The sequence below is a fragment of the Schistocerca serialis genome, chromosome 6 (genome assembly GCF_023864345.2).
Source record: "Schistocerca serialis cubense isolate TAMUIC-IGC-003099 chromosome 6, iqSchSeri2.2, whole genome shotgun sequence".
In the NCBI taxonomy this organism is placed as follows: domain Eukaryota; kingdom Metazoa; phylum Arthropoda; class Insecta; order Orthoptera; family Acrididae; genus Schistocerca; species Schistocerca serialis.
Window position 1 is genome coordinate 84,498,034 of NC_064643.1, and position 144,179 is coordinate 84,642,212.

Sequence of the window (144,179 nt, forward strand, 5' to 3'; positions counted from 1 at the left end):
CTCAAACAATAAAGTTATTGTAGAGCTGTGAACTCGCTTCAATTATTTGTAATAACCCTGTACAGTAGAGCGTCTATTATCCGAACGTCGGTCAACCGAAAGACCGCTTAACCAGACTGTGTACTCGCTCGCACTTGTTACTCTCCCACCCTACCGTCTATCATCCCCCTCACTCCCAAACCAAGTTTCCCACAGTAGTCGCCGCACTGGGCCACCGCTGGCGGAACATTGCTTCTAATGGGGCCTTCACAAGGCGCTGCTGACAGGCCAAGCCGCCAGTCGCTGGATTCAACAATCAGCACACTTCTGTCGGCTTGGCACTGGCAGTAGAAGTAGCGGCAGTATCAAAGCTGTTCACAGCAACAGCTGCGCCAGCTTAGAGTTGAGGCGTGCCGCTCCGCGCAGTTTGAAGGATTGCGCGCCCCCAAGAAGAGCTTCTCAAGGTGAAAACAGTGATCTTCTGTTCTCTGTTACGACCACTTGTGTGCTGGTGCGTGCAGAAGTGAACTTGACGATACGAAATGGTTCAAATGGCTCTGAGCACTATGGGACTAAACATCTATGGTCATCAGTCCCCTAGAACTTAGAACTACTTAAACCTAACTAACCTAAGGACATCACACAACACGCAGTCATCACGAGGCAGAGAAAATCCCTGACCCCGCCGGGAATCGAACCCGGGAACCCGGGCGTGGGAAGCGAGAGCGCTACCGCATGACCACGAGCTGCGGACCAATACGAAATGCTTAAACGTAAACGTGTTGCTCTTTCTATGAGGGACAAGTACGAGATTATTAAAAGGTCAGAAGAAGGTGAATCTGCAACCATTTTATCCAATGAGTGCAAGGTGGGGAAGTCGACAATTACAGATATAAAAAAACAAAAGACGAGCATAGCAAATTTTATAGCTATGCTTGATTCTACTGATGGATCAACAAGCCTTAAAACTATGAAGCTCGCCACTAACACAGATCCAGATGACGCTGTTTGCAAGTGGTTTACACAAAAGAGATCGGAGGGAGAACCTATCTCAGGTCCCATTCTGTGTGAGAAGGCAATGCAGTTCAACGAAAAACTTGGAGGGCCTTAGAACTTTAAAGTGAGCAGACCAAAATAAAGGATTTTTTAAACGCTAATTTTGTATACTGTGTGTATTGTTCATGCAAAATGCGAATGTAATATGTATACAGGGTGTTACAAAAAGGTTCGGCCAAACTTTCAGGAAATATTCCTCACATACAAATAAAGAAAAGATGTTATGTGAACATGTGTCCGGAAACGCTTAATTTCCATGTTAGAGCTCATTTTAGTTTCGTCAGTATGTACTGTACTTCCTCGATTCACCGCCAGTTGGCCCAATTGAAGGAAGGTAATGTTGACTTCGGTGCTTGTGTTGACATGCGACTCATTGCTCTAGAGTACTAGCATCAAGCATATCAGTACGTAGCATCAACAGATTAGTGTTCATCACGAACGTGGTTTTGCAGTCGGTGCAATCTTTACAAACGCGGAGTTGGCAGATGCCCATTTGATGTATGGATTAGCACGGGGCAATAGCCGTGGCGCGGTACGTTTGTATCGAGACAGATTTCCAGAACGAAGGTGTCCCGACAGGAAGACGTTCGAAGCAATTGATCGGCGTCTTAAGGGAGCACGAAACATTCCAGCCTATGACTCGCGACTGGGGAAGACCTAGAACGACGGGACACCTGCAATGGACGAGGCAATTCTTCGTGCAGTTGACGATAACCCTAATGTCAGCGTCAGAGAAGTTGCTGCTGTACAAGGTAACGTTGACCACGTCACTGTATGGAGAGTGCTACGGGAGAACAAGTTGTTTCCGTACCATGTACAGCGTGTGCAGGAACTATCAGCAGCTGATTGGCCTCCACGGGCACACTTCTGCGAATGGTTCATCCAACAATGTGTCAATCCTCATTTCAGTGCAAATGTTTTCTTTACGGATGAGGCTTCATTCGAACGTGATCAAATTGTAAATTTTCACAATCAACATGTGTGGGCTGACGAGAATCCGCACGCAATTGTGCATTCACGTCATCAACACAGATTTTCTGTGAACGTTTGGGCAGGCATTGTTGGTGATGTCTTCATTGGGCCCCATGTTCTTCCACCTATGCTCAATGGAGCACGTTATCATGATTTCATACGGGATACTCTACCTGTGCTGCTAGAACATGTGCCTTTACAAGTACGACACAACGTGTGATTCATGCACGATGGAGCTCCTGCACATTTCAGTCGAAGTGTTCGTAAACAACAGATTCGGTGACCGATGGACTGGTAGAGGCGGACCAATTCCATGGCGTCCACGCTCTCCCGACCTCAACCCTCTTGACTTTCATTTATGGGGGCATTTGAAAGCTCTTGTCTACGCAACCCCGGTACCAAATGTAGAGACTCTTCGTGCTCGTATTGTGGACGGCTGTGATACAATACGCAATTCTCCAGGGCTGCATCAGCACATCAGGAATTCCGTGCGACGGAGGGTGGATGCATGTATCCTCGCTAACGGAGGACATTTTGAACATTTCCTGTAACAAAGTGTTTGAAGTCACTCTGGTACGTTCTGTTGCTGTGTGTTTCCATTCCATGATTAATGTGATTTGAAGAGAAGTAATAAAATAAGCTCTAACGTGGAAAGTAAGCGTTTCCGGACACATGTCCACATAACATATTTTCTTTCTTTGTGTGTGAGGAATGTTTCCTGAAAGTATGGCCGTACCTTTTTGTAACACCCTGTATCTTCCTACTGAAGTTGCCTTTGTATGTTACTTTGTAATACTAACAGAGATGCCTGTTTTTATGAATAAATTTACTGTACAGTACTCTTTTTTGGCAAATAAACATGTGCAATTCGATTACCCGAACAAACCAGTTTTCCGAACACACATGTCCCCCAATTACTTCGGACAATCGACGCTCTACTGTACGTATTTTCCGGACAAACCTCGTATATCAGGCATTACAAAAACATGAGCAGTGTACTGATTTTCTCTCTTTTGTTGATGTTTTCCTTTGCGAGCAAAGTGCACCACCATCTTCTTTCGTCACGAGCCACCACTGGGGCTAAGTGTGTGGCAGCTGTTATCTGTGGGACGGTTTGCGTGGTACACAGTACGTCGCAGACGTAGTAACGCCTTTGGCCGTGCGGTGCGCATGACGTGCTCTGGCGGGAGGAGGAGGAGGTGGTCTTTGACCCGCGAGGTCCGTGTCAGGGGCGGCGCGGCGGCAGAGCGGCCCGCGGTCAGTGTTGGAGTGGCGATGGAGTGCGGCACAGTGAGTACGTGGTGTCTGGCGGCGCTGCTGCTGCTGCCGCTGCTGCTGGGGGCCCTAGCGGACCGCGGTGAGTGCGGCGCGCTGATGGCCCGCTTCCTGTCCCCCTCCCCTCCCCCTGTCCCTGTCACCGTGCCTGTCTCAGGGCGCCAGTTCCTACAGCGGCACCTGCTGCCCACCTGCTCAAGACTGCTCTGTTCTTTTGGTAAGCGTAGCAGCGTCTCGGTTCTGGGGGTCATTCTTACTTTCTCTCCCTCTCCCCTCTCACCCGAATATAATTTCCACATCTATACCTATACTCCGCGAGGATACTTTGTATGCCATTGTCAGAATCTCTTTTGCCAATTTCAGTTGTCAATTGTTCGCGGGAAGAACAATTGATACCACCATTTTTAAAAGGGTCTCACCCCAAATTTAGGCGAACTAGTACCGGTACGAGATTCTGTGGTAGATTCTTTTATGTGTTTGTCTATTTTTTGTTTGTCTGTTGTCGATGTATTATGCTCGCAGTAAAAGGTCGTAACAACGTGATAAAATTGTCTCAGATAGTGCTGTTAAAAGAATTACTGTTTGTTGCGCGTATGAAGAGTCTTGGGAGAGACGGCTGGATATTTTTAGCAACTATTCATACATTGCGCAGGTCGCACCAGTGTTTAAGAAGGGTAGTAGGAGTAATCCATCGAACTACAGACCTGTATCATTGACGTCGGTTTGCAGTAGGGTTTTGGAGTATATACAGTATTCAAACATTATGAATCACCTCGAAGGGAAAGATCTATTGCTACGCAATCAGCATGGTTTCAGAAAACATCGTGCTTGTGCAACGCAGCTAGCTCTTAATTCGCACGAAGTAATGGCCGCTATCGACAGGGATCTCAGGTTGATTCCGTATTTCTAGATTTCCGGAAAGCTTTTGACACCGTTACTCACAAGCGACTTCTAATCAAGCTGCGGGCCTACGGGGTATCGCCTCAGTTGTGCGACTGGATTCGTGATTTCCTGTCAGGAAGGTTGCAGTTCGTAGTAATAGACGGCAAATCATCGAGTAAAACTGAAGTGATATCGGGTGTTCCCCACGGAAGCGTCCTGGGACCTCTGCTGTTCCTGATCTATATAGATGACCTGGGTGACAATCTGAGCAGTTCTCTTATGGTGTTCGCAGATGATGCTGTAATTTACCGTCTAGTAAGGTCATCCGAAGACCAGTATCAGTTGCAAAGCGATTTAGAAAAGATTGCTGTATGGTGTGGCAGGTGGCAGTTGACGCTAAATAACTAAAAGTGTGAGGTGATCCACATGAGTTCCAAAAGAAATCCGTTGGAATTCGATTACTCGATAAATAGTACAATTGTCAAGGCTGTCACTTCAACCAAGTACCCGGGTGTTAAAATTACGAACAACTTCAGTTGGAAAGACCACATAGATAATATTGTGGGGAAGGCGAGCCAAAGGTTGCGTTTCATTGGCAGGACACTTAGAAGATGCAACAAGTCGACTAAAGAGACAGCTTACACTACACTCATTCGTCCTCTGTTAGAATATTGCTGCGCGGTGTGGGATCCTTACCAGGTGGGATTGACGGAGGACATCGAAGGGTGCAAAAAAGGGCAGCTCGTTTTGTATCATCACGTAACAGGGGAGAGAGTGTGGCAGATTTGATACGCGAGTTGGGATGGAAGTCATTAAAGCAAAGAGGTTTTTCGTCGCGGGCAGATCTATTTACGAAATTTCAGTCACCAACTTTCTCTTCCGAATGCGAAAATATTTTGTTGAGCCCAACCTACATAGGTAGGAATGATCATCAAAATAAAATAAGAGAAATCAGAACTCGAACAGAAAGGTTTAGGTGTTCGTTTTTCCCGCGCGCTGTTCGGGAGTGGAATGGTAGAGACATAGTATGGTTGTGGTTCGATGAACCCTCTGCCAAGCACTTAAATGTGAATTGCAGAGTAATCATGTAGATGTAGATGTAGACATGAGATTGCAGGTTCGAGTGCTGTTGTCCACGTCTCTTCCCGTACACGTCGCATTCAATCTGAAACAATTCTGCTATTTCAATACTTCCAAAAATACTAATAAAGATCGTGACGCTCACCTTTGTTCTCATGAAATAATAACGGTTTATTATGTCTCTTGTACAATTCTCCACATAACATCAAAAGAAGCGAACAGAAAACTCTAGTTACCCTTAGTTACGAGTAAACCACAGAGAGAGTAATATTCCGAGTCAACGATATGATTATCATAGAGTCTCTCAGATAACGTCTGTGCCACTTAGCTTTCTCACAGTCGATTCAGTACATTACATATTTATTACACTACACATGCCGCTCTAGGAGTACATAAGAGTACTGAAGGTCGTTTATGAACTCCTATCCACAGCTGTTCATTATTTAACACACATGTATAATATCAACAAACTGATAACACTTTTTAATATTTGTTTTGTGAATGATGGTATTGTATGGTGTAAGTGAGTGTATGATTGTGTCTCCACTACAGTTCTCAATACTGGAAAACAAAAAGACAATCCTGGATTTATATCTTGTCTCCTCACTCGAGCATGGATAACGGGAAAACCAGGCAAAAAACCGCATTGAGGTCTTCAGTATTGAGAATTGCAGTGGTTTTCTTTAGTAGGTTCCGAGAACTTCTACACAGGCGAGAGAGTTAATCCATCTCGCTTCCAACAAAATGCTGGTGTACATGAACATCGACATACTGACGATTCCCCATATAGGAGTGGCATGCATCATCGTGTATCAGATTATGCAACACTTCATATGGAGGAAAAACTTATTAAATATAGACAATTTCCAACTTTCAATCCAGAAAAGAAAATTATTCATCCCATCGTGTTCATAAAATCGTTTAAAGGAGTTTTACACTGAATTTGGGCAGAAAACTCTAGTTACCCATAGTTACGAGTAAACCACAGAGAGAGTAATATTCCGAGTCAACGATATAATTATCATAGTCTCTCAGATAACGTCTTTGCCACTTAGCTTTCTCACAGTCGATTCAGTACATCACATATTTATTACACTACAATTTTATGTACATAGATGCATCTTTCTATATGAGAGGGGCTTTATTCCACACATTGTTGATGTGTTTTTGCGACTTCGTTACAGTGGAGTCATTTTTGAAAGGGCTTTACTCTCTACAGTAATAATACCAGTCGGATGGGGATCATTTTCGCATGCCATCTACTAAATACCTAATCCACTGTGGGTTACGTTTAGGTTCCGGTAGTTGAACTGTTGATATTTCTGAACATTTTTGTGCGATGTGAAATGGCATCTAGTACTGAGTTTCAACGTAATTCACGTACCAAGAATCTTTTATTTCCGGTAGTGTCTGTTGTTTTTAAAGTTGAAAAGCCTTACGCTGGACCAGTGGCTACAAACACGAGTAAAATATAAGACATACAACGTTTATTTGATTATATATTCGGCACGAACATAGGTTCAAAAATGGCTCTGAGCACTATGGGACTTAACTTCTGAGGTCATCAGTCCCCTAGAACTTAGAACTACTTAAACCTAACTAACCTAAGGACATCACACACATTCATGCCCGAAGCAAGATTCGAACCTGCGACCGTAGCGGTCGCGGGGTTCCAGACTGTAGCGCCTAGAACCGCTCGGCCACCCCGGCCGGCCACGAACATAGGTATTTCGAATAAATGGCCTGTACGTGAGAGTTCTGCTGATGATGATGACCAGTGAAACCATTTTGTATGTACTTTGATTAGAGTTACAATACTATGAAAATGTTTGCGTAAAAAAAGAGAAAGAAAGAACTTAAAACATTACCAGAAATGTAACTTCATCAAGCAAATGAATTACTTCGTCAAGAAAAGGACCATATTCCAAGATTTTAGACTTCCTTTTTTCAAAGAAATTGCAAAACTTAGCAACCGCAGTAAAGGTAAAATATCCATTTTGCTCTGTTCTTTAAACTCTAAAGCCCATCCTGTTACATTCTAATTTCTCACCCGCAGAGTGTTTCAGGTGGTCCCCGAAAACTTAAGTTTTGGTGTAAGGTCCATTCAAAAATGACTGTATCAGTAGGCCTCCGTTTGAGCTCGAATTTCTCTGCCGGCCGGGGTGGCCGAGCGGTTCTAGGCGCTACAGTCTGGAACCGCGCGGCCACTACGGTCGCAGGTTCGAATCCTGCCTCGGGCACGGATGTGTGTGATGTCCTTAGGTTAGTTAGGTTTAAGTAGTTCTAACTTCTATGGGACTGATGACCTTAGAAGTTAAGTCCCATAGTGCTCAGAGCCATTTGAACAATTTTTCGAATTTCTCTACATTTACGTTGGTGGCCTCTCCTCGCAGTATGCGTAGGAGGAAACAGCGTATTGGTTGGCACTTCCAGTTTGAATCGCTCCGTACGGATACTCCGAGAGATTTTATGGATGTGGCGGCTTCCAGCGAGTGTTCTGCTAATCGTGCAGACATATATTTTAGCCTGATTGTGCGCAGTGCGTTCTGTCTGTTTATGTTGAAAGTCAAATACCAAACGTTGCACCAAGCATCGATCCTGCATTCTGCCACGGTTTTCTAGCGTTCAGACTTATTTGTGTACAACGGCAACATTTGCGAAAACCGTAATGGAACTTAACGATTTAACCCACTAACTCGTTTATACGAGGGCGTGCTTAAAAGTAATGCTTCAGAATTTTTTATATGAAAACACTTAAAGTTTTTTGCATAAAACAAACGTTATTAATATGATTCGTCTTTATACTTCACGTCTACATATGAATTTCACAGTGGACTGACACCGGCAACGAACACATTTCTCCCAACACCAGACTCGTTTGTTGATACGTTGCTGTAGCATGTTTGACACTGTTGACGGAGCCACAACCTCACCTGTGCTTACAGCCCTTCATCACTATCTAAGTTTGTACAAATAGCTCTGAGCACTATGGGACTTAACTTCTGAGGTCATCAGTCACCAAGAACTTAGAACTACTTAAACCTAACCAGCCTAAGGACATCACACACATTCATGCCCGAGGCAGGATTCGAACCTGCGACCGTAGCGGTCGCGCGGTTCCAGACTGTAGCGCCTAGAACCGCTCGGCCACCCCGGCCGGCCACCAATAAGTAAAGTCCTCGAAGGTGTACTTTAGGTTTTGGAAACATATCAGAATCGGATGGTGCCAACTCGGGACTCTATGGCTAATCATCGATGATGGAGACCGCAAGGAGTCGGACTGCTACCGATGTCGCAGCGCTCGTGTGTGCTGCGGCATTGCCCTGCCGAAGGAGAAGGTGCCCGATGTGCGGACGAAGTCGAATTCCAAACTCGATTACAGAATCTCGTTTCTAACACACATAGTTACGTCACACACTGCCATGTTACACCCTACAATTCTGACGCTTCTAGCGGCAGGTGGTTACAAATATGTAGATGTGAAGAACAAAGACGCAGAACGTTTGTTTTATTTGGAAATACTTAAGACTTTTCAGATAACAATTCGGAGGCATTACTTTTCAGCACGCCCTTGTACATATTGTGAAAAGTAGCTATTCTATAACAACCCTTTAGCGTACGCCCGAATTTCCTTTTACGTCTGAAGATTTCTCCCAGTTGAGAACTACAAGCTTTGTTCTGTGATTCTTCCATTTCTCCAGGCGTATTTTATGACGAAATAAATCTCGGGTGAACAGCCTGGTATGAATGTGCATAAGAAACCATATTTCGGCAATCGACCACGTTTCCATCATCAGATGTGCTGATGTACTGTACATCAGCGCACGTGATGATGGCAACGTGGTCGATTGCCGAAATATTGTTTCTTATGCACATTCATACCAGGCTGTTCACCCGAGATTTATTTCGTCATAAAATACGCCTGGAGAAATGGAAGAATCACATCACATACCTCTACGGGGAGGAGATGTATCGCAGCATGAAAAGGATCGACAAGCTGCGTCATCGGAGAAGTCGTCTACTGAGTTCTTTTGTTTTTCTTATGAAGTGCCGAGAAGAACGTGTGCTACCGAATTTTGCCAGTACATCAGCGCACCTGCCTGATGGAAACGTGGTCGATTGCCGAAATATTGTGTCCTGTGCACACTCATACCACGCTGTTCACCCGAAATTTATTTCGTCAGCATTGTTCCGGTTTGCTAGAAAGTCTTCAGTCCACTCGTTACACAGCTGGTCTGATATTCCGGTACGCTCGTATTCTGTTCGTTAGGTGACAGTGTGGAACTGTATCGAAGGTCTTTCGCTCTCCTCTGTACCATTGTTGCAGCATAAGTTCGTAGCGTTTTTCTTTTGAATTTTGGTATACCATTTGCTATGGATTTATTTAGCAACTATCATTTTTCATTTATACTTCACTGTTCCTATCTGATTATACATACGGTCATTTTTCGATGTGGAGATAGTGAGTGGAGCTGTGGATGATAGAAAATGGAGTGTCAAGTGGAGAAACTGAAACATTTCCGACATAACCTTCTGTTTGAGATCAGTAGAGGAGTGACAGCAGCGCAGGCAGCCAGAAACATTGACGTCGTGTATGGGGAACATGGCGAGAAAACGTTTCTCTCGTTTTAAGGAGGATCAGTTTGACATTAGTGACTCTTCACATTTGGGAAGATCTTCGGAGCTTGATGAAGATCGTTTAAACGCATTAATCCACAATTATCACCGTCAGTGTACTCGAAAACTGGCAGATGATACGAACTGTGATCGTACCACCGTCGTGCGTCATTCACATGCAGTGGAGAAGGTTCAAAAATCGCGAGTGTGGGTACCACACGCCCTAAGCCAAAATCACAAAAATCAGCGGGCCGCACGCGCATCTCTACTTGCTTCTCATCGACTGCCTCGCAAACAACACCGGCAATTCCTTATCCTGTACCGTTTACTGGTGTCAAGAAATTGTGTCTTTATGCCGGCCGCGGTCGTCTAGCGGTTCTAGGCGCTCAGTCCGGAACCGCGCGACTGCTACGGTCGCAGGTTCGAATCCTGCCTCGGGCATGGATGTGTGTGATGTCCTTAGGTTAGTTAGGTTTAACTAGTTCTAAGTTCTAGGGGACTAATGACATCAGAAGTTGAGTCCCATAGTGCTCAGAGCCATTTGAACCATTTTTTTTTGTGTCTTTATGCTGACAAAGGGGAAGAAAAGGAGTGGCTGAGCCCAAACAAAGCAGCAACTGTCGGTACAAAGACCTGCGGGCATCCACAGAAGATAATGTTATGCATCTCGTGCAACAGCGGCGGTGTGGTGTAGAACGAACTGGTTCCCCGAGATGAAACCACCACTGTTGCCATTTAGTGTCAACAGCTAGACGTCTTGCAGACTCAATCCTAGAACAACGACCAGGAAGACTGCATGAAGTGGTGTTGCTCTTCGATGACGCCCGCACGCTTTGTGGTAGACTGACAAAAACGCTATGCAGTAGATGGGTTGGAAAGTCATTCCGCAGCCGTCAGACTTTCACCATTTCCGCTCTCCGACGAAAAACCTTCAAGGAAATTCCTTTCCTGATGAAAATGCGCTCCGAACATGGCTCGACGAATTCTTCGCCTCAAAACTGCGTATAGTCACCGAATCGAAAAGTAACCCAGCGTTGGCAGACTGCGACAACTTAAAAGCAGCAACCTAATTTTATAATGTAATAGTAACAAACTCGCTTTAGGACAACTTACAGTAATAATAACAACATGATATAAAATCGAATTGTGTGCTCGCCGTTGTTAGCGTACTATTTCATTTCTCACTACGAGTGCGAACGCAGACTACGGCTATACGCCCTCAGCGGACAAGAGGACTGTTGTTTCCCCAGTGGAAGGTCTTTTGCTTCCTCCCTTACTCAGCATTCTGTGGTTGGCCGGTTCTGACTGTGGACTATAGATCTGTGTCGTCTTTGCTGTTGGCAGCAGGTGTGGCCGATCTGTGAGAGTGTGCACCTTCGCCTGGCTGGTACACTCTCTGCTGCTGCCCAGTGCGCAAACCAAGCGAGCAACTGTGCCAAACAGGAATTCCTTGTCACTGTAAACGGTTTTCACGCAACTTTATCTTCCGAAAATTGTCTAAGAAATCCATAAATTGATATTAGCAAAAATATAAACGCTCTTGGCATAAAAATGTTCTTTGGAGGAGAGGGTTGAAGAGGGCGTGGTAGCCCCCCTCCACCCTTCTCCTTGCATCCGCGCCTGAAGCAGCAGCGAGCTACACGCAGCTACAATCGAGTTTTGACTGACTCTAAAAGAACTCTTTAGCTATTGGAACGACGTAAGTGGACCTCATGCACCGACAGATATATTTTACACATTACTGAAATAAATCTGTCGCCACGAACTAGTGTGACTCTGGTATAAGTCGTAATGAAGCAGTGGACGAATTAGGACATGAGAGCATTCTACAAGCTAAAAGGCAGTGCATAGATTTCTCACACACAAAATTCCTGCATGGAGTAAGAAAAGACGTCAACTGTGGGAAGTCTAGACCAGGGGGTTCCCAGACTTTTGTTCACTGTGTACCACTTGACATTTTTATAAATATGAGCGTACCACTATAATTTGTTTACTTTTTAACGAACCCTGTGGTGGAGGATGGGGGGCGGGGAGATGGCTGAGCGACGACTGCCGCATATGAGAGGAACGCTGTGGGGGGAGTAAATTTCGCCATCTTGCGTAGTGTAACGCAACGGCCAACAAAGCGAAAACAAGAGGTAACGGTTCATTGCATAATGTCTGCTGCAGCGCCACACATTGGTACAGCACATTAAGTTGTAGCAGCTGCAGAGCGGCACGAAAGCTTTCGACACAAGACCCGACGAAAATATGTATCGCCAACATCAGAACAAGAAGAATCATTCCCGGCCAATGCAGCGATGACTAATGGAGGGCTCTAGGGGGGCGGGGGCGGGGGGGGGGGGGGTACTGCCTGACCTTCCTGTGTCCTGCGCACAGACTGGATAAAATATTCACCGGTAAATCCAGTCTCTTTACTTTGATCGATCCGTTTTCTTCCTATAAAAATGGTTCAAATGGTTGTGAGCACTATGGGACTTAACATCTGAGGTCATCAGTCACCTAGAACTTAGAACTACTGAAACCTAACTAACCTAAAGACATCACACACATCCATGCCCGAGGCAGGATTCGAACGTGCGACCGTAGCGTACCACCGTCTGGTCTTGAGAGACCCTATTAAATCCATTTCATGAAGATTCACCCCCGACTTTGAGCTCATATTCTGGTCACATGGCATAACAAACATCGGCCTGTTATACCTTGCCGGAATCGTGGAGATGTTTACTTTTACTTGGTGTATGAATATTACATTTTAGTTGGAAAGTGGAGGGGATACACGGTAATATTGAAGAGAAGGCGTGCTTTCTCGACCATTTTTTGGCGAGTGTCAAATTTGAAGAGTCATAGGAGTCAGACCACAATTAGGAGTAAAATTTCTTTTGCACAGTTTGAAGATACAACCATACTCAACTTTCAGACGAATTGTCGTTGTTTTCCAATAGGCGTGTTTTCCTAATAATGATGGGCGTAGATTGCTGCAATTCGGCTAATGGTGCTACATATTAACAAGACGAAAAGTGGAAATACAGGTTCTGTTGTGGCCTTCCACAACTGTTATGCTAAAGCGCTAATATCACATCTGTAACTTATACCACATCTTTAATTTATTTCCTTTTGCGTTTCTATGCGCCGCGTGCTCGCGTGTGCTATGTTGCCGGACCTCTGAACAGTATTTCCACTTCATTGTTTGCTGTTGCAGTGTTTACATCGCGACTTCCCGTCAGACAGGAAACAATCGTGCTCCCATTGGTTGTTGTGTATTCCTGAGACAGTGCTCGTAACATAATTGGTTGCCTTGTACTTGTGTGAAACCATGCATCATTTCCGGAGTTGTGAAAAGTCTATGGTGATCAGCCGCGCTGGCTTACTTTGAGGCCGAAGAAGAACAGCACGCGAGCAGTTCCGTATCACAGTAAGTAAGAAAGAGTTCTGGCAGGTGACAGATGTTTGTATTGGATGAGTTTGCACAAGGAGCCATAATAAGAAAAATCCACGACTTCTGTGTGGAAAAGTTGTTTCCAACAGTGGCGGCCGAGTTATAAAAGTTGAAGAATGAGGTGGAAGATTTTCCTGATATGGGTGAAACTACTCTTTGGCGCGCTATTCGATAATTGGCTTCAGATACACAAAGTTAAAAAAAAAAAAAAAAAAAAGAACCTGTGCTGATGGAAAATAACCAAGCAGTAGGAAAAAGACACGACTTCTTGCGGGAAATAGGACACTTGCGCAACGCTGGATGGACTATTTATTACACTAATTAGAGCTAGTGTGGTGCAAATCGTTCGATAGTTTGGTTAACAGGAACAAAAAATGGCTTATGCATTAGGAAATCTATACGATTATCACAGAGGAAGTGTTCAAGAGTGGAATGACTGGAAACGAGGAATTCAAACACCGTTCGATTCCGGAAAAAGGATTACAAAATGCCGCATTGGAAACGGAGATAGGTTCGTGAAAAATTCTGGTCTATGTTTATTGGGCAAGAAGGAAGTGCAGATTATCATTCTGAAATGAATGCCAAACACTACGAAGAGTGATTTAGGAGTGTTCCCGAAATATTGGCAAACAGATCTGCGATTGTTTTAGATCAGGCTCCATATCACACGACGAAAAATCCAGTATCACGAAATCCGTCTACGAAACGGAGAAAGAATTCTGCTATTGAATGAACGGAAAGCAATAATACACGGCTTCCATCTAATGCCACGTCATATGAGGAATTTAGTTAAGCTGGCCTATTGGGACACTCGCGACTGCTCTTCAGGGCGCAGGAATGCCTTTTGGGAAGTATATTACGATCAGTGGACAAGGAAATTAAACACCTATGATTAGCGTCTTTCGTTTGACATTACAGCCATGAATCAAGTACTGGTAACCAGAAAATACCGAAAATTCGCCTGCGAATAGAATGTAGTTGTATATTTAAATGGTGCAAAGTAAATTTTTCTCCTAATCACAGTCTGATTCTTATGTGTCCTTGAAGTTGACATGGCCGAAAAAAGCTATAAAAAATTCGGTTTCTCTTAAATACTACTGCGCATGTCGCCCCCATTTCAGCTAAGATGTAATATTCATATATTCATAGACTAAATAAAAGTAGACATTTCCACGATTCCGGCAAGGTTTAACATACAGTTGTTCGTAATGCAATGTGATCAGAATTTAAGCTCAGGGTCAGGGGTCAGTCATGAAACAACAGGCGATGGAACGCGTTTCAAAACGAGAGAGCCCCTGCGTACACACTGCACCTTGGTACACTCACAATGATCTTGCTAGAAGACTTTCGGCTGCCATTATTAGAACGCGACTAGGGCACCCAACTGATATAAAGAGAATTCGAGTTGTAGCCTAGTTTAGTTGGTAACATAACTGGGGCAAAGTATCATACCTAAAACACATCATTACGCGATGCTCGGAATTCTCCGCTGAACAACCCAATATACACACATCAAAAAAAGTGTTGCATCACTTCGGTCCCGACTGTTCCGGAACCTGTACAGAAAATTGGATTAGAGATCAACATAAACATAATTTCCGCCCGTTTCATTGCACATGAAAACCACACATTGCATGTTGTACCACCATACAGCTAGACCTTCAGAGGTGGTGGTCCAGACTGCTGTACACACCGGTACCTCTAATATTCAGTAGCACGTCCTCTTGCATTGGTACATGCCTGTATTCGTCTTGGCATACTATCCACAAGTTCATCAAGGCAGTGTTGGCCCAGATTGTCCCACTCCTCAACGGCAATTTAGCGTTGATCCCTCAGAGTGGTTGGTGGGTCACGTCGTCCATAAACAGCCTAGGCATGTTCAATAGGTTTGATGTCTGGAGAACATGCTGGCCACTCTAGTCGGGCGTTGTCGTTATCCTGAAGGAAGTCGTTCACAAAATGTACACGATGGGGATGCGAATTGTCGTCCATGAAGACGAATGCCTCGCCAATATGCTGCCGATATTACTCTAAGCACTACGGGACTTAACATCTGAGGTCATCAGTCCCCTAGACTTAAAACTACTTAAACCTAACTAACCTAAGGACATTACACACATCCATGCCGGAGGCAGGATTCCAACCTGTGACCATAGCAGCAGCGCGGTTCTGGACTGAAGCACCTACAACTGCTCGGCCACAGCGGCCGGCCATATGGTTGCACTATCGGTCGGAAGATGGCATTCACGTATCGTACAGCCGTTACGGCGCCTTCCGTAAGCACCAGCGGCATACTTCGGCCCCCCATAACGACACCCCAAAACAGCAGGGAACCTCCACCATGCTGCACTCGCTGGACAGTGTGTCTAAGGCTTTCAGCCTGACGGAGTTGACTCCAAACACGTCTTCGACGATTGTCTGGTTGAAGGCATAAGCGACACTCATCGGTGAAGAGAACGTGATGCCAATCCTGAGCGGTCCATTTGGGCCCATTTGTACTGCGCCGCATGGTGTCGTTGTTGCAAAGATGGACCTCGTCATGGACGTCGGGAGTGAAGTTGCGCATCATGCAGCCTATTACTCACAGTTTGAGTCGTAACACGACGTCCCGTGGCTGCACGAAAAGCATTAATAAACATGGTAGCATTGCTGTCAGGGATCCTCCGAGCCATAATCAGCAGGTAGTGATCATGCATTGCAGTAGTGGCCCTTGGGCGGCTGAACGAGGCTTGTCATCGACAGTTCCTGTCTCCTGTATCTCATCCATGTCCGAATAACATCGCTTTGGTTCACTCCGAGACGCCTGGGCACTTCCCTTGTTGAGAGACCTTCCTGGCACAAAGTAACAATGCCGACGCGATCGAACCGCGGTATAGACCATCTAGGCATGGTTGAAGTAAAGACGAGGCGTGTACCTTCTTCCTGGTGGAATGACTGGAACTGATTGGCTGTCGGATCCCCTCCGTCTAATAGGAGCTGCTCATGCTTGGTTGTATACGTCTTTGGGCGGGTTTAATGACATCTCTGAACAGTCAAAGGAACTGAGTCTGTGATAAAATATCCACAGCTTAAGATCCTAATACCTCAGAACTATACTATATTAATGTCTAATCGGAATTCCGTTTCTGTGCACGCATGATTCAAAATCTCTACGGTAACATGTTTGCGAATGTGTGCCTTGAAGTCCTATCGGTCTCTACCTTGATTCAGTATACCAAATCCTTTACAAAACTCCACAGCAAGACGTCTAGTGGTATGAAGTCAGGGAATGGTGGGGCCATCGAACAGGATCATCTCGTCCAATCTGCCTATCCGAAAACTTTTCATCTAAAAATTAAAAGACATTTAGGACCAGTGGGGTGGTTCCCTAACCTGCTGGAATATATCATCAGGCTGCTGCTCTTCATGTTGTGGCACAGCGAAGTTGCTAACATGTATAGGTAAACACCACCGATGTAGTCATGTTCTTGTGGTTGTGTTCTTTTAGAAAATGAAAAAGGATAAATTGGAAATCACATATGCAACAAGCAAAGATAATCGTAACAAAATTTAGTTAGTAAAACAATATCGTTGCTCATTTGTATAATCTTTGTAAACATATAATATCGTAAGAGTAGAACTGTCAAACGATAATTAACGTATTGTTTTAAATATATTTACTTCATTTAACATCTAGTCAAAACATTGGGACCTATAAGACAGTTCACTAGCAACGTACTATCGAAGTCACATCATTATACTAGATTAGATGTACTATTCTTTCCAGTTGAACCATAGTGAGGAGTTCCTCCATGATGTAGAACATGTCAAAAGAACAAGAACACACCAAAAATATTTACAAGGGAAAACGAATGTATTAATGTACCTTCCACAGATCCCAAGTGGAATGATCGTCATGGGTCAAAAAATTCTTAAACACCTTTTAATTTACGAGGTAATAAAAACTGAATAGAAGAATCATTTTACAACAGTTATTTTCAATAATCCCAATACATCACTGAATTTTTACGGAAATCAGATTGTACTAATATTCGCATTGTTTTATATTACTACTAAAATACATGAAAACACACACACAGACACACACACACACACACACACACACACACACACACACACACACATACAAACAAATCAGTTTTTTCAGTTGTTTCTACTAAGAAATTCAACAATGGAGAACGAGGAGTGGGCCATTAATAAAACCTTTAGGCTCCCTTTAAACTGAACTTCATTGGTAGTTAAACTTTTTATGGCTGCACGCAATTTATTGAAAATGTGTATCCCTGAAGGACGAACACCTTTCTGAACCAAAGTGAGTGGCTTTAAATCTTTGTGAAGATTATTCTAATTTCTAGTATTGATTTCATTAATTGAGCTGTTGGTTTGAAAAGAGATTTGTTTTTAATGACAAATTTCATTAACGAATAAAAATACTGGGAATCAGTAGTTAATATCCCTAGTTTCCTAAACAAGTCTCTGCCGGATGTTCTTGAGTTCACACCTCAAATAATTCTTACTGCAGGTTTTTACAGCTGGAAAACTTTAGCTTGGCTGATGAGTTACCCCAAAAAATAATCCCATACGAGATTATGGAATGAAAATAAGCATATGCCATCTCCTACATCTGACGACACTCACATTGGAAATACAGATTTATTTACATGCCTCAGCAGTTCTGTGGTGTGCCGTTCACCGTTGAATTTATTCTCAAGCTGTAATCTTAAGAATTTAACATGGCCCACTTCTTCTATATCTCTGTCAACATGTTTTACGCATGTACTAGTGAGAAATTTCTTATAAGTTCTGAAGTGCACCTAGTGTGTTTATTTTGTTAGTTTCAACGTTTATTGTCAAAGAATTGACTAGGAAGGATTTATTGATTCCATGAAGATCTCATTAACCGATCTTACTAAGACTATATTTGATCTGCTATTTACTGCAATGTTTGTGTCATCTGCAAACAAAACAAACTTGGCGTCTAGCAAGTTAGTGGTGTAAGATCAGTGATACACACAAGAAGAAGCATGGGCCCAAAGATGGAATCCTGTGGGACGCCACATGTAACTAGTTTACAGCTGGATGATGCCTGACAGCTTAATTCATGTTTCTTTGCTAGCGATACCTTTAGTTCCTAATTGAACTATTTTACAGTATTTACTGTTACATCATAATATTCTAATTTACTTAAGAGGCTATTGTGATTTATACAGTCAAATGCCTTTTATAGATCACCAGTAGCCTATAATTTATTGTCTAATGAATTAAGAACATTTTCACTGAGTGTGGTATGTGTAGACTCCCACCTCAATATCAGAATCCTTTAGAATTCCGAACCGGGACTCGGATAATACATTATTTGTTATCAGATGGTTAAGAAGCCGACTGTATATTACCTTTTCTGAAATTGAGAATGCTGGCAAAAGTGAAATTGGAAGGAAATTTGACGATATTTCTACGTCTCCTTACTTAAACAAAGGCTTAACTTCAGCATATTTCAACCATTCAAGAAATGTTCCACTTATAAACGACTAGCTAATCTCAGAAGCACACTCTTTAATTAAGTTTGTTGAATTTTACATAACGACTAGAATTTTTTGATTTTAGGGGTTTCATGATGGACATTATTTCAGCTTGGGTAGCGAGGGTCATATTCATATTCGTGACATTATGTGTATTGTCTGGTCTGAGGTATTCCACAGCAGTGTCTACTGAATCTGACAACGCCATCTTTTCAGAAACGGTTTTGAAATGTTTGTTAAAATGTGTTGCAACACTACACATATCTGTTAACAATGTATCATTTAGTGTTAATGCTATTTGTCCTTTTCATGTTTGGTTCTACCAAACTCCTCAAATGTATCTCATCTTGTCCTTATTTTGTTATCTGGTGCGACTATCTTCTTCTAATAATGTATTTCCTTTGATGTCTACATTACTAACTTTAATATTTTGCAGTGTGTCTTGTAATGGACTACAGCATTAACATCAGAGATACAGTTTCCTTTTCGCTTCACACGATAATTTTATTCCATGAGTGATCCATGGTTTCGTTGTAGACTTTGGTCTAATCTGGGTTAGTTTTTGGGAAAAACAATGTTCAAGTAAGACAAGTTCATTATTAATAAAAGTATTGTATTATTCATTCTTGCCGTTAGCGCTGCATGCATCACTCCATGTCTTTGAAGAGTGTCCTAAAATAATCAGTTTTTTGCTTACTGACAAGCATCTCGAATTCAGATTTAACAGATCTTCTATCCTGTTCATTATTAACATTAAACAAGAGGAACTGCTTGTCTCGTTCGGAGACACCATTGACTATTGCCTTTGCACTATAATTTTGTTCATTAGGCCTTTGTATTAAGATAGTATCAATCGCTGTTTGTGAGCTGGGAAGTTTCCAGTAACAATTAAATCGAATTGTAGTGTCACTGACTTGTTACCGACTTTAATAGATTCTTGGTGGGAGAATTTTTAAGAAAATCTACGTTAAAATCAGCAACTATCATTATTTCTTTGTTTTTTGTTGTTAAATAGACTAGTAGAGCATGAGGGTCATTTATAAACAGATTAAAATTACCAGCAGGTGCTCGACATACAATTACCGTTATGAACAATTGATTATGAAATTCTACTTGTGTGGCACATGCTTCCATATGCTGCTCTAGGCAAAATTTATGACTGTTTATGTTCTTAAATTTGTAGCTATTCCTGATGAATACGGCAACCGCTCTTTCTCCATTTCTTACAAAAGGGAGATGCTAACCTAAATGTTGTAACACTTAACACATCTATACCAGTGGTCACATAATATTCAAAGAAGCAGACTATGTCAACTGGGTTTGATGACTAATTCATCAGTGCAGATAATTAGTTCATTTTTTTTCTTTTTAGTCCTCGAATATTTTGATGCAATAAAGATAGCTGACATTGACAACTGAATGAGTTAAAATTACGTGGCAATAGGATTTCTGGTGATTGCTAAGAATTTTTAACGAACAGCTGCATGTGGTGATGCAATATGCTGGAATTATATTGTTTTTTTTCTGAAAAAGGTTTGTTCCAGTGTTAACCTCTCTTAAAACTTGGTTTCGTTCTATCCTCCCTACCCTAAACTAGGTGCTTTCGGTTCTAGGCGCTACAGTCTGGAACCGCGTGACCGCTACGGTCGCAGGTTCGAATCCTGCCTCGGGCATGGATGTGTGTGGTGTCCTTAGGTTAGTTAGGTTTAAGTAGTTCTAAGTTCTAGGGGACTGATGACCTCAGATGTTAAGTCCCATACTGCTCAGAGCCATTTGAACCATTTTTAGGTGCTTTCCTGAACCCACTGGTAATTTATCACTCATGAAAGTACCTTCCCTCCCTTAAATGTTATGCCATTAGCTCACCCAGTTTTCCCTTCCCATTCCCGCTGAGGTGAAGGCCATGCCTAGTATAATCCCACATACTGAGATAATCAACAGGAACCATGCCCGACGTCAGCCATCATTCCAACTCCTAATTAACTCTCCTGACTGAAGAGCTCAAATGAAATCGTTCATGGCGCCTGAGAACAGATACAAACTCAGCACTAGCATGTCTCGATGCTGATGCAATCTTTGCCAGGTCACACTCTGTGCTGTACCCAAGACCTCTGTCTATGCTATTACCTGGCCCACTCGCTATAACCATGTTGTCTTCCTAAATCCTCTGTCACCTGATCCAGACCAGCACTAGGTTTAAGAAACATTTGTGACCAGTTTTTGGGATCCTAGTTCGTTCTGAAAAAGTTGAGCAACACGTCTGGTATGAGAACTAAACTACCTGACAACAAAATTTTCTTTCTCTTTACTAACTTCCCTATATTCTTACTTTTCAATCTACTGTTGAAAGTTTGTTGTTCACTGACTACACCTGCATCTGCTTGAGGCTCTAGAGTTTCTAACTGACGTAACATGTCAAACTTATTTTTCATATTCATTACAAAACTGTAAGGTATAGTTCTAAGCCCGTTCCTTCTGTTGCTGCTTCCCACCTCTCTTTACCCTTCTCCCTCCTTAACCGTTCCTGATATTCCCCAGCCTTGTAAGTGAAGGGTGCTAATTTTCGCCTCCCCTTCCACTATCTTTCTATCTCTAATACATATCCCACAAAACCCCTGAAGAGCTTCATTTATTTTTCCAATTCCCCCACCACAATAGTCAACCATATTGATAAAATTTATTGATAAAATTACGGCATCTATCACATCAAAGCCCAGAGCTAACACTACTACGACAAATGAGTTACTTTTCATTCATGAGTAGTGTAATACTACAGAAAGAATAAGTCAGTTAAATTATCAATAAACAAGAAAACATGTTTACAAAAATTTGGCTTATAAGCAACTGTATGTAATCAAACTACCGGTAGCAGTGCGAAGTTTCTCTACCAGCACATTAAATTTAACTACTTTCCGGAATTGTGAGCTAGAATAATGAAGATGTGCGCTGTAATGAAATTGCTGGAAGGATAAAAGAATTAAACGAGATTCTTTAGGTTTACTGCGTCAGAAACGTAAGCAAAAATACGGCTACAGCTAGACTGCACGATCTTTTTGCAATTTCTGCAATATTACGTAAAGAAAAGTGAAACCCTTACTTTGCGAGAGCACTGATAAACTCAACTGAGCACTACATAGTGTCTTTAATACGAATGACATACACATTTGTACACGGTCTCACCGAAATTATATCCGCGTGTAATTGACAATGACGACAAATGACGAAATAGTGTTTCGTTAGTAAAGATTAATTATTATGTGCAGCTGTTCTGGTGCATCTTTCTAATAGTCATGTGATTATCTGACACATATTACGCTGCTGGCGCTAAAGAAGAAAAACGGTTCACATATCTAACTTGTTGTTTTATTCTGACCAGAATTTCCTTAACTCCCTTTCTTCCTGCTGGACATTGGCTCCAAGTATTTATTAAGTTTACTGCTTAACGGTGCCTTACCTCAGATATATTTATGTTATGACATCCTTTTGCATAGTCATAGGAATACGTATACAGCATACGAGGCATGTTCAGAAAATTAAGTGTACTGTGACCGTAATGGGCTATGGTTTTATGTTTTTCTGAGGGCTGTGTTTTTTTTTCAGTGTTAGCAACAATGAGTGGTAGATGGAGATAACCTGACCAGAGCGAGCACCACAGGAACACGCTAGTACGTAAACTCATGTTGTAATGTCCGGTTGCGTGACAGATGCCGGTAAGAAATCGTGCCAAGTGCTGTGATCCGATTCCTACTCGCGGAACGAATAACACCCTCCGAATTTTTTTCGCTGGACAAAACGGTTTACGGTGAAGGTGTCATGAACAGAACGAGTCTTTTTAAATAGTGTAAGGAGTTTAGTGGAGACAGAACAAATATTCATGATGAACAGAGGAGTGGGAGATCGTAAATTTTGACTGATGAGTTGGTGCAAAGGTCGCAGAAACTGTTCGTGAAGATCACCGATTGTGGGTGGATGAAATTTCTGCGATGTTTCAACAACTCTACATAACTCTCTTATACGAAGCACTCACAGAAACGCTGCGATACCGGAAAACTGTGCGCAAGATGGGTTCCAAAGCAGCTGACAGAGCAGCACGAGAAAAATCGGGGTCAATAGTGCCCGCGAGTTTCTTGAGCGACTTGAGCTGGAATGTGAGGATTTCCAGAGCCCTGTTGTGACTAGAGGTGAAGCGTGAGTGGCTCCTTACATGCCTGAGACAAAAAGACAGTCGCCACAGTGGCGTCACACCATCATGTGCCAAAAAATTCAAACCACGATTTCGGAAAGAAAAGAAACGGTATCTTGGGACCGAAAAGGCATCACTGTGGTCGAATTTCCGCCTCATGGCGGGACCGATCAACGCACAACGATATTGTGAGACCATAAAGAAACTCAGAGGGAGCATTCAAGACAAATGGAGGGGAATGCTTACGAGAGGAGTGTGCTGGCTGTAAGAGAACTCCCGTCTTCACACAAGCCTAGCCAGCAAGGCGCTGTTGGACTCGTTTGGTTGGGTTGTACTGAACCATCCCCCTACTCTCCTGACTTGGCGCCTTCACATTATCATCTTTTCACCTCCGTGAAGGCACGCATGAGTGGAATTAAATTTTCACCCGAAGAGCAGTTGCTTAAAGAGGTTCTGAAGTGAGGGAAGGAACTGGCGCGAGATTTCTTTGAGGAGGGCACAGATAAGCTCGTGCCACGGCTCACCACGTGCGTTGGAAGGGATAGCGATGATGTGGAGAAACAGTCAACAAGTGTATCGACAGTGTGCTGTAATTTTTTTTTTCAAATACCTTTTACCACAAAGATATAAAAATCTGCCGGCTGCAGTGGCCGAACGGTTCTAGACGCTTCAGTCCGGAACCGTGCGACCGCTACGGTCGCAGGTTCGAATCCTGCGTTGGGCATGTATGTGTGTGATGTCCTTAGGTTACTTAGGTTTAAGTAGTTCTAAGTTCTAGGGGACTGATGACCTCAGATGTTAAGTCCCATAGTGCTCAGAACCATTTTTTTTAAATAAAAATCTAGTACACTTACTTTCTGACCATGACCCGTATGTTCACTATTCATTTGAGTAACTACCTTGTTCCCAACTGTATGTCCTTCTGACCAGAAGTTCAATATTGTTTTAATGTTTTCTACCTACGGTGAGATATTTTAAGCTTTTAACAAAAACTCACTGGTTCCCATCACGATTACTTTACGATTTGTGTTTTTAGTAACTGATCGCTCCAGATCGCCTGAGACACAGTGAGAACGTAATTGAAGTTTGTTTCACTTTCTAATTTGATACTGTCTCGTAAGTACGGACAACGATCGTTCGAAACGCCACAGTTGGTGCTAGCAACCTTCAGCAGACCTCGTTTTGCAACGAGCGAAGCTCCCCTTATCTTGTTGTGATGTCCCTGACGCATGGCTGCCAATATCACACTGTTTTACGTGCTTGTTTCTCTAAAAGCTGTACACATCACCCTCTTGCGTCACACGAATTTCAGCAATTAAGAACGGTCAGCCATTATCTTTATAAAGTCTTGTTACTGGGCCGTAATGGTAATGACGTAGGAAGTACTCTGTTGATAATGAATTAGTCACTGGTTTGTCCGTTTCATTCAGTTTCATTGACAAAGGACAGCTTCTGAAGCAGTATCGTCTTGTAAGTATCGTGCTCTAAAGCACGTAGTAAGTACCCGTTGTTCATTTCGCTGCTTGGTACGCCGACGTATGTGCCTTAACGTAGCCCATAGTTCTGGAGCTGGTCTCACTCGTTCTTTACACGTTGTGGTCGAGGAAATCGAGAGCAGAAGAAGCCAAGGTTGTGTTTTAATTCTTGGGTTAAGCGAGACTCTCTGCACTTGAACTAGCACTTCGTTGACTAATTCAGTATAGTTTACATAACGTTCGTTGAAAAAGATAATATAAGGTTCACCGCTCACATTAATCTTTTCTGTTGGAAATCCTTTTGAATGAAATCTCCAGAAAAAGCGTATAACTTTCTATATTGTGATTCAGGAAGTGAAATCTAAGTGAAAATGCCTAATTTTTGTTAGTTTCCCTGCTGTTGCAATCTGTCTTGAATGAGCCCATGTTATTAACTACTGATTCCATTAGAGAGTGCTGTAGTCCCTGGACAAATTTCGCGATCTGCTACCACAAACAGATGCTATAGTACATATATGGGTTGAAAATATTTTTTTACTCCGTAATATGATGCCATGGGGCATTATACACGGTAAGCAAGCAAAGCAAATAAACTTTCACACTTGAGTGCCATTGATAAAGGTTAGTATTTCACTGGCGAAGAAAGCAACATTCAGTACTCATATGAGATCCTGATTCTTTAGCTTTCAAGAAAACCTTCACCATATCACCTCTGAAGAATATAAAATGTTTTATTTCATCCAAAATTTCATTTTGAGGTAGTAAAAACTGTACATGGTACCCGTTTCAGAAATATTTTGTACTGCCGTAGGTTGTAATTACACAACAAACCTTTTTTTGTCAACAGCGTGCTATTGTCATCCTCTACTCTACTTGTGAAAACACTTTACATCTATCAGAAAAACACTTTTGTCGTGTGCAGACATAAATCATCTTACAATTTTAGTGGTATATCGTTAATACACTAGTAGACATATAATAGGACATTGTGGTTCGCCCCTTCTCCATTCTCCTCTTTCCCTCCCCCTCTCCTATCGCACCCGCTTTAGTGCGCCGAAGTCAGATTCAAATATTGTTTCCTACCTAATGACTCCGAAGAAAAACTTTTACATCCTGTTTCAAGAAATGGAAGACGTCGCAGATGAACATTCTTCCTTTTGCATTACATTTCAACACAGACGAGACTACCGAGAGCAACGTATGAAAAGTATTCTGAGTCTATAAGTGAACAACGCTTATAGCTCCTCCAATCACTATATTTTAAGGTTTAAACTTAGTAGCACTTGTATTCCCCAGGATTCAAGTTTACTTATGTAAGCGACACCCGGGGAATCCTTAGCGCACACTACCAAGGGAAATGTTTCTTCAGGGCTGAGATTCAGGGTGGTGTAGTAAAAGGATGAGTTCATCTGCTAAATCTACATCTACATCTCAACCCAGTGCATAGTGGATGGCGGATGGTACTTTGTACTTTTGCTAGTCGTTCCACCTCCTGTACCACTCGAAAATGAAAGAAGCGAAAAGAGATTGCCCTTTTCCGCCAGCACGAGTCCTGTTCTCCCTGTTTGCCCTGAAAGTCTTTTCGCGGGACAAACGCTGGAAGCTGTAGAATTGTTGTGCAGTCTGTCGCTAGTGCTGGATCTCTAAACCTCGTCAGTAGTACCTCGCGAAATGGTCTTCTTCCTGCAACTGTTCTCACCTAGATTCACTGTTATTTCCATAACAGTCTCGCACTGACAGAACCGCCCGGTCGCGAATCCAACTGCGCGACTCTGAACTGCTCCGGCGGATCCCTCGAGTTCCACCTGTCGCCCATCCCCGAGAGGTCACTCTCCGAGAAATGTTTCTGTCGTTCGCCTGGGCATGAGGGAAGGGACTGCGATGGAAGAAGGTCGCTCTGTAGCTGCACTTATAATACTTTTAGCTGCAAAGAAGATCGTAAACGACAGTGTTCGTGTTGTATAAGAGAGCGTACTAGGCGGAGGATAATTTTGGAACACGTAAGGAAGTCATTGTACAGTTTATGATGGAAGAGCCACAACAGTATCAAAATTTGACAAAAATGACAGCGATGGAGATAGAAGAAACACTGTTTGTAATTGGACCTAAAATTGCCAATATATATACCACTCTGTTCAAATCCACTAGGGTTAAAGACACTGCTTGCGACACTAATATTTCTAGCTTCAGCTACGTTTACTGTCTTTAATATTTGGTAAACTAACAATTACCATAACATAACATTACACCAATCTCATCTTGATACCCAAAGACGTTGAAACGCCCAATAGGGCGGATATCTGTTAAGTGAAGCATTTTCGCACATACACTTATTTGAACGTTTTTACTTGTATTTACTTACGGATGCACTAGCAAATTTTTGAAGACCGATTCTTCAACACCCAATGTAATAACATTATCCTTAGATACCACGTCATATAGAATTATAGACACAGCTTTATTATTCGAAGGTAAAAGGAAACTTTCCGAGATCCAAGACGATTACTTGGAAACCATTATTTCACTTGTTTCTCCATGTTAATTAATCTACGTTATGAAACTACATTTTCTCGATTGCTTAAACTGTGGATTTTCTGATAAATTTCTTTTGTGTTAAACATTGTAACCATTTGAGTGTCATATCTTAGTTCCTACAGTCCAGTAACTTGTACATTCGAAAACCCTAGCATTTTCTCATACAAACTAATGAAATGCACAACTTGGTCCAGAGTCCTCTTTGTGGCAGCTTTCTGCATTACTTTTTATGCCGACACATCGCTGAGATGCACTCATAGTGCGTATCCATCGCGAGGGTAGTCTCAACTGTCCCGACAATGCCGGAACACGTTTATAGATCTGCCCAGGGTGTTGCGCACTATCCTTTCATTCACATTTCCGGGCGAATTTCTTCAGTGACAATTTTCTATTTTTGTTTCTTAATTCTCTATAATATATCAATGATGTTTTTATGTGTAATATGCTTTGCAGCACTATTTAAGTCTAGAACTCCCGTAATACAGTGGGCTAACTGCTCGTGATGTTCGTTTAGGAGCTAAAACTTGCGATTTATTCGATAAGAAACATGCCGCGGCCACATGTTATGGCTCAAAACACTCAGTTTCGATGCCACTTTTATTTAATGTGTGAATGAGTATGGCAAAATATATTACCAAGCTGTAGTAGTGTACAACCTGTGAAATCGGCCCAAATCTGGGACGCAATATGGCCGCTCGGAACTGTCCGTATACTCTCAGCTCTGTGAACAATGCCGGTGCAGTTGTTCTAGTCTGAGAGCTACGGCGAGCAGCTCTGGGGAAACGAAGGTTGCCCTCTAGAGTCTAGACGGTAGGTCTAAACTCGCAGAGCGCGATTATGCGAGACTCCGCCCCAGTCGCGGACACTGCCGGCGAGCTGACTCTCGGTGCTGTTTAGACGGCACGTGTTACTCGCAGAAGCTCTCTGAGAGTCAAAAACTCTCGCATGTACTCCCAGCTTAATGATACCGATGTCACAAGGCACAGATTCATCTTCGACGCTGGAAAACTGCGATTTGTCAGACACCAACCGACAGTTTCGTTGCACCAAGTGAGTCGCTTCCGCACGAGGCAGAGCTGGAGCATTAAGAGTCACCTCGATAGCTCAAATTATCGTGTTGATCAATTTTATACTGGACCCCCCCCCCCCCCACCGCTGCTCCAGAGTTTGTGTGTGTTGCCTGATTACTGTGATGATAGTCCTGTTTAGCCATGCGATGTTGAGGTATCTGTTACCGACATTGTGTGAAATCCAGATATTACATAGAATGCCTGGGCAATGTGCAGATGCCTGATGGCTTTAGGCAAAGTACGAACTCTGTTATGAGAATGGTAAATACTTTTCCTAGGCATCCCATGCAACTCCTAGGCATTATACAGAATGACCAGTATCATTTACGCAAAGTATTAAATGGGCAAAAGAAGAAAAGCGTTTATTAATGAATTAATACGCATTTGAAACTGAAAGAACAACACTATGAAATAATGTACACGCTGGTTTCTCTTAAGCTGACCCAACACATACCAGAAAAGGAAGGATTTTCGGTAACCACAGAAATGGACGGCTTTTCGATAACCGTGGCGTCATCAGTGTTTTGGTTTCCTCCATCGTGGATAGCACTCTCATCTATGTCTTCTGCAGGGAGCTGCACCTCTTGCATTGATTCATCTCGTCTTCCTTTCTTCTGTTGTGTTGTTTGTACGCTCTCTATTATTGTTTTCAGCTCTTCCTTTGTCTCCGCGTCTTGTAAAATGTCTTTAGACAGGGACGATAGCGAGGGACCCACTCTAGTTTTGCAGCCGAGCAGAACTTCGTATGGTGATCTATTAATCCCAGAAGGAAAAGCTGTGTTTTTCGTAAGTTGGACAGACCACAGTCCGTCACTCCAGCAGCTAGTTTTTTCATCTTGCAGTCAATCAATGTCCTGCTTTGCTCTTCCGACGCCCCCCCCCCCCCCCGCCCCAATCCCTAGGACTTTATGAGAGGCTCGGCTTACCATGAATGATCTTCAAGGTGGGCCAATACTACTTCAGGCTGCTTACCACATTGTTTACAAATTCCCTGTCCTTATCGGACTGTCGAATCGTTGAAGCACCAAACAACGTAAATACGTCGACGAGATTGTAGGCTAGTTCATCAGTTCTCTTTGACTTCGAAGCCCTGAGAACTACAAACTTAGTGAGATGACGTTGGTAGTCCATTATAAACCTGTACTCTCTACCAGGATGGGACCTTAAGACGTTGGGATCGACATGAAAACGGGAACCGAATTCTGAAAAAACCATTGGTTAATCACAACATCTTATTTAACACCTCTTTGCTTCTCCTGATAAGGCTCACAGAGGTGAATGCACAGCTCAATATCATAAAGGGTAATGGTCTTATACGTAGGTGAAAAAAGTTCTTTCAACATCCTTTCCGCCCTCCATGAGCAATAGCGAAATGGCCCCTACGGAATATGTCAGATAACTCAAGAGTCCGCGACGTAAGAGTGGACTGCACACGTACTTTCTTTAACAGGATAAATCAAAGTCTTATTCTCGACCATCATAATGTCATAATGTTTCAGTAGCCAATAGTCCCGTCGTTCCTTCTTCGTGGCCGTCTTAGCCTTTTTCACACCGTTGACTATCTTCTGGTAAGTGGTCACGGTTAGAAGACACAGCTTTTAGCAGTATTGGCTCTTACTTGAGACAGTTCAATGCAGAACTGGCGTTGCATGTCAGCATGGCGTGATTCCTGCCTTCGCACTGCACTGCCTTCCACCGAGGTGTTACAAAAAGAACGGGAAAGGATGCCGGGAGAGGGTTTGTGGAACTTCAGCCAGATGCTGTACACTGGAGAACTCTTAACGCGATATCCACGGCTTGACAGCTGAACGTCGTACAACGGTACGCTGTCTTCGCAACTATTAGACACAGGTCCAAATGTCGGGATTAGGCGTACTATATACCGGGTGATCAAGAAGTCAGTATAAATTTGAAAACTGAATAAATCACGGGATAATGTAGATAGAGAGGTACAAATTGACACACATGCTTGGAATGACATGGGGTTTTATTAGAACCAAAAACATACAAAAGTTCAAAAAATGTTCGACAGATGGCGCTGCATCTGATCAGAATAGCAATAATTAGCATAACAAAGTAAGACAAAGCAAAGATGATGTTCCTTACAGGAAATGCTCAATATGTCCACCATCATTCCTCAACAATAGCTGTAGTCGAGGAATAATGTTGTGAACAGCACTGTAAAGCATGTCCGGAGTTATGGTGAGGCATTGGCGTCGGATGTTGTCTTTCAGCATCCCTAGAGATGTCGGTCGATCTCGATACACTTGCGACTTCAGGTAATCCCAAAGCCAATAATCGCACGGACTGAGGTCTGGGGACCTGGGAGGCCAAGCATGACGAAAGTGGCGGCTGAGCACACGATCATCACCGAACGACGCCATCTGTCGGACATTTTGTGAACTTCGGTTTTTTTTTTGTTCTAATAAAACCCCATGTCATTCCAAGCATGTGTGTCAATTTTTACCTCTCTATCTACATTATTCCGTGGTTTATTAAGTTTTCAAATTTATACTGACTTTTTGATCACCCGGTACTTGGCAAAGTATACAATGCCTAGGCAACGTATTCTTTGACGTTCTATTTTAGGTATTCTATACAGTACCAACGAATTCTACAGAATGGCGGATTTCACACAATGCCGGTAACATATTTGACAAACATCCTAAACTCATCGTCACACGGGCCATCCCCTGCGTTACAGTATGAAGTGACACTGAGTCCAGAGCATCTATCCTAACCTAACCTAACCCAACCTAACCTGACCTAACCTAACGAGGTAACGCAAGACCGCATGTCACCTATGGGTTCCTTGCCTACCTCCATACAGATGTGGTCCACTGTTGATTTGTCCTTCACGTTCTCAAGATCTCTTACTCACTGAACACGTCTAGTCATGGGCTTCGGAGTCCATTCCGTTTGGCAGGGTGCTACAGTCACCAGTATCGAATGATTTCAGAATAAAAATAGTCTTGGCTGCGAAATTATTTAATGTCAATGATGCGTTTCACCTTTTTGGGGCATCATCAGATTGTCTATAAAAACAAGAAACCAGTCAATGAATAACAAATACAGGAAAATGAATGGTCCTAGCTTGAGCGACTGCGCAGGTAAAATGAACTGTAAGTAAAAGAAACTTACGTAAAAGTAGTTGGATATGAAATAAATCCGTCATATAATCGTAAAATGGATATACTGATCGCAAAAGTAACACAATATGTAATACATTCGTCATAAAAACATAAAAAACGCCTAAAAGAAAAAGAAAAGTCAGTATATCATGAAGAAGGTACTGAAAGTTGGCGGAAAAATTTCACCGACTAAAGCATATTACCTTGAACACACCAGCTGACGCCACCATAGTAGTACAAAATAGGGCCACGCTTAGAAAATAAACGCGGTATGAGCCTCACACAGCACGCAGCACAATGACCTTTCGGTGTGCCCACAAATACTACTGTGGCAGACCAAGATGTAAACACCGTGTTTAGTGTGGTAAGAGGTGGCTAGGTGGTGTCGATGAACGGATTAAGGCACATTTACGACGCATAAAACTGCGTAAACCTAATAAATTAAGATACTTATAAGCGGTGTCAGCTGTTGGGTTCAAGGTAACATGCGATAGTCGGTGAAATATTTCCGCCACCATCCTCCTTGATGATACGCTGGCGGTTTTCTTTCCTTTTAACTAGGTCCACCTTGCTTTTATGTGTTTTTATGACGGATGGATTACATATCCAGTTACTGTTGTGACCAATTTCCACTTTATATGGCTATAGAAATATCCAGCTACTTTGACGTAAGTTTCTGTTACTAACATGTCATTTTACCCTACCATTTTACCCTTTGCTCTATTTTCTAATGGATGATATGTATTCCTCAAATTAGGAAAAGGATTGCAATGGCAAAAGAAGGATTCAAGAGGAAAGAGAAATTAATTTGCGGACCACTAAACAAAGATCTGAGGAAAAGACTTGCCAGATGTTACATCTACATCTACATCCATACTCTGCAAGCCACCTGACGGTGTGTGGCGGAGGGTACCTTGAGTACCTATATCGGTTCTCCCTTCTGTTCGAGTCTTGTATTGTTCGTGGAAAGAAGGATTGTCGGTATGCCTCTGTGTGGGCTCTAATCTCTCTGATTTTATTCTCATGGTCTCTTCGAGAGATATACGTAGGAGGGAGCGATATACTGCTTGACTCCCCGGTGAAGGTATGTTCTCGAAACTTTAACAAAAGCCCATACCGAGCTACTGAGCGTCTCTCCTGCAGAGTCTTCCACTCGAGTTTATCTATCATCTCCGTATCGCTTTCGCGATTACTAAATGATTCTGTAACGAAGCGCGCTGCTCTCCGTTGGCTCTTCTCTATCTCTTCTATCAACCCTATCTGGTACGGATCCCACACTGCTGAGCAGTATTCAAGCAGTGGGCGAACAAGCGTACTGTAACCTGCTTCCTTTGTTTTCGGATTGCATTTCCTTAGGATTCTTCCAATGAATCTCAGTCTGGCATCTGCTTTACCGACGATCAACTTTATATGATCATTCCATTTTAAATCACTCCTAATGCGTACTCCCAGATACTTTATGAAATTTCCTGCTTCCAGTTGCTGGCCTGCCATATTGTAGCTGAATGATAAGGGATCTTTCTTTCTATGTATTCGCAGCACATTACACTTGTCTACATTGAGATTCAATTGCCATTCCCTGCACCATGCGTCAATTCGCTGCAGATCCTCCTGCATTTCAGTACAATTTTCCATTGTTACAACCTCGATATACCACAGCATCATCCGCAAAAAGCCTCAGTGAACTTCCGATGTTATCCACAAGGTCATTTATGTATATTGTGAATAGCAACGGTCCTACGACACTCCCCAGCGGCACACCTGAAATCAGTCTTACTTGAAAAGACTTCTCTCCATTGAGAATGACATGCTGCGTTCTGTTATCTAGGAACTCTTCAATCCAATCACACAATTGGTCTGATAGTCCATATGCTCTTACTTTGTTCATTAAACGATTGTGGAGAACTGTATCGAACGCCTTGCGGAAGTCACAAAACACGGCATCTACCTGGGAACCCGTGTCTGTGGCCCTCTGAGTCTCGTGGACGAATAGCGCGAGCTGTGTTTCACACAATGTCTAAATTAATTGTCACACTGTTATTACCCACACGTATTTGTCATACGGGTTGGCAAATCATTATTGTGAATCATAAGTATACTATTTCCACGCCAAAAATACATGTCGTTTATGAAAAGTAACAGACAGTTCACGTTCTAAGTTAGGCCTACAACATCGAAACTATTCTAACCAAGATAAGTACTATTTGAGTACAAAAAACAAATACGCATTTTTGAATGTATAATTGAGCCAACTCATTGAGGAGTAGCGCCAATTTAGGAAGGGTGAAGATAATAGATCATATTGAAGATTGCGATTATTATAAAAGATTACACCGAGTCGAGGCAATGTCTCAAAGAAACACATTTACAGACAGCATTTCCTCTAATCAACACAAACATGTAATGAAAACACCACACATTCACACAACACACACAAACACTGATGTAAGAAGGAAGGTATAAGGAGCTTTACTGTGATATATTACCTAAAATGGAGAACAACTGCTTTGTTTATGCACACATGTCATAGGTAGGTGACAGAGATGTCAGAAGTACAACTCCAGATCCCTATGACAATTAACTCAAGATGGAATTACATTATTTCTCAAAATATGAAAGATTTCTACACCATACCTCGCAAGCCACCTGACGGTGTGTGGCGGATGGTACCTTGAGTGTCTCTATCTGTTCTCCCTTCTATTCCAGTCTCGTATTTTTCGTGGAAAGAAAGATTGTCGGTATGCCTCTGTGTGGGCTCTAATCTCTCTGATTTTATCCTCATGGTCTCTTCGCGAGATATACGTAGGAGAGAGCAATATACTGCTTGACTCCTCGGTGAAGGTATGTTCTTGAAACTTCAACAAAAGCCCGTACCGAGCTACTGAGCGTCTCTCTTGCAGAGTCTTCCCCTGGAGTTTATCTGTCGTCTCCGTAACGCTTTCGCGATTACTAAATGCATTTCAGATCCTGAAACGAAGCGCGCTGCTCTCCGTTGGATCTTCTCAAACTATTCTATCAACCCTATCTGGTACGGATCCGACACCGGTGAGCAGTATTCAAGTAGTGCACTGTCACCCACTTCCTTTGTTTTCGGACTGCATTTCCTTAGGATCCTTCCAATGAATCTCAGTCTGGCATCTGATTTACCGACGATTAATTTTATATCGTCATTCCATTTTAAATCACTCCTAATGCCTACTCCCAGATACTTTATGGAATTAACTGCTTCCAGTTGCTGACCTGCTATATTGCAGCTAGATTATGAAGATCTTTCTTTCTATGTATTCGCAGCACCTCACACTTGTCTTCATTGAGATTCTATTGCCATTCCCTGCAGCATGCGTCAATTCGTTGCAGAGATTTCTGCATTTCAGTACAATTTTCAATTGTTACAACCTCTCGATATACTACAGCATCATCCGCAGAAAGCCTCAGTGAACTTCCGATGTTTTCCACAGGGTCATTTATTTATATTGTGAATAGCAACGGTCCTACGACACACCACTGCGGCACACCTGAAATCACTCTTACTTCGGAAGACTTCTCTCCATTGAGAATGACTTGCTGCGTTCTGTTATCTAGGAACTCTTCAATCCCATCACACAATTGGCCTGATAATCCATATGCTCTTACTTTGTTCATTAAATGACTGTGGGGAACAGTATCAAACGCCTAGTGGAAGTCAAGAAGCACAGCATCTTCCTGGGAACCCGTGTCTATGGCCCTCTGAGTCTCGTGGACGAATAGCACGAGCTGGGTTTCACACGATCGTCTTTTTCGAAACCGATGCTGATTCCTACAGACTAGATTTCTAGTCTCCAGAGAAGTCATTATACTCGAACATAAGACGTGTTCCAAAATTCTATAACTGATCGATGTTAGAGATATAGGTCTATAGTTCTGCACATCTGTTCGCCGTCCCTTCTTGAAAACGTGGATGACCTGTGCCCTTTTTCAATCGTTTGGAACGTTACGCTCTTCTATAGACCTACAGTACACTGCTGCAAGAAGGGGGGGGGGGGGGGCGGGGGGGGGGGGGGGAGTTCCTTCGCGTACTCTGTGTAAAATCGAACCGTTATCCCATCGGGTCCAGCGGCCTTTCTTCTTTTGAGAGATTTTAATTGTTTTTCTATCCTCTGTCATCTATTTCGATATCTACCATTTTGTCATCTTTGTGACAATCTAGAGATGTATGGTACGGAGATCTGGACATTGGGGAAGGAAGATGAAAAAAGACTGGAGGCACTAGAGATGTGGATATGGAGAAGAATGGAAAAAGTGGCATGGGAAGAGCGAGTAACGGATGAAGAAGTATTAAGAAGAGTTGGAGAAGAAAGAAACATGTTGAAAGTCATCAGAAAGAGAAAACGGAACTGGACATTGTTTGAGGAGGGACTGTTTGTTGAAGGAAGCAATAGAAGGAATAGTGGAGGAAAATAGAGGAAGGGGAAGGGGAAAAAGAAGATATCAAATGTTGGACATTATCAAAGGAGACAAATGTGCCGAAATGAAAAGACTGGCTATGGACGGACAAAAGTGGAAGAGGCTTAACCCATGACAAGACCTGCCGTAAGGCAGAATACCATACTAGTACTACTTGTTACTAATTGATCGGTTTCTTGTTTTTATAGACAATCTGATGATGCTCCACAAGGTGAAACGCGTCTCTGACATTAAATAATTTCGTACCCAAGAGTATTTTTATTCTGAAATTAGTTACGTAATCTTCCTGCTATGCTGTACACACACAATAAGTAAAGCTGCTGTCCTCGTTGCTGTTGCGATTTTTATAGGTGGCCTTAGTCACGAGTCTGGCTGATTAGTTGACTAAAATTCAATGAGGCAGTTACTTTGCAGCAACACACTGAAACGTCCAACCTAACTGTTTAGGCTGGAGCCTGGGGAATTCATAAAATTTAGAAACGTGTACCACATTCGTCTTAGAGAGCAGGTCATCCTATAAATTTACTGTTGCTCTCTCGCCATAATACTAAACACACTAAATTAAAATGTGGTGTACTCAAATGCCTAGTGCTCTAACGACACAAACTGGTGAGTCCTTTCGCCGGAGTAGAAAGCCATGGGTCAGTTGACAATGATCTGACCTCTGCCGCGTATAAGGTAGATATCTAATCACTCGTCAATTTTACTGACCTTCCACTGCCCTCGACAGCGTGCCGTCGTTAGTCTTTTCCTCGTCTTGGCTCACATATCTCGGCACATTTGATCTACAGCACCTCTCGAACAGCGCACGGTATTCCTAATGTCCGCTCCCTGCCATCATTTCTTTATAAACTCGAATCCAGAACAACTGCCTACGTGAGTAATTTAGAAGTAGATAACCTCGGTGTAGTGAAACAGCTTAAAGCACTTCAAGTCTTCCAGTCCAGATATCGTACCAATAAGGTTCCTTTCGGACTATTCTAATACAATAGTCCCATATTTAGCAATCATATACAACTGGTCATTCGATGAAAGATCCGTACCAAAAGACTGGAAAGTTGTGCAAGTCACACCAATATCTAACAAAGTAAATAGGAGTAATCCGCTGACTTAAGATCCATATCACTAACATCGATTTTCAGTAGGATTTTGGAACGTATACTGTGTTCGAACATTATGAATTACGTCGAAGGTAACTATCTATTGACATACAGTCAGCACGAATTCAGAAAATATCCTCAACTAGCTATTTATTCGCACGATGTAATAAATGCTATCGACAGAAGATCTTAAACTGATTCCAAATTTCTAGATTTCCAAAGACTTTTCACGCCGTTCCTCAGAAGAGACTTCTAATCATATTGCGTGTCCATGGAGTATCGCTTCAGTTGTGTGACTGGATCCGTAATTCCCTCTCAGAAAGGTCACCGCACGTAGTGATGGACGGGAAGTCATCGACCAAAACAGAAGTGATATATGGCGCTCCTCAAGCAAGTGTTACAAGTCCTCTCCTGTTCTTAATCTACATAAACGATTTAGGAGATAATCTTAGCAGGCCTCTTAGGTTGTTTGCAGATGATGTTCTCGTTTACCGTCTGGTAAGGTCATCAGAAGATCAAAACCAATTGCAAAAGGCTTAGACACGATGTCTGAATGGTGCGAAAAGTGGTAATTATCTCTCAACGAGGAAAAGTTGAAATCATCTCCATGAGTACAAGAAGAAATCCGTTAAATTTCGATTACATGATAAATCACATAAATTTAAATGCTGTCAATTCTACTAATTATCTAGGAATTAGAGTTATGAAAAACTTGAGTTGCAACGATCACATAGTTAATTTTGGTGGGAAAGGCAAACCAAAGCTTGCGTTCTATTGGTAGAATACTTAGAACAGAGGTGTCCATATTGGAAGAAGTCAAGTATGTTTGGATGACACATAATATTATTGATCAAAAAAGAGAGAGAGAAATGAAGAAAGGGAGGGAGAGAGAGAGAGAGGAACGGTCGTACAGAAAGATTTAAGTGTTCGTTTTTCCCACGCTCTGTTAGGGAGTGGAACGGTACAGAAGTAGTCTGAAGGTGGTTCGAAGATTCCTATGTCAGGCACTTAACTGTGGACTGGAGAGTAATCATGTAGATGTAGATGTAGACGTAGGTAAAACAAAACCGTTTGTTCTGGAACTTCTCCGTCGCTCTGGGGTCTGACTAAAGGACCACACGCCATGCTGTGTGCTGTGGCACTGTTCAAAGATTACCCTACGCTATCACAGTACTGGTCAGCGGCATTCTCGTAATCTGATAATTCCTTTTCATATATTTACTGTTTCGACAGCACACTGTATGTTTTCAAAAGCCCAAATTAGCAGTTAGTTAGCTACCTGTTCTAAAGATCTAATACGCAACAAATGCTATGATGGGGAACGTGTCATCTGAACAAAAATAGAACATATGTTTTTAAAAAATAAGAAATATCTGTATGGCCGCGTGCTGACATTTACAAGTATTTTTCTATATAAATGGCTAACTATTCCTACTCAAGAATTCATTTATGGTACAGGAGACGTTGTTACGGGGAAATGTCATTAATCTACAGTTCAAAATAGATATTTCCGCTGTCTGACATACATTTTATTTCTATGGGTACATTGCCAAAGAATTTTATAGATGCATGTCTTACCACTTTCTCTCTCTAAATTAGATTCATAAACGGATAACACAGTCATCTTTCCTTCTAGTGTTATTCAGAGTTAAAAGTTTGTCCATTTGAGTAAAACCCGTCAGTCACGTTGTGTGTTTACAAAGGGTGACGGTGCATGTGATGTTAATACAACAAAGAAAGGAGTCCGTGACCACCGCAGACAGTGCCAAATGTTATTCGAAAATTGTAAACCAACACGTACATGTCATATTAATCCACACAAATGATGGAGGTTTAAACCTTCTAAACGAATTGTGAAACTAAATAAACAGTGACTGGTAACAGTAAAGTTGTTATTTAACTCGGCATCTTCTAAGAATTTTGCCAATACAACGAAGTCTTTGGCACGTGATGGTTCCAGTTTATGTTGTTTAGTAACTGTAATCCCTAAGTACTAAGCTGAATACTTGAATTTGTGTGATTCATGGTGTAATCGAAATTTAGTTAAGTCTTCCAAATGTAACTAAACTTTTTTAGTATTTATTATTTGGGTCAATAGCCACACATGTCGATACCTTTTCTATATCATTTTGCCAGTACTTATTATCTTAGGCGTTAAAGGGCAGCACCAATCTAAGCGGGCTACTCATATCGTCTCCCAAATGATTTATATAGCATAAGAATAGCAAAGGGCCTGTAACACTTCCTTGGGGAACCATAAGTATCACGTCTGTTTCACTAGATTACAGCTAACTGCGACCATTCTTCTACCACATTCTAGGTATGTTTTAAATTTTTCATTTAAACTTAACCTAGAAATTTAAGTCTCAGTAGCAGATGTCACTTTCCAAAGTAAGTGTCGTATTCAACATTTTCAGGTTCAGAGCCTTACTTACACATCACTGTCTCTTTAAAATATGTGTTGAGAGCAAACTTCGAATAAAAAGAATGAAATTTGCATTTTAAATTTTTTTCGTGGTTGTCATAAAGTTACTGCAAGTACCTTGGTATTTCTAAGGTTGTTTTTTGGAGTGGGTATAAATTACACACACCCTGTGTTGGTAATGCACGTTATGGAAAATGCCTAGCTATTGCTAGAGTTAATAATCACACAATTTAATTAGAATCCACTCGTAACGATGTCAGAGCCCTTAGTTACCATTTTCGATGCTTAGTTTCCATGCTGCATTATTCTCTGAAAATTAGTTGTGCGGTTTGGAAAAAGATAGGCCTATACAAAGTGTGTTCAAAAATTGACGGGAATTTTGAAGTTTCACGCGTTGTATTAGATTTGCACGATTTTTTGGTTGCTGTGTTTATAAAAATCTCGGAGAAGTACAGCGTTAGCCATATCGGAAGTTAACCTGTCGCCAGCTGTCAAAAATGTTATATCTATATTTACATCTATACATACACAGTGAGCCACCGTGCGGTGCGTGGCGGAAGGTGCCCTGCACCACTACTAGCCATTTCCTTTCCTGTTCTCTTGCAAACAGAGCGACGAAAACAAGATTGTCTGTATGCCGCTGCATCTTCTCTTCGTGTTCCTTATGCGAAGTGTATGTTGGCGGCAGTACAATGGTTCTGCAGTCAGCTTCAAATGCTGAAATAGAACGTCGCTTCCACTCCAGGAATTCCCATTTGAGTTCCCGAAGCACCTCCATGATATTTGCGTGTTGATCGAACCTACCGATATCAAATCTACCACCTCGACCCTGAATTGCTTCAGTGTCTTCCCTAAACCTATATGGTGCGGATTCCAAACAGTTCAGCAGCACTTCAGAATACGTAGCACTAGCGTCTCGGCCTCCTTCACAAGTGAACCACATTTTCCTAAAATCCTCCCAATGAACTGAAGTCGACTGATTACTGCGGTGCGGTTCCTCCCGTCCCTTTACAACGAACCTGCACCTACCTGTGAACATTGTCTCAGCATATCATCGGTAGGGACGCCGTGCGAAACCTACTGTACTTCGACGTGAAACAGGCTGCAATTAAAGTCACTAATCTACGTTTCGGGAGAAAGTTATCACTCGAAATGAATGGTTGGAAATTTTGTCCTTAATTAATATATTCTGAAACTTAGGTGAACAAGTATCACTGCCAAGCCCGTGCTAGTCTTAACACTGTCACTCACAATCCCTTTCACTCACGTTAGCAAGTTTATGTGTTGCATATCTCGAAAACGTAATAGCTGCAAAAATACGGATTGTTTTTGATTGAGAACGGTCGCCAAATATTAAGTCTGTCGGTACCTAATGCAGTTACAGTTTTTAGCCACCGACCTGCTCAATATGCCACGCGGAAATTATATCTTTTCTCGTCACAAAATTCACTTAAAAATTCCGAAATTTCTACACACCCATCGGAATATTTATGCCGTCACTTTACAACACTTTTGATGTATGAAACACTGCTAGATCCGGAAACTTATCATTTCCGTCGGAACTACTACTACACACGTTCGAACTGTTTCATGGCTAGGCTCCGACTCCTCTCTAGAAAACTCTAATAAGTCTTCTCCACCAGCAGAGAAATGCCGGTATTACACTATCAAATTTCTTTGTCAAAGATTTGATCAAAGATTTGATCAAATATTCCGTCAAATATATTTGACAAAGATCTTTGACGTAGCGCTAGAAGGGGTATTACACTGTCATCCAATTTTTCGTCAAAGTTCAAGATGGCTGACAACAACAACTTGTCATTAACCGCAGCAGTTGCATGTACCACAGTTGCACTGTGTGCATATGCGGAAGAGAAGCGGCGGATAAAAAAGGAAACAAACCTGGGTAAAGCCGTGGGTTTTACGACGACACGATAAAAGCATTCAGCAAAACTTGTTACGTGAGCTTATAGTGGAGGACGTCAAGTCGTACATCAGTTACTTAAGAATGGATGGGCGTACGTTTCTGTATGTGCTCAATGAAGTGCATCCTCACATCACAAAGCACAATATTCACTTAAGAACTGCTACATCTGCAGAAGACAGGCTCCCTGTAACACTCCCGATTCCTTGCTACAGGAGGGGGTTAGGTTAGGTTAGGTTAGGTTAGGTCAGGTCAGATCAGGTCTCCAACCTTCGTAATCTATTTTTGTATTCAGAGTGCCTCATGTTGTAAAGCGCCTCATCAGCATCATACATCTCAATTAATTTTGCAGTTGTCGGCACACACCAATTGAATTTACCCGCAATGTTTATAAAAACACTACAGATGACAGAATGCAGCGATGCTAGCGCTCCATGTGGTAACATGTCACATTACAGTGAACAGAAGGCAAGCGACTTCTTTGATCAAATCTACAGCGAGGCCCTACATTTGATCAAATATACTGCTTGCTCAATATACAGATTGAATAACATCAGGGATTGGCTACAACCGTGTCTCACTCCCTTCCCAACCAGTGCTTCCCTTTCACGCCCCTCGACTCTTATAACTGCCATCTGGTTTCTGTACAAATTGTAAATAGCCTTTCGCTCCCTGTATTTTACCCCTGCCACCCTCAGAATTTGAAAGAGAGTATTTCAGTCAACATTGTCAGAAGCTTTCTCTAAGTCTACAAATGCTAGAATCATAGGTTTCCTCTCCTTAATCTATTTTCTAAGATAAGTCGTAGGGTCAGTATTGCCTCACGTGTTCCAACATTTCTACGGAATCCAAACTGAGCTTCCCCGAGGTCGGCTTCTAGCAGTTTTTCTATTCGGCTGTAAAGAATTCGTGTTAGTATTTTGCAGCCGTGGCTTATTAAACTGAAAGTTTCGTAATTTTCACATCTGTCAACACCTGCTTTCTTTGGGATTGGAATTATTATATTCTTCTTGAAGTCTGAGGGTATTTCGCCTGTCTCATACATCTTGCTCACCATATGGTAGAGTTTTGTCAGGACTGGCTCTCCCAAGGCTGTCAGTATTTCTAATGGAATGTTGTCTACTCCCGGGGCCTTGTTTCGACTCAGGTCTTTCAGTGCTCTGTCAAACTCTTCACGCAGTATCATATCTCCTATTTCATCTTCATTTACATTGTCTTCCATTTCTGTAATATTGTCCTCAAGAACATCGCCCTTGTATAGACCCTCTATATACTCTTTCCACCTTTCTGCTTGCCCTTCTTTGCTTAGAACTGGGTTTCCATCTGAGCTCTTGATATTCATACAAGTGGCTCTCTTTTCTCCAAAGGTCTCTTTAATTTTCCTGTAGGCAGTATCTATCTTACCCCTAGTGATATGCGTCTCTACATCCTTACATTTGTCCTCTAGCCATCCCTGCTTAGCTATTTTGCACTTCCTGTCGATCTCATTTTTGAGACGTTTGTATTCCTTTTTGCCTGCTTCATTTACTGCATTTTTATATTTTCTCCTTTCATCAATTAAATTCAATATCTCTTCTGTTACCCAAGGATTTCTATTAGCCCTCGTCTTTTTACCTGTATTGTCGGAAAATGTGAAACGCAAAACCAAGCTGTAGGCAGTGTGGCTGCGGTGCCTCTTACGTGCGGCGCGTTGGCAGCTTTCCCGTTTGCCCCTCCTCTGGCTCGGACAGACTTGGGTAGCGGTGGGGGAGATCTAATTTCAGGCGTTCTCAAGGTAGTGTTATAGGCCCTTTGCTGTTCCTTACCTATACAAACCATTTGGAAGACAATCTGAGCAGCCGTCTTCGATTGTTTGCAGTTGACGCTGTCGTTTATAGACTAATAAAGTCACGAGAAGACCAAAACAAACTGCAAAACGATTTAGAAAAGCTATCTGAATGGTGAGAAAAGTGGCAGTTGACCCAAAATAACGAAAAGTCTGGGGTCATCCACATGAGTACTAAAAGGAACTCTTTAAACTTCGGTTACAACATAAATCAGTCTAATCTAAAAACCGTAAATTCAACTAAATACCTAGGTATTACAATTACGAACAACTTAAATTGGAAAGAACAGATAGAAAATGTTGTGGGGAAGACTAACCAAAGGCTGCGTTTTTTTGGCAGGACATAACAGATCTACTAAGGAGGCTGCCTATACAACGCTTGTCCGTCCTCTTTTAGAATACTGCTGCGCTTAGCAGATAGGACTGACGGAGTACATCGAAAAAGTTCAAAGAAAGGCAGCACGTTTTGTATTATCGCGAAATATGGGATGAGTGTCACAGAAATGGCACAGGATTTGGGCTGGAAGTCATTAAAAGAAAGGCGTTTTTTGTTGCGACGGAATCTTCTCACGAAATTCCAGTCACCAACTTTTTCCTCCGAATGCGAAAATATTTTGTTGACACATAGGGAGGAACGATCACCACGATAAAATAAGGGAAATCAGAGCTCGTACGGAAAGATACAGGTGTTCATTCTTTCCGCGCGCTATACGAGATTGGAATAATAGAGAATTGTAAAGGTGGTTCGATGAACCGTCTGCCAGGTACTTAAATGTGATTTGCAGAATATCCATGTAGATGTAGATATAGATGTAGGCGTTTGGTCACCTTTCCTGGGCGCTCCGTGACGTCCCAACTTTACATTACAGGCAATATGGCTGATGCTTTCTGCACTGTCAAGTACTGAATAGTTACTCTTGCATCAGAATTATGCGTCCTTGGTCATCGTTTGTGGTCACCAAACCTCTCTCCCTACGACGCCCTTTAGCTGCATTGGCGCCAAATGGTTTACTGCCCTGGACATGGGCATTATACAGTACTCCTCCATCACCTGGCTTCTTGCGCTACCACTTCAGTCGTCTGAAACAACTGTTAGCGATGTACATAGTCCAGTGGTCGGATCTCGGAATGCTTGTGAAAACAGATGCGTTCTACAGGGCTTTGATTATTTATATTGGAGTTTTGAGAAATGTAACCCTGCTTTGCGGGTCGTAGCGAGATTAGCAACCTGATAGTGTAACAAAAGAAAGTATTAATCCGGGCCAGCCAGTAAATGTTAAAAATTAAATCCGTGGAGCAGTATTTCAAGCAAGTTGCCTTGCGCGCTGCACGTCGCGCAAGGGTGTGTTTAATTCTGGCCATGGCCGTGAATGTGATGTCACGTGACGCCGTGCATCCTAGGACCTGCGACAAAAGGAACGTTTCACAACTACGCTGAAGAATGCGAATTCTTTTTTGTAAAATCCTTCCTTTTTGGTGCCACCTTGCTCTTTCTTCCAGAAGTTAATTTATACATAGTTACCTCCAATAATTTGGGTCTTTGTAAAGACAGTTTCAAAAACTTTTGTTGTTAGGTCCTTTGTTAGTTGATTAGAAATATATTTGGTTTCGAGTATTCAACTTACGTTAGTAATCATTATTCAGTGATCGAATTCCAACAGGTCGGATTTTACTTGCCACTCCAGATTCATATCTGAAGAAGAAACAGAACGGGCCACAGTGGGAACTGTACAGTCGGGTTACTCAGAGAGAGGTGAAAGGTTAGATTGTCCCAATGACATCGAGGTGATAAGATGAGGAGCGTAGCCTCAACTAAACAAGGATAGGTCTTGAAAAATGTCGTGGTCTGATTTGAAGGTGTATCCTAGTTTTTCTCGGGCATATACTGGTGTGCAACACTTAACGACGAAAGTAACGTTCTCATCCCGTGCCGGTGCCAACTGACACGGCTCGTTGAAACTGGGATTACGCATAAAAAGAACTACTACAGTAGAAGGAAACGCTACAGGATAGTATAGTACAGTATAGAAGGTAATTGAAAGAAATACGCAATAAGACGAACGGAAATGACGCTTTAATTCAAAGACAATAACGACACTGGTGTCGCAGCGATTCACGATGGTCCCTGGACATTAAAAAAGGGAGGACATGGTTCTTGATAGGGTGTGTGATCACCACGCACGACAATACATGCTCTGCAACATCACCCATGTCACCTAGAAGGTTGTTAAGGAGTTCTTGTGGTAAAGCTTTCCGTTCCTCCACCAGCGCGGTTGGCGACTGGTATATGATCGTTGGTGCGTGTGGACAGGCTGCAATATGTCTCCCCAACGCATCCCACACCTGCTCGCCGGGACTTAGGTGGTGAAAACGGGCGGACGAGTCCATTCGCAGAATATCGTCTCGTTTCAAGAGCTCCTACAACTGCGCTATTCGATGCAGTTGTGCATCTCCATATATGAAAATTAAGCCAGCGCCGAATGGAGGGGTAAGTTCCACAATGTCATTGACCGTTGAGTGTAGTGTGTTCAAAGATTTGGAGGAGAGTAAGTTCACACAGCTACATGCCTCCCCACACCACAACTCCTCGACCATCAAAACTACAGTGCTGGACGTACTCTCATATGACGAGAGGTCAGAGCACGTAATACACCCTGGAAGATTGTCAAATGTGATCGGTTTGGTGGCCCAGGTGTTGTGTAGGGAGGTATGATGTTGCGTGCGTGCACTCAGCTCCAAACTTTTAAACACTGCACATTCTTCGGTCAACGTCATTGTGACACTGGACTCCTAGGCAATGTGCGTCTTTTCATGGTGCATTCGGCCCTGAATTCATTTTTTGGATGAGAATGGGCAACCGCCTCGAACAGCACAGTTGGAGGAGCTATTGGAACGAGAAAATATTCGCCGACTGGTCTGGCGTGCCCGCTCTGCCAACTTAAAACCCTGTCGAGCACGGAACGCCCCACCAGAACAAAGACGGAAGTAACCTTCTGGCCAGCACTGGAGCACGTTGCAGACCATGCACAGCCGCCCGTACCGGATTTTGTAATGTCCGGAGGGCCATCGTAAGTCGCGGTAACTTCCGTGTAAGTATTGTCTTTGAATAAAAGTGTCATTTTTGTTCATCTCACTGTTTATTTCAGTTACCTTCTGGACTATAGTGCAGCAGTTCTTTCATCGAACTATGTTATTTGCCAATGAGACACGATGCGAAAGTTACTTTCGTTCTTAAATATTACACACCAGTGTACTTTAAGGAAACCGCAATAGTTGCACGGGACTTGGAAGCTTGCTGGATCTCAATGCCAGTCTGCTGTCCTGAATACTGCACCGTCTCTCTCAGGTAAACATCTGATTCGCAGAAACGTCGTTCGGGACAGATATTTTTTTTGTCCATTAGTGAGCCGTGCATGGCTCGTGTTCATCCCATCAATTGTTCGTCATCTCCTATTACGATAGTGCCGCCTCGTTTTCTTATTTCATTTACTGGCGTCACTAATTTCCTGCCTTACTTGCCCGTGAGTGGCAGCAGCAGTGTGTATCGCTAGTGCACTGTCGTACCATCTCTGGAGCGACCGATAGTATTTCTGTGTCGTCGAGTGTCGGGTGGTCAGTGAGTGGTAGACGCACCAGCAGTGCAGACGCGACGGAGCAGCAGTCGCGGACGGACCAGCAGTCCAGTCGGTCGGTTGGCGTGGAGCAGCAAGCAAGCCCCCGTCACGCGGTGTCGGGCTGGAGCCGCTGGCGGCGTGCAAGCGCGGTTGGAGTGTGAGATGCTGCTCGCGAGTGCTACGAAGTTCGTCGCCCACCGATCTTGGACATGAAAGTTGAGTCCTCACTTAACTTACTACCGAGCCTGAACTGTTTACATTTCTTCGTTTGATCCTGGTTGTCGCTTTTGGGACATTCCCGCAAGCAACAACATGTGTATATTTAAGTCGGCTTAGATTCAAGCCGTCTTCCTGTGAAATTTAACTTAATTTATTCCCTGTTATGGAAGTTCACCAGCGGTATCTTCTGCCTTGTGGCCGCTGACGTTCTGGTTACCTGCCCTGGTCGTTGACGTAATTTTAGGCAGTGTATTTTCCTTGTCGTGTTGTTGCTGTCCAGTGCCGCATGTAGTTCGACAGCTGAGGTGTTGTTGCTCGTTGTGGGCGCCAATATTGCGTGTGTCCTGTATTGAAATCTTGTGGTCGTTTTGCTGGTTGCGTGGAGCGGAACTGATTTGGTTGATAGGGCAGTCGGCTGTCTATCAGTTGCGTTGCCTCCAGATTAAGAAGTCGTTGGACAGGCTGCCTGTCTCAGCTAAACGGGAATTAGTGTTACAATCCCAGGCCGACCATTGGAAACTTCTGAGCGCCGTTCCTTGTGTGTTATGTAGTAATTTCCCTGTTTCGATTTTAGTCATTTGGTTGATGTGTGGCTTTCAGTCGAGTATCAATATCGCTTAAATTAATGTTCTTGTCTTGCCCTTAAGACATGAGATTGTTATACTTTTATATGGGTCCTTCTGCCGAATTTTACTGGAGAGGTTTTAAAATAAGGCGTTCTGCCTTTTAGATTGAAACTGTTTCTAGGCCTTAAGCCGTTAAACATATTTTGTTGATATGTGGCCTTCAGCCGAGTATTAATAAAAAATGGTTCAAATGGCTCTGAGCACTATGGGACTCAACATCTGTAGTCATCAGTCCCCTAGAACTTAGAACTACTTAAACCTAACTAACCTAAGGACATCACACACATCCATGCCCGAGGCAGGATTCGAACCTGCGACCGTAGCAGTCGCGCGGTTCCGGACTCAGCGCCTAGAACTTCTAGACTACCGCGGCCGGCGAGAGTATTAATATCTCTTAAATTAATGTCCTTGTCTTGCCCTGAAGGCATGAGATTGTTTTTCTTTATTTCATGTGAAATGTTGTAAGATACGGCCTTTTGCCCTTTAAAATTGAAACTTTTCTTTCTAGGGCTTAAGCCGTTAAATTATTTGTTGGTTAGCAGCCTTCAGCCGAGTTTTAATATCTCTTAAATTAATCTTCGCGTCTTGCCCTTAAGGCATAAGATTGTTATGCTTTTGAATGGGGCCCTCAGCCCAATTTGCATGAAATGTTTTAAGACAAGGCCTTCTGCCTTTTGATTGAAACTCCCATTATTCCTTAATATGCGACTTCCATCCTAGTTCTATTAAAATTTGCTGATTTTTAGGACATATACCTCGTCCTTCGTAACAGCACTCTGAGCAAACATGGTGGAAAGTTCAGTAACTCTGATTGATCAATATAATTGGTACTTAGCTAGTAAAATTCTTCTTCGTTGTTCCTCGTCGCTGACTTCTAAGGTTTTACCTTCTCGCTTTCTGTAGAATACTGAGAAAAAATTTGGATTTTTAGGAGTTCATGGGTTTCATCTTCTTGTATCAATTCTAATCAAAACAATGAACACGCTTCAGTTTTCACTTTGTTGATATATTCTTGATATCATGTTCCAAATTTAAAGTAATACTTTTTCTTTGTGGTTCACAATTATAAACAGATACTTTAGAGCATTGTAATTTAGACATAATGGTAAAACCCACCCAAATTTGACCACATGCGGCCATACACAGCTTCTCTCGCTATACTACCCCACAGCAACGAACTTACTTTACGCAGTGGTAGGAGTAGCCGAACGGTCTTGGCCGCCTTATCACGGTCAGCGCGGCTCCCCCCGACGGAGGTTCGAGTCCTCCCTCGGGCATGGGTGTGTGTGTTCTCCTTAGCGTTAAGTTAGTTTAACTTAGATTAAGTAGTGTATAAACCTAGGGACCGATGACATCAGCTGTTTGGTCGCATAAGACCTTACCACAGATTTCCAATTTTACCCACTGGTTGTCCACAGATTGTTAAATAGAAAGATAACAACACATTCCTTAAAGATTATTAAATTTCTCCTTGCTTACATACCTCTCTGACGTTTACATTCTTTCAATTTTTTTAAAAGAAATATTTACAAAATTTATGACAATTTAAAAAGGTTATCGCAAAATGGATCGTATTGGAACTTACACTTAGTACATAAAACGCGATGTAGTCAGTCCAGTTTCATTATAACACGTAGCCGGAATGATAAAATTAGAATTAACAGAGCACAGATGAGATTTATATGTCGCAAAACTGGCGTCTGTTTTTCGAGACAGAGTGAGAAGCGAAAGCATAAGATAGCTGTAGCAGTTAGAAGAAATGATACGTTATTTAGTGATGTAACAATCTACATAGTACCAGCTACTTGTACAACTATACACCTACTTCGCAAGCTACGGTCGGGTGTACGGCGGAGGGGAACTGCTATTATTACTGCTCATTTCCTTCCCTGTTCACTAGAAAATATAGCGAGAGAAAACTAGTGTGTATATGCCTGCTTATCGGCATGCTATTACGATATCCTACATTAGGCTGACACACAAAATGCTCCAATATAAACCACAACAAAGAACGGATTTAGAAAGACCATATAATCGATAGACCGACCAGTTAGTGTACTTGCAGAACAGAAGCATACCCATTACTGCTTGTGTGTGATGAAGGTGATGTTGTTGGCATCAGTCCGGAACTGGCAGATTTTTCTGTAAAACGCATAGCCTTCTACTTGAATATTTCTAGAATGAATTATTGGTAGTCGGTATTCATTCAGATGAGTAACGCGGAGGCACCACAGAACAGAAAGTATACAGAATGGAAATTCGGCTCCAACCCGTGCACCGAAATTTAGTGCGCATGAGCGAAATCTGTCATTTACAAACCGAGTAAAAAACTATTTCTCAATGCAAAGGCGACCGGATACGTTTTGTTTACTATACTAATTGTGCAGTTAAGTTGCTTGGCTTACCTACAAGTAAGCAGTTGTTTGATGTATTGTTAAAGTTAGAAATATTATCAGCAGTAGTAAGAAAGTAAAGAGCGGTTCCCACAAATGTGCTAGAGGAAAAATCCAGGAAAGTGAGGTAGGCATAAGCGGACAGATGCGCCGCCCAGCTCATCCATCTCGTTGTACAGTACGTGTTCCTGGGCCAGCGCAAATGGCGAGCAACATCCGGGAGCGATTAGCGCTCTCTCTGCTTCGGTCTGAAGTCCAGCCCCTAGCGCGATAACGCCCCGGGAAGACTCCGCCGGCGTCTGGTGGCGAACTGAGTCACTGCCGAGATGAATGCAGAACAACAGGGACAAGCATCGTACCGCCCCCGTCTAAAGCAAACAGCGAAAATGTTGCACACGTTGATATGATTCCCTAATGGTGTTTTTAAAATTCTGTGATTGTGGTCTGCGAGATGTGTCTGACACTCAGCTGTTACGCATTGAGAGTTTGTCATCCCAGAACTTTTCATGTTTTTACAAATGAAAACATTATGAACAGATGTAGTGGCTATAGAAAAACGTACCATTTACAGTTCGTGAGTCAAATTTTACAACGGAGCAATTCATTGAGCTTGAGAAGTCTTTTGACTCAGTGTCGATCACGTCTGTTTTCACAACAGTCGAGAAACGAGACACCAATTTCACCTATGACATTATATTGAAGAATAAACACACACCAATGCTACGGCTTCCACTGGTTTTCTTCAGGATGGACGGAAACTTAGAACTGAAAAACTAGATAGTGAAGGAGATTTCACGTCGCCTAAACCATTTTCAGGTGTCCTAGAAGATCTTTTCAAAACGTTATCCAGGGGAAACGAAGAAGGAACGCTTGGTAATAGAGCGTACCACAGCCACCTTTCTTTCGTTCTGTTTGCGTGTGGTACAGATAAACCCGCCAGGTTAGCCGAGAGCGCTAACGCTCTGCTTCCTGGACTCGGGTAGCCGCACCGGCCCCGAATTGAATCCGCCCGGCGGATTACCGTCGTCGGTCGGTGTGCTGGCCAGCCTGGATGTGGTTTTTAGGCGGCTTTCCACATCCCGCTAGGTGAATACCAGGTTGTCCCCACGTTCCGCCTCAGTTACACGACTCGCAAAACTTCTGAACACGCTCGCACTATTCCATTAATTACACTCGACACAGACAGCAGGGGTACAGTACACTAATTCCGTCCCGGGGGGGTGGGGTGGGGGGGGGGGTGCGGGGTGAGGGAAGGAAGGGCATCCGGCCACCCTTTTCCACTAACCTTGCCAAATCCGTTCGTAACAATGCCGACCATGCGTCAGCGCGGGACATGACACCAGTGAAAGAAAGAAAGCGTGTAGTACAGATAAATTTCAACATTGTGCTATGGTTTTGTTCTTTTACCGAGCGACTGAATTTAATAGCTCGAGTCCAGCCTATTAGGAGTCTAACGAAAACATCCCATGATATCCTGTCTGTTCCAGAACAAATCTCCTCCTGGTGTGGCTAAAATAAGCGAACTTCTGTAGCAATTCTCTCCCCCCGCCACCCCTCTCTCTTAGTGTTTAATCTTGAGGTATGTTTGCAGCAGTACGTCATTCCCCTCTTCTGTCTGTCGTCCTCTTCATTTCCACGTATGTAGTGCATCGCACATCATACACAACCTGATTCATGTATACCATCCTTGGTCGTCCCAGGTGATTCTTTCCCTCAACATCTCCCTCTACTAGTGTTCCAATGATGTTGAAATGTGTTTCAATACCTATGGGTTTGTCTCTTCTAGGGTGGACGTGCCTCCACAGAGATTTGGTATCCTGTTCTCTTCCCAGCACCTTTTGATTGGTAACTGTGCCTCTCCAAGTGATCTTCATCATCCTTCTCTAGCATCAAATCCCCTGGGTTCCTAGCCGTCTTCTCTCTTGCTTCCCTGTTGTCCAAGTTTCACACCCGTACAGTGTCACATTCGAGACAAATATTTCGTGATCCGTTTCCATGTTTCCAGGGTGATATTATTGCTGGTACATTCTCTCTCAAATTAAATTCAGTTTTGATTTGTTGTATTCTGCTCATAATTTCTTTACTGCTTCTACCCTTCCTTGTGATCCTTCATCCTATTTACGTAAATTCCTCCACGTCTTCTAGGTCTCCCTTCCAATTCCTATTCTTAAAGTTTCATACTCTTCTTCAATACTGCATACCGTCACTTTAGTATTTCACTTCTTTATTTTCGTACCATTCTGATTACAGAAAATCCATTCCGTTGTGCTGACTACCTTCTCTAGGGTTTCTTTCGTCTCCGTGACCTCAGAAATATCATTTGTATGCACTCAGTATATCCATTCTCTGCCCATTCATTCTGATCTACTCCTCGGTAGATCAGTGGAGTTGGTCTCCAGCTTCGTGGATGTAAGCATTGAAAAGAATCTAATACAATATAACGGGATATAATAGCATAGCAATTACTAAATAAAAAGTAAATTACACTGCACTGTAATTAATTGAAAGTAAACTATTTCAGAATAACACATATCCTCCCAATTTATAAAGGAGAACGATGAATTCCTGAACACAGATATATACCATGAGATCAAAAGTATCCGGACACCTCCAAAAACATACGTTTCTCATATCAAGTACATTGTGCTGTCACCTTGTACCAGCTACTCCAAATCAGCGACCTCAGTAGTCATTAGACATCGTGAGAGAGGAGAATGGGACGCTCCGCGGAACTCACGGTCTTCGATCGAGGTCAGGTGATTGGGTGTCACTTGTGTCATACGTCTGTACTCGAGATTTCCACACTTCTTAACATCCCTAGGTCCGCTGTTTCCGATGTGATAGTAAATCACAAATCACGCCGGTAAATGCCAAACGACGCCTCGCTTGGTGTAAGGAGCGTAAACATTGGACGATTGAACTGTGGAAAAACGTTGTGTGGAGTGACGAATCACGCTACACCTTGCGGCGATCCGATGGCAAGGTGTGTGCATGGCGAATGCCCGGTGAACGTCATCTGCCAGCGTGTATAGTGCCAACAGTAAAACTCGGAGGCGGCGGTGTTACGGTGTGGTCGTGTTTTTCATGGAGGGAACTTTCAGCCCTTGTTGTTTTGCGTGGCACTATCACAGCACAGGCCTACATTGACGTTTTAAGCAACCTCTTGCTTCCCACTGTTGAAGAGCAAGTTGGGGATGGCGATTGCATCTTTCAACACGATCGAGCACCTGTTGATAATGCACGGCCTGTGGCGGGGTGGTTACACGACAATAACATCCGTGTAATTGAATGACCTGCACAGAGTCCTGACCTCAATCCTATAGGACACCTTTGAGATGTTTTGGAACGCCCACTTTGTGCCAGGCCTCACCGACCGACATCGATACCTCTCCTCAGTGCAGCACTCCGTGAAGAATGGGCTGCCATTCCCCAAGAAAACTTCCAGCACTTGATTGAACGTGTACCTGTGAGAGTGGAAGCTGTCATCCAGGCTAAGGGTAGGCCAACACCATATTGAATTCCAGCATTACCGATGGAGGGCGCCATGAACTTGTAAGTCATTTTCAGCCAGGTGTCCGGATACTTTTGATAACATAATGTAGCAATACACCACAGTGAAAAATGTTCCTGTCATAGCACGAAAAACGTGGTTTTGCCACATAAAATCAGAATGAAGCTAGATTTTTGAAAGCAAGTTTTACATAGTTTTTTATTTATTTATTTGAGTCACTTTGCCGGTCGGAGTGGCCGTGCGGTTCTAGGCGCTACAGTCTGGAACCGCGAGACCGCTACGGTCGCAGGTTCGAATCCTGCCTCGGGCATGGATGTATGTGACGTCCTTAGGTTAGTTAGGTTTAAGTAGTTCTAAGTTCTAGGGGACTGATGACCTCAGAAGTTGAGTCCCATAGTGCTCAGAGCCATTTGAACCATTTGAGTCACTTTAAACTGTTTCCGCGCATTCAGTTCACGTAGTAATTAATTTTATTCGCCACTTTTAGCTCGACTTTAGAGCATCGTATCTCGACATCGGATAAAGGTTATGAGATTGCAAAAATCGTTTGAAGTTTATCCATTTATCTACTTGGTGCAAAATTTGAAAAATTTAAAATAAAGGAGTGGCGTGCTTCAAAATCCTCCCAGAAAAAAGTATTTTTTGCACGTATAATCCGGTGTCATAAGCTGAGCGTGAATTTCAGGCAAATTAAAATCCTTTGCAAAGGAAATGAATCGATTCGTGCAATTTGCCGGCGCGCCAACACCGGTTCGTCACTCTGACCTTCCTTAATGTGTTACAACATAGCTACAGTACGACAGATGTTCTAATTGGACGCTAACCGGGATAAATGAAACACTTTTTACGCCACATTCCTGGGTCCAATAGGAACCGAACACAAGACCCTGCCCCCTCCCCCCCCCCCCCAAACGCAATTCTGTGCGCAACCTAGTCAAATATATTTGTTACAGCACTTACGCTCTGCAACTATAACCAACATATCGAAAATTAGGTTCTACAAATTAATAATAATGTCTTAGAACCAGCGGATGAGTTTTATAAATGTTGTTGTTGTTGTTGTTGTTGTTGTTGTGGTCTTCAGTCCTGAGACTGGTTTGATGGAGCTCTCCATGATACTCTATCCTGTGCAAGCTTCTTCATCTCCCAGTACCTACTGCAGCCTACATCCTTCTGAATCTGCTTAGTGTATTCATCTCTTGGTCTCCCTCTACGATTTTTACCCTCTACGCTGCCCTCTAATACTAAATTTGTGATCCCCTGATGCCTCAGAACATGTCCTACCATCCGATCCCTTCTTCTAGTCAAGTTGTGCCACAAGCGTCTCTTCTCCCCAATTCTATTCAATACCTCCTCATTAGTTATGTGATCTACCCATCTAATCTTCAGCATTCTTCTGTAGCACCACATTTCGAAAGCTTCTATTCTCTTCTTGTCTAAACTATTTATCTTCCACGTTTCACTTCCATACATGGCTGCACTCCACACAAATACTTTCAGAAACGACTTCCTGACATTTAAATCTATACTCGAAGTTAACAAATTTTTCTTCTTCAGAAACGCTTTCCTTGCCATTGCCAGTCTACATTTTATATCCTCTCTACTTCGACCATCATCAGTTATTTTGCTCCCTAAACAGCAAAACTCGTTTACTACTTTAAGTGTCTCATTTCCTAATCTAATTCCCTCAGCATCACCCGACTGAATTCGACTACATTCCATTATCCTCGTTTTGCTTTTGTTGATGTTCATCTTATATCCTCCTTTCAAGACACTGTCCATTCCGTTCAACTGCTCTTCCAAGTCCTTTGCTGTCTCTGACAGAATTACAATTTCATCGGCGAACCTCAAAGTTTTTATTTGTTCTCCATGGCTTTTAATACCTACTCCGAACTTTTCTTTTGTTTCCTTTATTGCTTGCTCAATATACAGATTGAATAACTTCGGGGATAGACTACAACCTTGTCTCACTCCTTTCCCAACCACTGCTTCCCTTTCATACCCCTCGACTCTTATAACTGCCATCTGGTTACTGTACGAATTGTAAATAGCCTTTCGCTCCCAGTATTTTACCCCTGCCACCTTTAGAATTTGAAAGAGAGTATTCCAATCGACATTGTCAAAAGCTTTCTCTATGTCTACAAATGCCAGAAACGTAGGTTTGCCTTTCCTTAATCTTTCTTCTAAGATAAGAAGTAGGGCCAGCATTGCCTCACGTGTTCCAACATTTCTACGGAATCCAAACTGATCTTCCCCGAGGTCGGTTTCTATCAGTTTTTCCATTCGTCTGTAAAGAATTCGCGTTAGTATTTTGCAGCTGTGACTTATTAAATTGATAGTTCGGTAATTTTCAAGGCATCTGGAACTAGTGAATTGATGAACAGGAAAAGAAGTGAACAGAAGCGTAGAAATGGCTGGAGTGCTTTTGGTAATCTAGACAAAGCTTTCAAACTATGCTTACCGTGAGCGTACAAAGGGAAGCCATTCTCATTGTGTGTTACCAGTTTTGACTTGCAGCATTCAGCCGCGGACTTTTAATGCGAAAATTGGTTATGGACTGAAGGTTGTTAAGCGAGCGATGGGGAGATATGCATGTCGAAATTACTGGGAGGAACACGAAAACTGACGTGTGGCTCGTGAACAGACAGGGTCGAGTGGGAGGCGTAAGTGCGGCTGTAGTGGAAACGAAACAGAGGTCGACAGGGCGTGTAGCTGGTCGAATGGCTCGCGGATGGACCCAGGGAGGATTGGCCTGTATTCCAATATTTAAGTAAAGACCGAGACGACCGCCTAACGAAAGACGTGGGCGGTTAGCATTAGAAATCATGAATGTGGCGTGGGTGCGTTTGGCTCAAGCCCATAATGCACGGAAACCCAAGAAGAGTTTTGAGGAATGTCATTACCGCATTGAGCTACTGGTACAATACTTCCTTTACACTACCAGTATCAGTCGTCTGTTCCTCATCAGGTTCATAAAAGTACTCACAACATCTTACTGGGTAAAATACTAAATCGTTATCGCCAGGTGATAAAGCCATGAATAATACATAATGTTAAGAGCGTAATAGGCGGTAACGCTTGGAACAGACTCATACCACACAGAGGTAACTGAACAGCACTGTTTACTGGTTGAACCAAAGATGTTCGTAGTGATCAACCTCTGTGACCATCTTTGGCTCTGCCAGTAGACAGTGATCAGCTGTTCAGTCCCTTTTGTGTGGTATGAATCTGTTCACAGCGTTAACGCCGATTACAGCTTTAACATTATGTATTATTCACGGTTTTATCAACAGACGATAACGATTTGGTGTTTCGCCTAATATGATGCTGTGAATATTTTTATGAACGAATAGTACCTCCTGAAAATAAATCAAGAAGAGGTCTCTACCAAGAACTAGATTTCAAATTCGACAACGACGACAATGATGATGATAATTATTATAGTGATTATGACGACGATTACCATAAGTGAATCAGCAAGACTTGTCCAAATACCAGTAGCGTTAAACATGAAGAGTACGTGTTAAAATCTCTTATGTACAACACAATGTGTGGGCTTTTTCGTCTGTTTTTATCCTAGAAATCCAGTGTTTCAAAAAGCGTACACATCAGCTTTGCCATGCGATTTACATTTCCAACTTCAAGCAGATATTCTGCCGGTTGACATGCTTTCAGTATGCTGTTCCTGTTTTCTTTATATTCACTAACTTCCGGGTATCAATACCCAGTCCATCCTAGGATTTTTTATGTCACGGATCGAAATCCGTCATAAATTGTGATGTTTCCTATAGTTGGCTCGGAAAGTCATTTCAAATGTCGGAAAGGGACTGCAGACTATTAAAGAAGGACAGAACATACGAAATAGGCTGTCAGATATCTGAATGTCTCGAAGACTCGAAGTATAACAACTCAGCACGCTGTCCTGGACGGTGAGTGTTCGTTGGAGACAAAGGTATTGTCAAGAGTGCCCCAGGGAAGTATGACAGGAACACTCCTGAAACTTCCTGGCAGATTAAAACAGTGTGCCGGACCGAGACTCGAACTCGGGACCTTTGCCTTTCGCGGGCAAGTGCTCTACCATCTGAGCTACCCAAGCACGACTCACGACCCGCTCTCACAGCTTTAATTCCGCCAGTACCTCGTCTCCTACCTTCCAAACTTCACAGAAGCTCTCCTGCATACCTTCCAGGAGTGCGAGTTGTGCAAGGTATGCAGGAGAGCTTCTGTGAAGTTTGGAAGGTAGGAGACGAGGTACTGGCGGAATTAAAGCTGTGAGAGCGGGTCGTGAGTCGTGTTTGGGTAGCTCAGATGTTAGAGCACTTGCCCGCGAAAGGCAAAGGTCCCGAGTTCGAGTCTCGGTCCGACACACAGGTTTAATCTGCCAGGAATTTCGTATCAGCGCACACTCCGCTGCAGAGTGAAAATCTCATTCTAGGACCACTCGTGTTCTCTGTATACATTAACGGTCTGGTGGACAGCAAGAGCAGCACTCTGCCCCTGTATGCTGACGATGCTATAGTGTGTGAGGAAGTGCCGCCTCTAAGTGACTGTAGAAGGACATAATGCCTTGGATATAATTTCTATTAGGTGTGATGAATGGCAGCTTGTTCTAAATACGAGAAAGTGTAATTTAATGCAGATGAGTAGGAAAATAATTCCTGTAGAGTCCGAGATACAGGATCAGTGGTGCGCTACTTGCTGTAGTCATGTCGGTTCGATATCTAGCCGTAAATTTGTTAATTGAGATGAAATGGAACGAGCACGCAAGGTCGGTTGTAGGGAAGATTTATTGAGAGAATGCTACGAAAGTGCCACTCATACATAAAGGGGGCTGCGTGTAGAATACTTGTCTGAATATTTATGGAGAACTGCTCAAGTTTTTGGGAAAAACCACCTGGCCAAATTAAAGGAAGAGATCAAAGCAATTCATTGTCGTGCTGCTAGGTTTGTTACTGGTAGGTCTGATCAAAATTCAAGTTCTATGGAAATATTCTGTGAAGTCAAAAGGAAATCCCTGCGGAAATTTAGTGAACCGACATTTACGACACTCTGTGCAACAATCCTACTGCTGCCAATATTCATATGAGAAGTTCGAAGGGAAGTAAAAGAAATCAGAGTGTGTAAAAAAGAATATAGGTAATCGTTTTGTCCTCGCTTTATTTGTGAGTGGAACAGGAATAAAAATGATTAGCACTGGTACAATTTACCATCTGCCGCCTGCCTTCTCCCACGGTGGCTTGCAGAGCATGTAAGTAGATGTAAGTGTAGAAGACAAAAGAATGCCATCCCTACAAGGATCAGGGGTTCCTGGGGTCTGTAGTTGGTGGGCGAGGGCAGATACAGTCACGTTCAGATCGACATTAGTCGGTTTATTTATCTTATCGTAGTCCACATAAAAGTCTTAATGTTCGCTCCCTTCAGTGGTGGCAAGGGAGGGGGGAGGGGGAGGGGGGTGGCGGGAAACCAAACCCACAGTCCTCAGTTGCGGTGAGTTGTTGTGTAGTTATTTAGTTAGCTAAGGCCGCCATATTCGGTTTGGCATCAAGATCAGAGTGACCCAGGCTGACAGCAGGCTGCGTAAGGCACCACTATGCAGGTAGCGAAGCAGTCTGCAGGCCTGCCTCAGCCGTGGAGAATGTCGGAAGCGATGACATCTGAGGGGCGAAACCCGCTGCAGAGTGAAAACTTCTTTATGGAAACATCCCCCAGTGTGTGGCTAAGTCATGTCTCCGCAATATCCTTTCTTCTAGAAGTGTTAGTCTTGCAAGGTTCGCAGGAAAGCTTCTGTAACGTTTGGAAGGTAGGAGACGAGATGCTTGTGACAGTAAAGCTGTGAGGAGGGGTCGTGAGTCGTGCTTGGGTAGCTCAGTCAATCAGTCTGTCTTTGGTAGTTTCGCAGTGCGAACTGTGCTCAACCATTTGCGCTGCTGTGTGCGTGTCGTGTTTGTTTATTTCCGCGTTGCCGCGCTTCTAAGTCGAACAAAGTATCATGACCGACTCTTACAGGAGAGCACCTTTTCGAATGAATAGGGGCGACCCAAAGCACTGGTAGTTGAGCACTCCTTACGTGGTGATGTGAAGATACCCCATGATTATTTCATTGGCATTGATTTATCGCTCGTCAGGGACGTCGTTCTTGTTAAGATGAGTTCTGACGCTACCTCTAGCGAGATTATCCAACAAACGCGACGCACACTCAAATTTTTGACACTCCGATAGCAACAAAAAAAAAAAAGTTCAAATGCGTGTGAAATCTTATGGGACTTAACTGCTAAGGTCATCAGTCCCTAAGCGTACACACTACTTAACCTAAATTATCCTACGGACAAACACGCACACCCATGCCCGAGGGAGGACTCGAACCTCCACCGATAGCAACACTGGCCCATGGACGTGGACCACGCTGAGCTTGGCCTTCGCACAATGCCTTTAGACGTCTAGGAAGATAAAGTCATTGTGTATCTAAGACCATACGGAAAAGTCCACAGTCACGTAACCAAAACATGGGCACAATTTGCGATGTATCCTGTGCTTAATTGTGTGAGACAGGTCTAAATAGACCTCAGACACCATATCACATCCTACATTTTTGTAGGCGGTTGCCGACCAGTGGTGAGCTACTACAGGCAATCTCGAACACACGTTGCAGGTATTCATTAGGTGCTGTGACGCCTCTAGTTGTGTCAGTTCTGGGAGATGGTTATGAATGTCATCTCTTGAGAGCTTGGCGTACAGTGGCACTGCATACGTGAGTGTAAGGGCAGTAGTGGTTCTATCGGCCTTCGTGTCATCGTGCTGGTAGGCGCGTGATGCTACGTTGCAGGCATTCATTACGGGCGAGGCCTTCTTCGCCACAACCGTCTTCCGGTTGTGGCAAAGAAGGCCTCGCCCGTAGTGAATGCCTGCAACGCAGCAACACGCGCCTGCCAGCACGATGACACGAAGACCGATCGAACCACTACTGCCCTTACACTCACGTATGCAGTGCCACTGTACGGCAAGCCCTCAAGAGATGAAATTCATAACCATCTCCCAGTACTGACATAACTGTAGGCATCACAGCATCTTACCACTGGCTGTTCCACCCACGAACTTAATTTCCAGCCGGACACACCCATACTTGAAGTTCACAAGGATACCAGGGAGAATCTCATGCAGACCGATGACCACATTATACCGGCCGCTTTGTGCTGGAATGACACGAGTCTCTTCCTTCCCCATGCACCGACACCCGTTGCCCTGTTCCCTAGATCCACATTCCCAAGCCTTATGCCCGTGCTGTTGGCGACACTGTACTTTTAATTGCCCCTGCCGACCACAGAGGTAACATTCTCTACCAGATGTGACTATTTTCCGTTCTGTGCGCGTCCTAGTTGCACTGTCCAGTTCCTGTAAATGCGTAGCGTCGTTAAGTGCTGCGGTTAGATCCTCAGGATTTTCCGTTTGTACCCGCCATGAAACATCTGGGTCGGTACCTCTGAGAAGCATGAGCAACTCTCTATTTTTTGTGCTTGTTTTAGCAACACTCTGTCCACATTTGGTTTTTGCATCAGTTCATAAGGCTGTGCATTAATTATTTTGCGTATTCTGTCGGAAAATGATGCCACTGTTTCATTAGCCTTTCGTGTTAAACTGTTAAGTTTCTCCCTAAGAAATCGTGTATTTTCTCTTTTCTATATGTCTGACGCAAAAGCCTCTGTTAATTTACTGAATGTGGGTACTTCGTTAAGCACTTAATGATATAAGATATGGAATTTTGCCTCTTCCGTGATGTGTAACCCGACCATCGGCAAGCACATTTCATCCGACCAGCGACTTAAGGTGGCCGTCCCTTATAAACACAGTAACATGCCCTGATGCTTTCCCGGAGAAGCGAATGTTAGATTTGCAGCTGAAGGATCGACAAATGACGAAGGAGCACTTATTACAGTTTTAGTCTCGCACAAACGTGTTTGCGACTGTTGTTCTAGCCGTAACGATTGCACTTGTTGCGTTAGCTCTTCGTTAAGTGATATTTTTGCTGTTATCCTCCAACAATCCTCCAACAATTTAGAAAGTTGGTCCATAAGAGCACCTACCATCTCACTAGTATTTCTACAAGTAATACATCGTCCTGGTACAAATCTATCAGACATTAGCGGTGTCCCGTTAAATTGCAGATTTTGCAAAGTACCGGAATGAGATACTCTTCCAGACTGTTACCTCTGAACCGCGATAAATCCGCACTTAAAAGTCTTTAAGATATAACTTGGACAGTGTTATTTTAAGAACAAATAACACAGTCTTCCTTCCGTCACACCGTCTTTGATTGTCACTGATGTTCGTGTGCCGGATCGTTGGAGGCCATCCAAGTCTTACTGGCGTTGGACTGGAGCACTTCTCTAGAGGGATTTGTAGGGGTCACCATATGCCGGCCTAGGAATCGCTGCTAATTCGTCAGATGCAGACTGATTACCTGCGCGGCGTCGTTAGACTCAATAGCACAATATTCAAAATTACGCCATTTATTAGTAAAAACATTGCTTCTTCTCCACCTACTGGCAGCTACGTAATCCGGAGAAGAATCCACCTAATCCAATAGCCAACTCCCCGCCGCTGAGGGCGTTGCTTCAACTTGACGTGGAAGTCGAGAACTCTGTGATGCGGCAGTTTTTCCACCTGCTGGCGGGGCAGGATTTGCTCTCAGAGAAGGCGGTGACAATGACGTGAGTTCAAAAATGGCTCCAAGCTTTATTGGACTTAACATTGAGGTCATCAGTCCCCTAGACTTAGAACTGCTTAAACCTAACCTAAGGACATCACACACATCCATGCCCGAGACAGGATTCGAACCTGCGACCGTAGCAGCAATGCGGTTCCGGACTGAAGGGCCTAGAACCGCTCGGCCGGCTATGACGTGTGTGTGTTTCGATTCACACGCCGTGTCTGGGAATTCTCTATCGATCCCGCATCGCTGCCCACGTTGTCGCCTCAGATGGACCACGATGTCGGATGCTGTGTAGTCGTGCTGAATGCTGAATCTGGCCCGCCGGAACGGTAGGCCTTCAGACGCGTGTGACCGGAGTGGTTTTGGTGGACTCTCTATTTACCCGTCAGCGCTGGCTGCTGTTCTGTCGTCAGTACTGGATGCTGGACTCCTTCAGACGTAGCTTCAGATCGCTGATCGTCTCACAGGGCAGCAAGTGCAAGATCAACTCTAGAATAGTCTCACGCGCTGGGTGTTACCAAACCATAACCAGAGAATCGAATGCGAGCGACGTGAACGGCATGGATCCTACTTGTTATGTGCTGGAAGCAAGGGTGGGGAGGGGGGGGGGGGTATATATGTCACTTGAGAAGAGGCTCTGCTTTATTCGGAATGATCAAATTGCTTCTGTTCTTCCCGAGTCGTCAGCGGTCTTCAGTTGCGCTACACTTGTACAACGGATTCGTTACAGGGTCTTTACAGCTTAGTGAAACTGCCACTAGGCGTTGTTGCAACCTACTTAGTTTGCCTAGTGTAACGTTACGGTAGAAAAGCAGGCGGTTATGTCTGTATTGTTGAAACCATTTTGCGGTCGGTTTGTTCGCAGTCTCTGCTAAGAGTGGCGAGGCGGCTGTTTTCGCCTGACCCAGTAACGTTGCTGAAATGTTTAGCATTCCCGAATGGCGGCTGGCGACACTTCCGCACGGTTGAGTAACGCCGGATGTTAGAACACAGCAAAATTTTTTACTCTCACACTTCCTTACTAGTTTTTTCGCGTTAACAGAATATGCAATACGTGGAGGGAGAAACAACTTCATTGTTAGTTCCACAGGTGTATTTGAAGCATCCCACGTAAGTGGCTTAAACGTTGCCAGATGGTAGAGCACTTGCCCGCGAAAGGCAAAGGTCCCGAGTTCGAGTTTTGGTCCACCACACAGTTCTAATCTGCCATGAGGTTTCATATCAGCGCACACTCCGCTGCAGAGTGGAAATCTCATTCTGGAAACAATAGTTTGCATGTTAATGTTACTTATGAGCCGTCTCTCAGGCGATGGTGAGAGTACCAGGCGGACTTAGTTGATACATTGCATTGTGTCATTGTGGAAGTCGCAGCAATCTTATGACAGCATGAGTCCTGAGATCAACATCATCGACACATGTGACAGATAATATGTCCAGGCACTCTTACGGGTTCCTGTCCAGGGAGTCGAGGGATATGAGCAGATACTTCATTGTTAGTTCCACAGGCGTATTTGAAGCATCCCACGTTCCCAGACTGCGTTTACGTCACTGATCCTCTCCATTTCTGATGACAATAACCATAGAGGAGCTACTACTCCCACCTCATGACGCCGGCATCAGTCTTGACGTTAAGGAAATGAATGAAGGTCTAGTAATAGTTTTCTGCACCATATCTGAAAAGCATAATTGTGTAATTGTGTTCACTGCAACATACACTACTGGCCATTAAAATTGCTACACCACGAAGGTGACGTGCTACAGACGCGAAATTTAACCGACAGGAAGAAGATGCTTTGATATGCAAATGATTAGCTTCTCAGAGCATTCACACAAGGCGCCGGTGGCGACACCTACAACGTGCTGACATGAGGAAAGTTTCCAACCAATTTCTCATACACAAACAGCAGTTGACCGGCGTTGCCTGGTCAAACGTTGTTGTGATGCCTCGTGTAAGGAGGAGAAATGCGTACCATCACGAATAGCAAAATGTCATCTTTTCGGATGAATCCAGGTTCTGTTTACAGCATCATGATGGTCGCATCAGTGTTTGGCGACATCGCAGTGAACGCACATTAGAAGCGTGTATTCGTCATCGCCATACTGGCGTATCACCCGGCGTGATGGTATGGGTGCCATTGGTTGCACATCTAGGTCACCTCTTGTTCGCACTGACGGCACTGTGAACAGTGGACGTTACATTTCAGATGTGTTACGATCCGTGGCTCTACCTTTCATTCGATCTCTGCGAAACCCTACATTTCAGCAGGATAATGCACGACCGCATGTTGCAGGTACGGGCCTATCTGGATACAGAAAATGTTCGACTGCTGCCCTGGCCAGCACATTCTCCAGATCTCTCACCAATTGAAAACGTCTTGTCAATGGTGGCCGAGCAACTGGCTCGTCACAATACGGCAGTCACTACTCTTGATGAACTGTGGTATCGTGTAGATGCTGCATGGGCAGCTGTACCTGTTCACGGCGTCCAAGCTCTGTTTGACTCAATGCCCAGGCGTATCAAGGCCGTTATTACGGCCAGAGGTGGTTGTTCTGGGTACTGATTTCTCAGGATCTATGCACCCAAATTGCGTGAACATGTAATCACATGTCAGTTCTAGTATAATATATTTGTCCAATGAATACCCGTTTATCATCTGCATTTCTTCTTGGTGTAGCATTATTAATGGCCAGTAGCGTATTTTCGAATCATGTTCCCTCGATACTTTGGAGCCGTAGTAACTGAGATGTAAATTGTCCTGCAGCGAGCGATGACGAGGACGGAGCTGACGATGCGGAAGACGAGTCGTCGACGGCGTCGTCGCTGGTGCAGAAGCAGGGCGAGCGGGTGATGAGCGAGCAGGTGCTGGCCCTGCTGGACCACTTCCGGCAGGAGGACCCCAAGGGGCTGCCGGGCGCGCCCGTGCCCGATCCCATGGACATCCCGGACAGCACCAAGTCCTTCACCGGCGCCCGCATCACGCTCAAGGAGTCCAAGGTCTACGGCCTGTCGCAGTTCCGCATCGAGCACGTCCGCACCAACCTCAAGGACACGCAGGTCAGTCAGCCTCATCGTTGGTGAGTTTCAGCGTGACCAGACCCAACTCAGCTCTGGCCGGATTCAGTAGCTGAGTGGTCAGCGCGACCGAATGTCAATCGTAAGGGCCCGGTTTCGGTTCCCGGCTGGGTCGGAGATTTTCTCCGCTCAGGGAGTGGGTGTTGTGTTGTCCTAATCATCATCATTTCATCCCAATCGACGAGCAAGTCGCCGAAGTGGCGTCAAATCGGAAGACTTGCACCCGGCGAACGGTTTACCCGACGGGAGGCCCTCGTCACACGACATTTACATTTTTTACACGATCCAGACACTATGCTATCTAGTCTGTATGTCAGAGACAGCAACAGTGTGCTACAATGGGGATGTGGAACGCTGGATGATGATGATGATGATGATGATTAGTCTTTTAGGGCGCACAACAACGAGGTTATCAGCGCCCGTTTCCAAAAGAAATGCTGACGAGTGCAGCCAAGATCTGTTAAACAAGGACCAATTCAGAGCCGATCTTTGCGAGAATTGTAAATGTTCAAATTTCAAGATTGGACACAGCACATCAAAACAGCTAGATAAAACTAAAAATAAAATAGCAGTACATAACAGGTAAAAATAATTAACGGTGGCTGAGTGACCACTTACAAATAATGGGTGACCAAACCACTTTACAGCACATTAAGATCCCAATCCCAATATTTTGGGAAGAAGTCCAGACATCACACGAAAACGGAAAGCTCTAGCGACACTCGCCTCATTATTAGTTAAAATAGAGGGCAGGTCTGGTGGGAAACTGAAATCTTCCCTCAAACCCGCATATAAAACACACTCAGTTAAAATATGTCGTATCGACAGCTGTGTCCCACATGTCTGACACGTTGGTGGCTCCTCACGACGTAGCATAAAACCATGTGTCAAAGGACAATGTCCTATTCTAAGCCGTGTAAGGGTTACTTCCTCAGCTCGTCGTTGTCGGAATGGAACGCTGGATTAGCCGTACGGTGCACTACCAATGCACCAACAATGTCAATCTGCCGAGCGAAATGTTTCCTTTCACACTCTGCAGAGTTGCAGCTACAAACAGAATGTTCATAGCGAAGTGTTTGGCTTATCAAAATACGAGGGCCAATTTTTTCGTTGTCTGATCGGTCGCCAAATTAAAACTACAAAGAAAACCGATGAAACTTTGGCATGTGAATTACGATGTGTGTCTAGTGTGCCGATCGATCGTATCAGTTTGCACTTTTCAGTCTGAGTGCACAGTGAACACGTACAAATGCCTAGACCAAGTGATAAGGACGTGCTGTTATTAGATCATGCTTATGGCTTCCGCCTGTTTTCGTCCAGCCAGTATAACATAATTGTCACGTGTGACAACAAAATCCTCCTTCATGAGAATGTTTGGCTGCACGCAGCAACTGCCACAGAGACACTCCTGCAGCGTTTCCGAAGGGAAGTATTTCAGCACCAACGACACGCTGATCAGCCATCATCCAGAACATTATGACCACCGACCTACTATCGGTAGTAACCCGCCAGGCGATAACAGCGTCACGTAGTGAGGAATGAGTGCTGGTCAGACACATGCGTGGTACATGTATTATTAGAGAGCATGCTGTCCATGAGAAGGCGAGCGATCTATCTGAGCTCGGCCGAGGGCAGATCGTGACGGCCCAGAAACTCGACACTAGCATTTCGGAAACTTCCCGACTTGTCGGGTGTTCGAGATGTGGTGTCACCACCAGACACCACACTTGCTAGGTGGTAGCCTTTAAATCGGCCGCGGTTCGTTAGTACACGTTGGACCCGCGTGTCGCCACTATCAGTGATTGCAGACCGAGTGCCGCCACACGACAGGTCTAGTCTAGAGAGACTCCTTAGCACTCGCCCCAGTTGGACAGCCGACTTTGCTAGCGATGGTTCACTGTCTACATACAATCTCATTTGCTGAGACGACAGTTTAGCATAGCCTTCAGTTACGTATTTTGCTACGACCTAGCAAGGCGCCATATTCAGTTATTATGAATGTATTCTGAACAGATAATATTGTGAATCATGTACCGTCAATAGTGACGTTCGTCATTAATGGATTAAAGTTAAGTATCAAACTAATTATGTCCGCTTTCTGAATTCTAATTCCTTGTCATGTTCCAGACCTCACGTCAGTATAGTTCTTTCCTCCTCACGCCAGCCTGCGTGAGCTAAAACGCGTGCATTTCGGCCTCCACTAGTAACACGGTGTTGGCTCTTCTGCCAACACAACACGAGGAGTGCTGTGGCGAGTCTCTTCAACACCTGGGCAAACCAAAGTGAAACCACTTCATACTTGGTGGCGTTGGCGAGCCACCCTTCATTACTTATGTCAGACGTCGTAGCCTGGGCAGACTGCTAAAACAGCACAGGCGGCGAACTGTGGAGAACTGACGTTAGACTTTAATGGCGGACAGAATACAAGTGTGTCTGAACAAATAGTGCACCGACACACTTAACGATGGGCCTCCGCAGCCGATGATCCATACGTGTGCCAATGTTAACACCATAACATCGGCAACTACAACTTAAATGGACACGTGACCATTGGCACTGGACGTTGGCGCATTGGCAGAGCGTTACATGGTCTGATGAATCCTGATACCTTCTTCATCATGTCGGTGGGACGGCACGAATCCAGGGGAACAACTCCTTGACACCCGTGTATTGTGTATTGAACCGGGGATCTAGAAACGACGGAAAAGCTTCCTCCCGCTGTAGCCCTCAGTGGTTCACAACTCCACAAATGGCCACAGCAGTCCACCCACCTCACCGCCGCCCCACACCGAACCCAGGGTTATTGTGCAGTTTGGCCCCGAGCGGATCCCCCCTGGAACATGTCATACCAGACGAGTGTGACCGCAAATGTTTGTGTGATAGAGTAACTATGGTGTATGCGTACGTGTAGACAGTGAATGTGCAGCAATCGCCAATATAGTGTAACTGAGGCGGAATAAGGGGAACCAGCCCACATTCGCTGAGACAGATGGAAAACCGACTTAAAAACCATCCACAGGCTGTCCGGCACACCGGACCTCGACGCTAATCCGCCGGACGGATTCTTGCCGGTGACCGGCACGCCTTTCCGCTCGGGAAGCAGCGCGTTAGACTGCACGGCTAGCCGCGCGGGCTTTTGGCACCTGTACTGCAGGACGGAAGCAAGGCGGCGGCGGTTCCGTTAAGCTCTGGGTAACATTCACGTGGACATCCTTGGGTCCAGTGGAGCTCGTGCAAGATACCGTGATGGTCGAGGTGATCAGAACAATGGTTGCAGATGTACACCCCTTTTTTCCTGACTTCTTTCAATAAGATAATGCGCCGCCATGTCACAAGGCCAGGAGCGTGATGGAGTAACTTGAGGAATACAGTGGCGAGTTCCAACTGATGGGCTGGTCCCTCAACTCGCCGTATCTGAATGTGACGGAATACATCTGGGATGTCATTCAACGTGGCGTTAGAGCTCATTGCTCCCCTCACCAGAATTAACGGGAAATAGACGATGTGTGTGAGCACATGTGATGCCGACTCCCTCCAGCGACCTATAAAGGCCTCATTGATTCCATGCCACGACGGCTCATCGCTGTTATCCGTGGCAAAGGTGGACATTCCGGCACCGCTACGATCGCAGGTTCGAATCCTGCCTCGGGCATGGATGTGTGTGATGTCCTTAGGTTAGTTAGGTTTAAGTAGTTCTAAGTTCTAGGGGACTGATGACCTCAGATGTTAAGTCCCATAGTGCTCAGAGCCATTTTAACATTCCGGCTATTAGGTAGGTTCTCGTAATGTTCTGGCTGATCAGTGTACAGCCCGGACTTGGCTCCCTCTGATTTTCAACTCATTGCTCGCATGAATGACTGGCAATGAGAACATCATTTTGGCACAGATAATGAGCAGCAGACGAGCGAAGAGAATCGGCGGAAAGCACAAGCAGGTGCCTTCTATGACGAGTGTTTGGAATTTGGTACAATTCTACGACAATTGTCTAACACGGAACGGCTACTTTGTAAAGACGTAGCTGGAAGATATAGCTAAATGTTGCAAACTAAACATTTTTGATTTTCGCTATGATTTCAATTTCACGACCGATCAGATCTTTAAAAAAAAGTATCTCGCTCGTACTGTCTCAACAACAAGTCTAAGGCTGTAGGTATGCCACATTTTCTGCTTCGAAAGGTGCTGGACCCACGGTATCGTGGCAGAGCCTGTTTGAAGGTGGGAAGGAATGGGCGACATCCTGTGACAAATATGTTTTAAGAGAGTATGTACGTGAAGAATAGCCAAAAGACTCAATCCTCATTAAAAGAATTCCTTACCAACAATTATTCTTATTAGCCTGTTCTGTGACGATTGTCGTCACAGGCCTTCAGGATTTCGCCCGCCCCGTTTTCAAAGTGGGGTCAGCTTGGCGACACAAATGTGAAGGCATCACTCCAGTGTTTCCTATACTCCCTTACGTTATTTACTGCGCTGTATACTTTTAGTTCCTCCTGTAGGTCTTCATTTATGACCAAGTATTCCCTACAGCATCTCCTTATGTTTCAAATATAATTCAATGGACTGCAAAATCGGTGATTTCCTCTTTGTAAATGTCCAAGTTTCGCTCCCATATAGTAATGTGGGAATCAACATTATTCTGTACAATTTTATCCTTCTTTCCTTTCCTTGTATTGTTGCTCAGAAGTTTTTGTATTGTAATATAAATCTTATTGCACATAGTGGCGTCCTTTACAGTGTTCGTATCAGTGTGAAGGATTAAAATCTGTGTACATTCTAAATATTTGAAACGTGGCATTTTTAGACTTCCTTTGATCGCGCACGGTCTTTACCCGGTAAGGCGTTAGATGTTGTTTTGCCTTTTTGATATTTAAGTCCACCACAGTCTTGAAAGAGCAGACGGAAACCACTTTCTGCGAGTCAAAAAAAAAAAAAAAAAAAAAAAAAAGAAGGCTCTGAGCACTATGGGACTCAATTGCTGAGGTCATTAGTCCCCTAGAACTTAGAACTAGTTAAACCTAACTAACCTAAGGACATCAAACACATCCATGCCCGAGGCAGGATTCGAACCTGCGACCGTAGCGGTCTTGCGGTTCCAGACTGCAGCGCAAGAACCGCGTGGCCACTTCGGCCGGCTCTGCGAGTCATTTTGACTTCCTTGTAGAACAGCATGTAAAACATCAAACTGTGGAAGAATTGAAATATAATCTAGTCGTTACTTCATTCTTCCACCCCACATTTGTACGCATCTTACAAAGTGTGAGGATTGGGCAGCAATCTTGCTTCATCCTTTTGCTAGTCATAATTTATGTCATTGCAAGATATCCTATAAATAGCTTTGTAGCAGGAGCATTGAAATGCAGCAATCAGATGTGAAGGATATCCTCTTTTCTCCATTATCACCAACGATTCAGCCTTTGGCATATTATCTAAAACTTACTCGATGCTCGTAAATGTCACATCATTGTCACAGTTGAAATATTTACGCAGTGTGTGTCAGTTCAGTTAGGATTGTGGTTATGAAAAGTAAAAGCCGTGGATTACCTTCACCAAATCACTGTATTTATTCAAAATAGTTTCCCTCTGAATCGAAACAAGGTTAAAATCGTGCTAAAAGTGTTTTGAAACTGACACTGTAGTCCGTTTTTGGAACTGCATTTAGTACTGCAGTACAATTTTCTTGGATTATAGTCCGGTTTTGGAATTTATATAGTGCTGCAGCATAGTTTCCTTGGACGCCCTCAATTATTGTATCGTAACTGTTCCCCTCCATTGCCAACTTCAGTATGGGGAACAAGAAGTGTTCTGGGTCCAAATCCGGCGAATACGGTGGTGGTGGTGATAAGTTCCACCAAACTGCTGAGGTCATCAGTCCCTAGGCTTCCTCACTATTTACTCCAAATTAAAGTAACTTACGCTAAGGACAACACACACACTCATGGCCGAGGGAGGACTCGAACCTCCGACGGGGGCAGCCGCGCAAACCGTGGCAAGGCGCCCAGACCGCACGTCTACCCCGCCCGGCGGGAATACGGTGGGTGATCCACGACTGCGATCTATCTGCTGGCCAAAAACGCGCATACAGTCTTCACTTTGTTCGTCGGGTTATTCTCGTGGAGGAGCGATCAGGAACAGGCCTCTCCGTACCCGGGTAAAATTCGAGAAATTCTCGAGCGCAAACGATGTATGATTTAAAAAAAATTGATGTTGTCTCGCTGCTACAACAAGATTGTAACAACTTTTCCCACACATCACCATTGTTAGACCAAACTGTAACAAATTTCCCCATACAGCACCATTGTTACATGAAATTGTAATAAACTGCCCTATGCATCGCAATATTACAGTGAAATTATAACTACTTGCCCCATACATCACCTTTTTACATGAACTTACAACAAATTGCCCCAAACATCAATATTGTTATATGAACTTGTAACAAATCGCCCCATACATCGCCATATTACAACAGAATTTGTAACAAATTGACCCATACATCGCTAAGTTACAGCAGAATTGAAACAAAGTATCCAATATGACACCATGTTACACAAAACTGTAACAAATTGCCCTATGTATCATGAATGCATGATGGATACTATTGGGGCAATAAAAGTCAGGTCTTAGCTTGGCTAAAATTGATACAACCGCAGTCAGAGTCCTATCATCAGGCTGCAGAATATATGGCAATCAAAGCCTCTCTGTCCGATACTGGAATATCCACAACACCAGACACAACTCTTTTGACTATTGTGCCTACCATTATCCTAGATACTATTGTGGGGTACTGACAGTCAGTGACTGCCATAACCAAATACTGCTGGGCCGGTTGACAAGGTGACTACCATTGCTGGAGATAAGATGGTGTTGTGGGGCAAAGGTGGGACATGATTACTACCATTACTTGGTTACTATTGTGAGGCAATGATGCTAAGTTAATGTGGTGACTGCCACCACCCTTCAATCGTGGTGATTTCTATCACTTCAAAAATACCACAGGTTTGTTAAATAGTAAAGAAAAATAGTATGCTGACAGTGAGTGTCAGCTGCTACACTTCAGATAGTATTAAAACACCAGAATCCAGCAGTGTGTGTGCCATAACATGGCAGTGGGTGTCAGATACTAGATCTCAAATAGCACCCCAAGCATTAAACAAAATTGTAAGACATTACCCCAGATATCACTGTTGTTGCATGAGATTGTAACAAATAACTCCATACATATCCATTGCTACATGAAATATTTGGAAATTGTCCCATACATCACCATTTTTACACAACATTGGTAACAAACTGCCCACACATCACCCACTGAGTGACTTATTCCAACAGGCTGTGGCTTGTTCTAACAAGCAAAAGTTATAATACAGCAAGTTAATACCTGTCATTGCCAGCATAGTCAATACCTTTTCCAACAACCAGAGTGCTTAGTTATCGAGTTTATACACTACATATCTCAGCACAGCCTCCCCGAGATCATGTAGCTGCAGCCCCTTCCACCCCTCCCCATCCCTCCTCACTGCGTAAGACATATGAGAGGTTATAAAATGTAGACTGGCACTAAAAGGAAAAGAATTTCTGAAAAAGAGGAACTTGTTAACATTGAATATAAATTTAAATGCTAGGAAGTCTCTTCTGAAGGTATTTTCTATGGTGTGTTGGCTACTATGGAAGTGAAATGTAAACAGTTCAGAAAAGAAGGGAATATAAGCTTTTGGAATGTGGTGCTAGAGAAGAATGCTCTGGATTAGATGGTTACACTGAATAACTAATCAGGAGGTACTGAATAAAACTGGGGAAAAATAAATGTATGGGAAACTTGAGTAAAGGAGAGACTGATAACGAGGCATCAAGAAATTGTCAGTTTGGTAATCGAGGGAAGTGTAGGGGTAACTAAATGTAGAGTGCAGGGGGGGGGGGGGCAACACTTGACTTAAGTGAGATGGTTAAAATGGTTGGTTGGAGGAGTAGCTACACAGGGTTGACACTTTTTCACAGAACTGTCTAGTGTAGAGAGCTTCATCAATTTAATCTTTGGAACCAAAGACCACAGCAACTACATATCCAATGCCTGGTGCCAGGTAATCTCTAGGTCAGCCACGGAACGACCGACACAACGACTTGCTTCCCATTAATCGGTACAGGAGTTACAAACGTGATAATCCACAGTGGAGTATGTATTAGTTGTCAAAATTACACACCATGTTGGACAGCGACAACAGGTGAGGAAAGGACGCTGCCTGAAATTACGTTAGTGGCCAGGGCAGGTAATCGGCCACTAGGCAGAAAATTCTGCTAGTACACTTGAATTTGAAACACGGTAATATAGTTAACTTCACCCAAAAGAACACTGCCTGAATTTACGTTAGTGCCCAGAGCAGGTAACCAGAACACTAATGACCACAAGGCAGAAAATTCCACTGGTGCACTCTAATTGTAGTCAACCAAAATAGTTAATTGCACCGCATGGCGGATAATTTACGGAAATACAAACACTCGGTGTTGCTCACACGAAACCCTCTCCAACAGCGAACCACCGGAACGAACCATACAACATGAATGGACGTGGCTTGGGTACTTGAAACCACTACTCAGCTTTGACGACCTGGGCCGGTGAACCACGAAGCTCGTAGCGATCGGACAGCTCCACACACGCTCCGACACTGCGCAGGGACCGGCAGTGGACCCAACCGACTGCACCACGCGGAGATATCTTCGTTGGTCCGCACCAACCGACCGACTGCCTGCTGGTCGGTCCGCGACTGCTGCTCCCTCCGTCGCGACTGCACTGCTGGTTCGTCTCCCACTCACTTCCAGACACACGACGGCGGAAATACTGGGTAATTTCCAAGAATGAATGCCTATCGAAGTTGCGGTGTCCAAACGATACATATCGAGCGTGCGATCGTAAATCGATCATGCGACTCTGGTGGCGGGCGTTGTGATGAGTTACTTGTGATCGTCATTTTTACCTGTTTCCCGTCGCTCCCTTATTTGCTCTAAATTACATACCTCCGCGTATTATTTGTGAGTTGCTAGGGAATCCCAGACGACTTATGTGGTTAGTGAGTTTGATGTCTGGCATTCTTGACGTTTCTTCGGCGGATTCTCTCACATGGAAAAATCTAATTCCATGTTTATCCAGCGTAGAAAATAGTTTGACTTTTTTTCGCAATTATGGAGTACTATTGAACGAGGAAAGAAGGAACTGTGTAGACTGTGGCGGTGCGAAGTGTTTAAAATTTCGTAAGAACAGTGCCGATGCTGAAATACCGTTTACAATTTCATTGTGGACAGTGCGGAAAACGAACGAGTATCAGGAAGAATACATGGTTCGACTCTTCCAAATTATCCATTCAGACCACCGTAATGGACTTTCACATGATTCCAACACCGACTACGAGTGAGGTAAGTTGTCTCCTTTGCAATTAAAAGTATTTTTGTAACGCTCTTCTTTTGTCGCTGCTGTAGCGACCACCGTAAACATACTCATAACGCCCGCCACCAGAGTCGCATAATCGCTTTACGATCGCACGTTCGATATGTATCGTTCGGACCCCGCCACTTCGATAGACAATCATTCTTGGAAATTATCAAATACTGGCTCAGACCGAGCCATTCAGAGGAAACACACACACCGGCTAAGCGACATCCCTGCACCAGGAAAGGACCGACCCAAGTTCCCCAAGATGGTAATTGAAGAGGCCCAGAAGCGCTCAGAGAACCAGTTACACGTCGCCCAATGAGACGACCTACCTCTCAGAGCCAATATGCCGGCAACATTTAAAATAACTTGTCAATCAAATCACACAACTACACACAGAACCTGACAAACACTTGCACGAAGACCTGTTCGATACCCAACAGTAACTAAGCACGCACAAAGACAAATCGAGAGTGTGGTGTCACCGCCAGACACCACACTTGCTAGGTGGTAGCCTTTAAATCGGCCGCGGTCCGTTAGTATACGTCGGACCCGCGTGTCGCCACTATCAGTGACTGCAGACCGAGCACCGCCACACGGCAGGTCTAGAGAGACTTCCTAGCACTCGCCCCAGTTGTACAGCCGACTTTGCTAGCGATGGTTCACTGACAAATCACGCTCTCATTTGCCGAGACGATAGTTAGCGTAGCCTTCAGCTACGTCATTTGCTACGACCTAGCAAGGCGCCATTACCAGTTACTATTGATGCTGTAAAACATGTACCGTCAACAGCGATGTTCTCCAATTATGGATTAAAGTTAAGTATTCCAGCAGCTACGTACGTTTTTTGTTAGTCTCATTTCCTTAACCTGTTCCAGACCTCACGCCAGCCTGCGTGAGCTAAAACGCGTTCCTTTCGGCTTCCTCTCATAGTGGGTTGGCTCTCTTGCCAATCCACAACAGAGAGTCGACGCACGCACATACACACACACGACTCATGAACGATCTGCGAGCCAAAAGGCGTCGTCCGGTAGGAGGACCGACCGACGATCCACCAAGACCGTGGCCCGGCTCAAGTGGTGTGTGGCGGCAATGGTCGGGCGAGCCATGTCTACGCAGACCTCACTGCTGCTCCAACCCAACTGCACTAGTGCCGCGCTGCAACTCCCAAACTGGCAGGTCCGGACTGCGCTCCAGACGCTTTCCAGCTGACTGGCAGCCCGAACTCGCCACGCGAACTCGCAACCCGAACTCGCTTAAGACAGACAACGACCGGGAAGTAATAGCAGTCGAGCAAAGATACTACGAAAGAGGATATATCGATATGTGCTGCTAGCGCCGGTCACGGTCAGGCGATGCAGTAACTCAGTGATAAAAGTAATTCAAATTAACGTAGTGAGGTGGAAGTACGTTGAAAACATCCTACTAGCCAAACTTAGCGGTCTAAATTTCTCACCAAGTGCAGTGCAATGGTTTCGCTCATACATGACGTCTCGTCAGCAACCCGTCCTGTCCGGCAATATAAAGTCACAACGGCGGCAGGTAGTGTCAGGCGTTCCCTAAGGCTCAGTGTTAGGTCCTATACTCTTCTCTCTGTATGTCAACGATGTGTCATCGGTTCTGACGTATTGCAAATATCATATGTATGCTGATGACCTTCAGTTGTATCTAAGTGCGAAACCAAGCAATCTCAAGAAAGCTACTGAAAATTTCAATACTGACCTCGATGCACTATCAAAATGGGCACAGGACATAGGTCTAAAACTAAACCCATCTAAAACCCAAGCGGTACTTGTTGGTCACTCTAAGCTCATTAGCCCAAAACATCGGGAATCCGTACCATCTCTTATCCTAAATAGGAAAAATATTAACTTCTCTCCCTCAGCAAAGAGCTTGGGAGTAATAATAGATGAAAATCTAAATTGGACAGAGCATGTAACTGCAGTATGCAAAAAAGCATCAGCATCGCTTCATGTCCTACAAAAATATAAGAAACTCTTCCCTTTCGATCTGAAAAAGAAATTAGTACAAACGCTTATACTCCCAATCATTGAGTACAGCGATATTATCCTACAAGGCCTCTCAGGAAAATTCGCGACGTCTGGAACTAGTCATGAACGCCTGCGTCCGATATATCTGTGACGTTCGACTTTTTGATCACGTTTCACGAGCATATGCAAAATTGTCCTGGCTGCGTGCAGACAAACGCAGACATTTCCATACACTCTGTCTCATCTACTGCCTCATAAATGTGCACTGTCCCTCATATCTCTCCTCGTCCTTAACGCTTATGTCGGAATAACATGACAGAAACAGACGTTCCCATCATAATAAAATCCTCTCTGTTCCACTGCATCGCTCAGTCACCTTCTCCAAGTCCTTTACAGTAGCAGGAACCCGACTCTGGAATAACCTCCCTCGCTATGTTAGAGAACTTAAAAACATGTCTGGCTTCAAAGAACAGTTAATGATGTATCTACTTCAGCAACAGTAATGCCTTCCTCTGTACATGAATGCACTTCACCTCATTACTTCCCTCTTTCCCTCCTCCTTCAATCTCCCTTCCCCAAAACTCGCTATAATAGTAAACATCTACTTTACGCACCAAGATATTAATGTACATCTGCACAAATCTTCGTTACTATTGCCAATTTTTCTCATGTTTATCATTATTATTTGATTTTGTTTTTTATTGCTATTACTATTGCTTTTATCATAATTTGTATGAATAGCACCTGTTGTAAAAATACTGCCACCATTTACTTTATTAGGTCTTAGTCATTTCTCTTTATTCATATTGTCACTAGAGTAATCTAATTTCCTTATTTAAACTATTGTCATGATGTAACTCTGATGTGTGAAATGCTGCATGTGTGGCACACTGGTCCGATGTAAGAGAGGGCCTGATGGCCCTAATCTGATCAGGTTAAATAAATAAATAAATAAATAAAATACATGATGGCGGGAACACGAGCCACGCACGGCTCAGCATCTATTGGTCCCCGAGAGTAGAAGTTAAATGAGTCCCTCTCCCCTTGCGTGGCAGATGTCGGTGGGTGTGAGCATCGAGAAGCTGGAGGTGGTGGGCAGATACACACTGCGCGCCTGGCTGTCGGGCTCGCACGGCCCCTACACAGTCACCATGACTGGAGTCCAGGTGGAGGGCCTCGCCATGCTGGAGGTGCAGCGTGACGGCAGCCTGGCTGCCGAGGAGATACAGATGGACATCTCCTTCAGTGACATCGACATGAACTTCGAGAACCTCGGCTTCATGGGCACTGTCTTCCAGGTAAGTGAAGCCTTCACTGTTCTGTACTAGTACTCGTGGAACAGCTGTTTGAAGTGATAATCGGGTAACATGGTTGTCTTTTGTGCAAGAAATGTAATGTAAAGCAACAATGCCTACTCACAGGTCATCTGGGGCATGCACACACACAAACACACACACACACACACACACACACACACACACACACACACACACCGGGTGTCCCTCCTGTCAGTCTGTGACGCGTGTTTTCTGTGATGTTTTGGCAGATATTTGCAATTTTTTTTTTTTTTTTTGCAGTCACCCCAAACAAATACATCTTTCATGCGAAGCCCAGTGGGACAGAAGGTGTTGATTTATTTCCTGTTACAAACAAAATGATTTTTAACTTGCAATTCTGCCTGCCTGTTCGAAAGAGTGGTCACACTTTTTTTAGGTATGGTGTAGATTCTTCCCCTGTTAAAGTTCAGGCTCGTGGCTAATTGGTAGAATTTGTTTCTGTATCTACTATATCCCAGTCTGTAATGCTGTTTGACGGACATAGCCCTTACATCTGTCCCTGACATCAGCCATTCCGAACATAAAATTTTGATTCTGTGCTGTTATCAGAATACGATTTCAACGTCATTGAATGTGGATGTACACATAACGACATCGTTAATGCCACATTCCATCTAAAAAATTGTCCAACAAGTTGTCCCTAACTTGCAGGCCGAATAATTCACAACAAGGACAAGGTTTCTCTGTAGACATTGATCACTTTACACACTGGATATGGAAGAATCTTTGTTGCGAGAGGTATGTGATCAGTGTGACATGTCAATCACATGGTCAATCCTTCTCGAGCAGTAAACGAAGGATGTGTTGCAATGAGTGGTAATCACGTTGGACACATACAACGTCAGAGAGTTAGTTGTGTTGGGGCAAAATGGCTTATCTCAACAAGTGTATGTTTCTGCATATATGTTTGTGGGACTTTTTTCTGGTAGTGACCCTACTATCTGCTGTAAGAGTATGAGACACTTTTTTGAAGCTCTCTGTATGTATCGTGTCAAAAAAGTATGGAATATACTGAGAGATGATACTATCGTTACAATAAAAACAAGGCTAATAAACATGAATGTGGAAATGTATACTTATGAGATCCAACCAGTTGGCCACAAGAGTGAGAGGTCCTTTCGTGAAAGTTGTTCACATGGGTGCTCAGCGCGACTTCCAGCTGTAGCAATGCACCCTTCTGCCCTTCACAGTAAGGAATCACACACTCAACACTCATTGAAGGTGACTCGGTTGTAATTTTATGCACAGGCATACACGGTGGACTACAGGCATACACGGTGGACTCGATCTTTGCTATATGCATAACGCTGACTGGAAAAGCGCTGGCAAATTGATCTGAATGTCGAGGAATGGGGAACGGTGGAGGTCTAGGTGTGGGGCTGCGTCAAACAATCCAGTGATCCTGAAATGTCATAGTCAAAAGTTGATGCATATGTTGTGAGTATGTGCTGGTGCACCATTGTGCTTGAATCATATCTGCAGTCTTTGCTGACATAGCAGATCCTCTGGCAAGGTAGGTATTACTTTAATGAAAAATCCTGATAATTGACCCAAATCGACATCTGCGGTAGTACACAATGCAGTGTTAAGATATCGCCAAGAACGCTTGCCTATATTTTGATTGAGATTGCACGGCTGTTTCCATCATAGAACCCACGATGATTATGAAAATTCACAAACAATCTCTTGTAAATGGCACTGCATTTGTAAACAGAAGGTGAGACGAAAGCAATGGATCTGCACCACCTGTTTACAAGTGCCATTGACAAGCCGCAATCTGCCACGGTGACCTTGTGGCCTGAAGGACATGATATAGTAGGTTACGGCAATTTCACCATCTGCTGCCAATAATCACGCATTGGTTCCAGAATTTAGAACTTTCATCAGTTGAATATAGCCCATGATCTTCAATCACAGGCGTGAGGACTGAGCGAGGTCTTCCACTGTGTGGCTTATGGGCTGCTAGAGAAGCTGCTATATTCGACCAGACTGCTTGTGCTGGTATTCTGCGGCGTTTGTATATAACCTGCTTTCTCAGCGCAGTCCAGTAGAAAGCACAGTGGTTCCAGTCGTGAACGGGGCAATTCGGCTTGCGTACACTGTTCAATTTATCAGTGCCTGTGGAGGGGTTATTTCAAGGTCATATTGTACGTTGAAGTGAAAGCTGCAATGAAAATGGTTTAAGAAATTGCATAACTTTCGTGAAAAAGTTTTTGATATATAGTACAGGAAAGAGCTGCAAGATGTATACATAGCAGCGTATTTTCATTTCAGAGATGTGCACGTTAGAACATATTTCATTTACTTTGCTTATTGTTTTGTTTTTGATTTTAGACTAAAGAAATTTTATTTTCAGATTCTTTCATTCCGTGCTTCAGGATTTGAAGTCATAAGTATTTGTCAAAATCGCCATCAGATACCAACCATATTAACGTCTTTCAGACCAGCGTAAATACCGGGCACAAGAAATTATTAATTTCGGAAGCCGAAGCGGAAATAACGGGCGAGTTTTGTAATAATTCAAAGCAGTATTTAAAGACAAATTACTCTCCTCAGACTCACATGACTACGAAACAACTGCTTGCAGAATCATGTAAATTTAATGGTGAAATTTTTGTATTCGCTTGATTACGTATTGTAAAATATTAAATAACCTACGAAGTATTAATAAGGTCATTCAGTGGTCATACAACATTTTCACTGAGATGTACCGGGTGATCAAAAAGTTAGTATAAATATGAAAACTGAATAAATCACAGAATAATGTAGATAGAGAGGTAGAAATTGACACACATGCTTGGAATGGCATGGGGTTTTATTAGAACTAAAAATATACAAAAGTTCAAAAAATGTCCGACAGATGGCGCTTCATCTGATCAGAATAGCACTAATTAGCATAACAAAGTAAGACAAAGCAAAGATGATGTTCTTTACAGGAAATGCTCAATATGTCCACCATCATTCCTCAACAGTAGCTGTAGTCGAGGAATAATGTTGTGAACAGCACTGTAAAGCACGTCCGGAGTTATGGTGAGGCATTGGCATCGGATTTTGTCTTTCAGCATCCCTAGAGATGTCGGTCGATCACGATACACTTGCGACTTCAGGTAACCCCAAAGCCAATAATCGCACGGACTGAGGTCTGGGGACCTGGGAGGTCAAGCATGACGAAAGTAGCGGCTGAGCAGACGATCATCACCAAACGACGCGCGCAAGAGATCTTTCACGCGACTAGCAATATGGGGTGGAGCGCCATCCTGCATAAACATCGTACGTTCCAGCAGGTGTTTATCAGCCAGGCTGAGGATGATGCGAATCTGTAACATATCGGCGTGCCTCTCACCCGTCACGGTAGCAATTACAAAACCAGAATCACGCATTTCCTCGAAGAAAAAAAGGCCCGATAACGGTAGATGTGGTAAATCCAATCCATACCGTGACTTTCTCATCGTGCAATGGAGTTTCCACGACAGCTCTAGGATTATCGGTAACCCAAATTCTGCAGTTGTGGGCGTTGACAGACCCTCGGAGCATGAAATGAGCTTCGTCGGTCCACAACACGTTACTCAACCAATCGTCATCTTCCGCCATCTTTTGCAACGCCCCCACCGCAAATGCCCTCCGCTTCACTAAATCGCCAGGTAACAGTTCATGATGCCGATGGATTTTGTACGGATAGCATCGGAGGGTACGCCTAAGTGGCAACCAAACAGTAGTGTATGGAATACCGGTGCGACGTGCGACTGCACGAGCGCTGACTTCCCCATGCATAGACGAACCCGCTACAGTCTCCATTTCTTCCTGAACTGTCTGAGCAGCATTACGCCTTGTGCTCGGTCGGCCACTACGGGTCTATCGTCTAAACACCTCGTGGCTTCGAACTTCGAAATCATTCTCGCCACAGCTGCATTTGTCAACGGACCTTTACACGTTCGAATCCCCTTCCTATGGCGGTAGGATGGTAATGCTGAACTAGCACATTCCCCATTCTGATAATACAGCTTCACTAAAAGCGCCTTTTCAGGTAACGTCAACATGTTGCGACTGCTGGGGCATCTGATTCTCTCTCTCATTGCAGCTCCTTTTATACACGATTGTCATGCGCAGTCACTGACGTTTTGCTGTCCAGCGCCATCTGTGGGACTTTTGTGAACTTTGTTTTTTTTATTGGTTCTAATAAAATCCCATGCCATTCCAAGCATGTGTGTCTATTTTTACCTCTCTATCTACATTATTCCGTGGTTTATTAAGTTTTCAAATTTATACTGTCTTTTTGATCACCCGGTATAAACGAGATGCTTATGGCAGTAATAGAAGTTTATCGTCTAATGCGTTGTTCGAGATCGGGCGACGCAGGAAGATGTATTACCCATGTTTGTAATGTCGCCATTAGATATTAGAAATCGTTTCACTTGGGATTCTGGCTTATGAATTTGTCCGCAGGGAATCCTGAACTCAGTGGGTACGTTCATCTTCGACAGCATCAAGCCCTTCATCTTGAAAGAGGTCAACAAGAACGTGCGTGGCGACATCAACAAGAACGTCGCCAAAATTCCGCAGCGCTTCCCCAACTCCATCTCTCCATTTGACACGGCCATGTTCGACGTCCGAAAGAAGATTCGGGAGATGGGCTACGATCCCATGGGAGTGCCCAACTTCACCTGGGAGGGCGGACACGGAACAGTTGTGGTAAGTACCTACTAAACTCGAGAGGGGTTGCGGATCGAGAGAGCACTGGACTGGTGGTTGCTTGTTTATTGTTGTCATTAGTGTTACCGCGACTATTCTTGCAGGGTCAGTATAGTAAATTACCTCTTTTTTCTTTGTTGTGATCTATTTTTGCAATATTTTTTCCTCGTGTTAAGAAATTGTGATTTTATTTCTGTAGTAATTCTTTTCCTAATTACGTACATTCTTTATGTCACTAATGATGAAAATTTAATGTTAGTGTTTTTATTTTCTATTGCACTTAGTTTTAGGATATAGACGCTGTTTGGGATCATGGTGTTGCATTTTTCAACATTAAAATTAATCAGGAATGCACATTCTTAGAAGATATCAGACAGATGGATGTGAGGAAACAGGTTACGAATTACCTAGAAGAAACAAGTGTACTGTGAACTAATGTCGCGATATGGATGACTTGGAGAAGGGAGAAACGCAAATCACTGAGATAAAGAGATTCCGAGAACCCTATCATAGACGTGGACAGAAATGAAGGCGTATTTCACTGCCTCAGGACTTTCTCATGAAATTTCGATCGCCAGCTTTCTCTTCAGAGTGTGAAAATATTATGTTGTCCCTCACCTACAAGGGGAGAAAGGATCAGCTCGGACATAAAGAAAGCTTTGACACAGTTGAGTGGAATACTCTCAATGAAATTCTAAGGGCAGCAGGGGTGAAACACAGGCAGCGAATGACTATTTACAACTTGTACAGAAACCAGACGGCAATTATTGGAGTGGAGGGGTATGAAAAGGAACCAGTGGGTAAGAAGGGATGAGACAGGGTTGTAGCCTATCCCCGACGTTATTCAATCTGTATATTGAGCAACCATAGAAAAATTTGGCGTAGGAATTAAAGTCCAGGGAGAAGAAATATAAACTTTGAGGTTTTCCGATGACATTGTAATTCTGTGCTGGCCGGGGTGGCCGAACGGTTCTAGGCGCTACATTCCGGAACCGCGCGACCGCTACGGTCGCAGGTTCGAATCCTGCCTCGGGCATGGATGTGTGTGGTGGCCTTAGGTTAGTTGGATTTAAGTAGTTCTAAGTTCTAGGGAACTGCTGAACTCAGAAGTTAAGTCCCATAGTGCTCAGAGCCATTTGACCCATTTTTGTAATTCTATCAAGAAACAGCAAAGGACTAGGAATAGCAGTTTAACGGAATGGTCAGTGTCTTGAAAGGAGGGTATAAGGTTAACATCAACAAAAGCAAGCCGGCCGGCGTGGCCGAGCGGTTCTAGGCGCTTCAGTCTGGAACCGCGTGGCCGCTGCGGTCGCAAGTTCGGATCCTGCCTCGGGCATTCATGTGTGTGACGTCCTTAGGTTAGTTAGGTTCAAGTAGTTCTAAGTTTTAGGGGACTGATGACCTCAGATGTTAAGGTCCATAGTGCTCAGAGCCATTTTTGGAACAAAAGCAAAACAAGGATAATGTAATGTAGTCGAATTAAATCACGTGACGCTGAGAAAATTATATTAGGAAATGAGGCACGTAAAGTAGTAGATATGTTGTGCTATTTGGGCAGAAAAATAGCTGATGATAGCTGAAGCAGACAGGATATAAAATATGGATTCGTAATGACAAGAAAAGCATTTTTGAAGAAGAGAAATTTGTTGACATCGAATATAGATTTAAGTGTTAGGAAGTCTTTTCTGACGTTATTTGTATGAAGTGTAGCCGCGTGTGGAAGTGAAATATGGACGATGAAGAGTTTAGATAAGAAGAGAACAGAGGCTTTTGAAATGTGATGCTACAGAAGAATGCGGAAGATTGGCAAGGCAGACCATGTATCTGATAAGTAGAATTGAGAGACAAGAAATTTGCGACATAAGGTGACTAGAGTAAGGGATACGTTGATAGAACACATTCTGAGACGTCAAGGGAACACCAATTTAGTATTGGAGGGAGGTGCGGAATGTAGGGCAATGTTCCGGGGTCCGGTGCGACCTGTCCAGCGTCGCGGCAGTGTGTCATTCAAGTGCCGACGTAAGTTGTTGTGCCAGGGTCGTGGAGCTCCATCCTGTTGAAAAATGAAATTATCGGAGTCCTCCTGAAGTTGTGGAAAAAGCGAATTCTGTAGCATTTGAAGATAGGTCATTCCAGTCACTGTTTGTTCCTCAAAAAAGAAGACACCTTACACTTTTTCTTACAAATGGCTATTGGTTAGTCTCTTTCGTCCTCAACAACGTCACGATGGTTCTGGAGTCTCCATACACGCAGTGACTCACTCTTTGCAAACTGCAGCACACAAAACGCCTTCTGTTGAGCGGATGCCATCTTACATCTGACTGACTGTGAATTGAGAAGACGCATGGGGTTTTTCCTAAACTCTAGGCCACGTCCATTCAAACAATACACATTTCCTTGCCGGAGCTTCCCATATTCTGTAATTATTACCGTCCAAAATCGAGTCACTTTTTTTCAACACCCTGTACTAAACATGTTCATTACAGAACAAAACGTAGCATGACCACAAAATAATATCCTCAAACGACATTGTCAGTTACTGTCGGATTCCTATCAAGCATAAGGGGTAATGTCACATACGATCTTAACAAACAATTTACGACATCAAAGGGGTGTCCCAGCGATCACTGTTGGGGCCACTCGTGTTTATATAAATTTATATAAATGATATATTTATTAATTTATATAAATGATATGTCCTTTATTCTTACGGGTAATTCTAAAATATTTATGTTCGCTGATGACACTAGCTTGGTACTGAAATATGTTGTGTGCGACATTGGCTCGGTTTCAAGTAATGCAGTTCATGACATACGTTGATGGCTTGTAGAAAATAAACTAACGCTAAATCATAGTAATACTCATTTTTTATAGTTTCTAATACGCAATTCAACAAAACTCGACATTTTGATTTCACAGAATGGGCGTATAATCAGTGAAACTGAACAGTTCAAATTTATAGGTGTTCAGATAGATAGTAAACAGTCGTGGAAAGCCCACGTTCAGGATCTTGTTTAATAGCTTAATGCTACCTTTTTTTTTTGATAACTGAAGTACGTGATCGTTCGACACGAAAAGTAGTCTACTTTGCTTATTTTTCTTCGCTTATGTCCTATAGTATTATATTTTGCGGTAACTCTTTCCATTGTGAAAGGATATTTTTGACTCAGAAACGGGCAGTTAGGGCAATAAGTGGATTAAGTTCGCGAACCTCTTGTCGATCCTGTTGACTAGTCTGGGTGTTCTGACATTGGCCTGTCAATATATACAGGGTGGTCCATTGAACGTGATCGTGCCAAATATCTCACGAATTAAGCGTCAAACGAAAAAACCACAAACAACGAAACTTGTCTAGCTTGAAGGGGGAAACCAGATGGCGCTATAGTTGGCCCGCTAGATGGCGCTGCCATAGGTCAAACGGATATCAACTGCGTTTTTTAAAATAGGAACCCCCATTTTTATTACATATTCGTGTAGTACGTAAAGAACTATGAATGTTATAGTTGGACCACTTTTTTAGCTTTGTGATAGTCGCAAACATAGGGCTCACAATTTTAGACGAACAGTTGCTAACAGGTAGGTTTTTTAAATTAAAATACAGAACGTAGGTACGTTTGAACATTTTATTTCGGTTGTTCCAATGCGATACATGTACCTTTGTGAACTTATCATGTCTGAGAACGCATGCTGTTGCAGCGTGATTACCTGTAAATACCACAGTAATGCAATAAATGCTCAAAATGATGTCCGCCAACCTCAATGCATTTCGCAATACGTGTAACGACATTCCTCTCAACAGCGGGTAATTCGCCTTCTGTAATGTTCGCGCATGCACTGACAATGCGCTGACGCATGTAGTCAGGCGTTGTCGGTGGATCACGATAGCAAATATCTTTCAACTTTCCCCACAGAAAGAAATCCTGCTACGTCAGATCCGGTGAACGTGCGGGCCATGGTATGGTGCTTGGACGACCAATCCACCTATCATGAAATATGTTATTCAGTACTGCTTCAACCGCACTCGAGCTATGTGCCGGACATTCATCATGTTGGAAGTACATCGCCATTGTGTCATACAGTGAAACATCTTGTAGTAACATCGGTAGAACATTACGTAGGAAATCAGCATACATTGCACCATTTAGATTGCCATTGATAAAATGGGGGCCAATTATCCTTCCTCCCATAATGCCGCACCGTACGTTAACCCGCCTAGGTTGCTGATGTTCCACTTGTCGTAGCGATCGTGGATTTTCCGTTTCCCAATTGTGCATATTATGCCGGTTTACGTTGCCGCTGTTGGCGAAAGACGCTTCGTCGCTAAATAGAACGCGTGCAAAAAATCTGTCATCGTCCCGTAATTTCTCTTGTGCCCAGTGGCAGAACTGTACCCGAAGTTCAAAGTCGTCACCATGCAATTCCTGGTGCATAGAAATATGGTACGGGTGCAATCGATGTTGATGTAGCATTCCCAACACTGACGTTTTTAAGATTCCCGATTCTCGCGCAATTTGTCTGCTACTGATGTGCGGATTAGCCGCGACAGCAGCGAAAACAGCTACTTGGGCATCATCATTTGTTGCAAGTCGTGGTTGGCGTTTCACACTTCCTGTTTCCTTAAGTAACGTAATTACCCGGCGAACGATCCAGACACTTGGATGATGTCGTCCAGGATACCGAGCAGCATACACAGCACACGTGCGTTGGGCATTTTGATCACAATACCCATACATCAACACGATATTGAACTTTTCCGCAATTGGTAAACGGTCCATTTTAACACGGATAATGTATCACGAAGCAAATACTGTCCGCACTGGCGGAATATCACGTGATATCACGTACTTACACGTTTGTGACTATTACAGCGCCATCTATCATAAAGCGAAAAAAGTGGCCCAACTAAAACATTAATATTTCTTTACGTACTACACGAATATGTAACAAAAATTGGGGGTTCCTATAAAAAAAAAAAAAAAAAAAAAACAAACAAAACGCTGTTGATATTCGTTTGACCTACGGCAGCGCCATCTAGCGGGCCAACCATAGCGCCATCTGGTTTCCCCCTTCAAGCTAGACGAGTTTCGTTCTTTGTAGTTTTTTCGTTTTATGCTTATTTCGTGAGATATTTGGCCCAGTCACTACCAATGGACCAACCTGTATATTCATTACGGTCGTTTCTTGTTAACAATATCAGCTTATTCCCGAGAATAAGCAGCTTTCACTCAGTTAAAACTCGGCGGAAATCAAACCTGAATTTGGACTCGGACTTCTTGTTCAGAATGGTGTGCAGTATACTCCTGCATACATTTTCAATAACCTACCACAAGAATTCAGAAATGTTAGCAGTAATCCACGCACTTTCAAATCGAAAGTGAAAGGGTTCCTCATGGGTCACTCCTCGTGCTCTGTCGAGGAGTTCATTGAAGAATTAAGCAAGCTGATTCCTGTGTTATATTGTTGATTTCGTTTAGTTAAACTTATGGCTTGTCGTTTTTTGGTTCATAAAAAAAAGGAGCAAGTCGGCCAGCCGGGGTGGGCTAGCGGTTCTAGGTGCTACAGTCGCAGATTCGAATCCTGCTTTGGGCATGGATGTGTGTGATGTCCTTAGGTTAGTTAGGTTTAAGTAGTTCTAAGTTCTAGGGGACTGATGACCTCAGAAGTTAGGTCCCATAGTGCCCAGAGCCATTTGAGCCATTTTTGGAACAAGTCGTAGAGCCGGTACTGTGGCGGATAAGGCGCAACTGTTCTTTGGTAACAGGTGGACCTCTCCGGGATGATGATGACCGGTCTGGCCACCTTCCACCGAGTGGGTGAGGTGACCATCGACATGGAGCGCAAAGTGGTGAGCGCGCAGAAGCTGATGAAGGTGCGCCGGCGCGTGGTGGCCGCCTCCAACGGCACGTCGGGCGACACGGCCGTCTACGACGCGGCCGACAACAGCACGGCGAACGCGGCGCAGTTCGAGGAGGAGGTGGAGGAGCTGGTGGTGTTCGAGCGCCGCGTCGACCCCGAGGACGAGAAGTGGGCGCGCGAGCCGGGCGTCACCTTCATCGAGGAGAGCAACGTGCTGACTGCGCACGCGCAGGTCGGCACCAAGCGGCTGCGCGGCTCCTGCCACTGGGACGCCAGCCTGGCCGGGCTAGTCACCAGCTCGGGGCTCGCCAGCTTCACCGTCGACTACATACAGGTGAGCCGCGCCCCAACACCGCGTGTGGGGCCGCTTCTGCCGCGGCCGCCCGGCAGCGCACTGCCTCGCGAGATCAGACCTACAGGCAAACGTTCCTTTCGTCCGTGCCTCGTGGAGTCTGTGGTCGATATTCATGATTTTTAAACCTTCTTAGATCGTTCCTCTATTGCTGTTAAAATATAATCGATGATGATAATAAAGCTGTTGTGGTATGAAACCCAGTTCTAAGCAAAGAAGGGAAAGCAGAAATGTGGAAGGAGTATATATAGAGTCTTCAGAAGGGTGATGTACTTAACGACAATATTCTGGAAACGGAAGAGGATGTAGATGAAGATGAAATGTGAGATACGATGCTGCGTGAAGAGTTTGACAGAGCACTGAAAGACCTGTGTCGAAAAAAGGCCCCGGGAGTAGACAACATTCCATTAGAACTACTGACGGCCTTGGGAGAGCCAGTCCTGACAAAACTCCATCATCTGGTCAGCAAGATATACGAGACACGCGAAATACCCTCACACTTCAAGAAGAAAATAATAATTCCAATCCCAAAGAAAGCAGGTGTTGACAGATGTGAAAATTACCGAACTATCAGTTTAATAACTCATAGCTGCAAAATACTAACGCAAATTCTTTACAGACGAATGGAAAAACTGGTAGAAGCCGACCTCGGCAAGATCAGTTTGGATTCCGTAGAAATCTTGTAACGCGTGAGGCAATACTGACCTTACGCCTTATCTTAGAAGAAAGATTAAGGAATGGCGAACCTACGTTTCTAGCATTTGTAGACTTAGAGAAAGCTTTTGATAATGTTGATTGGAATACTCTCTTTCAAACTCTGAAGGTGGCAGGGGTCAAATACAGGGAGCGTAGACTATTTACAATTTGTACAGAAACCAGATGGCAGTTATAAGAGTCGAGGGGTATGAAAGACAAGTTGGGAAGGAAGTGAGACGGGGCTGTGACCTATCCCCGATGTCACTGAATCTGTATATTGAGCAAGCAGTAAAGGAAACGAAAGAAAAGTTTGGAGTAGCAATTAAAATCCATGAAGAAGAAATATAAACCTTGAGGTTCACCTATGGCTTTGTAATTTTGTCTTAGAAGAGCAGCTGAATGGAATGGACAGCGTCTTGAAAGGAGGATATAAGATGAACATCAACAAAAGCAAAACGAGGATAATGGAATGTAGTCGAATTAAGTTGGGTGATGCTGAGGGAATTAGATTAGGAAATGAGACACTTAAAGTAGTAAAGGAGTTTTGCTATTTGGGGAGCAAAATAACTGATGATGGTCGAAGTAGAGAGGATATAAAATGTAGACTGGCAATGGCAAGGAAAGCGTTTCTGAAGAAGAGAATTTGTTAACATCGAGTTTAGATTTAAGTGTCAGGAAGTCGTTTCTGGAAGTATTTGTATGGAGTGCAGCCATGTATGGAAGTGGAACATGCACGATAAATAGTTTGGACAAGAAGAGAATAGACGCTTTCGAAATGTGGTGCTACAGAAGAATGCTGAAGATTAGATGGGTAGATCATATTACTAATGAGGAGGTATTGAACAGAATTTGGGAGGAGTTTGTGGCACAACTTGACAAGAAAAAGGGACCGGTTGGTAGGACATGTTCTAAGGCATCAAGGCATCACAAATTTAGCATTGGAGGGCAGCGTGGAGGGTAAAAATCGTAGAGGGAGACCAAGAGATGAATAAATTAAGCAGATTCAGAAGGATGTAGGTTGCAGTAAGTACTGGGAGATGAAGAAGCTTGCACAGGATAGAGTAGCATGGAGAGCTGCATCAAACCAGTCTCTGGACCGAAGACCACAAGAACAAACAACAACATGGTATGATGATCATGCTGGTGACGCATGGAAATGATCGTGTTCACGGTTGAGGTGGGATGTTGAGTGTAACTATGGGGCCTTGTGGAACTGCATGAGGCGACTAACAATCGTCAAGGAGGAGGAAGGAAAGTAGCGGAAGGATCCTATGGAGTGGGCCATTGTCATTAGGCCTGGAGTGAAGGATATACCACAGAATAGATGTATTCTGTTTATAGTGTCAGCTGGTTAAAATTCCAACTGGAGAGGATCAATAAGGCATGAAGGTGCATAGGAGGGATATGGATGCAGTGGCACAGCGGTAACTGGAATACTGGTTAGTAACAAGTTAGTGAGGCCACTTTTGTGATTAATGTATTGGATCCGTATGTAGAAGAGAAGAAGGTGTGAGAAGTGGATCAGTAGGTGTAGGATACAAGTAGGAGTCAGAAACTGGAAGTGAGGCTGAGTTCGTGTCTCTCCAGGATATCAAGGGATATGGAGAACTTATGACAGACAGAGGTCCAGACAGTGTTGGGTTATGCTAAGATGGTACAGATGAGGGGCTATATGGGCGCGAGGTAGAAGGGTGCAGACCCCAGGTGATGCCTGTTAATACTATCAACTGGGCTCTGTGTTGGATGGTAAGGAGGTGTGCATTCCATGTTAGTTTTCTGTGAAGTGTGGGTTTGTCGTCGATCGAGAAGTGGAAACCTGGATGGTGGCATCGCTTACTGGTAGGATCATAGATGGTGGTTTGGCTTGTCTGTGGATTTACTTGATGCTCCCATCACTCAACCAGGAGATTGAAGTGACATTGGAGGGAGGCATGCGAGAGTTGGATGGTGGTATATTACAAGAGGCAAGTGAGAGGGGAGGAGATGTCTGCAGTGTAAAGGATGTAAATCAGGAAGGCAGGCGGACGGGGGGGGGGGGGGGGGGGGGGGGAAGAGGGGCAAGACACAGCTCTGGAGCACACCTGAAGTGGAGTGAAGGAGTGGCTAGTTATTGTGGATCCCCACTTCCTTCATTTGTTCTTTAGAAAACCGCATTGCCAAAAGCCAGGTTCTAACGTCATCACAGGGGGCATTGACTTCCAGAGCCCTCTTCTGGAGAAAAGATCTGCATGCTCTGTGTGGGACGCGCCAGAATGCCTTGTCGCAACCTGTAGACTCCATTGAAAGTGCACAGACAAAGAGTCGGTTGGCGCCATGGCTGTCCAGGTTTCGATTCCCCATCGGTGTAGTCTCGCTGAAATACACTCCTGGAAATTGAAATAAGAACACCGTGAATTCATTGTCCCAGGAAGGGGAAACTTTATTGACACATTCCTGGGGTCAGATACATTACATGATCACACTGACAGAACCACAGGCACATAGATACAGGCAACAGAGCATGCACAATGTCGGCACTAGTACAGTGTATATCCACCTTTCGCAGCAATGCAGGCTGCTATTCTCCCATGGAGACGATCGTAGAGATGCTGGATGTAGTCCTGTGGAACGGCTTGCCATGCCATTTCCACCTGGCGCCTCAGTTGGACCAGCGTTCGTGCTGGACGTGCAGACCGCGTGAGACGACGCTTCATCCAGTCCCAAACATGCTCAATGGGGGACAGATCCGGAGATCTTGCTGGCCAGGGTAGTTGACTTACACCTTCTAGAGCACGTTGGGTGGCACGGGATACATGCGGACGTGCATTGTCCTGTTGGAACAGCAAGTTCCCTTGCTGGTCTAGGAATTGTAGAACGATGGGTTCGATGACGGTTTGGATGTACCGTGCACTATTCAGTGTACCCTCGACGATCACCAGTGGTGTACAGCCAGTGTAGGAGATTGCTCCCAACACCATGATGCCGGGTGTTGGCCCTGTGTGCCTCGGTCGTATGCAGTCCTGATTGTGGCGCTCACCTGCACGGCGCCAAACACGCATACGACCATCATTGGCACCAAGGCAGAAGCGACTCTCATCGCTGAAGACGACACGTCTCCATTCGTCCCTCCATTCACGCCTGTCGCGACACCACAGGAGGCGGGCTGCAAGATGTTGGGGCGTGAGCGGAAGACGGCCTAATGGTGTGCGGGACCGTAGCCCATCTTCATGGAGACGGTTGCGAATGGTCCTCGCCGATACCCCAGGAGCAACAGTGTCCCTAATTTGCTGGGAAGTGGCGGTGTGGTCCCCTACGGCACTGCGTAGGATCCTACGGTCTTGGCGTGCATCCGTGCGTCGCTGCGGTCCGGTCCCAGGTCGACAGGCACGTGCACCTTCCGCCGACCACTGGCGACAACATCGATGTACTGTGGAGACCTCACGCCCCACGTGTTGAGCAATTCGGCCGTACGTCCACCCGGCCTCCCGCATGCCCACTATACGCCCTCGCTCAAAGTCCGTCAACTGCACATACGGTTCACGTCCACACTGTCGCGGCATGCTACCAGTGTTAAAGACTGCGATGGAGCTCCGTATGCCAAGGCAAACTGGCTGACACTGACGGCGGCGGTGCACAAATGCTGCGCAGCTAGCGCCATTCGACGGCCAACACCGCGGTTCCTGGTGTGTCCGCTGTGCCGTGCGTGTGATCATTGCTTGTACAGCCCTCTCGCAGTGTCCGGAGCAAGTATGGTGGGTCTGACACACCGGTGTCAATGTGTTCTTTTTTCCATTTCCAGGAGTGTAGTTGTTTTGTGGCCAAGCGTTCCTCAGCATGTCCTTCAAGATTGGCTGGCTCTTCGAAAAACATTCAATAAAACGTGTCTTCCATTCGCTGATGCGAGTGAAAACGAGCTGGGTTCGTAAAAGACGACCTACGTCTAAGGAGGTCAGCAACACACAAGATCCTGCGCCAGTGTGGAAAGTCATACATTGACCAGACAGAAGTGATGAACACAAATGTTACACCAAATTAAGTCAGTCAGAAAAAACAGCTGTTGCTGACCACGTCATGAGCTACGGGGAGACCAAGAGCCTCTTGTCTGCCTCGACGTAACTGCGACTCCGTCTTTGAAGAAGCTGTAGAAATACTTGTGGCTGGCAATTTAATTAACAAACACGGGATTTCGTGTCATCAAAGCACTGTCAGCAGTAAGGAATCGTCGACCACACACAAACGCACAAGGCGAGGTAAGGCCGATAGGGAGTCAAAACTAGGGCAGCTAAGCCGGGCACCACCACTTCGCCCACACTTACATGCTTTTCTCCAGCAGGGGCCTCTGGACGTCGACGTCCCCTATGAGAACGTTATAGCCCGCCCTTTCCGACTGCTATTTTTTGGATAACCAGTGTATAAAGTAGCCATCAGCAAAACAAGCACAAAACGCATAGGAAAATAGACGATTTTAGATGCTCAGTCAAGGCCGTCGCAGACGATCAAGTTTGTTCGTCAAATTCGCTCTTCTCTAGACACATATTTGACAAACAAGCCCTTACACGTACTAACAAAGTTTGTCAATTTAACTTCATTTTTGAAGCACACGCTGTTCGTTTATATTGTATTTTTACATTAGTGGAAATGGCTATGAATGCAGAGAAAGTGTTTCTGACATTTTCTCTGGCACTGCGTTTAAAGAAGAGGTAAAAAAACAAGACACTGGTCCAGTGAATGATTTAAATTGAGAGAGAAATATAAACGTGGAAACAAATTAAAATAAATGTTATACTCGGAACCTAATGATTATATCAACTTTCTGTGAATGGACAGTGAAACTCGTAAATGGCCCTCCCATTATAAAAGAAGACACAAGGATCGAAAATTTATTCTCATGTACTTATTCCTGTAAACGTGGTTCATTAAAGTACCACATTGTGGAAACATGGACCGTAGAAGAACCGGAGAACCAGTACACACACCATCTGGTGGCTTGCGGAGTATGAATGTGGATGCTGGGTGGGTGGATGTGTTGTGTATAGAATATTAGTTTTATTCTTAAGGTTTTCCAGGGTAATATTAGGCTGGGAAAGTTGAGATACCTCTGCTATTTTGGTAATTTCCGGTGCTATTTTGTCTTCATCCTTGATCGTAGTTTACATGGTCGTGGAAACTCAGGATATGGTGAGATAAATTTTAATAAAGCTACATTTCACTAAACATGCGGTGATACATCAACAAAAGCAATGTCTGCCATCTTGTCACATTTTCCGCCAGTCAAAATTTCTGTCAAACACGCTATATTTCTGATAAAGACATGAAACACCACTGTAATCGTCACATATTTGACCAGTATAGTAAAATTTGACAAATGGTTTCCATATTTACAGGAGCTTTTAGAGACATAAATAATGTAAACGGAAGTCTACCACACACCTGGCAAAGATACCGTGTCCTACGTGTCATAGTACTATCAGATGGATGGTCTACACAACACTTAGAAGGTAACTCACAGACGAACAAAAAGGCCCTAAAGAAGTACATCCCCAAGGTAATAACCCTGTATGAAACATAAAAGTCTGGATTATCAATGGCGATGGTACTTCACTAACACAGCAACAGTTAAGTAGCACCTGAAGATGTTGAGCAGCTGGCTCGTAGAAATCTTGTTAGGTTTCAATAATACAGTCCGACAGATCACCCAAGAAAGTTTCAGTGAAAGTTTAATGTCTCACTAACCATTAGCCATTAATGACAAGTCTAACTCCTATGGAGCTGAGTGGCTGTTGTTGTGGTCCTCACTCCAAAGACTGGTTTGATGCAGCTCTCCACGCTACTCCATCCTGTGCAAGCCTATTCATATCCGAGTCAAAATTGCAATCTGCATCTCTCTGAATCTGCTTACTGTATCTGTTGGTCTCCCTCTACGATTTTTACCCGAAACGCTTTCTTCCAGTACAAAATTGGGGATTCCTTTATGTCTCTGAATGTACCCCACTAACTGATCCCTTCTTCTAGTCAGGTTGTGCCACAAATTTCTTTTCTCCTTATTTCTATTCAATATCTCCTCATTAGTTTTGTGATCTACCTATCTAATTTTCAACATTTTTCTGTAGCACCTCTATTCTATTCTTGTCTAAACTGTTCACCGTCCATGTTTCACTTCCATACATGGCTGCATTCCATACAAATACTTTCTTAACAAACCTCTCTTGTTCACAAACGCTTTACTTGCGATTGCCAGTCTACATTTTATGTCCTCTGTACCTCGGTCATCATCAATCATTTTTCTGCCCAGATAGCAAAACTCATCTACTACTGTAATTGTCTCATTACCTAATCTGGTTTTCTCAGTATCACCTGACTTAATTCGACTGACTACATTCCATTATACTCGTTTCGCTTTTGATGTGCCACAAATTTCTTTTCTCTTTAATTCTATTCAGTACCTCTTCATTAGTTTTGTGATCTACCTATCTACCAGTCTAAATTGTATATTCTCTCTACCTCGGTCATCATCAATCATTTTTCTGCCCAAATAACAAAACTCATCTACTACTCTAATTGTCTCATTATCTAATCTAATTCTCTCAGTATCACCTGACTTAATTCGACTGACTACGTTCCACTATACTCGTTTCGTTTTTTGATGTGCCACAAATTTCTTTTCTCTTTAATTCTGTTCAGTACCCCTCGTCATTAGTTTTGTGATCTACTTATCTAATTTTCAACATTTTTCTGTTGAACCATTCAAGACCTAGTCCATTCCATTCAGCTGCTCTTTCATGACAGAATTACAATATCATCGCAAACCTCGATGTTTATATTTCTTCTCCCTTGACTTTAATTCCCACTCCAAATTGTTCTTTTGTTTCATTTACTGCTTGTTCAGTGTACAGACTGAATAACATCGGGGACAGCGTGCAACCCGTCTCATTTCTCCCACTGAGTGCCTAATGGCGGTTAATGAGTGTGGCTGCCATACGAAGGATCTGGGTACGTCTCGGTTTCACTGAAGATGTATCTTTCCCGCAGGCAAACCTGGGCAAGTCTGCCTGAATGTTCGTACTTGCCTTTTCCGGCCTGCTTAACCCTATCCCGCCCGTTGGTCTGCTGGTGCCGTGAGTGAGTGCACACTCGGTGACGACGCTGCCCTCTCCCCCAGGTGGCGGTGAGCGTCAGTCAGCCGCTGGACACCCGCAAGCGGCCCACGCTGGACAGCCTGCTGGTCCGCATCGGCAACATCCAGGCGCGCATCGACGGGCTGGGCACGGCCGACTACGTGGCCGAGCTGATCGTGAACGTGCTACCCAACCTGCTGCGCCAGCAGATCATGTCCGCGTTCGCCGAGCCGCTGCGCCTGCGCGTCCAGAAAGAGCTGCTCTCCATGGACGTGGACCGAGAGCTGCGCCGTCGCCTGCCCGAGATGGACCAGGTGTTCTCCCAGCTGCAGCAGGAGCGAAACCAGTAGGCGGCCGTCTGCTCCAGACAGGCCCCCCACAACAGTGACACTGACAGCGAGGCTGTCCGACAGTGAGCTCACGTATTACCCGACGAGGCCAACTGGGGTCCCAGCCAGAGGGTGTTCGTGACCGAGGAGCGCACTGTCCGATATTCTGGGAACATCAAAGGTCTAGCAACCTTTAAATCATTGGCTGTACCCACGCCATCGACAATACTTTTTGCATACTATGTCTTGATCTTCATTTATTCTCTGGTAGTAAGTGTGAATCTACGTTTGGTCTAAACAAACCACTTAAGGGGGGCAGGACGTCAAACGGGCCGACTTGGAGCATCACAGGACATTTTAATTTCCAGTGTCTATACTTTTACAAATAAATTCGTAAAACTTTGTCAGCATCACCAGGAAGGATTCAGGATTCACACTCATTGCAGTGGAAGTTCGAAAACATAACAAAATAAAAATTTTTTGCGTGTGAAAATTCATCATTTTTTCACTTACTAATGGCAGCATTTGTTGCTATAGGTACACTTTTCTTCATACGTTAGAGAGATTCTTCGATGCATTTTGCACAGCATACATACCACACTTACAGGTGCATGAAACTCTAGCATTTATTTAATTTATGAAAAAACGAATGAGCTGTTGTATTTTAAACTTCATGTTTAGAAAAAACATAAATTTTGTAGTTAACTACTTCAATTTTTACCACAGTTTTTAATAGATTTGGAAAATTCTAGAGTTTCGTACACCCTTAAATATGGTTTGTATGCTGTGCAAAATTCATCGAAGAATCTCTCTAACTTATGAATAAAACTGTACCTATAACAACAAATTCAGCCATTAGTAAGTGAAAAAGTGATGAAATTTCACATGTAAAAAAATTATTTCGTTATGTTTTACAATTTCCACTGCTAAGAGTGTGAATTCTGAATCCTTCCTGGTCATGCTGACAAAGTTTTATAAATTTATTTGTAAAAGTATAGACAGTGGAAATTGAAATGTCCTGCTCCAAGTCGGCCCGTTTGACGTCCTACCCCCCATAAAGCAGTGGGCTCCTCGCCTGTTCCAATCTAAGGCCAGCCATCCCTTCTACAGTCTTCTGGTGTCTCGTTTTCCTTGTCGTTTGTCGTTCAATACTTGTTTTGTTAGTGTGCCTCCTGTCATCCAGTCAATATACTCTAGTCATTCTTAGCCCCCTTCTTTTTATTCCTTTGTCAACTAAATAAATCCCCCCCCCCTCCCCCCAGCTCTGATGTCTCCATTTTTCATCTAATATCTCACACTGGGACCCTTCTGGGTGCCTCATAAATTTCATTTCAGTGGTCAGCATACGCGGTTCGCCATGCTTTCGTGTTGCCGAGAAAGCTGTAGCCGTTGCTTGATCAAATTTAATTTTTGTTTTGTCGGTTTATTGACCAGTGCTGTGTGTGCTGTGCCACGCACTACCTGATATGTATTGCATTTATTCCATATGTATAATGCCTTTTCCTTAAAAGGCAACAATATTTTTGTGAGAGCTATTAAATGTGCCTTCCACGCATATGTGGTTCACAAAATACAGTGGCATTTGGAGATCTTGCCCACTGTCTTACAAAATTATTTGGTCTCCATCAAATGCCGTTGTGTCTATCCAGTTATCTGTTCCTGTGATAATGTCCCAGTTAATCTTCATTGTCTGTTATCAAGAAAGTCTTCAATAAAAAAAATACCAAAAAGTGTGGGCGATAAGCTAACCCATGTCTCTTATCTCTGTTAAGCGTTATGGTTCCAGTCATCACTTTACTCATGTTTATTATAATTCTTGTTTCTCGAATTCGGCTTGGGGTACTCTCGTCAATTTAAAATACTCCATGAAATAAAATTCTGTTACTTCATTTTTTTTCCTGAAGACATAACAGACACGTACTGTGAATCAGTGATTGCTGCCTACGAAAGTATGTCGATTAATATTGCATGTCTTTTGCTATTCACACCGACACACACTCAGGTATGGCCATACCACTGGCTCGTCTATACATCTGCGTTCCATCGCGGTCGACAGGGAGACTGTAGCGTCTCTGCTTCTAAGAATCCATAAGTGGCCAACGGCCTCTCGAATGGAGCACTAGAGAGCTGAACACAGAATGTTCAACTGTGCAAGTGACTGTAAGGTGAATTCATCCACATATGTCATGCGGGTGTGCACTGCACTGGGGGAAAAAGGTCACTCTTACCAGATCTTCAGTATCACACTTACTGCAAGAAGAATGTTGATCATACTTCTTTGTTGGTCGTGGTGAAATCTCATCGCTCTTCTTCCCCCCTCCCCCCCCCCCGGTTACCACCCCTGCCCTCACCCCTCCCCCTTGCTTCTCCACTCACCTCTATCTAATGTCGAATCTCTCTATTACTGTTATTTATTCAACTCAAACGCTTTTCCAATACGTTCCACTGCCTTCTCCTGCAATGGTAACAACTGAACTGGTGTGTGACTATTGGTAGCCACGTACCAAGTTGACTCCTGCTAGTGTGGGACCACAGTTGGCTTTATCGAGTAATAGATCACCAAAAAGTAAAATTTATTTTGCGGAATCACTGCACTCCAGTAACAAATATAAGCTACAATGAGTTAGTGTATTAGGGAAATCGTGTTGCAGTCTGTTGTGAATGAACTTTAACAACAACAACAGCAGCGACGTAACATTATTCAGCCAAAGATGAAAGTACACTTTGAGACAAGAAAAAGAAGTGCTATGAGATACTGATAGTTTAATGGACCATTTAACTGTATATTATGGTGTGAAATGTTTTATTCTGTGTATGTTATTTAAAAGATCTGTACCAGCTTGAAAGAAGTATTTTAGATCAACGAATGACGAATTTCCTGTGTTATATATCATGCTTTTCTCCTCTTGTCACAACAGGAAACTTATGGTTTCCGGCGTTTTGAGGACGGGGAGATAGGGAACTAATATGATGTGGATCAGCAAGTATATCGTTGCTACTGATAAGACATGGAGGTGAAGGCAGAGATTTTAATGGACGAATTACCTACTCCGCAGCAGCAGCAGCTGAACGTCTAACTGTTTTCTCCTTAGCAATTTACAGTCCACCTGCTTATTGTTTGTTTTGTTTTTTCACAATTTGAACTTCCTACAGTTCTCCCTTCGGACAAGACACAGTGAACACGGAAAATGTTCATGAATTGAAAATGAACATGCATTGAAAATAAAACTCAAAGCCGCGTGGGATTAGCCGAGCGGTCTAAGGTGCTTCAGTCATGGACTGTACGGCTGGTCCCGGTGGAGGTTCAAGTCCTCCCTCGGGCATGGGTGTGTGTGTTTGTTCTTAGGGTAATTTAGGTTAAGTAGTGTGTAAGCTTAGGGACTGATGACCTTAGCAGTTAAGTCCCATAAGATTTCACACACATTTGAACATTTTTTAAAACTCAAAACATAGTACTGGTGCTTCCTGACACTGACAAGAAGCAACTGGTGCAGTCTGAAGAGACTCCACCAACCATCTGCCCCCTCACTGCTGTCTGTGGAATGGTAGCTGTGCCACTCTGCCTTCTCGATTCTTTGACCAGGAGGTGTTGTCTTCTAATAATGCTCCACACCTCAACATATATGTTCCAATGTCTTATAATTCTTAGTTTTTAATATATATTCCTCAGTAAGAGGTCATTTTTCATCCCAGGGAAGTATTTCCATCACAAAGTTTATTTTTGCCACGTTTTATTAGGCCACTTTCTTGCCTGTCTGTCTGGTCGATACAACTTTTGAAGATGATTTTAAAATAACTCCCTGATAAGCTAGAGAGTTGAAGTAATAAACATAGCTCAGAAGTGGATAAAAATGCAATATTAAGTCACTTTCTTGTCGGTCTATTCGGTAGGGGTGGGCGTGGAGGTGGATAAAATTCGTAATGCCTGACAGCTAGGCTGCCCTTTATGTTGTGCAGGTGGTGTCAGAATGCTCTCCAGGCTGTAAACGAGCAGACGAGCACGGCTCAGGAGGGGGGGGGGGGGGGGGGAGAGGAGATGAATATCGCAAATTTTGCAATTGATTTGAACCTAATTTCTCAATGAACTAGAGACTTGAAATTTTAAACATAGGGCAAAATGGATGAGAGTGCAATATTAACTCACTTTTTGTGTGGTGTGTTCTCCCATTTTTCTGTTCCAGTCAGGAATGGTTCGCAGGAAGAACGATTGATGGAAAGCCTCTGTGTGAGCTCGTATATCTCTGATTTTTACCTTCTCGTCTGTATGTGGGAAGCAATATAGCAATGGAGTCAGGTGAAGAGAAACTAAAATAAACATGAAATTTATCACGTGGCTGTGTTGTAATCTCATAAAATGTATGAAATCGCTTGAAAAATTTCACACTCAAAGACTAAAATTAGAAAATAATTATTTAAGTAAAATTCAATTTTTAATACACCAACGTCTTAAACCAGACTTAAAAGTATAAATTATTTCTCCTAATCCCGTACAGGTTACTAACCCCTCTTTAATAGCTGTGAAAATAATTGTAAGGTTTTAAAACGAAACACGTAGCGTACAAGTCATACATAATTGATACGTGAATAGTCCACTTTCTTATTTGTATCTATTGCATGTGCCCTACAAGTATTGCCACAAATCACGATCACGAAGTTTGAGGACTATATCTATGAGGTTGCAGTCTGTATAGGATCAACAGAGATTATTTTATATAAGGAGCAATCAAATGGAAATGAGACAAATGGAAAAAAATGAGTAAACTGTTTATTGTTTCAAAAGTAATAACCGTAATTCATTTATCCCACTGTGAGACAAGACGGTCAATGTCTTCATGGAAAAATTTTTGCGGTTGCTTAACGAACCACGATTGTACCCATTCTTGCACCTCTTTATCCGAAACAAATCGGCAGTCTCGAATGTGTTTCTTCAAAACTTCGAAAATATGGAAGTTACAAGGGGAGAGATGGGTAGTGTATAGAGTATGTGTAAGGGCTTCCCAGCGAAACGTGTGCGTCATAGTCGAAACAGGCTTGGTTATATGTGGGCGGGCGTTATACCGTAACAGCACGACGCCGTCCGTCAACCCACTGCTCGCTGACTCTCTGGAACACGGCGTCGCAATTAACGCACTGCGGGTACGTGGACAATTTAGCAAAAATTGGATAGCCGCATCGAATCCAAACGACCAGTAATGTTGGCGGTCGACATTATTGTGTTGCAGGATAATGCCCGCCGACATCTTGCAAGTGTTGTTTCGAGTACCGTGCAGAAGTTACTCTAGGAATCGCTCACATATCCCGCACGCAGTCCCGATCTCTCCCCATGGGATTTCCGTATTTTTGGAGCCCTGAAGAAATACATTCGTGGCCGTCGGTTTGCTTCGCACTAAGAGGTGCATGCCTGGGTACAATTATGGTTCAGTAAGCAACCGTAAACGTTTTTCCATGAAGACAATGACCGTCTTGTCACACAGTGGGATAAGCGTATTAACGGTTATGGAGATTACTTCCTGTGTCATTTTCATTTGAGTGCCCCTTATACTTTTTAGCGCGATTCAGAAACATGGTATATTTTCATTTACAGAATCATTTTTTTAGTCGCGTGTCTGGTTTGATTCGGGTAACCAAGTTTTCCTCTAGTGAGTCAACCTCTTTATCTCTGTCTAGCACTTACTCCCAACACCAACAATACAATGTTGGACACATTCCAAACTCTTGTGTTGCCGTGTGGCTCCAAAATACAGCATGGACATTACTCCATGTCTTAACACACGTCTTTTAATCATGTGTTTTCTCGTAATTAGTGCTACTCCTATATTCCTCTCCTCACTGATTCCATTCTTATTAGTCCACGTGATTCTCAGCGTCCTTCTGTAACACCACATCTCTAACACTACGATTCTCTTGTTTTTTCGATTTGCAATAGTCTATGATTTGCTCCTACAGCACAGTGCTCCAGACGCACCTTCTTAGAAATATCTTCTTCACATTAAGACCAATGTTTGATACTGCTAGACTTCCTGCAGCGAGAGATGTACTCTTTGCCTGTGTTTATGTGCTCTTTATATCCTCTGTACTTCGATCTGTCACATATTATTGTCTTTCGAAGGTAGCAAATGTCCTTCACTTCATCCTCTACGTGGACCACAGTTTGGATTTTCAGTTTAATCAGATTTCCGCTACTCAACATTATTTTCACTTCCTTTCATTTACTCTCAATCAATATTCTGTACTCAAAAGACTTTCCATTTTGTTCAACAGTCCTGTAAACTTCCTCACTTTTTCTGACGATAACAGTGTCACCGCGAAACTTATATGTATATTATTTCACCCTCAATTTTAGCCCCACTCCTGAATCTTTCTTTTATTTCCGACGTTGCATCGGTAAGTGCTCAGTCACGTTCATTATTACTTTTTTGTGTGTAGTGGACACTCCTTTCAAATTCTATTTTTACCGGGTGAGCCAGACAGACGGACGGATGTGACTGCTGATGAGGAAAATACAGTGGACATTAACGTGTGTCGTGAAACCCATAGGGCTGTATAATTTAGTTTAAGTATTTTTTCTGATTAGAGGCGACATTTTTCCACCTAAAATACTTGGTACATGCAGTAGAAACATAGCATCTGATGGGCCCGTGTACTTCACAATTATTTTAAGTGCTGGGATTTCGCTGTAACTGAATAGTTAGATGTGGGTGTCTGGAGACAGTAACGAACTCGTGCCATACCATCATAAAAAATAAAATATGAACGAAGAATAAAAAATAAACAGTTGAAAATGAAGATACAGATTCTAAAAGATGACATGCGTAGTGCAGTAGAAAAGTAGTTAAATATTAAATGATAACAGGTACAGCTATTTACTACGACGGATAATTCGCAGAATCTCAGGCTTTCTGACGTCCTTTATGAAGGGTAAAGTAGAGCTCATACTGTTACAAACAGACGGCAAAAGGTTCATTATTCCAGTCCAGTCACTGCTCTTCTGAAAACACCCTAAAAAGGAAGAAACTTATAGATATGATTTTTGCTTGAGATGGTTTTCTTCCATTGCTGTAAGTATTCGGAGCGGCGTACTTTCTAAAAAATGGTTCAAATGGCTCTGAGCACTATGGGACTTAACTTCTGAGGTCATCAGTCCCCTAGAACTTAGAACTACTTAAACCTAACTAACCTAAGGACATCACACACATCCATGCCCAAGGCAGGATTCGAACCTGCGACCGTAGCGGTCGCGCGGTTCCAGACTGTAGCGCCTAGAACCGCTCGGCCAGTCTGGCCGGCGGCGTACTTTCTGCCCGCCTCGCGCTGTTGAGACTAGAGTCCTACATATATACGTTTCTCGTGAAGTGACCGTCTGGCTATGGCCCACGTGCTTGTAGCCAAGTTGTGCGTCTGTATTTGGGCTTCTCTATCATTCGTATCAGCTGACGATCTCTGGTAAATGGAACGTTTATGCTCTTACAGAGAAAACATCACTGTTCAGAATTTAATGCTAATATCGCTTAATTACTTCACAGTCAGATTCTAGAACTCTGCTCAGCTGCAAATAACTGGTTACTGAGAATTCAGTGTTGTCGTACTAGCGGCTTACTACACCGGTGTCCAAAATTAAAGCAGTAAAAAGAAATTTTGCAAGGTTGCATTTATTTTGTCACGAAACAGTATAAACAGGTAACAGTAACGTGGGAACAATATGGAGAACGTAAACACCTGCAACATGCATAAAGGTAGACAAAAATGTTCTTCCTTTTTCCCTACTTAACGGGTTTCCACATACATTCCCACAACCGATTAATGTGCTCCGTATGAAATGTGATCGCCTCTGTCAGCAGTAGAGATTTGACAACGACGAGGCATGCCGTGAAGGATGTCGTCAGTCTCATGTTGAGGCAATAACGACCATTCTTCCTGCAGAACTGTTCACAAGTCTTTGAGAGTGGCTGGCGGATGCTGAAGTAATGCAGCCCGTCTCCCCAGTGCGTCTCAGACGTGCTGCGTGGGATTCAAATCAGGAGAGCGAGCAGGCGACGCCATGCCTGCAATATCTTCCGTTTCCAAGAAAACACCAACCGCCTGTGCTCTATGAGATCGAGCATTATCGTCCATCAGTACTAAGTCTGGGCCCACAACACCTCGCAACAACCGCAAATGAGGTCCCAAGATCTCGTCACGATACCTGACAGCAGTTAAACCTTGCCGATTCACCCAACAATTCCATGAAGAAGGTTTTGAGTGGTTAACATAACGCCCGCCCACACCTCCTCGATACTGGTCTCTTTCCACAATGTTTAGACTCCGAAATCGTGTTCCATGTTCCATCTAGATGCGAATCTGTCTAGAATTTCTCTCCAGACCAGATCGGGCCTCATACGTGAAAAGAACATATTCGACCATCCCAGACGTTCCCTTCTCTAAAGATGCGTCAGAGTTACACATACAGCAGGTCCCTACAATAAAGGCCACTCTTCCAAAGCCTTCTGCACATCGTTTGCTCGTTACAAAACGTCCAGTGGATGCTGCGAGGCCAGATGCCAGTTGTCGTGCAGTACTGAGGCGGTACCGTCGTGCCTTTACAGCCAAATAACGGTCCTCTCTTTCTGATGTCAAATGTGGTCGGCCCTGCCTTGTTCTTCGGGATACAGTTTCGGTCTCTACAAACAGTTGCCACATCCGAGAAACAACGAAACGATTCGAATTAAGCCACCGGGCCACTCCAGTTTGGGATTATCCTACTTCCATTCTTCCTCCATCGCAGAGAGTCTGGCAGGCGTCTTCTCTGTGCCATACTGCACCGTCTGTGACTGTGTACACAACGACTGTGGATGTCCCGGCAAACGCTACCCCTTTTGATAGGTGCCTTGACGTCATCGTTGGCGTGGTTGTCCGTTGACCAGAATGCCATTTTCTGCGCAGAACACTATCGTACCGACACCTGCTGACAGTTTGTATGAATATATCGTGAATTAGACACAGGACGGGAAAACAACGGTTGTTGCTTTAATTTTGGACACCAGTGTAATTATGTGTCTTCACTTTAATAACCGCTAGAGAGCCTACACAGAATATATATATTGTGTGTGTATTCTGTGTAGGCTCAGTTCGATTAAAGGAAAGAAGAGATTCAAAGGAGAGATCCACGACTGCCAATGGGTTTCTTAAGCCAGCGTGTGACTATCACAGGCCGCAGTCGGTGATGCTGCAAGAAAAACGCATCTCGTCCACGCGTTTTTCACAAAAATCCAAGAGCTCACCATGAAAATTAGCCAAGAAGATAATAAATTGTCCAAAATACATCTCGCGTAATGACCAGGGCACTAAAGTATTAGAAGTATTCGGACTCATACACAAGGGTTCTGACAATCTCTCTGCCAACACCCTGCCCGCGAATTGAGCAATTAAGGACGGAAGATCTCAAGGTTCACAATGCACCCACACATCGTACAGTGTCTCACGGAGTACAAATTTGGATGCGGGTGTAAAATAATGACGTCAAGATATCTGCAGAAATCGTAATACTTAATGAGAGGCACACGTCTTCAGCTACACCGCCTCCATTATTGTACCGCAAATGTATTTTCTGCTAAGAGAATTTGTTTTAATGTGTTACGTCATAGCCGACTGAAAAACCGAACAATTATTTTGGAATGTTTCTGTGTGAGAGTAATGAGTATTACCGATAATGCCTCTCATAAAAAGTACTTTCATATACGTCCTACAGCATGAAATAAATAGGTCATAATAAAACATTTGCTCTAGAATAGTGCAACTGAAAATACATTCTCCAGATTCCTAAACTTATGTGGAGATTACTCAAAGATTCCCCGAAATTGAAATGTTTCTATCATAAAATTCAACAAAGTGACTTAAAAAAACAATAAAAATCAACGCCTCCCCGAAAGTAGAATAACAAGTAATTACCGCTTCCACTCACTAATTTCGATAGTTTGTACGAATCTGACACCAAACAGTGAATAACGCTGTATTCATCACCGACTGTACACCAACCTTACAGACGACAAACTCCGCAGTGGGGCGAAACTTTTAGAGAAGTGAAATCCGATTCAGCGTTGGAACAAAAATTTAAATTTGAAACTTCTTTATTTATATGTGTGTGTCTGTACATAAATTGCTGAATGACTGAGGAGATGAATCTTCTACGTTATTTGATTCTGAAACATCTGAGTGAAACTGAACGTACTGAGCCTACTTTCTCTTTACTTTTTCTTATCATGTCAACACTGACCCACAATATTGGAGCGCAACGCAATCTGAAAAAAAAAAATTACACCTGACTTCAAATAATTAATTCAAAAGAATGACACTTTTTCCGTGTTAAGTGACGGTATACTTTCCCTCGGAACTGTAAAACTTATCTTTTGAATGGATATGGTTTTATACAGCAGCGCAGAATTTCCCGGCACTTTAGAAAACGAAACCCAGGAAAAAACACGTTTTGTAAAGATCTTTGATGTGCAGCAACATGTACGCTGCATAATTTCGTACTACGAAAGTATCAATCCGAATTCCACCAACAGGAAAAGTTAATGATTTAAATTAATACACATGGTGTTGCTACATGAAAAGCAAAGCTTTCGCATATAATATTTGTCTCGAAGATTAGTAAGCTACAAGAGAAGTTAAGCTTTCACATATAATGTTGATCTGTTTAGCGCATGTTACACTTTATGACATCACACAAATACGCCCGTAAAATTTTTAATACCGACATAAATCTCCGATCTGGGCTCGAAATTCTTCTAAATGGCTCGTCATCAAAGAGTTGATTTTTAAAAGAGAGCAAACGCTCTGTGATTTAAGAAATTCATCATACATTTTCGCACATAGTTCATCTTGCATAAAAGGAAAATTTACTTTGAAAATAACGCTTTTAGAACAACAATTCGCAATATTTTCCCGCAACCTGTTAGAAATACACTCCTGGAAATTGAAATAAGAACACCGTGAATTCATTGTCCCAGGAAGGGGAAACTTTATTGACACATTCCTGGGGTCAGATACATCACATGATCACACTGACAGAACCACAGGCACATAGACACAGGCAACAGAGCATGCACAATGTCGGCACTAGTACAGTGTATATCCACCTTTCGCAGCAATGCTGGCTGCTATTCTCCTATGGAGACGATTGTAGAGATGCTGGATGTAGTCCTGTGGAACGGCTTGCCATGCCATTTCCACCTGGCGCCTCAGTTGGACCAGCGTTCGTGCTGGACGTGCAGACCGCGTGAGACGACGCTTCATCCAGTCCCAAACATGCTCAATGGGGGACAGATCCGGAGATCTTGCTGGCCAGGGTAGTTGACTTACACCTTCTAGAGCACGTTGGGTGGCACGGGATACATGCGGACGTGCATTGTCCTGTTGGAACAGCAAGTTCCCTTGCCGGTCTAGGAATGGTAGAACGATGGGTTCGATGACGGTTTGGATGTACCGTGCACTATTCAGTGTCCCCTCGACGATCACCAGTGTAGTACGGCCAGTGTAGGAGATCGCTCCCCATATCATGATGCCGGGTGTTGGCCCTGTGTGCCTCGGTCATATGCAGTCCTGATTGTGGCGCTCACCTGCACGGCGCCAAACACGCATATGACCATCATTGGCACCAAGGCAGAAGCGACTCTCATCGCTGAAGACGACACGTCTCCATTCGTCCCTCCATTCACGCCCGTCGCGACACCACTGGAGGCGGGCTGCACGATGTTGGGGCGTGAGCGGAAGACGGCCTAACGGTGTGCGGGACCGTAGCCCAGCTTCATGGAGACGGTTGCGAATGGTCCTCGCCGATACCCCAGGAGTAACAGTGTCCCTAATTTGCTGGGAAGTGGCGGTGCGGTCCCCTACGGCACTGCGTAGGATCCTACGGTCTTGGCGTGCATCCGTTCGTCGCTGCGGTCCGGTCCCAGGTCGACGGGCACGTGCGCCTTCCGCCGACCACTGGCGACAACATCGATGTACTGTGGAGACCTCACGCCCCACGTGTTGAGCAATTCGGCGGTACGTCCACCCGGCCTCCCGCATGCCCACTATACGCCCTCGCTCAAAGTCCGTCAACTGCACATACGGTTCACGTCCACGCTGTCGCGGCATGCTACCAGTGTAAAGACTGCGATGGAGCTCCGTATGCCACGGCAAACTGGCTGACACTGACGGCGGCGGTGCACAAATGCTACGCAGCTAGCGCCATTCGACGGCAAACACCGCGGTTCCTGGTGTGTCCGCTGTGCCGTGCGTGTGATCATTGCTTGTACAGCCCTCTCGCAGTGTCCGGAGCAAGTATGGTGGGTCTGACACACCGGTGTCAATGTGTTCTTTTTTCCATTTCCAGGAGTGTAGATTCATTTCAGCAGTTGCCAGAGAGCGTCACTGCGCTTGCGCAGCTACGGTGACGTAGGAAGCCCGTATGTTCGTACGTGTAAAACATTACAAGATCTTACATTACATCATAAAAGAAACAAGACATCAGAGGATACTGTAAGAGCATCAGAATTTCGTGAACCATACTAAAACGCATAGTTCGCCTTACAGTGCATGTCCAGATTCCCTGTGACGTAGGCGTCCACCTGAGATTAAGCTTTTCATTGTGGTTATCGGGACGTAAATTTTCTTGGAGTACCAGAACCACACCAGTCTTGGGTACTATTTCTATTAACAGCTTCTCATGTTTGGTTCTTTATTATGGGATATTGCCATACGTGCTAGAAGATGAAAACGTGCACTTGAAATGCAGAGAACAGTTGAAACTAGTCAATAGTGTGGAATTAAAACTTCGTTTCAAATAAATTCACTGGCTCAGCAGGAAAACTTAATAACAGCCAAATACCGTCCTGTCTTTCTCGCCCTTCCTCAGCCCGAGTGTGCCCTCTCAATGATCTCGTCATTGATGTGTGGTTAAACCATAACCATCCTACTTCTACTTTTTCATTCATTACGCGAACTACTGCAATACAACGAGTGTGAATGCTGCCAGCTAAGTAAAAGATTCTAGCTAGTAAAGCCACTAGCTACTAATAGGCATGTGGTTAGCAAAAGAAAAGATTTTGTTGCAAACCAAATAATGTATTTTTTACCTTAATAATGTGACATCCAGTTCAAACACGAATATAAATCGTCATTGACATCCAATACAAAGATAATCATGAATAATTTTCAATCTCCAAGTGGGTTACTTCCAGATCGTTAGCCTACGCTAACACTTCAGATCTCTAGCCTCTATCAATGCTAACTTCTCACTTTTAACATCCACCACTGCTGGCTGTTCGCCTCCAACTGCCAAACAGTACTTCCATCATTGCTGGCGACTAACTTCCAACTGCCCAACACTACTGGCGATTAACTTTCAACAACGAGTCCAACCAGCCACAGAGTCTCTTACAAAGAAAGCGCAGTCAGAGATCCAACACAAAGCGCTACACAGCGCTGCCAACACAGAAGCAGCCCACTTACAGATTAATGACGTTAGCGTAATTCTGCACCAAATTAAAAGAAGGCTCTCGCAGAAGACCGCATTCGTACTTCTATCATTTGCAGCTATCAGGGACGATCAAAAAATGTCCCTTTGAAGGAGGTGCAGCAGCATATATGAAACTTAGCGCGATTCCAATGCGAGTACATAAGCACCGACATGTCGGGAAGGGCCTAATGTGGCATTTCTGTCTTTCAGACGTGCGTGTGGTGAATGCGGAAAAGTAAACAAAAATGCGTCCAAACAGGACTAACGTGCTATTATTCTTTCCTTTGCGGCCGAAGGACAAACCCAGGTAGTCATCCGTCGGTGAATGAAGAATATGTATGCAATCAAGGCAAAACGACTGGGGAAACTGCGAGAAATGGTCTTGCTGCTTCATGATAACATAAATCCCCGCATCGCAAACACTGTAACGGCGAAGCTACGCTAACTCAAGGGGATGCACTTGAGCACCCGCCGTATAATCCTCACCTGATGCGATTACCACGCATTTGGTCTCTTAAAAAAGCCCCTGAAGGCTTTATGATTCCTGTGGGAGAAGGATGTGCAGCAGCCAATTACGGCCTTTCCAGGCAGCAAAACACAGTGGTGTAACGAACAGTTACCTTGAACATTTTGCATAGCTGAGATGATTGCCTCAATGCGCTTTTGCTTGACTGGAATGTCGATTCTGGACTGTATGGCCTTTGAATGGAAAACTTTTGATGGTTCCCTGTACGTATACAGGGTCTTTTCTAAAAATTGCCAGGAGCATTTTCTCTGGTGTTTAAGCACATATTTGCTTTTTTTGCACTGTGTAGAAGCTTAGGCAAAAAAAAAAAAAATTAATGCTTATCACATGTTCCATGCTATGCCTAGTGCCAAAGGAAAGCGTCTGTTAGTTTTCCGTTATAAACAAAATTACTTTTATAGCGAAATTTTACGTGCCCATTCTCCGTGTTTACCGTCCCTGCTAACACATATCGATCAAACGAATATTCCGCGGGACTAATTTAGGACCGCTCTGTCAAATGGGATTTCGGTACAAAAATCATTTTGTTTACAACGGAAAACTAAACGACGCTTCGCTTTGGCACTGGGCGTCGCATAAACGACGTGATGAGTAGCACTTATTTGAGCTGACTCCGACCGCACTCTCCAAAATTTTGCAAACATCTGCCGAAACACCAGATAAAATACGCCTGACGACTCTTAGGAGTGACACCTGGTACGTGTGAGACAGGGTTTCATAAAAATAGTGTCGTCACTGGGGCTCAGTTCGAAGCGCTACTCATCACTGAAGACATACTGCAGGCAATAAAATTCCAGGCCGAGGGCGTTTCTGTAGACGCCCCAGAAGGCGAAGGGATCGCAACCCGACTGTCGCCCGTCATACGGTCCAACAGCCAGGGCTGATGGTCTGGGATGCCATATCTTATCATAGCGGGACTCCTTTGGTTGTCATTCGCGGTACGTAGGAGATATCCCACACCCCGCTTTGTTGCCCTTCGTGGAAAGCCATTCCGGCCTTGCATTTCAGCAATGTAACGCCCGCCCGCACACAGCGGGAGCTTCTACTACCTGTCTTCGTGCTTGCCAGACGCTGCCTTGGTGAGCAACGTCGACGGATCTCTCCCCAACTGAGAACATTTGGAGCGTCATGGGCAGGACCCTGTAACCAGCTCGGGATATTGACGATCTAACGTGCCAGTATTTGGCACAATATCCCTCAGGAGGACATCCAGCAATTCTGACAATCAAGGACAATCCGAGGGCATAAGGGCCAGAGGTGGACTAACGTGTTAGTGAGCTATTCAATTTGTGAAGCTCTTTCTCTTGAATAAATCATCCAGTTTTTTTTTCTGAAATTGTAATTATTTGTCAGTGCACGTACATCACATCTACCGATTTCCGTCCCTTTCAGATACTTTCTTCGTGGTGGGACTTTCTGTTTTCTTTTGAGTGTATTTTTTACGTTTATTATCACATATAATACTTAGTGCCTAAGTATTAATGGCACTAGAAACAAAAACTTTCTTACTTGCACTTAGAACCAATCAGTTTCTTGGTATGGCAGTTACAAAGTTCTTAATAAATTATTTATTTCCTAATTTCTCTCATTATTTTTAAATGTGTTGAGGCAGGCAGTATAATTCTGTGTTAGTTGCATACCTTCTGAATTCTTCTGATAGGAATAAGTTATGTACAAAAAGAGACAGACACATTGAGTTTTGATTCTCCTGACAAACGTGGGGGCTTGGTACTTAGAACGTTTTCCATTTCGGCTTACAGAATGTTGTATTAATAAAATACTACAAGAACACACCAACGGTTCCACGATCAAAACTGGCGTTAAAAGTTGTTCCAATTATCGAAGGATTAAGAACCGATAATGTAATACAATGTTTCCTGTCTATTCCAGTGCCTGTTTCACCTAGAATACGGTGGACGAACTACAGACAATGGAGTGTTTAGCCTCACGACATTTCTAAATTAAAGGAACGAAGGAATGTTGGACTGTAACGGCAAACAAGTAGAAGGAGGATGGTTATGGTTTAACCACACATCAATGACGAGATCATTGAGAGGGTACACTCGGACTGAGGAAGGGCGAGAAAGGCAGGACGGGATTTGCACCGACGTCCTCCAGAATTCGAGTTCATTGCCTCGGCCACTTCGTTCTGTGCGGCATCTGGCAGACTGAAGTTCTCGCAGTAGCGATGTACGAATGAAGCGAGGTATAAAATAACTTTACTAACTTCTTTATTCACATTTACACACAGAAAATCAGTAGAAGCCAAGAACCCTGAAAATGAGTCCTTGATCCTATTGTGACACTTTATTTTACAGGTCCGTCTTGATCACTCAAAACTTTTACACTTCACTATTACCGGTTTCGGCCCCTGCCATCTTCAGATCATAAAATATTCTGATGTAAGTGTCAACGTCAAATTATTAATGTAGGTACATAGTAAGTGTTTGCTATGTAGCTACATGTATAACATAGTAAGTGTTTGCTACGTACCTACCTGTACAACTTGACTTTGCTACCTACATCGGAATATTTTATGACGGGCCTGTAAAATAAAGTGACACGCAGAAAAGCTACAGTACTCGCATTCGCAGTAATGTCGTGCCGTGAAATGTAGTACGTGAATATTTCCATCGTGTGAGAGAGTAGTAAGACCGCAGCTTTCACTGCCTGCGACAACATTTCCCGGGACGCCACTCTTTCACTTGATGGAACTCTGCGCGGAAACCAGAGCGCCGAGCGTGAATGTTGTGACCGTCATTGGCGGAGCAGGATGTTATCAGTTCGTCAGGGCAGCGGGCCAAGGAGGGCGGTAGATAAGTGAGTTTCCCAACCAACAGGAGCGGCGTCTTCAAATCGAACTGTGCGTGGATCTCCTACAAACTAAACTCGGGCAGAAACAGGTTTCCCTTCGCTGTAGCGTCACAGTTTCTGCTTTAAAGTATACAGTTGAAGGTGTTTATTTCCCTGTCTTATTATCTACAGGGGCTGCGGAAAGGAACGTAAACACACGCTTATCACGGTGTGGGATCACCTTTGGATTTCGAAACAGGCTGGATTCTCCTGTGGATCCATGCCACATAAACCTTGAATGATGATCTGCGGGATTTAAAACCATTTCCCTAAAAGAAACTTTCGTTTTCGTGGGAGATGTTGAAAAAACATCTCGAATACTGTGTCGTTCTGCAACAGAAACCAAAAAGGTTCAATAATATTCAGTTACAGAGTTTACGGCGACAACAGTTGTCCCATGCAATTTTGTCATAAATGACACGATGGAGACTACGGCTGTTGTTTGAAGACAAATGTTGATGGTGTTAGGACAGCAACCAGCCACAAATTTACTTTCAGTTCCTTTATTCAAAGGGTACTGTTACCGGTTTCGAATCGTTGTGTTTCATCCTCAGACGGTTTACACACTTTCTTTACGACATGTGGTGTGTTTTTTACAGATTAATTGTCCTAAAAATATAAGTAATACATAATTATAAACACGCCACACACAAATGGTTGCGTTACAGATTTTCGTTGCATGTGACTTACGTGAAACGTCGGTTTGGAGTGTTTGTTTTCATAACATTCATCCAACAGATGTAAATGTATTCCCACTGCATTATTATTGTTGGACACGTAAATTGTTCTTACTGAACACTTTGCATTTGTAACCGAGAAGATTTCTACCACGCACCACATGTTTTGATACATACAAAGAGCTTACAAACATATGAGTATCACAGATGCTATGATATATCGTAACATTTGACGATGATGTCCTATGTTTGGAAAGGATCATACATTCATTTACGCAACAATTCAATGTCTCTGTACTACTGTAAAAGGCATTACAGTTGTCCCATTATCTAGTCCACGCCATTATTATATTCATCAGACCAATCTCGAACTTTTCGTATTAATGGGGTTGCTACGTGTCATCAACTCTATTTAGTATTTGCTCTGAGAAACCTAAACATAAAGCACTAGAAAAAGCAAGTGTCTTAATAATCTACCAAAGAAGATAATGAGAAGTATGTATCTAAAAAGTGTGAAAAGATAATGGAATGATAACAAGTGTAACACAGACCAAAACGACGAGATCAGCAAATTTGAAGTTTTTGTCAAAATAACATTGCGAAGAAATACCTCGGAACAAGTAAAACCTATTAAGTACTTTGTAGGTCTGCTGAAAAGAAAAGAGCAGGATATAAGCAACAGAAAATCTGTCAGTGAAAGAGCTTTTCCAATGATGTTTCCGGGCGGATGCCCCCGTCGGAGGTTCGAGTCCTCTCTCGGGCATGGGTGTGTGTGTGTTGTCCTTAGCGTAAGTTAGTTTAAGTCAGGGTAAGTAATCTGTAGGCTTAGGGACCAATGACGTCAGCAGTTTGGTTCCTTAAGGGGAGCCGGAGGTGGTCAAATCCAAAAAATTACGTTTTTTTTTTTTTTTTTTTTTTTTTGCCACCGAGAATTAATTGGAACATTCCTCTTTAATGTAAACTTTGAATTATTGTTCTACTCGCCCTAGAAGTGGAGTTATTACCATTTTCCCCCACGCCTGCAGAGGAAATAGGCGGCCGCTGAATGCATCTAACACCCTCTCGTGACTTTCTGGCGAACTGCTTGGGATTTTCTCGGCCTGTTACGCATACAGCGCTTTATGTTACGCATACAGCGAGTGTGCAAGGGTTGGCTACATTGTTTTCTGTGACAAATATTACCCGTATTTCCTTACAGCTTACTCCTATTTTCCTCAGAATTTCGAACATCTTGCTCCATTTAATATTGTCGTACACTTTTGTTCTGGTTACGATGTCACGTTTTAGTAACCGTGTATATAAGAAGAGGAAGAACGTAGGGAAAAGAAAATTAACATTAATACCAAGTTGCGATACTACAATGAATAAGAGCGCGGAACATCGTCTCTGCTGTTTACCGTTTGGAATTAGTTCAGTGTTGCGCCTGTTGTTGGTAGTATTATACTTCTTGTGTAAAGCGGGTAATATGCAGTATATACAAGAATCAGGAGGGAACAATAAAACCAATTTTTCATGACTTAGCACAGCCAGAATTGTTACACAAATGTCTACACGGAAAGACGCAGAATCCTAATGAGAGCGTAAACAATTTGATTTGGAAAGTGATTCCTAAAAGGGTGTTTGTAAGCATAAAAATACTGCACTTTGGCATTTATGATGCAATAGCAACCTACAACCAAGGGAACAGTGTGAAGTGTGAAGTTCTGAATGCATTAGGATTTACAGCTGGGGTGAACACTGTACGAGCACTAAGAAATATTGACAGAGAAAGGATAAGAGGAGCAGAAAGAAGAGAAAGGCATATGAAGTATGATGGAACAACAGGCCAGAAAAAAAGACAGAAGAGGAAGCTTTTGGAGGATGAAGAAGAAGACCCTGATAATCCATCCTATAATGCAGGAATGTATTGAGAAACTTTGATAGCCATTTCCCGTAAATTAGAATTTTTCGAATATAAGGAACGTTTTCTCAAAATCCATTCAAGCTAGAGAGATGAAATTTTTATACAGCACTCCTAGTGGTCAAACGTACATTGTAACACAGCCATTTGGCAATATGTTCAGTAGTTTCATTTCAGTTTAATTATAAAGCAATTATTTGTAAAAAAAATTTGGGTCATTAATAAAAAAAATATTTGGAAGGAAATTAGAAAAGATACACCAACCTCTGTCATAACTGCTATACTAAACCACTCTACATGTAAAAAAATTCAAATTTTTCTATTTGGTAGTTTACTCATAAATGTTCCTCAAACTTAGTGATTTTAACATGGGCAGCATAGGCACCTCCGGCTCCCCTTAAGAATTCACACACTCATTTTTCAAAGGTGAGGCTTGTTGACCAGGGTGGAACTTAGGATCTGTACACAACTGGTCTGAACATGTGTTACGACAGTACCAAGGAAATTTTGTGGTAACTAACCCACCAGAAAGGCAATAGAGCACTTTTCGAATTATTATTTATTTTCGTGTGCCTGTCACACGTGATTAACAGATACATACCATACAGATGAACAGAACTGCACAAACATGGTAAGGTATGGATAAAACCAGAAATTTAAAATTAAAAAATGAATAAAATGTATCACAAACACAGGCTTCTGATGCAGCGCTGCAGGCCGTAGATACGTTGCAGCGACCCTTTAAGGCGAGTATTTGGGTAATCGAAGCGTATGTGGAAGATTGTATGTTCTTTGATTTCACAGTTTCGAGATGAAGGATTTGTCACGGCGTAAAGCCAAGCTCCAGCACTCCAGTCGGGAACGAGAGAGCAGAGAGGGCTGTGAAGAAGACGTCAGGCAACTGCACGCTGACCGACCCCCCTCCAGGATGACAACGTGACAGCACCGGCCTCAATGCGAAGAGAACATAAGCGACTGGTCGCGGCCCAGTTCCACACCACCTTGAAGAGTAGCAACTACACAGAAGCGTCAAAGCTCATTACTTTGCTCGTACATTCTATGTAGCTCAGATATGGAAATGTTATAGTGTAGAGACTGTTCATTTCGAATGTCGCACTTTGCTTGCGACACATCTACGGTATTTCTCTAAATTAAGCATTATCATTGAACCGTGATTTATTTTCAAAGAATATTCTTAAGAATTTATTTTATTTACTAGCGATTCATCAACAACGTTAACACATTTAATCACACTATGTAAGCATGGAAGTAGTTGCCAGGGAGTAACTGATGAAATCATAACCAAATTCCTTTTAACAAATGGGAATTTTATTCACTTTAATAGTGCCTAAAAGCATTTTTTAAAAGAAACAGATTTAAAATTATAATCAGAAAGCACTCTCTAAATATCAAAGTTACAATTTATTCAGAGGCAGAAAGAAACAAGTTTTTACTGTGTGAGCTTTCGGGCAGAGAACCTTGCCGCTCCCTTTTTACACGGCCGTAGTTACGACCGCTCACAACAGCCTCTGAAAGACTACATTGGTGCAAATCTGCAACACACCAAATAACTTTAATCTAAGGGTTTTAACCATTTACACAAGCACACAAACTATGCATCCCCATAGGAGGGATGTAAATAGTACCAAACACTAAAAATTAAAATATTAACCTTGCCACCGAAGGTGCAACTTGATTTTAACTTCTAAGAAAAGTCTTACGGTGAAAGGGTGGCAACTTTATATACTAAAATGATCATTTAAATAAAAGCCCATGAAATGCAATCTTATATAAAATTGTACAAGGTTGGCCAAACCATAGTTAAGATGCTCTACAGTACACAGATACCGCCTCTCAAGATCATAGGCAATAATATCAAAGTTTCCAAAGATCAAAACATATTTCAGGTATTAGGCTGTTACACTCCAAGCAATAAATCCGTTAACACACCAAATCCGACAAACACGACAGAGGCAGCTACTAACGTACGGTAGATTGATAGGGAGATTACCGAACAACCCGAACGGCAGGTTGCTCTAACCCGCCCCTACTCCACAAGGTAAAAAACGAACCACCCAATTTATAAACAACCACCTTCCCGTGTGTGGACAAACGGAGAAGAATGGTGGGACGACCCCAAAGCAAAACGGCTGGTGACCTCACCAAGAAAACAAGTAGAATTTAACAAGAGTAAATCAAACAAGATCTCGCCAAAAACTTAAATTCTAATAAACTGCGATTTGTCGAGAAGATCTGGCGCAGCACCCCCAAATCGCTCTCCCGAGCCGTCCGCTGCCAGCCGCTTCAACGGACGCAGGAAGGCGCGCCGATCTCCCGTCCCCCCGGCGTCGCAGCTCGCACCGGCCAGCCTGATGCCGTGGGTTGACTCCTGTTGCTCTTGTGTCGACCGCGAAGTCACTGCCCCTTGCTATATGTCGCAGCCCACTGGACTCCCGTGGCGACATCACATGCACCGACGCTCAAGACGGACAAGTCATTTTGTGTCTCAGTGCGCGACCGAGCAACCGATCGATCCAACCGCCAATGACCATTGCCTGAGCAAACTCGAGCAGACTGGCGGCCTAACGCGCAGACTCAGATGCAGGAACTAAGCCCTGACCGGGCGACCACTCGCTGAGTTCTCTTACTGGCGGAGTGGAAAGACTAATTTTGCCGGCTTTAAAGGTTGATTCGAAAGACAGACATACTAGCACACGGAACGACAGACAGACACTAACTGCCTAACAAATGGGGACGAGAGACAGACTAGCAAGTTGGGGACGAGTGACTGACCCAGACTGACCGACTGGCGAGCTCATAACGCTCTTTAAATCCACGTGAACAGCCAACCTTTCCCATTTCCCACCAGAGGGAGACACCAAAGCTGCGACTGCCACAGCGGCGCCACCGCCAGGAACGGAGGGCGACTGCTTCACACTACGCGCTGCGGCGCGCTCTTCAAAACAGAAATTTTTACCACGGCTCAATCATTTACTTTTAGTAATAGAACTCATTAATACGATTTGTTTGAACTGTTTGTCTACCGATCCGAGAAAACAGGTTTGCTAGACACCGTATATTAGATGACTAGCCAGGTTCAAATGGTTCAAATGGCTCTGAGCACTATGGGACTTAACATCTGTGGTCATCAGTCAACATCACACACATCCATGCCCGAGGCAGGATTCGAACCTGCGACCGTAGCAGTTGCGCGGTTCCGGACTGCGCGCCTAGAACCGCTTGACCACCGCGGCCGGCGACTAGGCAGGATTCAACAGGATTTTTGGCCATCCATAGAAGCAGTGATTTTTCTGCGTATTCCGTGTCCGGTGTGGATTCTGTTAATGTTGCACCGTACCAAGGAAGAAACTCTGAAACCAGAGTAGAAACTCTGGTCGAAACCGGCTACTTTGACTGTCGCGACTTTTTTGGAGTTACGTACAGTTTCTGACTTCTTTTCTACATTGCGATCGCCAATGCTCGTCAGTGCGTAAAAGTCCGAAGTTGTGTTGCTGTTCCCACTGCCGAATTTATTGATTTCAGTCTTAATTCTATATGTCCGTTCGGAAACTGGACAGAATCGGCGAGAATATACAATTCTGACTTATTAACATATTTTTGGTGCCCCCCCGGTAGCTGAGTGCCCTACGGGCCCGGGTTCGATTCCCGGCTGGGTCGGATATTTCCTCCGCTCAGGGACTGGGTGTTGTGTTGTCCTAATCATCATCATTTCATCCCCATCGACGCGCAAGTCGCCGAAGCGGCGTCAAATCGAAAGACTTGCACCAGGCGAGTGGTCTACTCGACGGGAGGCCCTCGTTACACGACTTTTCTTTTTAGCATATTTTTGAAGCTGATATTTTAGAACGGCATAACGTCTGCTCTGGGCGGTGCTATGTCGTCCAGAGCAGGCAGCCCATAAGTGGCAGCTGTCCTGAACGCTCCTGTAACTAATCTCACTGCGTGGCTAAGTTGGACGTCAACAAGATTTAGGGTCACAGCACTCAGCAGCAGGGTAACCAAAAGAGATGCTGCTGGTTTTCAAGGTGTTGGCGTCAGATCTCCAAGACGTATTTCCTAATTTTCGGATTGTGTTTGTACTTTAGCTGATGCATCCTCCCGATGTTGCTTGTAGGAGAACGTTCAGTCGAGCATTACTCCTAGATGTTTAGGATACAGATTGCGTTTTAAGACGATTCCTTCGGAACATATTATCAGATGAGCGTGGGCTTGTCTGTTATTTAGACGGAAGGATGAAACTTCTGTTTTATTCGACTTCCTTATTTTCGAAAATATCCATTTATTATTTGGCGGTCTTCAGTGAGTGTGTTCTTTGTCTGAGCTAACTTCGCCCTTCTTGCGGTTACGGCTACATTATCTGCATACATGAACTTTCGCGACGTTCTGATAAGGACGTCCGACAAAAGTGGGGCGAGAACTGACGCCTGAGGAAGGTTGTTCTGCAGGCTTCGGAATCTGCTTTATCTTCCGTTTAACGTTACTTGGAAGGTTCTGTTGCTGAGTTTTTCATTCATAAACTGTAGAAAAGCTTCGCAGGGGACTAGGCTGCAGGGTTTTACAAATAGGCCTTCCTTCCAGACTGTGTCGTAGTCGCATATTAGCTCAATCAATGCGCCGTCTTGAGCTCCCTCTAAAAGTCATTTTCGGCGTGAGGGGTCTGGAAAAGTACTTGATCGCAGCAATTTGTCCCTGGCATAAAGCCGTTTTGCTCGATGGGTTTACACTCTTCAACGATTCTTTTCTAATTAAAATCCTATAACGCAGCATTTGAGGTTCATTTTTTACTTCTCTAAATTTTTATGTACAGTTTATGAATTCCAGAACTGACGAGATCAAACAGAATTGAAAGGAACTGAAATCATTAAAGTGTATGTTTCTTAGGCAAATGCCAGGTACCAAAAGCAATCTAATTTTAACTATGTTCAGTTCAAATACAATACTTTCCCAAATAATCAGCCTTAACCCCAAAGTTTTAAATAATTTGTTGGCTGATTGTTTTCTACCAGTGCACGACTAAAATAGTCACATGGTACCAGCTGCAAGTAGCCTGTCTAATAGTTTCCAGAGGAAAAAAAAACGATTTTCCGCATTTCTTTTGGTTATTGACCGAATTTAAAAAATTTAAATGTTACCGTACCCTCCTCATTAAGAGGCAGACTGTTACGTTACGGCTCCATCACAGTGAGTGTCAGCGTTACAATCTGTGCACGTGTCCTGGGGTAGCCTAACTCACGCCACTGAAATTACACAGACTATATTCTTCCAGTATCTGAGCATGAGAGCACTTAGCGACTTACAGCAAAATTCTAACATAATTTCAAACATTTTCGAAACTTTATCTCGCTGACACCTCCTCGAAAAAAGGAAGGACTCAAGTTTATCGGTACTGTATTTTCGCCTTTCTTACACTAAAACATAATACATGACATTTTAGTTTAATACCTCTTTAGTACTGACTGTATTCATGACACATTCACAGAAAGTATCTGCGTGTACCACAGACTGTACCTCGAGGACTGTATCATTGTACCACACGTAGTTCAGAAGACATGACGTCACAAACACTGTGATGCATGGAAAACTAGTTTTTCTGTTTTGTACGTGACATTCTGAATCTTTAACGAATCGAGTGTGGATGGGTTACTGCTTTCGTACTGATGGAGCTAGTTATAATATCTTCATGACTTATTTGTTTTTAAATATAACTTTCAATACTGAGTGAAGCCTGAATTTTGAATCTGTCTTACAACATGGAGGTTCTAATTCTGAAAACGATCTTTCTTCCCTGTTGTCTGTCATCACAACTGACGAGTACATTCTTGGAGCGACCTATATATTACGAAAACGTCTTTGCTTATCTTGGGTGCTGGTGTCGGTGAAATGAGGTGTGGAGGAAATCAGTTCTTCACAAAATTTAATTCACTTCAAATTGTCCAAGTTCCGTTAAACATTTCTTGAAGTCTTAGCGCCTTTACCAGTAGGCGGATATGGACTGAGTGAAAGGAGTGATAGGGGAAGCCGTCTGATAGCGTTTTGCATACAGGACAACTTGATCATTCTTGGAGTTAACAATCAAGAAAGATGGTTGCATACAACGTGGAACAGATTTAGGGGGACGAGAAAGTTTGAGAAAGATTTTATAATGGTAAGATAATAATTTACAAACCACATTTTAAACTGCAAAACATGTTCATATGGTGATGTGGATACTGGCCATAATTTATTGGTTGTGAATTGCGATGGTCACACAGTATAAAAAGAACTAACAGCGGAAACAAAATTTTTTTAAGAACAGACGAAGATGTTGCTAAGTCGGGCGCGTCTGTCAGATACGCAAAGGTGTCATAAGTAAATGTCAACACGGGGGGTGCCTGAAGTACAAACGAGCTCTAAGCACAATTCATCAGGCTATGCGAGAGGACAGCCAAGAACATCAGACTGAGCCCTTCAACAGCGCAGAATAGCGAAAGTGCTGCTGTAAAGAGGCTACATATAGTAACTTCACCATAAGTCATAAGAATGCCATTCAGGAGGAAAACCTCGTATAAAGGAACGCTCTGAACCCGTAAAGTTAAGCACTAGACTGACAGTGTAATATTTCAGGCGTTGCAGCCATCATATTCGGCTACAAGACGCTCTTTATAGAGCAACTGAGAAGGCAGCTGCTGCAAGATGACGTAATGTGGTGTGAGGTACCCATCACAGATGGTTTGTTCGGTACGAGTATCGTGAGAAAGACCGCCTAAATTGTGGTCCTTCTCCGCGATTCGTTGCTGCGTTCGGAAGTTCTTCCCCAAAATGGTGTTATTTCACAAGTATTAATAACCAGCAGAATTACAAACAATTGCAAAACAAAAAGGCAGACGAAGCACTTCGATGATCTTCGGGTCGCGCCTAACTTGGATGGCTGGCGAAGTGGTTCGGCTATAAGATCAGAGCTCGTTCGGCAGTCTCGGAGGACGGACAAGTTGCCCGCCGCGGTATCAAAAAATGGTTCAAATGGCTCTGACCACTATGGAACTTAACATCTGAGGTCATCAGTCCCCTAGAACTTAGAACTACTTAAACCTAACTAACCTAAGGACATCATACACATCCATGGCTCTGAGCACTATGGGACTTAACATCTATGGTCATCAGTCCCCTAGAACTTAGAACTACTTAAACTTAACTAACCTAAGGACATCACACAACACCCAGTCATCACGAGGCAGAGAAAATCCCTGACCCCGCCGGGAATCGAACCCGGGAACCCGGGCGTGGGAAGCGAGAACGCTACCGCACGACCACGAGCTGCGGACATATACACATCCATGCCCGATGCAGGATTCGAACCTGCGACTTTCACGGTCGCGCGCTTCCAGACTGACGCGCCTAGAACCGCTCGGTCACACCGGCCGGCACCGCGGTATCACTTCAGACTTAGCAATGTCTAGTGTGTAAATCATAGCTGGTTCGGCAGTGTCGGAAGACAGACATGTAGTCTGCCGCGGTCAAAGTTAGTTAAGACTTTATAAGCAATGTATGGTTATTTAGACAGATAGTGTAATACTAACTACGGAAATACGCAGTTCATTAATTTGCTGAAGAATAAAAATCATTTGTGATTAAAAAGGAGTGTAATTGTGCAGTTTCTCGTGTTCTGCTAGTAACAAGCGAGTTGCATCTCGTATAAACAAACTGATTGGAAATTTAATCATTTCTAAAACAACAGTGTTAGAAGTGTCTTACAACCTCAAGGTTACGGATTCACGACCTACGTGCTGTTTTCTGCGCAGGGGACAACTACAGAAGACCGCAGGTTGGTGAACATTGATTAGCACTTACGCAATCCACCCAGGGCGTTGGACGTAAATAGGCAACTCGCTTGTACTGCAATCTTAATACAATTGAGGTCAGTGACACGTCAGCTGTGATAACGCAGAGGAGGTATGAAGAAGAGAAATGTTTTTGAGGAAAGGGTTTATCATACTTAGGTATGTATCATCCTCTCTTCTCTCTTACCCTCTCGTTTTCAACTTTCCGTAACAGGCTGAGAAAACGAGAGCACATTCGATGATGTTGATGACGATGTTTGGTTTGTGGGGTGCTCAACTGCTCGGTTATCAGCGCCCGTACAAATTCCCAGCCTTTGCTCAGTCCAATCTCGCCACTTTCATGAATGATGATGAAATGATGAGGACAGCACAAACACCCTATGGCGTCACCGCAAGGCACCACACTTGCTAGGTTGTAGGCTTCAAATCGGCCGCGGTCCGTCAGTACACATCGGACCCGCGAGTCGCCACTGTCGACGCTAGCAGACCGAGCGCCGCCACTCGGCTGGTCTTAGGAGACAAGCTAGCGCACTGGCCAGTTCTACAGCCGACGTTAACAGGAATGGTTCACTTGTTATAGCTTCAGAGATTTCATGTGCAGAGAAATTAGTTATCATAGCCTTCAGCTAAGTCAGTAGCTACGACCTAGCCAGGCGCCACCTACAGTTTATGCATTGATAACTGATCTATATGTGTGACGCAATCAGAATTGTAAAGAAGTATTCGCAGTTCGGTCCATAACTGCATTTGTAAATATTGTTGTTCAAAGTCAAGATCGACTTTCACTGCTGATGCTGAATTAAAGCTATGTATTTAATTGTATTCCTGTCTACTAACTTTCTAATCACCTAAGATGTTCCAGATACATCCCGTCAAGTATAGTTCATTGATCCTCATGTCAGCCTACGTCAGCAACGCGTGCAATTAATGGCCACACCTCTTGCTCAGACTAAGAGTCAAATTGCGTGACCCAGCCGGGTCACCATTTTTCCATGAGGCCCATATCTCCGCCTCGTACATAACACACCCAGTCATTTCGAGGCAGGTGAAAATCCCTGACCCCGCCGGGAAGCAAACACGGAGCCGCGTGCTCGGGGAGCGCTACCGCGAGACCACGTGCTGCGGACAGAGCACATTCGATCACCAGAGTATGTGTGTGTGGGGGAGTGGGGGGGGGGGGGGGCGGGAAGAGGATCACTACGTCATCGCCTGCTATAAAACCTCCGCCCTCCTCAAAATCATTCTCAGAATTATACCATTCCAGCTACACTACGGATACCGATGGATGACCGGCTCTAGTTGAAGGATGCTTTGGTGAATTCAATAAATGTCTACGAGCTGCCGCCAACTTAGGAGTCCACTGCTGCGAAACGCCCAACCGTCTGGCCGTGGAAGGGACTTCTGATCTGCAAACCGCATTCCTGCCGGTCAGAAGGTGACTGAGAATGGGGTCCAGACCGATTTTCTGTTGTTGAAGAACCGATCTGCCAGTCTGCAAGCTGCTCAACTTAGACGCTGGGCGCGTGTGTCGCCGCTACTGGAGCAGTACGAGCACCGCCTTTCCGGCTGCAGGCTGGGACCGCCACTCGGGCTGTCCTTCGTGTTGGTGCTGGGTCTTCCACCTGTGCGCCTCTCGACAAGCGGCAACACGGGCGCTCGGATATCTGGGGCCGAGCGTTGCCACTCGCGAAGAGCGCTCACGCCCTGACGGACGTCCACAGCCACGCCAGGTCCCTGGGAGGCACGGCTGCCGCTTCCTCTTGCGAAGCACCGACGCTGCGCTCAGCAAGTTCCTCGCCAAGCACTGAAGTGCCACCTCGGGCTTTCAAGCAGCAAGGGCACCCATGTGATAGTTCGCGGGAGGAGGGCGCTAGAACTGGGCTGTGGAATATATTTAAAATTTAGGAAAATGATTGGAGACACTATATTTTTTCCTTTCCGTAAGAGCTTGGGGTAGCCTTGGGAGAGCTAGCCCTGACAAAACGCTAACATTAGTCTTTACAGACGAATGGACAAACTATAAGAAGCTGAGCTCGGGGAAGGCCATTTTGGCTTCCGTAGAAATGTTGGAACACGTGAAGCAATACAGACCCTTCGACTTATCTTAGAGGATAGATTAAGAAAATGCAAACCTACCTTTATAACATCTGTAGATTTAGCTTTTGATAATGTTGACTGCAATATTCTCTTTCAAATTTTGAAGGTGGCAGGGGTAAAATACAGGGAGCGAAGGCTATTTACAATTTGTTCAGAAACCAGACGGCAGATATAAGAGTCGAGGGACATGAAAGGGAAGCAGTGGTGCTATGTTATGTTATTCGATCTGTATATTGAGCAAGCAGTAAAGGAAACGAAAGAAAAATTCGGAGTAGCAATTAAAATCCATGAAGAATGAATATAAACCTTGAGGTTCGCCTATGACATTGTAATTTTGTCTTGGAAGAGCAGCTGAACGGAATGGACAGCGTCTTGAACGGAGGAAATAAGACAAACATAAAAAAAACCAAAACGAGGTACTGGAATATAGTCGAATTAAATCAGGGGATCTGAGGGAGTTTGATTAGGAAATGAGACACTTAAAGCAGTAGATGAGTTTTGCTATTTGGAGAGTAAAATAACTGATGATGGCTGAAGTAGAGAGGATATAAAATGTAGACTGGCAATAGCAAGGAAAATGTTCCTGAAGAAGAGAAATTTGTTAAAATCGAGTATAGATTTAAGTGTCGGAAGCCTTCTCTGAAAGTATTTGTATGGCGTGTAGCCATGTATGGAAGTAAAACATGGACGATAAATAGTTTAGACAAGAAGAGAATAGAAGCTTTTGAAATTTGGTGCTACAGAAGAAGGCTGAAGATTAGATGGGTAGATCGCGTAACTAATGAGGAGGCACTGAATATAATTGGAGAGAAAAGGTATTTCTGGCACAACTTGACTAGGAGACGGGATCGGTTGGTAGGACACGTTCTGAGGCATCAAAGGATCATCAATTTATTATTGGAGGGAAGCATGGAGGGTAAAAATCGTAGAGGGAGATGAAGAGATCAATACACTAAGCAGATTCAGAAGGATGTAGGTTGCAGCTTGCACAGGATAGTGTAGCATGGAGAGCTGATCAAACCAGTCTCTGGACTGAAAACTACAACAATAACAACAACAAGAGCTTGGGGAGGGCAAGTGGTGGGGGGTGGGGTGGTGGGGGGGTTGGGAGGGGCGGGCTAGCCCCTGTGTATGGACGCCTTTGTGTACGGTCGATGCTAGGCAGCCCCGGGAAGGAAACAGAGTGACTGTAAAAATCTCGCCAATAAATGATTGTTAGTTAAATTATGTTTCATTAGCGCAGCGGAGCTCTACGGGATCGCTCTCTTGGCTCGACCTCGTGACAGCGACGCGACTCTTGGTTCAAAAATGGCTCTGAGCACTATGGGACTTAACTTCTGAGGTCATCAGTCCCCTAGAACTTAGAACTACTTAAACCTAACTAACCTAAGGACATTACAAGCATCCATGCCCGAGGCAGGATTCGAACCTGCGACTGTAGCAGTCGCGCGGTTCCAGACTGTGGCGCCTAGAACCGCTCGGCCACACAAGCCGGCAACGTGACTCTGGACCGAGTCGTAACACCAAATTAAAACTGGATTTTGTAGAAAGGTACGAATTTAAGAAATTTCAATCACGATGAATTCAAAGAACCAAAATTTGTTGTAAGTTTTTGAGGAAGAACTAGCGAATAATTGACTGAAAGAAATAGAGGGGCATGGAAGGAACAGAATACGAATGGATTATTTTGATAAACGAAATAGTGAGGCCAGCAGAGGATCAACTAGCCAAAAGTACAAAGCCGAGTAAAAATCCTTGCATAACACTTAAGATATTGAATTTAGTTCAAGAACGGTGAGAATATAAAAAGTAGCAATTCAAGCAGCAAAAGAAAATACTGACTTCTAAGAAGTGATAATTGTGTTTCATGTGAGGTGCCACAGTTGAAATATAAAAACAGAGTGATACGGAGTGCAAAACAGCAAAGTAGGAGTAGCTTAAGGAGATATACAAAGTTGTACAAGCGTGCATGACTTTGGGAAGACTGAGAAAAGAGAAGCAAATATATGACAATTCAGAGCGCATATGACAAGTTGTTACTAAGCGGAGAAGGGAAGGCGGAAAGGCAGAATGAACGCACTAAGGTGACAAAAGACATGGGATAGCTGTGTGCACACATACAAATGGCGGTAGTATTGCGTACACAAGGTGTAAAAGTGCAGTGCTTTGGCGGACCTGTCATTTGTACTCAGGTGGTTCATGTGGACAGGTTGAAAGGGTACAGTACCGCGCGACATTGAAAATAGGTACAACATACTTCATTATTTTTGTCAGAACAACACATTTTTTGGTAAAATAACTCAATTTCAATTAATACAGCGAAGCCGGATACCAGTGTGGAAAAGAATGACAATTTATTTATTTAATTGATCACATGTGCACTTCCTCAAAATAGATCCCTACATCCAGTTTGGTGAGATCTGTGAAATGAATGAATATATGGTAGTGTGCTAACCGCAGATAGTGAATGTGAATATATGATCATCTTTGAGACGATCCTTTGGCCACCGTTGGTGGGACCAAAGAGATGAAATTTACCTGAGCTTTGAGCGCCTGAAATGCGGCTGACCAATACGGTAGCAAGGTGCTTCCCCACTTCAGCAGAGGTGCGAGAGGACCTTAAGAACAGCCATGTTTCAGCACTCTGCCGCTGGATCTTGTGCCGTTAAGACCTGTCTTAGTTGTGCTCCATAAAGACAAAAGAGTGGAGACATGGTATGCATGTGGAATATTTAAGAGTAGTTTGAAATAATAATTTCTCTCTTTCAGGAACTTTTGTGGGGAGAATTAAATGTCAGGCAGGTAATATTGATGGTCACAATGAAACCACGTGTAGCAATAAGTTGAAATACTTCCGTGTGCTTAAGTTAAGCTGAATTACTAGCGTGTGTACTATAAGTTGAAATATTTAAGAAATAGCGTGTGCAGGACTTGAAATTAGTGGTGGGTACTTCCACGCGGTGAGTACTGGCTCTGAGCACTATGGGACTCAACATCTCAGGTCATAAGTCCCCTAGAACTTAGAACTACTTAAACCTAACTAACGTAAGGACATCACACACACCCATGCCCGAGGCAGGATTCGAACCTGCGACCGTAGCAGTCCCGCGGTTCCGGACTGCAGCGCCAGAACCGCTAGACCACCGCGGCCGGCGCGGTGAGTACTGTGTGAGTCTCAATCTGTGTATGAAACAAAGGATAACGAGAAGTACTCGTCCATGGTATCAGTTGAGGACTCGTGTGTGTGATGAATATGTTCTTAATATTACTTTGCGAGATATGTTTCTGTGTGACGCTTGATTCAAACAATAACACTCAGAGAGAAACAAGGTGAGTCAGCCGTCTATCCAGCAACGCCACTTGGCTTGCATTGCACAGGAAGACGTGCATATATCTCCAGAGTTCATAGTAGGAAAGTAGAATTACGAAGTGGGGCAGTGTCGTGTGAAACTGGGATAAATATTAATTGAAGTGGGAAAGCTGAAAGTGATAATGTTGTGACTATTCCCTGCGTAGTATTTCATATTGTAGTGTGGTGTATGTCATGTAATTTGGGTATGTGTGGTTTGCATGGGAGAGTAGCAGGGTAGTTTCAAAAGATTAGTGGGTTATGCGTGTTCCTTTTGTACCGCTCGGTCTGGAGGAAAGTTTCGTGATGATGGTTGTGAGAGTCGAAGTGTGAGATATAGCAAAAGATCCACCATCCTATCCAGAAAGTGCACTGTAGTGTTAAATAATTACGAGACCATAAGATAGAGATTCACCAATGTAAAGCCATGCCCACTGGGCGGAATTTCTCACGTGTTATTGTTGTAGGTTATAGAATTTGTGTGTTTAGGTTATAGAATTTATCGGAATAAATAAGATAGTGAAAAGAAAAAGATTGGTGGCCTTTTCCTTCGAATTGAATGTTGTCATGATATCCAGAATTTATAATGTGTGCGCCATTCATATTCAGTGCGATGGCCACGTGTTAATAAAAGCCGTTAAATAAAAAAAGAAAGAAAATGTGGTATTGCCAGTGCGTAGTGAACAATCAGAGTTCTGTAAATTACTGATAGTCAGAAGTGCGTTTCCGTTGCGTATTATTCATATAGGAGGATAATTTGTAACTTAATTGTGAGTACGAGAGTTCACGTTACTCGATAAATAAGAATGAATCCACTCGCTTGGCAGACCACTCATCTTGCAGGCCTGACTGCTTGATGCCACAGTATGAGCAAGGCATGGGGGTGCCTCTCAAGGTGTCCAACATGATGTTGGCCGCATGACAGGAATTAACAGGCCCTGCATGCGGAATGGTAGTTGGTACTGGAAGCATGGAACGTTCCAGATAGCTGGGGTATTCAATATTTCTGGATTCACAGTGTCAAGAAGGTGAAGAGAATACCAAATTTCAGGCACTACCCTTCACCACCAACAACGCAGTGGCCGACGGCCTTCACTTAACGACCGAGAGCAGCGGCGTTGGCGTAGAGTTGTCAGTGCTAACAGACAAGCAGCACTGCGTGAACTAACCGCACAAGTCGACGTCCGGCTTACGCCGAACGTACCTGTCAGCACAGTGCAGCGAAATTTGGCGTTAGTGGGCTAGACGACCGATTCGAGTGCCCTTGCTAGCAGCACGACATCGCCTGCAGCGCCTGCTCTGGGCTCGCGACCGTATCGGTTGGATCCTTGACGACTGGAAAACCATGGCATGGCCAGATGAATGACGATCTCATAGGGTGCAGACTCCACGAAGCCCTGAACCCAAGTTGTCAATCAAGGCATTGTGCAAGTTGGTGAATTTTTATGGATGACAAGGGCCACAATTGTTCGCGACTGGTTTGAGTGACATTCTGAACAATTCAAGCGAATGGTTTGGTCACCCATATCGCCCGACTTCAATCCAATCCGAGCGAGGTGGCGCAGTGGTTAGACACTGGACTCGCATTCGGTTAAATGCCGCTTCCGGCCATCCTGATTTATGTTTTCCGTGATTTCCCTAAATCGCAAATACTACAGGTACTGGAGAGATTGGTTTGTGCACAAAATCCTGCACTGGCGACACTTTCGCAAACATGAAGAGCTATAGAGGCACCATGGGTCAATATTTACGCAGAGGATTTCCAACGTCTTGTAGAGCCCGTGCCACGTCGATTTGCAGCGCTATGCCGGTCTAAAGGAGGCCCGACACGAAATTAGGAGGTATCACGTGACTTTTATCGCCTCAGTGTGTATAGAGCTTCTATACTATGGAAACGAATTTGAAGGCAGTACCATAGAATGGGAAAAGAAGTAAATAAAGAAGAGATGAGGAATGTGATACTGTGAGAAGAATATGAAATAGCACTGAAAGACCTGAGTTGAAACACGGCCCCTGGAGTATACGGTATTTCCTCAGAATTATTGAGTTTCTTGATAGGACTAGCAATGACAAAACAACTCTACTCTGTGTGCAAGGTATATGAGGCGGGCGAAATACCCGCAGACTTCAAGAAGAATGTAGTAACTGCAGTTGCAAGGAAGACAGGGGTTGACAGCTGCAAATACTACAGAACCATTAGTATAATACCGAGCGAGGTGGCGCAGTGGTTGGACACTGGACTCGCATTCGGTTAAATGCCGCTTCCGGCCATCCTGATTTATGTTTTCCGTGATTTCCCTAAATCGCTCCAGGCAAATGCAGGGATGGTTCCTTTGAAAGGGCACGGCCGACTTCCTTCTCCGTCCTTCCCTAATCCAATGAGACCTATGACCTCGCTGTCTGGTCTCCTTCCCCAAACAACCAAACCCAAGCCCCCCCCCCCCCCCATTAGTTTAATAAATGATGGTTCGCAAATAGTGACACGAGGTCTTTATTTATTTATTTACTTATTTATTTTACAGAAGAATGAAAGCCTGTAGAAGCCGACCGCGAGATAGCTCTGTTTTGGATAATGGAGAAATGTAGGAACATGTCAGACAATGAGATCCTATGACCTATCTTAGAAAAGAAGTTAAAGAAAGGAAACATACGTTTACAGCGTACGTAGATTTAAAGAAGGCTTTCGGCATTGTTCACAGGAATACACTTTTTGAAATTCTGAAAATAGTAGGAATAAAATACAGAGAGCGAAAGGCTGTCTTTTGATCCTGCAGAAATTTGACATTGCAGCAAGATCTTATGCGTCGATTCACCATGTACAGGAGGACTTTGAGAGCATGAGGTATTAGTGCTGAGCCCGTTTCCTGGACCAATCGCTAACTGATCCTTTTATGTGAAGAGGAATTAGAACAGACGCTTTAGCCTTTAGGCCACTCACCAGTTTTCCGCGCCGTATACATATTAAATGTAAACTCAGGCTTGCCTTCCTCTGCCATCGCAGTCAACATTTCTCTGTAAATAGCGTCTATACCTGGGGCTTTGTTGTTTTTCATATAGTTGATGGCGTTCTCGATCTGGTTCGGAGTCTGACTGCTTGCAGTTGTTCTTTTCCTCGACGTTATTTCGTTTTCAGTACAGGCTTTCACAGTATTAAGTTCCCACGAACCCATTGGTTCTTTCTTGTCACAGATAAGATTACCATTTTCATCTTCTGTCACCCACATGCGTGTTCTGAACACTCACTAACGCTGTTTAACTTCTTGAAACGATCATCTGTTTCACTTTTCTTTTTTTGTGTGTTTTCAATGAAAAGTGAATCGATACAGCTGCTCTTCACCTCAACAATAGATGTGCTACATAGGAGCGAACGTAACTGAGAGCAATTACAGACGTGGGTACAACCAATACAAGCACATACGTCGAACACATGAGAAAAATGGAAGCTCGGAGCTACACTACTGGCCATTAAAATTGCTACACCACGAAGATGACATGCTACAGACGCGAAATTTAACCGAGACTAAGAAAATGCTGTGATATGCAAATGATTAGCTTTTCACAGGATTCACACAAGGTTGGCGCCGGTGGCGACACCTACAACGTGCTGACATGAGGAAAGTTTCCAACCGATTTCTCATACACAAACAGCAGTTGACCGGCGTTGCCTGGTGAAACGTTGTTGTGATGCCTCGTGTAAGGAGGAGAAACGCGTACCATCACGTTTCCGACTTTGATAAAGGTCGGATTGTAGCCCATCGCCATTGCGGTTTATCGTATCGCGACATTGGTGCACGCGTTGGTCGCGATTCAGTGACTGTTAGCAGAATATGGAATCGGTGGGTTCAGGAGGCTAATACGGAACGCCATGTCGGATCCCAACGGCCTCGTATCACTAGCAGTCGTGATGACAGGCATCTTATCCACATGGCTGTAAGGATCGTGCAGCCGCGTCTCGATCCCTGAGTCAACAGATGGGGACGTTTGCAACACAACAACCATCTGCATGAACAGTTCGACGACGTTTGCAGCAGCATGGACTATCAGCTCGGAGACCGTGGCTGCGGTTACCCTTGACGCTGCATCACAAACAGGAGCGCCTGCGATGCTGTACTCAACGACGAACTTGGGTGCACGAATGGCAAAACGTCATTTTTTCGGATGAATCCAGGTGCTGTTTACAGCATCATGATGGTCGCATCCGTGTTTGGCGGCTTCGCTGTAAGCGCACATTGGAAGCTTGTATTCGTCATCGCCATACTGGCGTATCACCCAGCGTGATGGTATGGGGTGCCATTTGTTACACGTCTCGGTCACCTCTTGTTCGGATTGATGGCACTTTGAACAATGGACGTTACATTTCAAATGTGTTACGACCCGTGGCTCTACCCTTCATTCGATCCCTGCGAAACCCTACATTTCAGCAGGATAATGCACGACCGCATGTTGCAGGTCCTGTACGGGCCTTTCTGGACGCAGAAAGTGTTCGACTGCTGGCCTGGCCAGCACATTCTCCACATTTCTCACCAATTGAAAACGTCTGGTCAATGGTGGCCGAGCAACTGGCTCGTCACAATACGCCAGTCACTACTTTTGATGAACTGTGGTATCGTGTTGAAGCTGCATGGGCAGCTGTACGTGTACACGCCATCCAAGCTTTGTTGGACTCAATGCCCAGGCGTATCAAGGCCGTTATTACGGCCAGAGGTGGTTGTTCTGTGTACTGATTTCTCAAGATCTATGCACCCAAATTGCGTGAAAATGTAATCGTACGTAGTTTCTAGTATAATATATTTGTCCAATGAATACTCGTTTATCATCTGCATTTCTTCTTGGTGTAGCAGTTTTAATGGCCAATAGTGTACTTCCTCGTAACCCATAAGCATTTAAACGAAATTTTCGACTCCCACGCCATCCGGAACGTCACACGCAGATCTTTTTCTCCCAGCCTGTTTCTTTTCCGTTTATTTCTGTTGTGTTTAAGCGCTATGGAAGAGATATTGGATACTGCTTGAAGTACACTGAGGTGGCAAAAGTCATGGGACAGCGAGATGCACACATACAGATGGTGTAGTATCGCGTACACAGGGTATAAAGGGGCAGTAGATTGACGCAGCTGTCATTTGTAATCGGGTGATTTACGTAAAAAGATGCGCGGCGTGGTTATTGTGGCACAACGGGAATTAAAAGACTTTGAAAGCGGAACGGTAATTGGAGCCAGACGGAGGAGATATTCCGTTTCGGAAATCGTTAGGGAATTCAATACTTCGAGATTCACAGTGTCAAGAGTGTGCCGAGGATACCAAATTTTAGGCATTCATTATGTCTCGCCACGGACAACACCGTGGCCGACGGCCTTCATTTAACGACCGAGAGCAGCGGCGTTTGCGTAGAGTTGTCAGTGCTAAAAGACATCTATCACTGGGCGAACTAACAGCAGATATCAATGTGGGACGTACGACGAAAATATCCGTGTAAGAAAGCGAGGTGAATTTTGCGTTAATGGGCTATGTCACCGACGCAAGTGCCATTGCTAATAGCACGACGCCGCATCTTGGGACCGTGACCATATCGGTTGGACCGGAAGTCCGTGGCTTTGCCACATGCGTCACGATTTCTGTTAGTTGCAGTTAACGGTAGACCCCACGAAGGCATGGACCCAAGTTGTCAACAAGGCACTGTCCAAGCTCCATGTGGGCTGTTTTTACATGGATCAGTGACTGGAAATGGGTTTGTTTGGCTACTTGGAGAACATTCGTAGCCATTCATAGACTTCCCAAACAATGATGGAATTATAATTAAATGGACACCCTCGCTGCAAACAGGCGTTTATATACTTCATTGGGGACATGTTGAAAATGTGTGCCCCGACAGGGACTCGAACCCGGGATCTCCTGCTTACAGGGCAGACGCTCTATCCATATGAGCCACGTGAGTGCCATTGACCTTCTTGTGCGAACGCACGCGCTATGCCCGAACTCGTACGGGACTTGGTAGATTAATCTGCCACGAGTAATGAGTATGATGGGCAAAAAACTACTAGGCGCACTACGAATGTAGTGGTGTGGGCATGTAGGGAATGTGGGTCTCACGGGGAGCGTGCAAGGGATAAGTCTCTGCAGGCGCACTATCCTCTGTGCCCTCGGTGACTCAGATGGATGCCAGCACGGCAGCTCAGCGTGTTCGGTCAGAGGGTTAGCTGTCCTCTGCAATAAAAAAAAAACTGAGTTAATCGATCAACAACGAACTTACACGGATGTCTTACGACGTCCGCCCCGAGCAGATACAACGAACAAAAGCGAACAAAATGAAATTTAAAAAAAAAAAAAAAATTACGATAGAGCGTCTGCCATGTAAGGAGGAGATCTCGAGTTCGAGTCCCGGTCGGGGCAGACATTTTCAACATGTCCCCAATGAAGTATATAAACGCCTGTTTGCCGCGAGGGTGTACATTTAATTATCATTTAATTCTAGCAAAGCTGCATGGTCATCAACAGTAACTGTTCTGTCGGGAACAGATACTACCGTCCTATATAATGATGGAATTTTTATGGGTAACAAGCCGGCCGAAGTGGCCGTGCGGTTAAAGGCGCTGCAGTCTGGAACCGCAAGACCGCTACGGTCGCAGGTTCGAATCCTGCCTCGGGCATGGACGTTTGTGATGTCCTTAGGCTAGTTAGGTTTAACTAGTTCTAAGTTCTAGGGGACTAATGACCTCAGCAGTTGTCCCATAGTGCTCAGAGCCATTTTTTTTATGGGTAACAATACACCATGTTAGTGGACCGCAGTTGTTCGCGACTCATTTGCGGGACATTCTGGGCAATTCGAGGGAATGATTTGGTCACCCAGATCGCCCTACTTGAATCCCACCGAACATTTCTGGGACATAATCAAAAATGGCTCAAATGGCACTGAGCACTACGGGACTTAACATCGAAGGTCATCAGTCCTCTAGAACTTAGAACTACTTAGACCTAACTAACCTAAGGCATCACACACATCCATGTCCGAGGCAGGATTCGAACCAGCGACCGTAGTGGTCGCGTCGTTCCAGACTGAAGCGCCTAGAACCGCTCGGCCACACCGGCTGGCTGGACATAATCAAGAGGTTACTTTGTGCATGATATCCTGCACCAGCAACATTTTCGCAAATACGGATGGCTACAGAGGCATCAGCATGGGCCAATATTTCTGCAGAGGATTTCCAACGACTTGCTCAGTCCATGCCGCATCGAGGTGCTGCATTATGCCGGACGAAAGCAGTTGCGGTACGATATTAGGAGGTGTCCCGTAACTTTTCTCACCTAAGTGCCTTAGTGTATACCGTCTGTTAAGCCTATGGCATTCTGTGTGTTAAGCAAATGTATTCAGGAATACTGACGTAATTATACTAGATTTCCATATTTTAACCTGGGACATGTTATCCTATACATGAACTAAAAATAGTTCTCACTGGTGGTTCATATCAAGGCTTTACGGGCAATTCTATTGCTTGTGAAAAAAAAAGATGGAACTGAAAACCGCCTGTCGTATATTCCCATTTGGGACTCCCTCTGTCTTGCTATCAGCTGCCCCTTGAATAAAACTCAGATCGAATATCGCACTCTGCGTTTCAGGGTAAAGAATAAATCGAATTATTTAAAAAAGCGGATTTTGGACATTAATGTCAGTAGTCTTAGGTTTCGTCGAAGTCGATCATTTTAAATCTGACTGTGCAAGTGAGATTGTGTACTATGTAGCATTTTCCGCTACTCCTCGCCACCACGCAAAATAGCAGCAGAGTCCACGAAATCATGGTTGGAGGGGCATATTTCCTGTCAGGACAACACGAACTTTTTCTCAGCGAGAAGAGCGCCTCTTATTGTAACACCCAAGTTTTGCAAGCGCGCATTGTGACAGGCCAGTCATCCGGTTCACAAACGGGGAGCGTCGGTTCGGCAGCGGGCGCCGCTCCCCTCGCGTTGTTACGCGGCGGGAAGGGCTGTGAGTGATGGCAGCGCCGCCACGCGTCATCTAGCGCAACTCAGCCGGCTAACGGGACGCGTGTCAGCGACAGGCTGCGCGCGGCGCGCGGCTCGCTGATTCGCTATTAATGGCCCGCTAATTAACGAGTGGCGGTCTGCAGGCGGCACTGACGTCGCTCCGGGGAAGCACCGTCCGCCCCGCAACTGCGTTCGCTGCCGCTGGACCACCGGCTAGGCTGGCGCCAGGCGGAATCACAACAGGCGCTAAGTTCCAGAGCAGCCACACCGCGTACTTGCCAACTGCAGGGACGTGTACCTACGCGTACATCTAGATCTACATCTACATACATACTCCTCAGTCCACCATACGGTGCGTGACGGAGGGTACCTCGTACTACAACTAGCATCTTTCTCCTTGTTCCACTCCCAAACAGAACGTGGGAAAAATGACTGCCTATATGCCTCTGTACGGCCCTAAACTCTCTTATCTTTGTGGTCTTTCTGCGAAATATAAGTTGTGGCAGTAAAATTGTACTGCAGTCAGCCTCAAATGCTCGTTCTCTAAATTTCGTCAGTAGCGATTCACGAAAAGAACACCTCCTTTCCTCTAGAGACTCCCACTAGAGTTCCTGAAGCATTTCCGTAACACTCGCGTGATGATCAAACCTACCAGTAACAAATTTAGCAGCCCGCCTCTGAATTGCTTCTATGTCCTCCCTCAATCCGACCTGATAGGGATCCCAAACGCTCGAGCAGCACTCAAGAATAGATTGTATTAGTGTTTTATGTCTCCTTCACAGATGAACCACATCTTCCCAGAATTCCTCCAATGAAGCGAAGACGACCATCCGCCTTCCCCACAACTGCCATTACATGCTTGTCCCACTTCATATCGCTCTGCAGTGTTACGCCCAAATATTTAATCGACGTGACTGTGTGAAGCGCTACACTACTAATGGAGTATTCAAACATTACGGGATTCTTTTTCCTATTCATCTGCATTAATTTACATTTATCTATATTTAGAGTTAGCTGCCATTCTTTACACCAATCACAAATCCTGTCCAAGTCATCTTGTATCCTCCTGCAGTCACTCAACGACGACACCTTCCCGTACACCACAGCATCATCAGCAAACAGCCGCACATTGCTATCCACCCTATCCAAAAGATCATTTATGTAGATAGAAAACAACAGCGGATCTACCACACTTCCCTGGGGCACTCCAGATGATACCCTCACCTCCGATGAACACTCACCATCGAGGACAACGTACTGGGTTCTATTACTTAAGAAGTCTTGGAGCCACTCACATACTTGGGAACCAATCCCATATGCTCGTACCTTAGTTAGGAGTCGTCCGCCCCCGGTAGCTGAGTAGACAGCCGGCACGGTAACTCAGCGTGCTCGGTCAGAGGGTTAGCCGCCCTCTGTAATAAAAAAAAACTGAGTTAATAGATCAACAACGAACTTAAAAGGGTGTCTTACGACGTCCGACCCGATCATATACAACGAAAGAAAACGAACAAAATGAAATAATAAAAAAAAAGTGGTCAGCGCGACAGACTGTCAATCCAAAGGGCCCGGGTTCGATTCCCGGCTGGGTCGGAGATTTTCTCCGCTCAGGGACTGGGTGTTGTGTTGTCCTAATCATCATCATTTCATCCCCATCGACGCGGAAGTCGCTGAAGTGGCGCCAAATCGAAAGACTTGCACCAGGCGAACGGTCTACCCGACGGGAGGCCCTCGTCACACGACATTTCATTTCAGTTAGGAGTCTGCAGTGGGGACTTTTGGCTCTTTCTTCTAATTTTCAGATTTTTTATCCAAGCCGGCCGAGCGGCTCTAGGCGCTTCAGTCCGGAACTGCGCGACTGCTACGGTCGCAGGTTCGAATCCTGCCTCAGGCATGGATGTGTGTGATGTCCTTAGGTTAATTACGTTTAAGTAGTATCCAAGAAAGAAAAATTACAAAATAAAAAATTGAAAATGAAAAAGTTGCCAAACGGCATGAATTTTAGTCATTGTATACTTATGTCAATTATGCGTACGGAAAATTGATGTACAAGGTGCTACCGCAGTGGCGAAACAAGTTGCAGAAGGAAAGTATGTTAGTCACTGTCTGGAGAGGGCACGTGTCGGGGGAAATACTGACGTGTTTGTTGCTTAGCACTCGTCGTGGCTACGACCTGCTGCCTCCTAAAGTACAAATTTCGCTCGGAAGCAATACAGATTCGGCAGTGCACATTACAGCACAATCATCTTGAAATGCAGTACTTAACTGTATCAAAGGACGGAAACTATAGTTATTGCAATATTTATATAATTGGGAAAATACGTGTAATCGGATGAACTTTTATTAAATTTACATTGTTATTTGGCAGTCTACTAATTTTTACTATCACAAATAATGTAATATTCATAACTATCGACTAGTAAACGATCAAACGCATAAAGTGATACTGAAAATGTATGCTTGTCCGTGATTTGAGAAATCCCTTATACCTGGAAGGAGCCCGAAACGACTTGTTACCTCCAAGTTTTGACCGGCACAGACGGCTTTCGAATGATGCACAATTAGTCGTCGCTTTCGACATTACAAGTTGCACGGTGGTATTTTTTGTAGAAACATGGAAAACATAAAGTTAAACGACACCAGCTGCATTGAATAAATGCTATGTTTCCGCATACGCAAGGTCTTTTGACGTTTTCTGTGGAAAAACAAACCTCGTTAACATTTTCAAAAACCTCTCTTTCAGACGATAGTTTGGAAGCAAACCATGCATAGCGCAGTATTTCCTTAAAAATCGGCGCTGAATAATTGGTTATGCAGTATCGAGTGTATTTTAATAGCGTCTTCCGAGAAGACACGGACGAGCACACATTTTCAGTATCACTTTATGCATTTGGTCGCTTACTAGTCGATAGTTATGAATATTATATTATTTGTGATAATAAAAATTAGTAGACTGCCAAATAACGTTGTAAATTTAATAAAAGTTCATCCGATTACGCGTATTTTTCCCATTATGTCAATTGTAATATAAATAGTAGAGAAAATGACTGTGTTAAAAATAAAAAATAAAAAAAAAACTGACGAACGGAACTCGATGCAGCGATCCAGCGGCTTGAACACCAACCACTTAAAAAAAAAAACCATTTTGCTCTGTACTGTTTGTTGAATTTGTTTAAGGCGGACGTCCGATGACACCGGTTCTGTTTGTTCGTTCATCCGTTCTTTCAGTTCTTTTATAATAGAGTGTAACCAACGCCCTGACTGAACACGCCGAGCTACCGTGCCGGCACCACTCCGCTGCAGCCGCTTTATGGTTAAAATGGTCACTCACAGATATATATCTGACAACCGAAATTATCTTGCGATTTTCTCAGTAACGCTTGAGAAGTACGCGCTACTGCTTACACATTTTGTTGTCCTCATGGAGAACTACGAGTGTACGAAGTTTACAGTGAATCCGCGTTCCAAACGTCGTGCCCTCCCCTTGTTAGATCTACTTAAGCCTAACTAACTTAAGGACATCACATACATCCATGCCCGAGGCAGGATTCGAACCTGCGACTGTAGCAGCAGCGTGGTTCCGGACTGAAGCGCCTATAACCGCTCGGCCACAGCGGCCGGCACGACAGAAACCAGGGGGGCCCCATCAGGCAACTTTTAGTGTGTCTACTGTAATCTCTGCACAACTCTTACTTCCACAGCTACATTCCTAACTTCCACGGCGACGTTTGTATTTCTTTCTTTACTGTGCGTCCACATGTTTCAACACAAATAAAATAAATAAAGGGTAAAGATCTCGCCTGGATGTTAAGTTACTTTAGCCTAAAGTTCCGTTTTCTGGAGTGTGTAACTCTAACACTAGCATTTTTTTTTTTATTATGGCTTCAGCAGCGAATAAATAGTTACAAAACAGCGACAGTCAAACTCGAAAACAGAAATTTAGGGAAGCGTGGCAAGAGGAAGAACAGTGTAAAAGGTGGTAATACCAAAGACAATTATCGTGCCCGTTGCAGGGTGTGTGGCATTAGTCTGTGCGCTGGAAGAAGCGAACTACTGAAATACACAAATCGCTATTCGAACAAAAATCTAATGTCACAATTTATAAAACCATCAGTGCTTTCATCGTGGGTGCATCAATCTACTGCAAGCGTCGCAAGTCTTAAGCTCGAAGAGGACGCCAAGGCTGCTGAAATAAGATTGGCGACAGCATTTGCTGAACACTGAGAATCCTTGTCAACAATGGATCGTATAGATAAGCTCATAAAAGACTTTTTCGTCGATTCAAAAATTCCCCAAAACACTAACAGGAGCTAGCTCCCCAATTACCATTGTATATGTTTTTTTTAATTTTTTTTATCTTATGGGACTTAACTGCTAAGGTCACCAGTCCCTAAGCTTACACATTACTCAACCTAAATTATCCTAAGGACAAACACATACACCCATGCCCGAGGGAGGACTCGAACCTCGCCGGCCGAAGTGGCCGTGCGGTTAAAGGCGCTGCAGTCTGGAACCGCAAGACCGCTACGGTCGCAGGTTCGAATCCTGCCTCGGGCATGGATGTTTGTGATGTCCTTAGGTTAGTTAGGTTTAACTAGTTCTAAGTTCTAGGGGACTAATGACCTCAGCAGTTGAGTCCCTTAGTGCTCAGAGCCATTTGAACCATTTTTTGAACTCGAACCTCCGCCGGGACCAGCCGCACAGTCCATGACTGCAGCCCCCAAGACCGCTCGACTAATCCCGCGCAGCGTATATTTTATTGGAAAACATTGACCGTTCAGTGTAGAAAATTGTTGATAAAAGGATGATGTTACTACTCAATCCGTGATTAGCTCTTTTTTCGTCATCCGCCTAGAGTTTTCTTGCGTCAGTAGGGACTTTGAAGGTGAACGTTGGGCTTCTCACATCTCGCGTAGCAACATGGTTGAAAATGAGTTGGCAACACTGCCACACAGGTATCTCTTGTAGGTAGCTTTCCGGACCGATATAGTGGCCCCGACACTTAACTCGGATTCGGTGGGGTTGAAATCACCACTAGACCGTGTTGACGCAGGTTTTCTGTGGTCCCTATATGGAATGTGATAAAACTAATTTGGTTCCTTTTAAAAGCGCATGATGGAGTTTTCTCTTCATCGCTTGAGCTTATTTTTCAGTTCTAATGAAGCCAACGACAGAAGGAACTTAACCCAAAACTTCCCTTCTTCCTCTCTTTGGACAATAGTTGGTCCCCTTTCCATCTCACTCGAGCCTGCAGGATATTATTACTTTTTATAATAATGCACAAGCTTCATATCCGACTATCTGATCGATTTCCTCTTCAATCGCCTCGCGAACACTTTCAGTCCACTGCACTTTCCGCCTCCGTCAAATGTACACCTCAATAATCGTCTGAACGAAAGTTGTAATCAGTTAAATCTGTTGCATTAAGTAACAAATGTTTCATTTATTATCATGCGGTTTCACTATGTAACATTTTACACTTTCCGGTACCCCAAGATTACACATCAAATTTGATTTTCATCCTCCATTTTTGTCTATCTTTCCATAAATTTTCTTCAATATTTCTTCTTCTGAAAGAGGTCTGAATTCCTTGAATCCATGTGCTCGGCGGTCTCCTCCTTTTCTTTCTTCCTAGTGGCCCTCATTCCATAATTCTCTGTGGTAACCTCTCCTTTGACATTCTATTTGTATGTTCATACCATAACAGCTGTTTTTCCTTCTATAATATCTGCAATTGAATTTATAACTTCCATTTTCTTCCTGATGACTTCATTTCTGATTCTTTCTTGCCTAGATATCCCTGCGGGCCGCCTTTAAAAGTCCATCTCCATTGCCATCAACCTTTTTCTATTTGCTGTTTAACTGTCCATAATTCTGATCCATAATGTTTCTGATAACTGCGTTGATGATTTTACTCTTTGTTTCCTTACTAATCTGTTGGTCCCATAAAATACCATGAACTGTTCGAATAGTAAACTTTCCAGCATTTATTCTTAAATTAATTTCCTTGTCTTGTTGTCCATCTTGTGTGATATTGACTACTAGACATTGTACTCTTCAGTTGCGTAATAGTTCCATCCCTTCTTCAGGTGTCAAATCTTGATGTGTGTCTACTATTACCATATATTTTGTTTTATAGCTGTTGATCTGAAATCTCCATTTTTTATACTCCTCTATTAATTTCCTTGTAATGTACTCTGTGTCTTCTTTATCTTGTGCCAAAATTATTTGGTCGTCAGCAAATTGAAATAAATATCCGTAATATCATTTACCAGGATCCCCATGTTTTTGCATTTTCTTTTCCAGTATTTCCAGGGCTTTTTCAGTATATATTTTGCAGAGTGTTGGTGACGGAATGCATCCTTGGCGTAATCATTTTGCAACTTTAAATCCAGGTGAGAGATAATTTTGTACTTTTATTCTTGATACAGAGTTTTCGTAAAGGTTCCGAATTGCTTTAATTATGATGGAACTACTATTAAACGCATTTAAAGATTTCCACATGTTACATGTGGTTATATTATCACACGCTTTTTCTATGTCTACAAATACTAAATGAAGGGGTTGATTTCTAACTTTTTTCAATTATTTGTTGCAAGCAAAATATATGATCTACAGTTGATCTCCCTGTTCTGAAGGCAGCCT

At 43.8% G+C, this 144,179-nt stretch overlaps 1 protein-coding gene across 1 annotated transcript; it reads left to right on the forward strand.

Moving 5' to 3' along the window:
• The first annotated feature begins 3,170 nt into the window (after positions 1-3,170).
• On the forward strand, positions 3,171-99,712 carry LOC126483736 (uncharacterized). Its single transcript, XM_050106853.1, has 6 exons — positions 3,171-3,364; positions 64,763-65,055; positions 77,541-77,783; positions 82,266-82,511; positions 88,273-88,701; positions 96,554-99,712. The coding sequence occupies exons 1-6, from the start codon at positions 3,178-3,180 to the stop codon at positions 96,857-96,859; spliced, it is 1,704 nt and encodes a 567-aa protein (XP_049962810.1). The 5' UTR covers positions 3,171-3,177; the 3' UTR covers positions 96,860-99,712.
• The last annotated feature ends 44,467 nt before the right edge of the window (positions 99,713-144,179 follow it).

Excerpts from the sequence above, each read along its gene's own strand:
- LOC126483736 (XM_050106853.1), top strand. The coding sequence starts at position 3,178 with ATGACGTGCTCTGGCGGGAGGAGGAGGAGGTGGTCTTTGACCCGCGAG. Across the intron at positions 77,784-82,265 it reads TCATGGGCACTGTCTTCCAG|GGAATCCTGAACTCAGTGGG; the intron begins GTAAGTGAAGCC and ends ATTTGTCCGCAG. Across the intron at positions 82,512-88,272 it reads GCGGACACGGAACAGTTGTG|GTGGACCTCTCCGGGATGAT; the intron begins GTAAGTACCTAC and ends CTTTGGTAACAG.